This window comes from Amblyomma maculatum, chromosome 1 (assembly GCF_055883805.1).
Source record: "Amblyomma maculatum isolate TAMU_Amacu chromosome 1, ASM5588380v1, whole genome shotgun sequence".
NCBI classification, from domain to species: Eukaryota; Metazoa; Arthropoda; class Arachnida; order Ixodida; family Ixodidae; genus Amblyomma; species Amblyomma maculatum.
The window spans coordinates 48,699,606-48,843,784 of record NC_139344.1 but is presented as its reverse complement, the minus strand read 5'-3'; the positions used below and the strand labels follow the sequence as shown (position 1 = coordinate 48,843,784).

General features: G+C 47.2%; 2 protein-coding genes and 1 pseudogene across 2 annotated transcripts; 1 reads left to right on the top strand and 2 right to left on the bottom strand.

Moving 5' to 3' along the window:
* Positions 1 to 38,484: 38,484 nt before the first annotated feature.
* LOC146202317 (uncharacterized) lies at positions 38,485 to 119,061 on the top strand. Its single transcript, XM_084588082.1, has 5 exons — positions 38,485 to 38,872; positions 41,106 to 41,171; positions 88,553 to 88,695; positions 106,895 to 106,976; positions 118,924 to 119,061. Exons 2-5 carry the CDS (start codon positions 41,159 to 41,161, stop codon positions 119,010 to 119,012), a joined length of 327 nt encoding a protein of 108 aa, XP_084444208.1. The 5' UTR covers positions 38,485 to 38,872; positions 41,106 to 41,158; the 3' UTR covers positions 119,013 to 119,061.
* On the bottom strand, positions 112,871 to 114,312 carry LOC146202318 (uncharacterized; annotated as a pseudogene).
* Positions 119,062 to 126,642: 7,581 nt separating the features above from the next.
* Positions 126,643 to 129,370, bottom strand: LOC146202316 (uncharacterized). Its single transcript, XM_084600890.1, has 2 exons — positions 129,286 to 129,370; positions 126,643 to 127,904 (listed from the first exon to the last, which is right to left on the bottom strand). The coding sequence occupies exons 1-2, from the start codon at positions 129,368 to 129,370 to the stop codon at positions 126,643 to 126,645; spliced, it is 1,347 nt and encodes a 448-aa protein (XP_084457016.1).
* Between the last annotated feature and the right edge of the window lie 14,809 nt (positions 129,371 to 144,179).

Sequence of the window (144,179 nt, the reverse complement as noted above, 5' to 3'; positions counted from 1 at the left end):
ATGGTCAGATACGTGGCGGGGCTAATACGCACGCGGGGTCGTCATAGCGACAAGTCGCCAGCTTTCTGTTCAAACACTGCCGTGTGCTGAGTACAATGTACACGCCTGCGCAGTTCGGGGCATCACGTGAGTTTTGAATACACACTACTTCTGGAGCCACCGCCTCAAACTAACCAGCAAGAAGAAGACCTTTCCGCGCTGCCGTGAAATACAAAAAGGACAAGGTCTTCGCATGCCAGCTCCACAGAGGGCAAGCTTTGGCGCCAGCTGTAGTAGGTAGGTGCATCGGGAAGATGTCCTGGTTGTAGGTGGAGGAGTATATCTCGTCGAGATCTCAGCATGCTTCGCGCTCTTCGAAAGCGCTAACGACCCCGGCACTTTCGTTCCCGGGCTGAGGACCCCGCGGCGCGGCTTGCGAGTCGGAATGTCTCTGCCGAAGACTCACAATGTGCGGCTCGAGCTGCACCTGAAGTATAGAAGCGGGGAATGCGCTTTCCTCGATAGTCTCCATATCGCGGAGTCGCTGCCTTTCTCCTTCCCACCCCCCTTCCCTGACTCCGCGCCACCGACCCCCGTCTTTGGATATATATAGTTTCCTTGTGTCTGCAAATAGCTTGTTTTTTGTCAACGGTGGACATAACAGAGATGAAATTATTGGTAGACGTTCATTATATTTTGTCTCTCGAGACTATAGTTGAAGAAAAGATATTTTGAAATTCGATGCGTCGAAAGGTCGGCCGACTCGCACCTGTAACATGTGGTAGCCTACCTTCTTGCCTCATTTTTTATTCCTTGGCCTTTCATTGTTCCGCCAAAAGGAGTTGATGAATGTTTATCGGCAAACTTATGCATGCACTTTGGGCATCGCCTTCTCTGCCCTGCTGGATAAGGAAAGGGGCCGACGACTTTGCTACAGGGAGAGAAGGTAGGCAGATGACGATGGACAGCCTTCATAAGTAGCAAACTTATGTACTTATTTAATTACTTCTTTTACATACTTAAAAAGGATTAGAGAATATGTGCGAGCACACCAAAGAAACTAAAAGTAGAAATACGAAGCGCGCTCTAAACCGCCAGTTGATAGTCCCCGAGTGCATATATAGCTGCGTAAATAAGCCAACTGCTTGACCAGCCTCCAACTCCCCACCCCGCTCCCTCGCCCCTCTTTCTCCAGGTGACTACAGATACATTGGGGCATACATAAGAAGGAATATTGGCGCCTTGCAATCGGGAGCTGTTTTATTTTTTGTTGTAACTGCGCCGTACGTCCAGGCTGAAATGGTTCTCTACTTCCATGTGGAGAATACTGTCGTGGAAAAGAAGGGGTCTGACGTGTCCCTATGTAATTTTTCATATCGGAAAGAATTGTTTTTTTCTATCGTCGCTTCGTTCAGCCGATCAAGGGCAAGCGGCTGGTGTCTTCAAAGTGACGTTGTTTGGCGCAGATTTCGAATCTTTTTTTTTCTTTTCTCGTAGACACGAAAGACAAGGCCAACGACGACAAAGACTGAGCGATGCTCGACCAAGTCGACAAAAAATTGACCCCGTAACTGTTGTGGCAATTTAGTTTGATAGAAAATTTTACAGCCAATTTAAGGCAACTTTTAGTGTTGAACAGGGTCTATTTTTTGCCGATCTGTCCAAGCAATGTAGCTTTACACCGCTCGTTACATCCACATTCCTTCTTCAGGCATGCACTGACCTCTTGAGTGACAAATGTCCCGTAGTGCTCGCGCACCACAAAAAAAAAAAAAAAAAAAAAAAAACACAAAATCAGAATGGAGTATTGGAGAAGCAACAGGTGTTTAATGTCAGCTCTCGGACGTGATCATACAACAACATGGTGCAGTAAATGCCACAGAAGGCCTTAAAGCAAGATGGAATATACAGCTCCAATAATAAGAGAAAGTAGAATGCCGCATCAGCAGTACGGCCAAGATAAATTGTGCACAGCTATGTGCCCACAGAATTAAGGGATACAAGTGAAGGAGAGCAAGAATGGAAGCGAACGCGCGGGAGTCTCCACAACAATTAATGACAGCACTCTGCACAAATACGCTATTACGTGAAAGCGTATTGTATTTGGTGGAATGATGTGTTAACAAATTGCAGTCAGCTTACACACATCATGCCAAGACTCTAAGATTTTCATCAAAACTTGTAGTACGCAAATTAAATATATGCAAGCCGCCAAAACAACCCTTCACTAACAACCGCAATAAAACGCCGGACATCTGAACAGACTCAAGTAATTAGCTTTTCTGCCTGTGTGCTGCCTTCGCATGATCATGCCACGTAACAAAATTTGGTGATTCTTTGCCTCGCAAACTAATGACGCCTAACTCATGTGAAAAAGGAAAACATTTAATCATATATACAGGACTGCTGCTCACTGCCAAGAATGTTCTACGTTTTCATCAAGGACAGAACAAAGAAAGAGCCTGACTGATATTGTCTCGAAACACAAGTCTTTAAAATAAAGCTGTAAAAAGGCATTCACACACACCAAAAATAAGCAAGAAGTTGTTCCCATAATGCTCCAATGCCTCTGGCCATGAACTCCAGTGCCTTATCACAAAGATATTCCACCCCTGCATGCTGCAGTATTCCGCAAGGCCTTCAAACTTATCGAAAATGTGTTACAGGGCCTTTTCTAAATGTGCAGTATTTGTCAAAAGTGTAGAGCCCAGAGGGTCTGCTTCTTAGCCGTGTAGTGGCCCGATTTACCAGAAGTAAATTGTCCTATCCTCATTGCAGAGGATAGAACAAAAGCTTTCCCTACCATCTAGATATTGTAAACACCTCAAATGCATTACAAGCTGCACAAAGTAGCTGAGAAGCAGACTCCCTGGGGTTTACACTTTTGACAACGATGAATGCTCAGGGGCGGAAAATGAAGCTTCTTGCTTCTTACTAGCTCAAATATTCAAAGAAAAATATATTTTCAAGGGAACACACCTTCAACCAGAGCTGCAGTGTCCTGACTTATGCTCACATGAAAAACTGTCTAAATTATCTATAGCCCTTTTGGGATGAAATGCTTTGTTGCAAACGCAAATGCAACAATGTTTTTGCAAATGTTTTGTTGCAGCTGCTGCAAAGGCAATCACAGCGTTTAATGCTGCTGAGCTTCAACCAGTGCAGCAACTGATGACGATACATACGTGCTTATATGCTTTACTATTTCGGCCAAGGTCCTCTGGCGACGTCGTTGTGCGGAGTGCTGAAATTTCAGGATGCACTCTTGAAGCAGCTGGTACTTCTTTCGAGGATGGAGATGTTCCTGGTGGCAGAACGGCGGCTAGTACAGGAAGTTGAAGATGCATTAGAAACAATTGAAAGAATGCGTGCCACATTTCATGACATCTGTGGTGAAAACCGAGTAGACACATTAACCAAACCTTGCCGCTACCAGTATATCTAATGTATAGTGCGCATTTATCAAGCCGGTAATAATCACCTCTGTAAGCTCATGAATAAGCGCAATAAAAGAAAAGTGGACATTGCAAGAAACACTAAAGAACACTTCTATTATTGTTTGATGTTGACAATTCACTTAGAAATGGTGTGCTTTATTTAAAGTTCTATTCGAACACTATACTAAAAAAAGCTATAAAGTGCCAGAGGAGCAAGTGTATTCTATAAATGCATTATAAAACGTAACAAAAACAAGAAGTGAAGAACACCAAAGAGGAATTCATGCTGCAGGGCTCGCAGAGGCGCGAGACGTCACCGCTGTTACGTTTCGTCACCGACAAGTGTGACAGCTGACGCGGCCACCGAGTAGCAAAAGGCAAATCAGCGAGCGTTTCGGCCATTTCGGCCGTCCGGTCCAGTCCGGTCGACCGCCCAACGCTTCCTCCCGCGAACGTGTCTCGTCGTGCCTGTGCCACGCGCCGATTGTGTGTGCGTGCGTGTGTGTGCAAACGCTGGCCAATCCCGGCGCTCGAGAGAGAGAGCGTCGCTTCGCCCGTCTGCAGGAGGTGGAGGAGATTCTGTCGCGCTACCGACGATTGAGTCATGGAGTCATGTCGTCTTGTTCGGACTTGCGGGCTCTCCCTTACCTCTGAACTGACAGGCCTTCAGACTCCGCTGCGACAGAGACTACTTGAGACGCCGTAAAGTCGATGCCAGACACCAGCTGTGTGAGAGTGTCAGTATTCTCTCCGGGTTAGCTTCTCTGCTTGCTCCATCACGATGTTGTATTCAACGTGGTTTTGTTAGAAGACTCGTCTTTGCTGGGACTGTTGATGCTGTCCGCCGAACCACGGAGTCGCCAGGCCAACGCTACCGATGGGGCCGCGAGCCGAATCTAAAAACCGGCGTCAGCGGTGGGATGAGCCACGCGAGCCCCAAATGTAATAACTGGTAGGCAGCGGTGGGACGATCAGGCCGTAACTGTAGTCGGTGGAACGAGTCAGACGAGCCAGGTGAGACCGTCCTCCAACAATTGGTGATCAGCGGTGGAACGACGACAACCAAGCCGTGACAGGGGTTGGTGAGATGAAACAGGCCTGAACGAGGTGCAACATCTGGTGGGAAGAGCTGAGATGTCCCAGGCGTGACCCGTGCAACAAGCAGCTCAGCGGAAAGCCGGGAGCAGTGCAACGAGCCCTGTGTGCTGACTGGTTGCCTGCAGCGGAACGACTGCGCTGGATTCTTGGCTGCGAGGTTTGGTGAGTGCGGGACCTTCTTCTACTGCGTTTTGCCAGGCTTTTGTTAAGTAGAAAACAGAGCTGGTAATTGTGTAGTCGTTGTTGCTGGGTTAATTTGCAGCAAGGCAATAGTGGGCAGTAGAGAGGCCAGCACTCGGAACAGCCATGGATTTGAAGTCAATCAATCAATCAATCAGTTTATTTCCAGTTTTCTTTACAAAAAAACTGAGGGCGGCAAGATAAAAGCAGTCGTTACGACCGCTTGACAAGCCTCGCCACCCCTACAAAGAGGCAGTTTTGTAGCGACTGAAAGGGCGAGATTGATATACACTTGTTGTTACACACGGAATAGAAGGTAAAAGACGCATACACTCAAAATTATCTGGGTACATCGGACGTTCTAGAATAAAAAGAAAGAAAAAGAAAGGAAAAAGAAACATAGTGTCTACATAACATTACAATTCAATACATGTTGGCAGAAGCACAGTACAATCAATTTATTCAAGGAATGTGTTCCGAATAGCTGCGGAAGACATACTCTGCAACTGGTCATAAAACGGTGTGTTTAAATACTTGGGGAGTATATATTTTAGTCTAGAAAGACCGTAATTTGTTCGGCATCGCGGTAAAGAGTAGGTAGGGCTTTTTCGTGTCGTATACGGCGTTTGGTGTCGGGTAAGTACCACCATGTTAGAAAAGAATTTGTTGTTATTGGCCGTTGTTTTTTTATAGAAGGATGCAAACCTGTAGTCAAACATTTTGTTGATCGGTATTATTTTGTATTGCAGGTAGATCGGACTTGTATGTGCGGCATATGGCACGTTGGCAATTACACGAAGTACTCTTTTCTGCAGAATTAAGATCTTCTGGATGTTAGAAGCTGTAGTTTTTCCCCAAACAAGGAAGCAATATGATACATATGAATAAAAGAACGCGTAGTAAAGGTGCAGCTTTGTCTTGACAGGAAGAATATACTTATTCCGTGCAATAATCCCGACATATTTAGAGAGAGCTGCGCAGACTTTGCTCACATGGGCATCCCAGGACATAGTGGCTGAAAACACGACACCAAGTGAGGTATATGTTTGTACATACTCAATGGGAGCGTTAGCTAAATAGAGGATTGGCACATTGATTATGTGTTGCCCCTTTGGATGGAATAATAAAGCCTTAGTTTTTTCCTTATTTATCTTTAATGAGTTTAGCGATGACCAGTCTGATAATGACGTCAAAGTTGTATTTGCGTTGTAGGTTAGTTCTTTAATGTCCCGCGAAGAGAAGAACAAGCTCTTGTCGTCTGCATATATGATGTATTTAACTAAACTGCTTATGTTGGATATGTCATTGATATATATGTTGAATAAAAGAGGTCCCAGAAGGCTTCCCTGGGGTACTCCATTTCTAATTGGAACCATATCAGAAGGGAACTGATTTATAAGCACATACTGATAGCGAGCGCTGAAATATGATTTAATGAGACAGAGGGCGTGCCCGCGTATGCCATAATGGTCGAGTTTCTTAAACATAGTTTCGTGGTTAAGCGTGTCAAATGCTTTGCTAAAGTCAACGAAGATACCAAACCGAAATTGCTGGAGCTTGCGAAGGAGTTGGGTCTGAATTTGTCAAAAAACTCAGAAAACCAGAAGTGCTAAAGGCTATTCTTGCGTTGGAAGATGAAGATGAGGAGCTTTCGGAATGCTTTGAGATCATTGACGATCGTCAAGAGAAAGAGGAACGTGAACGTAGGGAACGTCACAAGGAAGATGAACGTGAACGTAGGGAACGTCACGAGAAAGAGGATCGTGAACATAGGAAACGTCACGAGAAAGAGGACGACCGCGTAAAGAAACTGATGCAGCTGGAGATTTCAGCTCATGGAATGAGCGTGGAAAAGCTTAAAGCTTCCAATGCCATTCTGTGTAACGGTTCGATACCACGAGACGGTCCACCACCGTTCCTCATCGCCGAGGATATGGCAGAGTATTTGGCAGACTGAGAATGTCCGCAGAAGTAAACTTTTCGAGTGAGATAGTTGGGCGCAGAAGTTGGTAGCTATTCTCTCCGCTGAAGCGTCGGAAGAAATCAATCGCTTGGTTGGCGACCGCGGAAAAGTTACGATGAACTAAAAGAGTCATTGCTGATACGGTATCAGATAACGCCTCATGATCTTCGGAAGAGGTGTGAGAGCGAGAAACATTGTGACAAGTCGTACTTTGATTTGGCGTATCAGTTGAAAGCCGCTGTAAGCGAATGGCTAGACAGTGCGGAAGTTCCGGAGCAAATCGAACTTGCACCGGAGTGTGAGAAACTGCTTGGGGAAGCGGCCGAGCAACGCGACCTCAGTAGCGAGCCGACCGAGCCTCGAACAGAAGAGTATACCTTGGTCGAGCCACTGGCAGCTGAGACGGTTAGCGTAGGCTTAATCGGCGAGAAATCCGCAGAGACGCTGTCCAGCGAGGTGAACTGCACGCCGACCCAAGTAGCTGTAGGAGATACAGCTCCATCAAATGAGTGTGGGCAACTATCAGTAACTGAACCGCCTCTCTAGTCGAAAGCAGAAGCTTGTGTAGAGCGCGACGGAAATAGAAACCAGCTAGGAAATGACAGAATTGCGGTTTCCGAAATTGACTGTGTGGTAGAGCAGGGCACGCAGAAAAGCGAATTGCCAATCAGGGAAACTGCGCAGCTCAGGAGTTGGGATCAGCCAGGGCAAACAAACGATTAGTGTCCGCTGTAGAGAGCGAGACTTGCGACGTTGACAGCTAACGACTAGAGCGGAGTCAGCATCATTCGTGTTGTTACGTTTCGAACTTCCCGAGTAAAGAGACGGTGCACGTGTCGAAATGGAAGAAGACTGCACGCGACCACCTCGGAGTTCGCGGACCAGAACCACCCAGGACGCAGCAACGCGGTGTCGCATGTCGGCAGCGATGGCAGCAGTTGCCCCAGTTTGTGTCCGGAGGACTGTGCACAGAGGCGCTAACGAATTCGCCGAAGAGCGGGCGCGCCTGTGTTTGGAAACAGAGAACCGCGGCGCCTGCGTGTTAGCACCGAGGAGAAAGAGCGGGTCATCTTCCCCCCGTGGAGAAGAGCGGTCACCGCATTCTTTTCCCGCGGAGTGCTCCCGCGCGAGGGGTCCGCGTGGGTGGCGCGCGGTTCCGACTTTGGACAACCAGCAAGACTCCTTGGGACCCCCATGCCTGACTTCCCCCGGCGGAGTCTCTATCGTGCCGCTAAAGTGGAAAGAGTGCGCCGGGAGGACGTTTCTAGTGGGCGGTTCCCGAATGTCAGCATATCAGGAACTCAAATGTGATTGGACTTGGACCAAATATAAAATTCCCCAACTAGGTACTTGGGGAAGAAAAAGTTGTTAAAAACGAGAGCACGAGTGCTCTCTGGTGTGTACCTTCTCAGATTCACCATGTAAATAAACTTCGTTAAGTTCTCTCTAGGTCTCGGCCAGTCTCCGCTTGGGTGATCACCGCCCAATGTTCAAGTGCCTGCAACCCGACGTCTGACTCGGCTTTTCGCTATCCGTTGGTCCGCTACTGGAGCAGACTCAACGCAATAGCTGGTTGGCAGCGTCGGGATGGACTCCGCTGGAATCATGGTTGCAAGGTTCGGTGAGTGCTTGGCTTTACTTCACTGAGGTTTTACCAGGCTTTGTAGTAAGTAAGTTTACAAAGGTGGTGGGAATTGTTTATCGTTAGCACGGGACTTGAAAGTACGTGACGATAAGAGATTTCTGAAAGGAAGAAATTGCAGCACTCGGGATAACCATGAATTTGAAAGTGTTGAAAAAGCCACTTTTACTGGACTTGGCCAAATGTCTGGGTTTGGATCTCCAGGACCAAACGAGAAAGCCAGATATCATTGAGGCTATTGAAGCACTTGAGGCAGACGACGATGAGCTCTCGGAATGCCTGGAGCTGATTGCTGAGAGAGAGAAATCAAGGAGGGAAGCAGAAGAAAAAAATGAGAAACGCATGGCAGCTGAAGAGAGTAAGCGCTTAGAGCAGGAACTTGAGCTGAAGCGTCTCGAACTGCAGGTGCTAAAAGCTCGAAATGAAAGTGATGAGAGCGTAGCATCGGGCACAGTAGAACGCAAGTCGTTCCGTATGAAAGACCTTATGCAACCTTATAGGAAAGGCGAGGACATAGGTCTGTTCTTGGTAAACTTTGAGCGCACGTGCGAGAAGGCAGGGTTTAGCAAAGCAACTTGGCCACAGTGCTTGCTGACACTGTTGCCTTGTGAGGCGGCAGATGTGATAGCCCGCTTGACTAAAGATGATGCAGACGATTACGATAAGGTTAAATCTAGTCTGCTCAAAAAGTATAGAATGTCAGCGGAAGCTTTCCGGCAAAAATTTCGCAAAGCTCAAAAGGAGAATGATGAGTCGTACCCGGAGTTCGCGTATAAGCTCATGGCTAACTTGGGGGAATGGCTCAAAGAAGCTAAAGCTTATGACGAAAGCCAAAGAATGTTGCAGTGCTTCGGAATCGAGCAGTTCTACTCTTGCTTGCCTGATGATGTAAGGCATTGGGTGCAAGACAGGCCGGAAGTTGCGACTGTTTCGAAGGCAGCAGAACTGGCAGAAGAGTTCGTCTCGCGCCGTGCGCTGGACAGGACGGAAAGCCCTAAATACCAGAAAAGGAAAGCAGCTGGATGGAGAGGGCAGCCTGTAGAGGAGAAACAGCAAGCACGAGGCGTAGACGTCTCAGAAAGAAGTGTGATCGTAAGAGAGGAAGCATCTTGAAGCAGAAAACTGTCAGAAGAAAGCTTTTGAAAAGAGACGGCCATTGGTTTGTTACAACTGCCAAAAGCCGGGACATTTAGCGGCTGCTTGCAAAAGCCCAAAGATTGTTTGCTTGTCAGTTGGCAGCAACAATGAAAGTATGCGGCTTCTAAAGCCATACTTACTAGATCTCGTCGTGAACGGAAAACCGTGTCGCGTGCTTCGAGATTCGGCGGCTACAATGGATGTAGTTCATCCCTCGTATGTAGAGCCAGAAAATTTCACTGGAGAGTGCACATGGTATAAACAAGCGGTGGAAGCAAATAGCGTGTGTGTTCCAATCGCTAATGTCAGCATTGAAGGTCCATTTGGCGTACTTCGCACAGAGGCTGCCGTGTCAGCCAGTCTGTCGAGGGAGTATCCCTATCTTTTCTCGAACAGATCTGATCAACTGTTGCAGCAGAAGGGACTAGTGTTCCGAGAGAGGGCTGTTCACGCGTTGACTGGCTCGAAAGCACGAAAGCTGGCTGCTAAACCCATCACACTGGAAGCGTCAGGTGACGTTGACGCGACAGAGAGTGAGCTGTTAGACACGAAAAAGGCGGTCCACGCGCCGATAAGCGAGGAAGTGAACATCCGAGACACGCGAGAAAGTAGCGAGGATTGCATTGAGCTTAAAGAGGCCTGCGATGAGCTTCAGCTGTTAGACACGAAAAAGGCGGTCCACGTGCCGATAAGCGAGGAAGTGAACATCCGAGACACGCGAGAAAGTAGCGAGGATTGCATTGAGCTTAAAGAGGCCTGCGATGAGCTTCTCATAACGCCGCCATCTGACAGCTTGCAAAGATTGCTGGGGGTCGACCGATCGTCCCTGATAGCCGAGCAAGGGCCGATTCCACATTGCAGAATCTTAAGCGCATAAAGAGTGAAGGTATCGCGAAGAAAAACGTGATATTCTTAGAAAGGTCCGGGATACTTTATCGAAAGTACCTTAATCGCAGAAGAGTGCAGGTCGACCAATTAGTCGTAGCAAAACGCTACCGCGGTGATCTTTTGCACTTGGTTCACAAGAGCTCGCAGTCAGGTCATTTGGGGCTCAAGAAAACAAAGAATCGGTTGTTGCAGGAATATTACTGGCCGGGATGTTTTCGGGAGGTGGAAAATTTTGTAAGGACCTGCGACACATGTCAACGGGTAGGCCGGGAGATAAGCCGAGAGCCCCAATGAAGCTTGTGCCTGTGGTCACGGAGTTATTTCGACGACTCGTGATTGACACTGCTGGTCCCCTTCCAAAGACTAAGACTGGTTACAGCCACATTTTAACACTATTCTGTCCTGCCACAAAGCTTGCTGAGGCAGTGGCCCTGAAAGAGTTAAGCTCAGGGGCAATTGTGAACGCACTCATGTCCATTTTCGCACGGGTTGGGTGTCCCGCTGAAATACAGTCAGATCAAGGGACTGTTTTCACCAGCGCACTGACTACACATTTCCTGGAGAAATGTGGGATTAAATTAATCCATAGTTCAGTGTACCACCAGCAGTCCAACCCGGTAGAAAAGATGCACTCGGTAATGAAACGCATACTGAGAGCCCTGTGTTTTGATCGCAAAACCGACTGGGATGCCTGTTTGCATGCAACAATGTTTGCGCTGAGAACCGTGCCTCATGAGGCCACGGGGTTCTTGCCAGCCGAAATGGTCAACGGCTGCTCTCTGCGATCGCTACTCCGCTTTCTTCGGGAATCGTGTGAGGGCAGGGAAGAGAACCTTACGGTGGTCGAATACGTGCTCGCGCTGCTTGAAAGGTTGCACAAGGGGCAGGAGCTCGCGGGATGCGAAATGAGTAAAGTGCAGGTGAGGGCCAAACTACAGTGAACTAGAATCAAACAGTGCAATGACCGAACAGCGAGATCACGCTGTCTTGAAGCTAGAAACGCGGTAATGGTGCTAAAACCGTCCCAGAAAAATAAATTGGAAGTACAATGGGAGAGCCCAGCGGAAGTCATTCAGAGACTGTCCGACACGCGCTGTCTAACTAGCCTGCCCGGAAAGCGAAAGATAGAGCCACGTTAAATCTAACGGCAATGCCGATGGCTTAAGTCGATGCTTTTGGTGTTATTGATAGCATTGGTGAGTCTGGCTTGGGTATGTTTTTTTTTTTCCTGGCATACGTTTGCATTATTACCATTTTATTTCAATCTTGAACATTGTGTTTCTGTGAATGAATAATGTTCTGGTTGTTTCAAGTGTTGAAGTAGTAGTAAAAGGGTTAAAATAATATTGGTATGGAAGCCCGGTGGATCTCGTGGAGAGAGTCCTGGCGCTTGCCGTCTTTGCGGCTGTGATTTTCGTGTTGTTCAAACTGATGCTGTCTTTCCTGTGAATGAGCTGGTCTGCAGGGAGCAAGAAGCCCTCCATAGTCTTGACAAGAAGCAACGAGGAGCTGCAGAGACCGCCGGAGGCAGCAGAGCATCAGCAACAGTGAACACCAGAACGACATCGTGTATCCCTCTGGACAATGGTTGCTGACCTTTGTGCATCGCGATCTTCAACCGCCGCCGGAGAAGCTGTTACGTTTCGAACTTCCCGAGTAACGAGACGGTGCACGTGTCGCAATGGGCGTCCGTTTTTCTAAGAAGACTGCACGCGACCACCTCGGAGTTCGCTGACCAGAACCACCCAGGACGCAGCAACGCGGTGTCGCATGTCGGCAGCGACGGCAGCAGTTGCCCCAGTTTGTGTCCGGAGGACTGTGCACAGAAGCGCTAACGAATTCGCCGAAGAGCGGGCGCGCCTGTGTTTGGAAACAGAGGGCCGCGGCGCCTGCGTGTTAGCACCGAGGAGAGAGAGCGGGTCATCTCCCCCCCCCCCCCCGTGGAGAAGAGCGGTCACCGCATTCCTTTCCCGCGGAGTGCTTCCGCGCGAGGGGTCCGCGTGGGTGGCGCGCGGTTCCGACTTTGGACAACCAGCAAGCCTTCTTGGGACCCCCATGCCTGACTTCCCCCGGCGGAGTCTCCATCGTGCCGCTAAAGTGGAAAGAGTGCGCCGGGAGGACGTTTCTAGTGGGCGGTTCCCGAATGTCAGCATATCAGGAACTCAAATGTGATTGGACTTGGACCAAATAGAAAATTCCCCAGCTAAGTACTTGGGGACAAAAAAGTTGTTAAAAACGAGAGCACGAGTGCTCTCTGGTGTGTACCTTCTCAGATTCACCATGTAAATAAACCTTCGTTAAGTTCTCTCTAACTCTTGGCCAGTCTCCGCTTGGGTGATCACCGCCCAATGTTCAAGTGCCCGCAGCCCGACGTCTAACTCGGCTTTTCGCTACCCGTTGGTCCGCTACTGGAGCAGACTCAACGCAACAGTGTCCTGACACGCCGGGTTGTATTCACGAAAGCAACAACCACAGTGCGAACGCGAACGCGGCACACATTGCCCTCACGCAATCTGAAGCGCCCCAGCTGTCGAAGGAGTTTGATCGTGCGCCCGTTAGCGCTGAGCGATGCGGCTCATCCGAGGACCCGGGTAACGTGAGTGGCGAGCCACCAGAGGAAATACCTAGTTTAGGGGCTGGCATGAGCGGTTGTTGTTCGGACCTGACTGAAAGTGAGTCATACGCTGCTGGCCGCGATGCAGACGCGGCACCGCACTCTGACCACTCAGACGACGCCGGTGCCCTACCAGCTCCGGTTACCGCTGGCTTGTCAGAGATGGCGTCAAAAGAAAGAAAAAAAGAGAGTATTCAAGTGCTGCCACCAGAAAAAGCGGAAAGGCAGGTGCAAGAAAGATTGCTGCCATCATAAGGAGAGCAAACTCAAACGATTGCGAACAGAAAACAGAAAGCCTGTGTTCCAATGCTGCCGTAAAAAAAAAAAAAAGAAAAAAAAAACGGTAAGGCAGGCGCGAGACAGAATGGAGCAAGTTGAAGCTATCGCGAAAAAGAAAGAGACTATCCCAAAGGCACAAATGCGCCCCTGCCGAGAAAATGCGTGACTAGTGCTCAAAGAATAAGGAGAGGGATAGGCTGTTTAGAAAAGTGAGTGACTCGTGCTCGTATGTTTCTTTGCATAGAAACAGGTGGGTAAGGTTGTTCCGGGAAACGGACAGCCGGAGCTTCAGTGAAAAGGGTGATCTCAACAGTAACGCCGATAGCTAAATCGGAGCCCCTAACGTGAGAAGCCTGAGTTTTCACTTGTTGGTGTTTTTCTTCCTGACATAGGGTTTTGACCATTTGTATTCATTATCTTTGTTTGAAAGTGATGTTGTTGTTTTTTTGAAAATGCAATTTTCAAATTTGTGGAGGCGTTCCTAGTGCTGCTGAGCTACCCCTTAAGGTAAATAGCCTAGCATGACGTAGTGAAGATTGTGCCGTGCTTGCTGGCTGACCGGTTGAGTCTTTAGCGTGGTTGTGACGTTGTGGGTTGTCATAAAACTCTCCCGAAGACAAGTTGCTGAGTACCTTGGGAACCAGGACTTGCCAAGGAAGTCTTCTTGCTGTTTGGGCTCAAGAGAAGCCGAGTCGGACGACCCCGGCTAGCAGCAACATCCCAATCCCTCCGGACAGCGGATGCAGTCCCCCGCACTTTGGGATCTTCCTTCCCCGGAGGGGCAGTCTGTTACGTTTCGCCACCGACAAGTGTGACAGCTGACGCGGCCACCGCGTAGCAACAGGCAAAGCAGCGAGCGTTTCGGCCATATCGGCGCGGTCCGGTCGACCGTCCAACGCTTCTTCCCGCGAACGTGTCTCGTCGTGTCTGTGCCACGCGCCGAATGTGTGTGCGTGCGTGTGTGTGCAAACGCTTGCCAAGCCCGGCGCTCGAGAGAGAGAGAGCGTCGCCCTCGCCTGTCTGCAAGAGGTGGAGGAGATTCTGTCGCGCTACCGTGATTTAGTCATCTCTTCTTGTTCGGACTTGCGGGCTCTCCCTTTCCCCCTGAACTGACAGGCCTATAAAAAGCAGCGGCAGACTCCGCTGCGACAGGCTACTTGAGAAGCCATAAAGACGACGCCAGACACCAGCTGTGGGAGAGTGTCAGTATTCTATCCGGGTCAGCTTCTCTGCCCGTTCCTTCATGATCTTGTATTAAACGCTGTTTTGTTAGAAGACTCGTCTTTGCTGGGACCGTTGATGCCGTCCGCCGAGCCACTGAGCCGCCAGGCCAACGCTACCGATGGGGCCGCGAGCCGAATCTAACAACCGGCGTCAGCGGTGGGATGAGCCACGCGAGCACCCACTTTATAATACCACCGTCTCGGCAGCGTAATTTATGAACAACACTTCCTTTGATACGTTCTTTTGAAGTAGCCACGTAAATCACGTAAAACTATGCATGATCCACGCGCCCATCCGTCAGTAACAACTCATGGAGCGAATTCATGCTGTTAATGCTGGTTAATGCGGCGCAGTAACCGAAATGAGCAGCAAAATTAACAGGAGCAAGGCTGTGCAGAATGTCACGCGCGCCCAGAAAGGAAGTTAAATGTTCGCTTGCTCACCTTCGGAGTTAAAATTTCAAAGCGACGCATTCAGACGCCGTTTGAGCAGTGCATGTCTCCACTTGACGCGACGAAAGGCAGGGTCTCTCCGGAGAAGCGCTGACACAGCACCGTCCGAGAATAAGCTTTGCACTATACATGGTTGCACAACTTTTATTTCCACCGGTAATGGGCGTCCTCTTCCCCGCCCCCAGCACGCGTGCCGGGGAAGTCGGAGAGTCGTGCGCCCGCGGATTAGAGGCTGGCAGGTAGCCCCCATGCAGGTAGCCCTTGGCTTGTTGCGGCCTCTTCCGCCAGATGGACTGTGCGGTGCTGGATAGCAGGGTCCGCGCTTCGCAGCAGGGTATCCCAGGCTACTCTACTCGTAATATTTTGTCCTAAACCTGCAGATTGTGGGCACTCCCAAATTATGTGGTCGAGGGTCCCTCTCGCCCCACAGTGATTGCAAAGATCATTGTCCCTAAGGTCTGGTAGCGCGTGAAACGCCCAGCCCGGGTTGTAGCCGTCTCCACGCGTTATTTAGGCTAACACTGGCAGGGGTACCAGTCTACATCCCAATTTATAATGGTCGATGATTTCCCCGTAATTTTGCAGACGCTCGTCGTATGCCCAGTGTTCGGGGGGCTCGACGGCTACCCGGAAGTAGAGAGCTCGGGCTAGCTCGTGAGCCGCCTCGTTACCAGGAACGGCAGCATGAGCGGGTGTACAAATTAACTGAATTTTCCTATTCAGGGTTCTTTGGGTGAGGATTTTGGCTTCCTCCGGTGGTATCCTCCCCTTTCCAAAATTTTTAATGGCAGTTTTGCTGTCGCTTATGAACTTGGCTTTCGTTCCTACGCAAGCTATCGCTATCACAACTTGCTCCGCAGTCTCTATGTTGCGGCCTCTGATAGCTGCACTATATATGGCTTTCACGTGACGTCACGCTCGGCGGCGCGAACTTATAACTACATAAGAGACGTCAGAACAGCCTGCATTTAATTCCAAGACATTGAGTCTCCCACACTGCCGCTAGGAAGCAGGGATGGGTTCTCTCCCCATTCCTCTTCAACGTGGTGATGAGGGGTCTCCCATAAGCGCTGAGCAACATCGCGGGGCTCAAGTTTAGCAGGTACGCGGACGACATCATTCTCTGGATAAGCCAGGGGAGTGATGCGAGCATAGAGAGACGACTGCAGGCAGCGGCAGACACAGTAGTTGACTACGCGGCTAGTAGGGGGCTTTCGTGCTCACCGCAGAAATCAGAACTACTAGTCTACAACCCAAAATCGTTGAAGTGCAAGCAAACCATAGAATTCGATACCTAAGTGGAAGGAATGTCCGTACCAAAGTGTAAGGGACCGACGGGCACCAGATAAGCGCAGGCCCCGATGGAACGCTGTGGCAAACGCACTCGTGACGACAGGCTGGTCGTGACAAGAACGCTCTGTTCTTTTCTTTTCTTTTTTTTTTTTTGGGGGGGGGGGGGTTGAACGCGCTGTCTCGACCGCGCTGGGGCAGGTGAGACGCTCATTCATGAAGCGCCCAATGGAAGGGCGTGACCCGAGGAGTTTTGCCTTTCCTTTTTTGTTTATGAGATAGAGGGTTTAGTCATCTTAAAGTTGAGGGGGGCGCTGGACGTCGGAACGACCCAATGAGGTTGATGTTTTGTGGTGATTGGTTGTGACGGAATTTAGGGCTGGACCTAAGGGGGTTAAAACCAAGCCCGAGGGCACGGTCCGGCATTCCGGGAGAGGTTTTGATGCCCTGCACCGTCGGCTATGCCGAGGTGGGAATATTTCCCTTTTTGCCGGTTCCACCTTACATCTCTGTCGTAAATGTTGTAAATATTTGCTGTGTCTATAAAATTTAGTTTTCTTCTCGTGAAATCGTGCCCTCAAGTCTTCGCTCATACCGTCTCTGGCGCAAGGAACCTCCGCTGCAACACGTATATACCGTCTCTGACGGCACATCCCTGGTGCATAAGGTAAAAAGAACCACCATCGGAACTTCACTCAAAGGTTGACCAAATACGAATCCTAGGGCTATACATTCAAGAGAACGGGTATACAACGACGGGGTACTAAAGAAACTGGAAGGCTACGCCCCACAAGTTTTAGAGAATAACATTGAAGGGCCGAGGCTTAAAAGAAAGGAGCTTGATCAGACTTATGCAGGCATATGTTGAAAGCCGCATAAGCTACTCTAATCCATATTTAAACCTTAGAGCAGAGGAAAAAAGAAAATTAGAAGCACTCATTAGACGATGCATAAAAAGGGCCTGGGCCTACCAATGAGTACATCCACAGAGAGTCTGCTCGCTATAGTGGTACACAATACGTCATAAGAAATAGCAGAGGCAGTCAGATTGTCGCAACTCGAAAGACTAAGCCAAACAACTACAGGAAGAGCCATTTTAAATATGGTAGGCCTGTAGACAGACAGAGGGATGCAATAAAAGTCGAGCATCCCACAGATATACCGAGATAAGCTAACCATCACCCCTTTTCCTCGAAACATGCACCCCATATACAACGCAGAAAGGAGACAAAAGAGAGCAGAAGTACTCAAAAAGCGCTTCAAGCCACTAAACAGCACGGCAGTCGGCAGTTGCACACGCTGATGGGGCGAGTGGGAAGTCGGGTGTGGCGGTAGCCTCGGTGGTCGACGGCCGAGGCGCCCCAGTATCGGCATCCACTATCAGAAGCCGCAACTCCGAAACAGCTGAAGAAGTTGCGATAGCGCTCGCTTGCGTGGGAACGGAACCGAAATTCATAATTAGTGACAACAAAACATTTATCTACAATTACGCAAAGGGCAGGATCGCTCCGGAAGCGGTGCGAATCCTGACCGGAAAACAGCTAAATAGAAAAGTCAGCTTAATATGGACTCCAGCGCACGCGTCTGTTCCTGGTAAAGAGGCTGCACACAAGTTAGCCCGAGCTGTCTACTTTAGGGTAACCATGGAGCTGCCCGATTGCCAGAACATGGATGAACGTATATTGAATTACACAGAAATAGGCGAAAATTATACACAAAGCAGAAAGCTGGTGCCACGTGCCGCCACCGGATAAGCGTCTAGAGCAACAAAGAGGCGACCGCATGGCGGCGTCTATAGGGAGGGAATTGCATCCACCCGGTATGGGCTTATCGCGTCCAGAAAGATGAGAGACAGGACAATAAATGTAAACAATGTGGGGAGATCGGAACCTTCAACCACGTAATTTGGGATTGCGCTAGCTCCCCAGGGGTTAAGAGGAGGAGGAGAGACGTTGCAGCGTCCGGTCGCGGCGCGGCCGCGCCGGCTTCAAAACAATGACGTCAAGGCTTCTCCTAAGTTCTTTCCTTCCTCCATGCCCGTCACACTGCCCCCTTCTAGCCACCATATTCTAGACACATGGAGGAAGGTAAGAACTTAGGAGAGGCCCTGACGTCATTTTTTCGACCGGACGCTCCAACGTCTCTCCTCCTCCTTTACACTCCGCATTCTCTTCCTCCGCGATGCTCACGTACCTAGGGCAGCCTAGGGCCCTTAGCAACGCTGTTGCTAGTGGTCCGAGTTTTCATAGCGCGTCGCCGTTGCTAATGGCTCGACTTGGCTAACCCTAAATTTTGACGTCACTTCTGCCACACTTTTTTCCAATGCATTGGGAATGGCAAGGGCCTCTCCTAAGTTGTTTCCTTCCTCCATTCCTAGACACTATATTGACTATATTTTAGCACTAAAAAGCAGTCCACCAACCACCAAGCCCGGCCGGGGAGCGGCTAAAACTCGCCATGAATAATGCCAGTGTTGCCTGATTTTTGCTGGACAGCCGCCCTGAATCCCTAGCAATCCCTAGGTCGGATTGTCCCTAGTTGGGGGCACGGCGTGCCGGCCATCCATGGTGCCGGCGCTTGGGGGTGCCGGTGCCACGGCGGCGGTTTGGTGCCGTGGCTTTTGTTGTAGTAAACGAGACTGTGCCTGTTGCACGGACGGGTGCGATCGAACTGACTGGTGTGCGCGCCATGAACAACCCTGGCACATCTGCTGCGGCTTCGGTGCAGAAAGGTTAGTGCCCGGTCTGTGAAAAGATTTTAGTTGTGGACAAAGCATGCCAATGAAGGTGCCGCCATGTTCAAATTTTAGCTGCCCCTTTTGCGTGCAATGTTCGTGGTTATATGCTGTCCGCTTACCGTTCTTATTTGTCACATACTGCAGGGATTTGTGCCAAGGTATGCACTTACAGCACGCGCCAATTTAGCACGGTTGAAGGCGAGCACTGCACTGTCTTATGATGCTGCTGACTGGCGCTTGATGCTTTGTCTTCTATCAACCAGATACTCACGGCACTCGTCAGTGATTAGCTGCTTAGGGCGACGAAGCTCATTTTATGCTTTTTTCGTTCTTGGCCCCGATTCTCCGTACGCTGTTCGTTTTGATCACATCCGGTTGAAGTACTTGCCTATGATATCGCTCGAGCATCACTAGCTTGAATCTAGTGATACATATTGAGCACCAAAAGCTCGAAACTAGCACTGAACCTTTTACAGCCAAAAGCGGCAGCTATATGGATGATATTCTGCGTACCCTTGATGAAATTTTACCTAGTTTGCGTCGGGTACGACAAAAGGATAAGCTCTGTTGAGACAACAGAAATGATAACGTAAATACCGTTTAGACAACTCCATTGTAGCTCGGAGACCACGTAGCGGTGCTTCGAAGTAATGAACTCGCTACTGAACTCCCCTTATGTGTGTGTGTGATTTTTTTTTCTCCTGTACCTTTAGTTTCTTACACTCTTTACTAGAGCCCTGCACGGGTTGGATTTTCCAGCCCCTTCCCTGGCCCACGTTTGAAGACCATCCCGGGCCGATGGTTCCAAGCCCATCGGCAATGATTACATGGCCCGGACCTGGCCTGCGCTTCCACGACAGGGCCCGTGCCAAACCTTAGTCTGAGCAGACGCCTTAAAAATATATTGCTTAACTAGCACATAACAATAAATCAAGATGAGAGACAAACCTTGCAAAATATTCTTGGTAGAGAAGGGCACAGTTAAAGCACCGACAGAAGCAAAGGCATGGTGAAGAATATTTTGACAACACATTTTATGTAAAGCTATCTAGCACAATGTACACTTAAAAGGTATGGATTACGGGCATTTTAACTATGACTCCTTATAAGCAATTGGCTCTTGGTGCAAGTTCTTTGCTTAATCACCTACAAAAAGACTGCCCCTGGCAACTTTGCCCCAGGAACATTAGTGGGCAAGGGCAGAAAAAACCAAAATTTACATATTCATTGAAGAAATCACAGCCACATTGTCACATCTCTGTGGAGACGAAAAGCGGTAGTGTCTGTTCATTTTGCATGTATATGTTATTGGATATGTAAAGATTCCTAAAGCAATAAGCTCTTATCCTACAGCATTTATTGTAGCGTAGAGACATTCTTTGGGGGGGGGGGGGGGGGGGGGGCAAAGCAGACAGAATTTTTATGAACAGATGGCTGCCTGCCGAGCAGTCAATTGAAGGTCCTTGTCCAGGGGCTGTTATGAGGCTTCAAATGTCCAGCCGTTAGCAGTAACACAAAGGTTAGAAGCTACCCTCTTGCTCACTGATTGCTGAGAAATCCTAAGCTGATGGTGTTGAGTACTTCAGTAGGCACGTGCTTATGCAAACGGGCTGTGTCATGCATGACAGGTTACAGCACTTCATAACACCTCCATTGTTCGCTATCGAGTTTTGAGCCTTTCCTTTTTAACTTTTTTCACTTGTGTCATTGAATGCAGCCCGGCATGTTCGTACTAAATTACTTGGACAAAACACCGAGTGGCACTGATTAAACTCTGTTTACAAATGAGCTTTCTCTCATTCTCTGTCAACATATGTACTAGTAGTGGTTTATTCATAAACCACTGGAATGATTTTAGTGCTGGAATTCCATCTCCAAAAGAAGCCGTACACAGCTTTACCCAGCCTGGCCTGGTTCCGCCACTGCAAGCTGCAAACCCAGGTCTGCATGTCAAGCCCGAGCCAGGTCCAGACCCATAAAAACGGCAATTTTCCAGCCCGGCCCAAGTTTTCGGGCTGCCCGAATTCATGCTCTGCTCCACACACTTGAAATTATTTGCCGAGAATAAGTTCTCAGCAGGCAGTACTTTGGTAATCTTTGTTAGGAAGAAATTACATGCCATAATTTTTTTGCCCCGGAAACTTGGGTGATATCTGGCTTACACGACTACCTCAAAAATATCACCCAGACGTGTCCCTTGCCTGCAGTCGCTTGCTGTACAAACAGCATTGCAATTTATTTGCTGACAATATGCCGCATGTAGTGCGAAACAAAAGGAGGTCATTATTTGCTAAAAGATGATTGTGAAAGTATGAAAAATTTCAGTCACTGCTATTTTCATGGGAAAATGTCGCATGGCCTTGTATAGCCAATTAGGGCCAATTGATGAGAAATTTTTGCTCAAGATTTCTGCCAGCAGAGTAGGCACTGCTGTCATTTCTAATAGCTATTTCGTTGTTCATTCATTTGCAGCGGCACCAACATGTTCTGTTGTCTGTGTTTTGTGCACCCATATTCTGTTCGTTGCTTTAAAACATTTCTGGGTAAGTGCAGTCGAGACCGCGAGCATAGTGTTGGGCGAATTTACCAGGCGGCATGACAAAAGGAGGCAGTGTAGTGTAGAGGAATCCACTTGTGCCAAAGACAGAGACTGCAACCATGCCAGACAGGTTGCCAAGACATCGAACGAGAAGCCAGACTAGCCTATTGCCAAGAAGCTTACCAAATGCGGAATCAAGCCAAGACTGAAGCGGCAGCTACAAATGCAGCACCGGCCGATGGCTAATGCTCTTGACTTGGTTCAAAGAGAGCTGAACTTCTACAATTTTTAATATTTCATAACAAAGGCTTCAAGGATTTGCCTCAAGTGATTCCAGGTAGCCCTGCATGCACAAACCTTTGTCACGGATACACCTGCAAGAAACAAATAGTGGCGCGTAATTGCTCCAAGCGATGTTCTCTTTGTTTTCCTTTTTAACTTGATACCATAAAAAGCACCCTGTGTGGCAGCACCTGCTGACTTGGTCATGTCATGTGGCCTTGTGATGTCATGCAACCTGACGGACAGTCATTGCAGTGCTGCGTCACCTTCCTGCCACTTCCCAGATACATGCCCGTAATTTTTCATGGATGCCAGATTTTCTGCAGTATGGGACCCATCACAATATTTTTTGTTGCCAGAATCCAATAGTGCAGTGTTTTGTGACTTTTTTGTCGCTTGTCCGGCAGCAAGACACATTTATTGCCGAGATATTTCGATTTGAAGTTGAAGAGGTCTGTTTTCCTTTCAAGGGATTTAGACTTGGGAAAATGACGCAAACGATGGTGTAAACATAGACTCCGTGATTCTTGATGCATAGCGAGCAGTGCAATCTAGCAGCAGCTGAAATCTACAGTTCGCCAAAGCAGTCTATTTGTTTGCACCAGGCATAGATCCTGAGCTTGACTGCAAAGTTCTCGCAGTGAATCTTGACCTTGGCACCCACAGAGCATGCGGTGCTTTTTAAAGTTGAGGTCACTTGACTAACAGGATAGAATGTACGAGCGCTGACGTGGCGGCAAAGTTTGTAGCTAGCGAAGCTATGGCCACTGACATTGCCGAGCTACCATCACGAGTGACGAGTAAAGACTGCTACAGATGGTCTTTTTTGAATAGCAGTAAGGGGTGAACAATGCATTGTGGCAGAAAGTTAAGGGGAGATGCTACTCGAAAACATTTTTTTCTTAATATTGATGCTAGGTGAATGAAAATTGCACCACTTATAGAGATTGATCTCCTCTTTCTAAATATGCTTTTAGTTTTAAAATAGCTTAATGTTTTCATATTCTAAATGCCATGCATAAGTGAAAAACAATGCATGTTTGTGCAGCTGCTGTACACAGCAGCAAGCATGGTAGGGCAGAGCCAACTAGTTCTTGTCCCCAACACTACACTGAGTGCAAATAAGCAACATAGCAACATTCCCTTGGCATGCAATGTTTTGAGACAATTTTATATCTGGTGCCTTGTTTTTAGTGGCTAGCACCAGATAATTTTTTAAATTTGCATGCCCAAAAATACTGCTGATTGCATTTAAACCTAGATACTTGCATTCTACACATCCTAAAGATTATGCATGCCAAATTTGGTGTTGATTGAACTAAAATAACGACATAAAATATTGTGCACAAAACTCATATTCGGCCCAAAATACGAATTCGAGAAAAATGCGATTTAAAGATACAAAAGCTGTTTATTGCTGTTGTAGCAGCACTATCTGCATGAAAATTGCACACAATGCAGGCCAGGGTATTATGATACAGTGCACAGTTTTAGAATTCACCAGCATCATATGTTGCTCCCACAGTGACATTGTGAGCAGCATTCTCAAGGCGTGCTTTCTTGGCTATTTAGTGATGCTGAGACCTTGCTTCTGTCAGCCACTGCTTTTTAACCACAAGGTGCACATTTTTTGTTATGGCATTAAACTCCTTATGGTGCACTTGTTTCGGCAAACCAAGAACCACACAAAATCGGGAAAGTTGATTGTATCCAGCACCAATAACGAGCGCCGCAACCCCTGCATTGACGTTCACGGCAAAACTCTCCCTCGGGCTGGCTGAAGGGCGTCGTCCACCGGAGCTGCACACCGCGCACGACTACGACACAACGGACGTGGCACACGCTACACTGCTGCAACGCAGCTCTAGAAACGACGAGAGTCCTTTTCACTTCTTGGCCAACTCGCGAACGGAAAGTTAGCAGCGTCCGCGCTCCCGACATGCTGCTCGCTCGCCAGTGCGTTCGCGGCACCGATCTCGCCGATAAAGGCACTCGCCGTACTAGGTCTCCTCAACGCTCGAAGATCCTTATCTTCTTATCCAATGCACTGACGAAATCGTCTAAGCTGTCACTGAAACTTCAGTGCCCAGCCGGCTTCGAGCTGTCAAAAGTGTCGCCTCCGCCGAGGTTAGGCCTAGCTTCCGCGGACGTCTCCACTGCACGCCGTTTCACTTTGCCGGTGACTTCCCTTGAACGCGTGGTTTGATCGGTACTTTCGACACCGAAAGTCACGTTTCTTCTCGGATTCTATCGCAGCGACGAGCACGAAGATGCATGAAATTTTGAAAACACGCCGAAAGAAAACTAGCGGGCAAGCGTGACAGCGAGCTACGCGTCGCATGAAGAGCAGACGAGCTATGGCCGCTTCCCACACTGACAGCCAATGGCGTGGTCGAAATCGCACCACGTGATTTAAATGGCCAGTGAAAATGCTAGGTTTGGGCGGCGAAACTTTTTTTTTTTATTACTTGCTGGAGGTTTGTGAAGCGGCAAAGCCAGCTTTAGGGAGAAAAAGCGTAGGCCTGCCGCCTTGCAAAATTTCAGTGGCGTGCGACGCCGCGATTTGACGCGTCACGCGCTTGAACATGGGTCGTATCTGCCCCTTCTTTAGCCACCTTGCGTGCTTTAACAGACTTTTTAAATGATTTCGCGACTGTTTTCGGCTCTGATTTTTTTATATATTAAAGAGGAAGGATCAGTGTTGCTGAAACAGTCAAAATCACAAAAGTGACTTTTTTACTGAAAATCGCCGTTTTTCGACCCGCGTCTCCCCTTAAAAGAAAAAAGGGGTACACAGGGCCTGTTTTGCTCAATTTATTTCGTTTCCTTCACTATTGTATTTCTTAATATGAACCAACTGAGCTCCCTTTCGTTCAATGCTTCCTTGGGTGTCTACACCTTATGTGGTGTACTCTAGCGTCGCTGCCCTGCAGATGGCAAACTGATGTGCCAGTAAGGTCTGTGCATGCACGCTGGGACAGCAGAAAATAGAGGAATATAAATATTACGAGATAGTTTGGCAAACTCCTATGCTTATCATAGATATGAGACATCGGTGACACTATTAACAGCCAGCAAAAGCATTCAGCACACTTGGGATGCAATCGTTTAGTGGTGAGTGAAAAATATGTGTAAAAAATGCAATTGCACTAAACAAGTAATGTAATGCGAGAGGTCTCAGCTGTTCGTGTGGCGCAATGGCTAAGACATTCAGTTAAAACTCCGAAGGACTTTGGATTCAATCCCGTTCGAGGCTGTTTTTTTTTTTTTTTTTTTCCTTAAACACTCATGCCATTTTAAATCTTACTTTTTCCAGCCTTTCTTTTCTTTCCCAGCTCCACTCTGGTCTGTGCAGGTTTATTCTGCCCAGTAAGTTATAACTTAATCCTGTGTGCATTTCATACCAGATTTCTCAATAGAGAAGCGCTTACTGAGGCATGAACTTCATCAGAGGAAAACTCTGCTGCTCCGCACTTGTAAACCAAAGCATGTATATCAAAAATGAAACCATGTGGTGACGCCAAATGCATAGCTGTGACATCAAAGAACCAAAACATGCCAAAACGAAACTGACTGCCTGTGGCACTGCCAAGCGCAAATTTTTTTTTTGGCTTCCAATATTTAGCCTGTCTTTTTGCCATTTTTGAAACAAAAGTTAACAATTCAAACATGCAACCATAATACATGTCAGGCAGCCTCCAGGATCCCTTGCATGTCATTGTGCATGCATTTGCGATTTCTGTATTTCTGCAATGCCTGCATTTCTGTTCTCTTTTTTCTACCTTATAAGAGTTTTGTTTTCAGCGAAAGTGGTGTTTTTGTGATTAGGAGCCAGTATACCATCGCTGCAAGCCTACTTTTTATTTCAGTGTTCCTTTAGCACTACTTGCAGGTCTACTGCAGGTCTTTCGTATTGCACTCTGAACAGTTTTTTACCCATGCTTTTCATTAAGATTTTCGAAGCATGATGGGTTGTAGCGAATGGATTTGATTGCACCTGAAAACTTCAAACACAAATTGAGAGCCTGTAATTTCTCTTTTTTTTTTTTTTTGCTCACTGCGTTTTCTTTGCGAATGATGAATTTGACCACTTGCTTCACGAGGGAAGGCTCGAGGACGTTGAAGCTACTTCGATTGCCCGTCACTAGGCACAGTTACAGCAGTCTCGTAGCTCACTGGGTGCATGAGGTATTTGAGGTTACTACTCCTTATCGCCATAGACACCAGCAGGCTCAGCATATGTATCTAGGCATGCGGCTTCTTGTTGGTTGACCCCTTATCATTTATACTGCGCAGTTTGTTGAATAATGGAAGCGTACAAGTTGACGCAGGAAATGAAACGCCATGCAGTCCTCATCGCACTGGCCGCGCGCCACAGCGACTTGGAAATTGCCAACTTTCTGAATGTAGCGAAGTCTTTCGTTAACAAGGTGCGAACAGAACTGATGTGCTGTGATGTGGCATCTGTGGCGAAAAGGAAAAAGCACAGTCAGCGGTCAGACGCCGTCAGAACACCTGATTTTCTTCAGAGGCTGCAAGTCATCGTGAGTGACAACCCAGAGAAGTCAATGCGGGCTATTCCAAAGGAGCTCGATGTCGCAGAGTCAGCTGTCAGGCTTGCTGTGCACGAGGACGTGAGGTACCATTTCTGTGTTATGAGGAGGGCACAATTCTTTTCTGGTAAAGCTCGGGAGAATCGTCTGCTCTGGTCCAAGCGCTTGCTAGGCAAGCTGAAGAGCCTGGAATGCTCTTTTTTTTTTTCTTTCAGATGAAAAGAACTTAGATCAAGACCAGAAAGCTAATTGCCATAATGAAAGATGGCTTTACGGAAGCGCTAATGAGGTGCCGACAGCATTGCACACAAAATTTCTGTCTGTGATGGTGTACGCAGCCGTCAGCAACAAGGGTGATGTCATGCTGCCACACTGTTTTGCAGAAGGACTCCGCGTTAATGCTGCCGAGTATGCAGAGGTGCTTGCCACCGTTGTGAAGCCCTGGACTGATACTGTTTCGAAAGGAAAACCTTGTGTCTTTCAGCAACATTCGGCTCTCGCCCACACTGCCTGCGTCACCCATGAGTGGCTGGCCAACAACTTTCAATAACCACATCACTCCCAACTTGTGGCCTCCTAGTTGTCCTGATTTGAATTTACTCGGCGTCGTTGAGAGAGAAGCCGACAAAAGGCCACATAATACAAAAAACTCTGAAGGTCGCCACTTAAAGATCCTCAGGCGGTCCAAATTACTCCGTAGCCCTTCACTACGGCTCCTCTTTCTTTCTATCCACTTTCTCTCCCACCTTCCTCCCTTCCCTTACGGTGCGGTTCAGGTGTCCACAGCTACAAGTGTGACAGATACTGCGCCTTTCCTTTCCTGTGAACCAATCAATCAATCAACTCAATGGGCAGTACCTCTAAGAACCACCTGATCCGTGCATGCAGCCATTTCCAAAGCCGAATTGAATTGGTTATTGCTGCAAGTGGCGCATTCATTGAGTAATGTGAAAATAAACAGTAAGAGAAATATCTCCTAAAGTTTGGTGAAAATATATATATATTTGCTGGAGATATTCTCTGCCTGAAGCCAACATCGCATCCTCAAATGCCTCGCACACCCGGTATATTGCAAGATATGTGGCTCGAAAGTTCAGGCACAAATCAAAATGCAGTACTTATTCTGTATCTAATTTTGAGCAAATTATGTGTGCAAAAAAAAAAAAAAAAGAAAACGAATTCATCTCAAATTTTGACCACCGAGGTCTTCTTTATACGTCTGCAGAGCTTGCAAAGCTCGTAAACACGCTGGAAAATTCGATTTTTTAAAATTATTTCATTTCAATAATTGAGATTAAGACAAGCAGCATTCATAATTTTGCGATGTTTTTGAAAAGCCCACAGGTTCCAGGGCCTGGATATTCTGCCCATGACAGAAAAATTACTCTTCGCATAGAGAAGTTCTACGTCCAGATGAGGTTCTGTTTTTATGTGAGGTCACTAAACTAAGAGCAGAGCTCTAAACCAGAGCAGATAATGCACCTGAAGGTGAGGAGATGGAAAAAATTATGTTCTAGGGCTCAATTTAATGACTCTGCCCGCGTCTTGTGTATTTTCAAATTTAGCAGCTTAATTCATTCACATGCTCGTAATTCAGTGACATTTTCATATAATTCTGTAGTGTTTCTTATGTTGGTACCATATGCTTGAACTATTTATATTCACTTAAAGGGGTCATGACAGCTAAAATTTGAGCATAAACTGATTATTGCATTTCACTCCATTCACGTTAATTATAAATCCTCGAAATTTGAGATTTCAGTGCAGTAGATAGTTTAAAATGAATTTTTATTATTAATAGCGAAAGCAGCTTTGTGGTTTGGCAACCTTGGGCGCTGACGGCTCTGTAGAGTTGAAAATGCAATCAATGTATTTACCAAATCTATTCCTTTTTCATTGGCAGTGCAAGCAATGTAAGAGCAGGTTGGACAAGTGCCACTTGTCACTGGCAATACTGGCACAATTGCCAATGACAAATGAAGCTCTGAGATAAAGGACTAAGCCAGCATATGGTTTTGTGGATGCAGAAAGTTATGTGTAGTTAAGTTTGTACACAGTCGTCTGAAAGATTCTCAACATTTTTACAATGATTATTGCAGACCTGCAATGAGACACTAGAATAATCACTTTTACATAGGAAAGTGATGCTGCTTCAATAGAGGCAATATGCGAAAATGCCCGTATGATATGCAGCAGTATTAGTAGTGCACAATAAAGGGTCCCAAGAGGCTAAAATTGTGGCCCTCCTACAGCCTGGAAATAAAACCCCATATACTTTGCTGATATGCACAGAAATACTGCCTTTTGATAACTAGACATACGCTGCACCTACCTCCACCATCTGTGCTTGCCTTGGATTGCAATGCCTTATGTAACGTGCACGAAGGGATTGTACTTTATTTTGCAATTAATTTCGTATGTATGCTTTGGTGAACTGTCTGCAGCCGCAGGGCCTGCTTTTGAGCTGCATAGATTGTTTTCTCCTCGTGGAAGTTTACAGTTGACAAGTGTTCTGTTCGGTTTATGGGGTTTAATGTCTATTGGCTATGAGGGATGCTGTAGTGGACAGCTCCAGAAAATTCTGACCACCTGGGTTTTTTATGTGCACTGACATCGCAAAGTACAAAGCCGCCTTGCATTTCGTCTCCATCAGCTGCCACCGCAGCTGAGAGTAAACCTGCATCTTTGGGATCAGCAATCAAGCTCTCTTATCACTGAGCCACCGCAGCAGGGTACAAGAGAACATGGCTGGAAACAGATCCACGGCATGAAAAGTTTTCCCTGGTGTACCTGTAGGCATAAGTTCAGGTGCAGAAACATTTTCTACAAGATTTTGCCTTGCAAACAAGCAACATTTGTGCACAACCTGCGCTGTGTGCAAGGAGGCTGCAGTGACAAAGCCGGCACCTATTTCCAAAGCTAAGGTAAAGCTTGGCCACAAAGCTGCACATGCAAAAAATGAAATGATGCATTTTGAAAAGCCCAATGCTCAGCTTGATTCAAAGATGTGTACAAAGCCAAAATTCCTTTTGCCAAACATGAAATCCATGTTTTCTGCACAGCTGTTGTGCATAAGATGCCCATCTGAAAACCGATAATCAAAAGTTTCGCACCTTGCTTAACTGTGAGGAATCCATTTTTATTGTATGATTCAAGCTTACTCAAGCTGTTGGGCTGTTCCTAATTCGTTAGCATTGTGCAAATTATTGCAGTGCAAGTTTGCCAGCTGGCTAATGTGCATCATTTAAAATGATGCACTCTAGCCCACAACCAAGCTTAACAAAACTAGCCAGGGTTCTTCAATAAATTTGCATTTCGGAAACACCCTGGAGCCTGAAAGTTGCAAGGAATGGCGACTGCTAAATGGCTTTTTTCAGCTGCACAGTGCCTTCAATAAGCTCAAGCTTATGACACTATTTGGCAGTAAAGTCTTCTACTGGCCTGATTGGTGCACAATCCACAAAAAAGCATTGGCACTCGTGCTGAGCAGGTCTAGAATAGGAGATGTTAAATGATTCACAGGGCAGAGCACAAGCTGCTTTATTCTAGGTGTACGAAATTACCAACATTACAAAATAGAGAGAGGGTACGTACACAGGACCGGAAAGGAAATGGCTGACTAAATATTCTCAGCCTGTGGAGTCATCTGTCTGACTGTTGGGTCAAACGCTATGCAACCACTAGATAATTCCATTCTTAAACGCTTGGGCTCGCCTCATGACAATGGCATTAATATTTTTCTGTTGTGTTGCATTAAATAGCCGTATTGCTGACACAAGCTACAAGTCAGCGAAGTGTTCACTAGACAAACTGCTTTCAAGCAATGTAAACCGTGAACGCCACTACTTCTACCGTTCCACTAGCACAAGCACCAAGCATCGGTGCCGGAGAGCTTCTAGCAAAGAACACTCAGAAGCATAAAAGTCGCACAAAAAAGTGCCTCGGTAGTAGTTAAACCGCTTGCGTTTTTCGTTCCATAAGGTAAATGAAAATGCGGTGCCGTTTCGAATGTCATCAACAGAGCGAGGGGTGCAGACAAGAGTAGTAGCCAAAGGAGAAATCTTCCCTACCGTGGTGGCATTCTATGCCATCAAGAGCAGTTCCCTCGAATACCGCGCGATGGGCCCTACGTAGCCGCAGTGCTCATCGATGTGCTGCGCGAGGAAAAAAGGTTAATAGATTATATTAAAAGCGATGGAGTTCGGGCAAAAACAGCGGTAAGCAGATCAGAATAGAGTTTGGACAGCCAGAGAAAAGCCTACATTTTTTGTCCTGATTCAACCTCCTTAGTCCCGGCGTCACCCATTCCTTGGCACTTAGGTGCACACTTCTGAACCTAAGCACAAAGATATAACTTTCATAAAGCACAAAACAACCGGCGCAACAAAACGCAACATCTCGTATGGGCCTGGTGCGCTGCAGCTTTGGCCGAACATGTGGCGCCGTCTGGGAGGCGCCGCTGTAAAAGGCGGCTGTCTGGATCCGCAACCGGGGGTAGCGCCGACGCTGTGTTCCGATTTCTTTTTGGTTCCCCGTAAGAATAAAAAATAAACAGCGACTAATACAAGGGCCTGTACTTACTTAGTCATTTCGAATCTCATATCGCACCCATTGCTTTTCGTTTCGGCTACGCATTTCCCACTTTTTTTTTTTTTTTTTTTGTACAGTACTTGACGCTAGGTTTCTTTCAAGCATGCACGAGCGATCGCTTCTTTGTATCGAGCGCGCAACACGCGAAAAATACACAAAAAAAAAAACGGGTCTTTTTTTTTTTTTTTTTACTTCTGGACCCAACTCGAGCTCTAAAAGTTGTAACAACTACTAAAAGCTGTTGTAACCAGCGCTGGCAGGTCTTCGGACACAGCCTGTGTTGTAGAGAGCGCGGAGCCTTCCTGCCCAACGGGAGCTTTTCTTTTTTTTTTTTTCTAACGACTTCCTAATGATAGTTTCCAGCTGTTCTCGGTGCTCGCTTTTGGGAAGCCTAGCCTGACGTAAAAGACGTAGAAGCACGACATGGAGAGCGAAGTACATTGCAGGAGTGCGCGCTTGCTGACTTCACACACGTTCATGGCTCCCCGCAAAGAGAAAACGTCCTTTTAAACTAACAGCTCGATCTGCTGTTGTGTTTATGGGTGTCATAATAGGTACAAAAAAAAAAAAAAACCGTCGAGAGGCAATCGAAAATCAAGTTGTTTCTTTTTTTTGCGGTTTCCTTGGAAATCATACGAGAGCGATGTGTCGCATCGTTAACAGTGGCACCCGGCCTTGCAGATGCAACTGGCACCCGTCATATTGCGTGGGTTTGCCAACAACTACATAAAAAAAAAATGATTACATATGTGGTGAAAAGACGCCGAAAGGGCCGAATAAAACTTACCTCCAAGCTGACTTCGTAGAAGGCGGTTTTCATTTCGTTAGCGCATTTTCTGAAGGCCCTTCTGCACTGTGAAGTTCCCCGCGCACTCCACGCACGTGCTGGCTTCGTAAAGTTTCTGACCGCGCACCAAGCAGTTATTCTTAAATCAAGTCTCAACATTCCCGATCACGCAAAATCCCCCGAACAGCACGCGCTGTGGAGCTTGCTCAGCTATGGCTGTTTTTCCGCGCACTGAACCGTCACCACTTATTTCGACGCATCGAGTAGAAAATAAAAACTACGGTAGAACTGCCGAGCGCCGAAAAAGCACGTGCACGCAAGGCCCGACGCCTTAGGGTACATCTCCATATACAGCCTGCTCGTCCCGTTGATTTTTTTTTTTTTTTTTTTTTTTTTAAAGAGCCTTTCTATTGACCAACGGAGCCCAGCTCTCGGCTGTCGCTTCTGGGGGGTCTAGCATGCCGCTTCCACATACACTGCCACCGAGGGGAAAAGCCAGTGCTGCGCATTGCACACTGGCTTAGTTTTTGTTTTATTTATGTCTTTACTTTCAAAGTGCCATATTGTTCGGGTTCCGAATTCCTACTTCAAAGGAAAAAAAAAAAAACAACCGTAGAGCCGCCAGCAGAAGCGCTCGCGCGCCGACGATGCGCTGCGCCCAAAGCGCCGGCTGCCGTTTCCCAGACGGCATGAATGGGTAGCGGCTTTCTTCGCTTTGTTTTTGGTTTATTTTTCAACACGCACACATGGTACATGTGTCTGTTATGTACGCGTGTGACAAGAGGCAGGAAATGACCGACAAAAGTTTTCTTCTCACAAGGTTTCTGCCGAGAAGAGTAGACTTCGCGTTCACTCCGCCGCCTCTCTTCGACGAGCAGACATACCACATATGGGTGCGCCGCCGGGAGGTGGCGCTACTTGTTCCGGAGCAGTGGCGCCTCCATACCAGCGCACTAGGCCCATAGCGGGAACAATCGCGCCGTCGCGAGGACGTGCGGCGGCCCTTTGACGTCTTATGTCCTTACCTGCAAGAAAAAGCAGCACCTTGGATGCGGGACGTGTTATTTATTAGCGAGGACCGTGAAACTTTGTTATGGGTAAACATTCAGGACGAGAAATCTTCAAAAAAGACGTTCACTTATGCGTCTTAGCGCAAAACATGGAGGCAGCCATCTTGAATGTTTTTTTTTCTCTCTTTTTGGTGTACATATACAACAGATGGCGCGAGACGCTACAAAAACGATAATGATGATAATGGCCGCGAATTTTGAAAATTTAATTTGCGCACAAGGGTGGCGTTTTTCGCTTAAATTAGGCGCAAATTCGACGAATTTATAGGCAGACGCTAGGCATGAAAGGGACATTCAGTTTGGCTATGAAAAAAAATTTACGCCATACATAGCATAAAAACAAATCCCACTAATAATCATTCTCGACTTCAATTACACTCGGAGACAACTTATGGCAGTGTGACCAAGGCTAGGCAGAAAAGGTAAGATAGGCCACTGTTCCCTAGCCTTGGAAAAGAAGCCAACTCACCCCTAGTGACCTTACACTTTCTCTTCAATTTATCCCTTTCACCCGTCCCATCGCCTTCCACAAGGCAAGAGGACCATGGCCTGTCCTCTTTCCTTTCCTGTCTGGCCTTGGCCACAGTGAGAAAAAAAAAGGGATCCCTTAGTATATACATAAAATATACTGACAATGAAACATGAACTGGTCGGGCAGCGCCTAGCTTGTCCGTGCGACCCTCCATAGCAGTTGCAGATCCTGTATGGCCCGAGAACTTGTGTTCCGTCCAAAAAGCAAGGAAAGGCACAAGCTTTCTAAACTGGTTAATTTTATTTCATACATACTGCTAGCCTCCTTTTGTAGGCTGTTGCAGGTTTGGGGCATAATATAGAAACAGCAAATGACAGGAATACTGACAATCCACACTTGTCTAATTTTTATATAATTCTATATGGCAGTGTGGAACAAGAAATGGAAAAGAAGGTTATGATACAATACAATCACGCTGAAGACACATGTTTCACTATATTTGTACAGAGGTCAGGCTACACATATATAGGGTACTCAAGAAAGAATTGCCAGCCGTGAACTGAACCCATCTAGTGATGAGCAATTAACCACTTCATCGGCTAAACCATTCCATTCGCAGACCGCCAGGGGAAAGGAGAACATGAACGTATCACAGTGTGCTTGATACTCGACTAAATGCTTGGAATGACACATTCTTTCGTTTCTATGTGGTGACAGTTAATTTGGAAGCTGTATGCAATCAAGAACATCCACACCGTGCGTGCTGCATAGCAAACAGCCTTCGGATACTTGCCATTGAATCAAACTATAATTGGAGTCTCTATAAAAGTCTTGACCATGAGCTGCAGTACTTTATGTTGCTTTTCACCTCATCTTGGTTTGCAACTTCAGGTTTAGGTTCATTGCACAGGCAAAGTTCTGAGTGTAACTATAGGCAGGGGTGTTGGAAGAGGAGGAAAGGCAGGGAGGTTAACCGAAGAAGAAACCGGTTTGCTACTCTGCACTGGGTGAAGGGGGTAAGTGGATATAAAAGTGATGTGTAAAAGAAAGTTACAGAAATATGAAGTCAGTACTGTCGCATCACAGCCATATCACGTCGCATCGCAGCAAAATCACAGTCTACCGATCAGGCCCGTGGTTTTCATGAAGCAGAGCAGTGCCTGGAAGGTCTTCACCGCAGACGATCGCCGCAGCCAATGGCATATAATCTTGATTTCTGTCAGCGGGTGTCCATATAGACACTCTAGTGCAGGGCAGAGAAACTGTCTTTCCGCATTGTATGTGGTCCACTCGCAAAGAATCTGGCCTATAGTCTCGTCAGACCCACAGGTTGCACATGCAGGGCTATTAACCATACCTATCACAAAGGAATGAGAATTTGTGAATGCTACACCAACCCATAGGCAGCACAGCAAAGTTGCTTCACGTCGGGGTAGGCCGTGTAGAATCCGGAGCTTCAGGTAGGAGCAGGGGTGCCGAGAGGCCTGTTCTGCTTATGATATAATGACAGCACCACATTTATGCTGCAGTGAATATGTTTTGTTAAGAATATTGCAATAAGCGGGTACCGCACGGTTGCTGATTTATCTATACATAGGAGAGTGTCCCCCTTATATGATACAGGGAAAGAAATAACCACATAGCGATCAAAAGGATGGAGGAAGGAGAGACTGATGACAGCATGCTTTCTTGCCACTGAAAAACTGTGGAATAAAAGAAATCAGGCTAGTGTCAAGAAACGGTTGGTTGGTAACTGGTTTATGGGGTTTAATGCCCCAAGCATCTCGAGTCGTATAACATCAAGAGAAGTGGTTATGGAAAAACCAAGCACATATAACAGTGCTCTGCACATATAACAGTAGGACAAAAAAAAAAGACATAACAGAACTTGCCCAGATATAACAGATAAACAAATAAACAGACAAGTGTAGCAGTATAACACCAAAGCATTGTGCCTTACAACATATTTACAAATTTGCTTCCATGTGCATGCAGGAACTTTTTATAGCCTTTTCAAGATCATGTAATCAAGCATGTTGCATGCAAGGGCAAAAGTGGCTGTAAGCGTGGGAAGAAGGTGACACAAGCCGCTGACAAGGAGAAAGCTTTGAAACAGTTCACAGGAATAGGGAACGTAAGGCACAATGAGCAGGTACAGGTCTGGACAGTATCAAGGAAGTGACAGTGGCTGCGCACGATTGCGTCGCATGAATGTGAAATGTGTAGCCTCTCAAATGACGTCAATGTATCCATACGCATTTGCATTTTAGCGTGCAGTTGCTGTTTGTTTGCTTTTCTTTTTTTAGCGAAGTGGGGGCTTGACTATGGCAGGCCTGAACTGTTTGAGATCAAGTTAAATATTTATCTAAAGCTTTCCCGAGGCCTAAAACTCCATTTGTGTTGTATTTGTGGAAATAAGATTTCCCATCATCATTCTGTTGTTCTGTATACTGATGTCCATTTAAAGCAAGAATAACATCAGGAGAATGTGGCTGCTAATATTTAATTTCGCAACAGATGCTTAAGCTAGGGCAGCGCAAAATGCTGAAGCCAGTCTAGTGCTCAATAATACTGGGTGAGGTTAGAGCATTGAAGGATACTGGTTTATATGTATGGCACTCACACGCCATGCACGACTATCCTACGAGGGTGTGAAGGAGCAAGCAGTCGGAGGTTGCAAGCCCAAGCCATGGATGACAACAAGGACAAGTGAGCTGATGTCTATACCATGAGGTAATGCTAATTTAAGCATCTAGATCATCATCATCATCCTCAGCCTGACTATACCCACTGCAGGGCGAAGGCCTCTCCCATATTCCTCCAATTAACCCGGTCCTGTGCGAGCTGTATCCACTTCACCCCTGCAAACTTCTTAATCTCATCCACCCACCTAATTTTCTGCCGCCCCCTGCTACGCTTTCCTCCCCTTGGAATCCAGTTTGTTGCCCTAAGCGACCATCACTCAGCCTTTCCTCGCGCTACATGTCCTGCCCATGCCCATTTCTTCTTCTTGATTTCCATCAGAATGTCAGTGACTTGAGTTATTTCTCTGACCCACTCTGCACGGTTCCTATCTCTTAACGTTATCCCTACCATTTTTCTTTCCATAGCCCTCTGCGTTGTCCTCAACTTTAGTAAAACCATCTTTGTTAGCTTCCACGTTTCAGTCCCATAGGTAAGTACAGGTAAGATGCAACTGTTGTATGCTTTCTTCTTGAGCAATACCGATAAACTGCTAATCATAATCTGGGAGTACTTGCCAAATGTGCTCCATCCCAGTCTTATTCTCCTTGTTATTTCCCTTTCATGGTCCGGATCGGCTGTTACTATCTGTCCTAAATAGATATATTTGCCTACTACTTCCAGTGCTTCGCTACCTAACGAAAAAATTTTTTTCCTTCCCTAGGCTATTAAACATTACCTTAGTCTTCTGCATATTGGTTTTCAAGCCTACTTTTTTACTTTTTCTGTCTAGGTCATCATTCTTAGCAATTCATCCCCTGAGTTACTTAGCAAGGCAATGTCATCAGCAAATCGCAGATTACTGAGGTATTCTCCATCTACTCTTATCCCTAACTGCTCCCATTCTAAATGTCTTCTTTCTTAGATTCTAGCATCTAGATGTCACTGCATAAATTGTTCATGGTTTTTTATGCACCTATTTCTGCTTACAGCTTTTTCTTTTCTTGTATTGTAAACACTCATATGTTTTAATTGTTGCTATAAATGTTTTTCAGTCACTTAACAAATTGCTATCCATAGCAGAAACAATACTCATGCACTGAAAAATAAAATGAAAATACTGAATATAATGCACATATATATACCTTGGCACATGTACTGTACATGTAGGGAGCCAAGGATGCGAAAGTTGTCTAGAATAAACGAGCGGCTGCGTCTCCAAGCCTGCTAACAGTAAAAACAAAAGATGGCATAGACACAGGTACAATGAAATGAAGTGAGTGCTTTACCAAGCAGCATTGCATATGAGATATCAGCCCAAGTTTATAGTCTACTAACACGTATACAGTAACAAAGCAGCTGAAAGTGACCTGAAGGAAGTTAAGCAAGCTACCTTCCTGGCCGCATTTTGGCAGCTCACTGCATTCGTTGCTCTGGGCCTCAAGCGAACTACTGTATATTGTGTCATAGTGTATATATATAGTTTTTATTTTTACCTTCCCTGTCCTTTCTCCCTCTCGTTCACCTCTTTGATTTCCTCTACCCCTTCCTCGCTATCCCTTTAATTCCACCGCCCCTGTTCAGGTGCTTCAGATATCAGATACCGGGGCTGGCAAACATCTTTTCTTTCCTTTTGTATATGTAATAAAATAACCACTAAAACAACAAATGCTGCTAATGCTAATCATCTTAAATTAGAATCAGATAAGCAGCAAGCTGACACAGTACAGTGCCTAAGTTGTCGTGCTGCGCTGTCGCAAGTTCCTGATAGAAAAATAATATTTACGCAAAGCTTTGTTGGAAACAATTTCATTCCTTCCAAAGTCATTTTTGCTATATTGCTTAATCGATACATGTTCTGATAAAACACGCGAGTTTTGCACCGTCTTCAGATTGCTTTCCAAAGCTAGAAGGTGGCATCCATGCCACAGAGATATAAGTAATTGACAAATTGCTGGCTAATTTTGATCTGTCATATCTGCAAGCTAAAAAACAATTAAGTACCAGGTTGCTGTTTAGCTTAATTAACTGCTGAATGACACCTCTCGCATTGATTTCGCGGACAAAAATGGACACGACACCCACCTACCGCTGCACTCAGCGCACTATGTCAAAAAACAACAGCAATGACAATGGCTTACGTGAGAAGCGACGGCCGATGTCAGATCGTTGACGCAGACATCGCAAATTTGCTCGGTACCCATGAATCGAACGTCCGACTTTTGCAGTTGAATGGTTTAATGTTAAGGGTGCGTTGCACTACCTCCGCTGCAGCAAAACCACGCCAACAAACTGAGAGACTTTACAAACACTGCCCGAATGCGCCGACGACGGCGTCGTCCAGCTCGTCAATCCAAAAGCTCTGGACGCCGTCGGCGACGAGGAATGAAAGAGCCGAAAAGCCCGCCAGCCCGCCACGAATCTGGGGACAAATTCAGACTCAACTAGGCACATAATAGTCAGCATTTAGGTACTTTGTAAAAACATGGCGTTCAATGCGTTTGGGGAAATCTAGGGACAAAATTTTAGCCGAAAAAACTCTATTCATGGCGGGTTTTAGTCTCGCCCTCCCCAAGCAGGGTGGGTGGCGGTGGCCCGCCGGCACGCCGTGCCCTCAACTAGGGACAATCCGACCTAGGGATTGCTAGGGATTCAGGGCGGCTGTCCAGCAAAAATCCAGGCAACACTGGCATTATTCATGGCGAGTTTTAGCCGCTCCCGTTTTGGCGTCATTTGTTGCTAGAGTTGGCGGGTTTGGTCGTTCCGTGGTGCTTCTTTGGAATTTCGTTTTTCGAACTCATTTTGTGTTGTTTGTTTATTGTGCGGTTATTCGGCTGTGCTGTTAAAGCAATGTGCCACTTATACGCTAGTCGAGACCTTCTTTTGGCCCTGAAGCTTTTGTAAAGAGCCATGACTTCGTCGAGACAATGTGTGCTTTGTTGCTTTGGATGAAAGGAGCGGCTAGTCACTCCCGAATGTAAGTAACAGTGCATGAAGAATACTTTTCGGATGTTATTGCTTTATGGATGAAGTGCTGTAACACAGTTGCAACCTACTGCGCATTTTGTTCGCTCTGGCATGAAGTTACAAGCCTGAGGCGATACCTGCCACAAGACATGCATGTAGTACTTATACCCCAGTCACACGGGCAAGTTTAGTGACACTTTCACGAAGTGCACTTACATAGGAAGAGTGACACTTTCGGTTGTCACACGGCAAAATGAAGCGTCATTTTGAAATGACGGCAGTGTGATGCGGATGCTGCAGCCGTATGTGGATATTAATTAGTTTTCATGAAAATACCTTAAAATTCAATCTTATTGCAAGCACAATGACCCCAAGCTATTTGTGCATTTGAGTACATGGACTTGACTAAAAAAAACATCGCGATTTCGCACGGGCATGTTAGCTTGACCGCGCTTTTCGCTAACGTGCATGGTTACTGCTGTTCTCATGCAAAACTGCTAACCGCGGTTATCGCGAACGTATATAGCTTTGCGACTGATTTGCATCGTTATCCGAGAAAATGCCAGTAGCGAGTATATGCATGTGGAGCGGAGTCACCGGTGTTCAAGCGCGAAAAGTTATCGAGCTAGTATGATTCAGAGCAGCGTGCATTTTTCACACGAAATCATGTCCGACGGCGCTCCTATGCAGCCTAAAATGTCCAGCGGTGCAGCACCCACGTACGGCAGCATCGTCACGTCTTCTTGCCGTTGTACACAACGTCGAAAAAGGTCCGGCTTCCGTAGTATCACGAAAGTAGGCGACAAGTTCGCAGCGTTCACAGCACCGGATTCTACTAGCTTTCCGCTGTAGTACCGCCCATCGAACGCCCGTGAACGGCAGAGCGCGCGGTGCAAGTAGCGCTTGGCCGTGCGCTCCTCCGTGGTCGTCGCTAGGCCTATATATAGTTTCGCATCGAAGTATCAGTGGGCGGCGCTTTCGTATGACCAGCTTAATAGAATATATGGCTCACTCGTGGCACTGCCTTATTGTCAACCTTGCTGTTTGTTCATAATAAGTGACAGGTGCAATTCAAATCGACGACTTAGATAGCGTATACGTGTACTGCAAGGGTGAGCTGTGCCGCGCCGCCGGCAACGATGGCTATGAAGCTGTGAGCAGAAATTTGCTTGTGTCGCAGCAATTACACCTACTAGCGACTCGGTATAGGTCAACGATCCCCAAGAAGGATTAATTACTGACATTGCTTTACTTCAGGGATAATTATTTACGGGAAAAACAAATTCTCGCACACTTTTCTGACGCCGGTGACAACGAGGTGCTGGCTTGGCGCTGGCGGTTTGCGGGAGGAAAAGCGGTGGTGTCTCCGGCCGGCGCTTGAGCGAAATGCTGCCTGTCAAATGACGACTTTCTAGAGATTGGGTTACAAATAACTCCGACTTCGTTGATGCAGCTTGAGAAAGCTGGTCGTGAGCTTGAGATACCGCATACCATCAAAGTGCAGCGCAGCAGACGAACTCCTTCGCGTTAGCGCAAGCACTGAGAGCGAGGGTAGCTATTCATGTGTACGCATCGTTTTCAGTTTGTGACAGCTTAAATCTCATGCCTATTAATAGAAACGCTCATGAAATTACGATAAACATTTCAAAACATTGTAATTTTCAAAAATGTATGAGTGATATATGTCACTGCCCTGCTGTCGAGACTACACACTCGCCTGCCGGACAAAGTGTAGTGAGTTCGCCAAACTCACTTCCCGCTGAGTGTGTTCGGCTGCGAGTGTCATTAAAGTTCATCGTGTGACACGATGCGAATGACACTAAACGCGAGTGCACTCGTTGAAAGTGACACTAAACTTGCTCGTGACACTAAACCACAAAGCTCCGGAAACGAGTGCCCCGCGCCTCTCTCTCTATTTGTGTTTCTTATTATGAGCGTTTGGTAGCGTTTTAGAGGGAACCCTCAAGGCAATGTGGAGTTTAGGAATGAGGGAGCAATTATTACGTCCACCCGTGCACAGCCGCACGGCGACAAAGGAAAGGTCATGGAAATTTCGTAGTTGAAGAAAAATTAGTCCTTAGGTGTGAATCGTGCATGATATGTATTTTTGTAGTTGTGATTAAGCGGAAGGCGCCTAAAATACAATTCAAAACGTCCAGTGCTTTGCAGTAGTGCGCGACTTTGCTATCTTTTAACTTTCCCTTTTTTTTTTTTTTTTTTTTTTTTTTTTTTTTTTTTTGCAGACGTGTCCTGCCTGCGTAGCGGATTGGTGCCGAAATAATGGTATAGCTACGTCATGCAGAGAATAGGTAGGCTGAAAATGCAATGAAAATATTACTTTCGCGTGATATTGGCTTGCAGAGTGACTAAACATGTACTGCCCAGTATATTGCAGGATTGTACCAGAAAGTTCAAATGTTCTGTTAGATTTGCTGTCTTCACTCGTATTCTCCACTTAAATTCTTATTTTTGTACGTAGAACATATTGGAGATGATGCCATGCATTGGTGCAGCCTTAACAATCGTTACAGCCCACAGGTCTCAATGCTCTGCCAGATAGGAGGGCTTTACGACACCATTGTAATTACAGGTCCCTGGATTGTGAGCAGACCATTCTTCCTTACTCCTTTGGAGCTCTGGCTTTTCAGATATGCTGTCTGTGCCCTGCTGCATGATTTGTCAATGAACACAGGAACAATGACTCAACAACTGTAGTACAAAGAGAGTGAACTCAGAAGCACATACTATCAGCCATTATTATGAAAATGAGCGAAACTTTTTCCTTCACACCTAAGCAGACGACACATTGCTATCTCACAAAACTTTTCTATCACCCACTCATAAGAGTGATAAACAATGAATTTTATTCCTTTTCAAGAATTAAACATATACCAAATAAGCCAAAAGCAGTGTCCACCCAGTACTCATCAAGTGGCACATTAAATTTTAGCGGCTTTTTAGATAAAAAAAGAAAGGCAGCAGATGTGTCAGTGACCACTAACTGTGCACAGAAATAAAATATCTTGGAGAATTTTATTTATTTATTTTATTTATTTATTTGAACATACTGCTGGCCTCACCTTTGAGGCCGTCGCAGGAGTGGGACATCACATACACTAGAATAACACAGGTCAAGTAAGCGCCAACACAAAGGCGATTGTAGTCCAACAAGGCAATATGCATTATACAAAAGGTAAAACAAAAAGTAGCATATTGAGCAACATGGTTAAAAAAATATAATAAGCGAGAGTCAGATAAGAAAGTCGGGATGTCATCGTCAGCAAGGAAAAAAGAGTGCAAGAGTTAGCGTACCAGCATCGTAGTCGTTATTGCAAAATAAAGCGTGATATGTTGGCGATGAAATCTTTGAGTGATGCGCAGTTGACAGCATCGCAAGGCAGACTATTCCACTCACGGATTGCTTGTGGGAAGAAAGAGTACCTGAATATATCGTGAAATCTGTACTCGGTTAAGTGCTGTTGGTGTTTTGTTCTGGTAGTGCGCGTGTTTGACTTTATTAAGTACTTACTCGTATCGATTTTCATGTCGCCATTAAGCAGAAGGAAAAGAAACTTGAGGCGCAGTAGTCTGGCTCGGTTATGTATAGTGGGAAGGTCGGCTTGTCTGTTTTGCGTGCCGTGTGGCAAATCTGTTTTGTTTCGTTTTTAGGTGTGTGTGACTCGTGATTGCTTCTGGTCTCAATGTGTGACTGCTTTTTCTGTGTATCTTTGGCTTTGTTTCTTTGGGTGGACACTGCTTTGGCTAAGATATTTGATATCTTTGCTTTCAAAAAGGTAAAAATTTTATTGTTGATTGGCTGTACGCACGGGTGATAGAAAGATTTTACTACATTGCGGTGTGACGTGATTGGGTGGGAAGGAACATGTTGGCTCCTTGTTTTCATAACAATTGGTAGTATGCACTTGTGTTATTTCTCTCTTTGTGCTGTCGCCGTTGCGCTGCTAATCGCTTTCAGCAGAGCGTAGCAGGACGAGTACAGAGCACTGAGGAATATACAGGACAGGCATGCTCTGAACCGGACTATTAAAAGAAAAAAAGATATATAAAGTGAGGGCATGTAAAGGGCAAAGAAAACCAAGGATAAAATCGGGTAAAACCACTGACGAAAGGAACCTCCTTGCGTGAAAGGAAAACGGAGGCTGTGCTCACGCATTCATCCTCGAGGTTTGCGATCATGGCAACTTCCATTATTTCATGTGTGAGCTTGTTTTCGCACTTTCTCAGGAGGGCCGTTTGTTCAAAAACAGGTGAAAATTTTGCATGGCTGTCACATTTGCAACTGTTCACTGCATATTTCTGGACAGTGAACATTTAATATTGCTGCGCTTCATTAGTCTTTTATTGATAGATATGACAAAGAGAAACACTCATACTATATAATACAAGAATCCCATCATAGCATGTACAGAAATCGTCGTATACTCCATTCCACTATCTTCTGGCAAGGCATACATTGGCGAAACTGGCAGATATATAAATAAAACTATTTTATAGAGTGTAGCAATGGATATTAGAGTGTCATCATTTTTTAAAGTTTCGCAAATGTGACAGCAATGGAAAATTTCCCAGTTTTTGAACATATACCATTCTGAACAAATGCCATAATAAGCTTACAGGCAAAATTGGGGAAGCAGCCATGATCATGAAGCTCGAGGATGAATGGGCCAGCACAGATTGAATTCATCTGTAGTTATACCTGATTCTATCCTTGATTTCATCGGCACCCTTTACACGACCTCATTTTATATACCTTTGTTTTCAAGTCTGATTCAGTGTTTTTTGTTGTGTGCGTTTCTCCATGCTCTGTCCTTGTCCTGTTATGTGCTGCTGAAACTTATGGAAAACCAACTAGCCTGACAGTTTGTCCTCTGTGTATTGTGCACCAACAAGCCAAAAAATCTATTATTCATCATTGAACCTTCTATACTGAGTAATTCTGATAAAGGCCATGTTTTGCGGCATAATGAAGTCTGCTAGTATGCTGCATGTGTGTGTTACATAAGGTGCTTTCTCTCACTTTTTTTCCTTTAGCATGTGCTGTGGATGTGACTGACCTGTGCTAGCAAGCAGCAGAGTGCAGTTAAGCTTGAACTGTAATTCAGGTGTCTTTCCCTCATAATCAGCACTTCGTTTTTACTTTCTGCAGTATGCAGTCGGGAATGTCCAGCTCAAGGCAGGGGTATAGTGTTCTAGAATTGAGAAGTGTGCCGTCTTGGGCACGCTGCAATGGGAGCGAGGTGGTGGTGAAAACATTTATTATTATAATACATATAGGTTTGTACACTAGGTGGGATGCCTAGACAGGCACTCCATTGGCGTTTGCCGCAGCCCGGGCGCGCTGCGTTAAGACCTTTTGGGCCTCTAGGGTGCAGCAGCCGGACAGGGTCGCCTCCCAGTTCTCTCGGGTGGGGTTGGGGATAGGGGGCAAAGATGGGGTTTTCTGGCAGGCCCACACCATGTGGTAGATGTCAGACACCTCCCCACAGTGCGAGCACAGCCCGTCGAATTGCGGATCAAAATGTTTTAGAATAGCCGGGCACAACATCGTATTGGTGAGCAGGCGCAGGAGCACCCGCTCGTTAGCCTTCCCCAGTCCTTTGCACGGGGTGGGAAGAGTTTGGTGCGTAGATCTGTAATATTCACATATTTCTTTAAATTTGTACGCTGGGCTGAAATCAAAATCCCGGTCCGCGTCGGGTCCCATGGGAAATGCCCGGAGAGAAAGCGCGCGGGCGGCGGCGTCGGCTGCCTCATTCCCTTGGAGACCTTGGTGACCTGGAGCCCAAACGAGAGATCGGTACGCGGGATCCGAATCTCGACTGCAATTTTTGTATATGCGATAAGCTAGAGGAGCAGTCCACCCTTGCTGGACGTTCCGACAAGCCCCTCGCGAGTCGGTTATGATGTATTTGGAGGAGGAGTCAGAGGCTGCGAGGGCGATGGCAACCTCTTCTGCGTGTGTTGGTGACTGGGCCTTGAACGTAAGGCCATCTACTGTTTTGCCCTTGTGGATGACCGCGGCTGTGTACCAACCCCTAGAGTTTGGGCCGGAGACATCCACATAGAAAACTCCTGGTTTGCTTCCATAATGGCGGTCCAAGGCTTCCGCCCGCGCCAGGCGCCGACCATTATGGTCCTCTTTGGACATGTTGGCGGGGAGAGGCCGCACATGGAGGGCGCGTCTCCATTTTTCGGGAATGCGACATCTCTCCTCTGTGAGTTGGGTGTGTTGGATGTGAAGTCGGGCAAGAAGACGGCGACCCGACTCTGTCTTTGTTAGACGCGTGTACTGATTGGTGAGGTGGGCCTCCCGAAGCTCCTTGAAAGTATTCACCACACCCAGCGCCATGAGACGGCTGGTAGAGGTGGAGACCGGGAGGTCCAGTGCTCGTTTCATGATTTTACGGAGGATAACTTCGAGAGTATCCTCCTCCTGTTTCCGCAGGTGGAGGTAGGGAGTCGAATACAAGATTCGACTAGTCACGAATGCGTTCGCCAGCCGCAAGGCGTCCTTGCATCGTAACCCACCGCGCTTGTTGGAAACCCGGCGGACCATGCGGCCCACCTGGTCCGCCACCTGCCGGAGCTTGGCGAGTATTGTGTCGCATCGTCTCTGGTTGTGTATAAAGAGCCCAAGAACTCTGATTTCCTTAGGTTCTTGAATGGTACCGCTTTGCAAGGTGAGATTGATTTGGTTCGAGCATGAGCGCGAGGGGCGCAGATGCACGAATTCAGATTTCTGCGGTGAGCATTGGAGACCACAGCCGCGGGCATAGCGGTCCACTATGCTAGCAGCCGTTTGCAGGCTTGTCTCCATGTCCCCCAGACGCCCTTGCGTGGTCCAGAGGGTGATGTCGTCGGCGTACAGCGCGTGCTGCACACCTTCGACCGCACCCAACAGAGCAGGCAAACGCATCATTGCAACGTTGAATAGCAGAGGGGACAGCACTGCGCCTTGCGGAGTGCCCCTCGTGCCGAGCAAAAAAGGTCCGTGTTCTTGATCCTGTATTCGAATATAAGACAGTCTGTCTGTGAGAAATTGTTTGATGTAGTTGAAAGTGTTCGTGCCGCAGTGCGTTTGACTCAAGTGCGTGAGTATGACCTCGTGTGTTACATTGTCGAATGCCCCTTTGAGATCCAGGGCGAGGACGATTTTGTCGTTTCTTGTGCATGTGATGGGGTTCAGTATTTCGCGGTCGAGTTGAAGCAGGACATCCTGTGCGGATCTGTGTGGGCGAAATCCGAACATGGTGTCCGCGAAAGTGTTGTGTTGTTCAAGGTACTCAGACAGCCGATCCCGCACCATCGTCTCCATCAATTTGCCCACACACGAGGTGAGAGAGATGGGTCGGAGGTTGTCCGTGTCGATTGGTTTCCCAGCTTTGGGAATAAAGGTGACGAGAGCCGTCTTCCATTCAATGGGAAGGGGGGTTTCCCCTGTCCAGATTGCATTGATATAGTCAAGAAGGCACTGGTGCGCCGTGTCAGGGAGGTTCGCCAGAAGTTTAACGGTGACCTTGTCCCTGCCTGGCGCAGTGCCCTTTTTCATTTTGGCCAGACTGGCCCGCAGATCGTGGAGCCGGAATGGGTTATCCAACTCTGAGTTTTCCCTGCCTGCATAGGAATAGGCCGATCCGCGGGGGTCCTGAATTGTGCACAGGTAGCGATCGCGTAGCGCCACTGCCAGTTGCATTGTGTTTCCTTGGAATGAGTGCATGGCTTTGTGTAGGTGTTTTTGCGTTTCCGTGCGTGTCTGTGTTGGATTGATGAGGGCTCGGAAGAGCCGCCACGTGTTGCGGCTCGACATTTGCCTCGCCGCCGTGTTGCAACGGTCCACCCAGTTAGAGTCAGCGAGTTGGGCCGCGTACTCTGCTGCCTGCCTGGTGAGATCCGCAATGCGAGCTTTCAGCTTCTTGTTGTGTTTCTGACGCTTCCAGCGGCGCGTGAGGCCACGGCGTGCTTCCCAGAGATGCAGGAGGTGGTTGTCCACGTCCGTAACTACCTCTGTGAGCTGTATTTGTTTTTCATGGGAGTGAAGGTGCGCCATGACTGACTGGGACCAGGTCGTGTAGCCCTGCTCTGTGATGTTCGTGTTAGTTTCTGTTGGAAAATTTTGGCGAAAGGTAGTCCAATCGGGGATGCGGGCTTTCGTTGTGGGGCGCTTCAGGGGGCGTGTGTAAACTGTTGTGTTGAGGATACAGTGGTCGCTACCGAGGGTCTCCTCGGTGTTGATCCAGTCTGCGTGTCTTATGTTGCGAGTGAAGGTGAGGTCCGGGCATGTGTCTCGGGTCACCGAGTTGCCTACGCGGGTGGGAAATGCTGGGTCGGTGTGGAGGGTGAGGCCCAATGTGGAAGCCAGTTCTGCCAGCATGCGTCCACGCACTTCCTCCTTACGATAGCCCCATAGCTGGCTAGGGGCGTTGAAGTCACCCACAATAAGCAGGGGATCACGACCCGCCTCTTTAAGCGCACGGCTAAAGAGGCCCGCGAAGGTCACTCGCTTTATTTTCGGGGAGCAGTATACGTTAAGCACGTGCAGGGCAGGATCCGATCGCCTAAGGGGGAGGATCCTCACCATCATGTATGAATAGGGTATGTTGAGATCGAGGTCAATTTCGGTGGCTGTGTATGATTTGTGCACGAGGAGACACGACAAAGGGTCATGCTGGAACGTCGCGTAATTAGTCAACTTGGCTGCCGCTCCTGGCTCTTGGAGGGCGACCACGGCGGGCAAAGCCTCGAATGTTTCGAGGTAGAGACGCAGGTTCGCGCGTTTCTGCCGAGCCTTAAAGCCTCTACAGTTCCACTGCGTTACGGTTATGGAATTGTGAGCTTTGGGAGGAGAGGAACGTGTGTTAAGCCGTCCTGCCATGATTAGGAACGGAAATGATAGATGGGGGGTTATGAGACTCCGACCCAGAGCCAGCACCGGGTGGGGGTGCGGGTTTGGAGTCCTCTGATTTCGCATCTGTGGGACTGACGACAATTTTCTTGTGCCTGTTGAAGGCTTGGATCCCTTCGAGCCGATGACTCGTTCGGGTGGTTGACTTCATGCAGCGGGTGATGGCTGCAGGGACCGATGCCTTACATTTGGTCTCCAAGCAGCCCATGGCCGCTTCTACCATTTTCTGGAAATGGGAGGTGAGGCGCGCCTCCATCGCGGCCATTGCCGACGCGAACGCGGGCGGCAATTCGGGCTCACTCTCCATGGCGTCGGGACTCGAGACACCCGTCACAGCGGACAGTTTTTCCTCTAAATTTTGAATTTTGGCGAGCAGTTGCCCGATCTGCGCTTTAAGCTGCTCATTTTGCCTGCGGCTTTCGACATCAACGCCGTGTATCGAGGAAGGGGAAGCGAGTGAGGATGAGGGAACGCAGGAGGCGGCCCGCGCCCAGCTGCTCACCTGAATGTTTTGTTGCTGCGCCGGGGCCCGGGATCCGGCAGCGCCATCTGGATTGAGGGCGGGGAAGTGCTTAGCATCGTCTCCGTTGGGGGGCGGTGGCGGCGTCTGCTTCTTTTTCTTGTTTTTCTTCTTCCTCTTCCCCTTCTTCCCAGTTGACGACTGTAAGGGAGAGGAGGAGTCTGTGTTCACGTCACTTTGGTGTGAGCCGGTTGTAGGATCGCACCGTGGCGCTCCGCCATTGGCTCTGCCGGTGGAGTGACCTTGCTTGCTTTCAGACGCTGGCGTCTCAGGTCCTTCAGGTTGTGAAGGTCTGGCTCCGGCAAGATGGAGTCGGCGAAATTTGGCTGTGCAATCTCTCGATCCCGTGGGGTGGGCTAATCCACAGATTGCACAGGTCGGGTTGCATTCGTGTGGCGCAGGACCGTCCTGCGTCACAGTCACAGTTTGGCCGCAAAGGCCGCACCTTGGCGAGTTCGGCGTGGGGCAAATGTCCGAGCGGTGTCCTACAGCACCACACTTTACACATGCCGGCACAGTTCGCTTATATTCTCGGACGGGTGTAAGTTCCCCGTTGTAGTGGACGTATCGCGGGACCACCTTTCCCACAAATGTGATGAGCGCGATGGTTGATTTTCCGAGCCGGCGGATGCTGGCGATCTGGCCTCCTCGCCAGACAATTTGGGCAGTGAGCGTCGCGCTTGTTTCATCGTCGGCGATGCCCCCGATGATACCGCGGCACACGTCTCCGGTAAGCTTTAAATTCCCGTGCACTGGTAGGGGGCCTTTACCAGTTGGCAAATTAAATTCGCCGATGAGGCGATCGGCGAGGTCTGGATTTCGTGTCCCTACAACAAGCAGATTCTGCTCCCATGCGGGTACAATGTCGAGAACATTGTCGGCAGCAGAAATGCCTAGGTGCGAGTTCAGTGCCTTGCCTAGCTCACCGCGTCGGAAGGTGTTCCTCAGGTCCGCGGTGACCCTGGGCTTGATGATGACAACATAGTCTTGAGGGTGCATCCGTGGCATAGGACGGGGCTTCCACAGACACGGCTTAGCTTGATTTCGAAGCGATGAGGCAGATTCGTGCGCTGGCGCTTGCTGCTTGGTTTGGGACGCCGCCGGTGTGGCAGCCGCTTTGTTGGAGCCGGCTCTGGAACGCCGGCTGACAAGTTGAAAGAGCTTCTCGTGCTTGAAACGGGCAGGTTCCGTCACAGCTTCAGGTTGGACAGTCGAAACAGTCTTCCATACCATTTCGGAAGGGTCGTATCCCCTCAGAGAAGCTTGAGAAGCCATCTTGATAGGTGACGAGGGTGAGTCACTGCCTCCGGGAGCGACGCAGCCGTTAGGCCTAGCGCCAACTCCTCGTGGCGGAGTGAAAATCTCCCCTCGCTAAATGAAAATTGGGCCACCTGGCTATATTTGGCGTTCACAGTATCCTGATGATGTTAGGAATACAGTAGCACAAATTTCAAGAGGGCCCGAGTTGATACGCCGCAATAATTAGCGAAACTTGACGGAGCCGATGTGGCATGCGTCCGCTCGCAGTCACAGCAGCAGAGCGGCTCCCTGGGAGCGAGGTGGTCGCTGGAGCGATGAAAAGCGTAAGGGGCGCTGTCAGTCGCAGGAGCGCATCAGAAGTGCGTGCGCCGCAGAGGAAAGGCTCGGGTAGTCTGCTTCTGCGGCTCGTGCTCTGCGTTAATTTTGTTGCATCGCATTGCTTCTGTGTCGTACTATGATATGTTGTTGGTGGTTGGTCAAGCAGGAAAATGTGTCTGCAGATAGCGCAGGCACAGTTCCAGTTCGTCTCCTTTGGCTCCTGTGCCCTCCCCTACTGAATGCTCTCTTTTTATTTTTTTGCTCACTGCGCGCCCTTTCCAATTAATGAGCTTGACCGCTTGGTTCATGAGGGACGGTTCGAGAACGTCAAAGCTACATTGAACGACCTTCCTCCAGATGTTCATGAGTACGTCACTATAGGTACAGTTCTAGGTCACAGCTTATAATGCAGTATATGTGGCAGTATACAAGCCTGACTGGGAGCCAAGGCCCAGTCAGGCTTGTCGCCTTTTGCCTTGGCTTCCCCTTTCTTGTTAAAGAAAGAAAACTCCAACTCCAAGCACAAATCAAAATGCAGTACTTGTTCTGCATATTTCATATTTCATTTCGAATAAATCATGCGCGTGCAAGAAAATGAATTCTTCTCAAACTTTGACCACAGAGGTCTTCTTTATCCATCTGCGGAGCTTTCAAAGCTCATAAACATGCTGGAAGAGTCACATTTTTTGTTTAGTTCAAGACTTATGATTAACGTAAGCAGCATCCGTTATTTTGCTATGTTTTTTCAAAGCACAGAGGTTCCTTAGCCTTGATGTCCTACCCATGATAGAGAAATGACACTTCGCATAGTGAAGTTCTACGTCCAAATGCGACTCCATTTTTATGTGGTCGCATAAACCAAGAGCAGAGCTCTAAAGCAGAGCAGATAAAGCACCTGAAGGTGAGGTGGTGCAAGTAATCGTGTTTGAGGGCTCTATTTAATGACTCTGTCCGCATCTTGTGAGCTTTCAAATTTAGCAACTTAATTCATTCACATACTCGTAGTTCAGTGACATTTTCATATAATTCAGTAGCATTTCATATGTTGGTACCATATTCTTGAGCGATTTATTTATATTCACTTAAGTCGCGAATTGTTTACCCTGCTGGTTGTTAAAGTCGTCCGCTGTGTGGTTTCGTGCATTCCTATGAGCTCTTACTAATCTGTTTCATATTTATACAACTACCTGTTCATATGTATCCGCCCACATTCAAATAAGTATTCAACTCCCTAACATGATTTGTGTCTCCAAGCAATCTTCACATATCTGTATTTACATGTGGCGCAAACAATTAAAGTACGCTAGCTTAGCCTAAAACACCCTCCATTGGTTTTTTAAAAAGTTCACGCGAGCATTGATGAGGGACCGCAGTCTAGCCCGAATAAGCCGGTGCATCCGATAATAAAAATCTATGTGGTCATAAATATACGTTAGACATTCATCATTGGGCCTGCTGATAATGTTTGAGAAATAAACTACCGAATACGTTCAGGAAATTTATTACTGTTGATAATTATTTCATCAACAATCTGTATCTGACTCGACACCAGAAAAGTAGTCTTAAACACAATCCCGCATAGTCATGGTATGTTCTTTGATTCCCAGCAGATTAAAATTATGACAGCACAGTTTTTTCCAACACCTGATTCTCCCCGAGCCATTTCTGTGGGAGAAGAGGGGCCTCGCATGTATGTGTCTCGCCGCTTATACTTAAGTACATTGACGACGGCCACTTTTATAGGGAACTAGTTAATTTATTCATGCACAGAATCGGTTTAATACATTTAGACAAGCGTGTGGGAGCTAAAGCGACACAATTTATTGGTGCGCGCCTTCGGGGTCCGAAGAACTAGCGGTGACGGAGGCAGTTCACCAAGCTGTCTGCTCAGCGCTCATGCGCTCCTCCTGCACATAGCGCCCTCTCTCTTGTCATCACTGAAACGACCAGCTCGCCGGCGGCAGACAGCACACTTCTCAATTCTAGAACACTATTGGCCTCGAGATCGAGCAGAGTCGCCACCTTGCGGCTCAGCGGCGAAACCTGCTCAGTGTGGATGCGTTTTTGCGTCGCGTGCCAGCCCGCAGTGATTTATGTGCGCGCATGCGGCGTGTACAGGAGTGTTTTGTTTGTTTCGTGGTTCCTGTGTGCTTTTGCTTACCTATATGCCTCTTGCAAAAGAAATTTGAACAGGCTATTACCCCACACTCTATTAAAAAAGAATACTTGTCCGTATCGAGTATGTCATGCTGGATAAGGACATCATCCATCGCGGTCTTCAACGCTTGAGATCCTTTGACACGCGGTGTCTCAAACGAAGTGGTACTGTCGTTAGCACCGTAGCAAAGCAAAACAGGTCACTGCAGTCAATAAAAGTTAATGCAAACGCTCAGAAATCGCACTTTCCCGTTTGTTTGGAATACCACAGATACTGAAAGATATGCCACCGCAGACTGCTTCATAGCAGAATGTAGTTTGAGCAGGCCACTCTATGCCTGCTATGTCTTCTGTATGCATGATAGAGTTGTGTGAGTATTTTTTTTTTTGCTTTTAGACCTCTGTCGCGGTATCTCAGTGGTAAGGGCGCTCGACGGCTGATTTCGAGAACGGGGAATTCAATCACGACCGTTTTGAAAAGCGCTCCTCTGCTGTGGGATTCGACTGCACATTAAACAATCTCACGTGGTGGATGTGGTGGTAATAATGAAAAAAAGAACGATACCAAAATTAGCCTCTGCAATCATTCGTCATAGCCGATGCGCTTTCATGCGTTAAACCCCGGGCCAATATGCTTTTGTTTTTTGTTTTGCTGTTGAAGGCTTTTGCGCATCCGTAACAGGGGTAGTGAGTACATTTTGCTTTAGAGAAAATGGTCAAATGTTTGGGAAACATCTCCCCTGCACCTAATTGTTACACTAAATATTAGAAAATATACCTAGATCAATGTACTTTACTTGTAGCCTATTATGACCATTATAATCCCTTTTTGTCTAAGTGCTGTCTTCCGAGCAAACTCGTCATTTCTGACAAGGGGAGTAAAACAGCTTCATGCGGGCTTAATTATCAGTGTTTAGTTAGGGAATAAATACATCCTTATAGTCTCGTGATAATAAGATGATCTCCATTTCTTTCGGAATAGTTTTATATCCGGCACCTGTTTTGGAATTAACCCTGATATTTTACTTCGCATAAGACTTAGTCACTGCTCAATAATTAGTGATAAGAAATCTTCAGCATTTAAAATTGCTTGCCAGAACATGACAGTGCCCATGCACAGTTTATGACGATGTCTTCGAAGCGAGTGATTCGTAGCTTGCACTTTAACGTTAGTGAAAATTGATCGCTGATTATCGTAAATTTTTTAAAGTGTGTAAAAGTTTTCTCACACGGTGAAATTTATTGGCATTGCAAAACAAAATAAGTAGGTACACTACTAATTTACCATTATATATCAACATCACACACATCAGAAGTCCCTTATATTTTCCTCAGTTTCAGGAAATCATTTACAGTTAGTGGCGCGTGCAGTAATACACTATCGCATTCTATGACAGTGGCTGCAAAAAGCATTCGCATCTTTGTGAGCTCGGCAAATTCAATCCACTCAGTGCTGTACATGTGAACAATCAGCTTTCCTGTGCAGCGAGGTTTCCTGTACAGTGTCGGCGTGATCTCATTTTTGGGGAATTCTTGTGCGTGGTTGTCTAGCCAGAGTTGATGTGCACTCAGTCTAAAGAAACTCACCATGCAGTACGCTGTCAGTGCTACATTTAACCTGCTTAATCCTCGACTCAAGCATGATATAATGAACCAGGCTTTCTTAATTTATTCTAAAGTACTGCAGGTCAGAGCACGAACCTTGTATCTGCGTGGGCTTGGCACTAAATTCGGCTGTCTCACTCGCATGAGACGCGCACACTGTTTAAAAGTCGATAAGAAAAACAAAGCTGTCATTAGGCAGGCCCAAGTATTAGGCGCGTGAGCGTGGTACAGCGGAAGAAACGTGCAAAGTAAATCTAGAAGACTGGTGGTTCCATGCCTTGTTTTTCTAAAATCCGCGCTTCTTCTGCTGCATTAGTGAAATCCTTGGATATTTTTCTGCAACATTGCAGAAATACTGCAGAAGACACGTTTTCATCGCCAACAAACCCGCCGTAAACTCAGAAGCAGACCTACGCCGCTTGCGTTTCTGCGAGCGCCGCTGCCTGCCGATCCACACTACCGGAGAGGCGGTGGTGCCACCTCTAGGTCGATCTCGCAGCTAATAGCGGGGGTACCACGTCAGCCATCTTGGTATTAGTTCAAATTCTGCCACCAGGCTACGGCACTGATTCACGACTGAGAAAGTGCCTGCCGGTCTTGCCCCCAGTGGCTGAGCAACCCAACCTTGGCTTTGTAGAGAAGCTTTCTTTTGTTGGAGGGTGGGTTTTCAAAGCCCCATTCGTCTCCTTGCCGTGCGCAGGGGGAAGCGTTCACCTGTTCCTAGCTTGACTACAGCGAATGGCAGGATTGCGGGGTGCTAGCTTGCCTTACCACGGCTAAACTTGAGCAGCAGCAGCGACGCACACCGCCGCCGCTCGATTTGGTCATGACCGAATGTGCGTAACGTAAATGAAAAGTAGGCCGATCGTAGCATCGTTTTGTTGTTCACTGTTCTTGATAGAGTGGAAGCTTGAGCAAGTTGATGATACATCGTCGACATAAATTCACGATAGCTCAAGTGGATACCAAAAATGGAAAGGTGCGATATCATGGGAAATATTTATGTGGCCCATATATACTATTTGCACCACTGCGAAAGGCAGGGGCTCCCTGACCCATTCAAATGCGCACTGTAATAGATAACTGTGCTCCGACACGCACCTCGAATCGGCAAGGGCAACAGTGGGAGCACAATTGCCTATTATAGGTGGTGGGGGTAGTGGTTATTCAAACAAAAAGGAAGGAAAAGAGTGCTGCTGGCTGCGTCAACTGATATCTGAAATCTGAAGCACTGGAGCTGCTGACGGGAAAGCAAAATGATGGGGAGACGATAGCGAGGGGAAGTGCACAGGGGAGCGATAGCAAGAAAGTACATGGGGAGTTTTGTACATTATTTACAAAATGCAAACAAAAAGGAAAACGAATTTGCCTTGCTCGCGCGCAAGTGTCCGAGTGCGCTTGGTTCATGGCGCGCTGGCCTTTCGTAATACTGCAAACATTTTGTGAGACGAAGTATACATCTTTCGTGGTGTCGTGAACTCTGGCTGAAATCAACACCTGTATTGTCTTTCCTTTGATACTGTTGTGACGCTGGGACTAAGTCGACCCGGCCTTCACTTGGTAGCTTGCAGAGACTCCGGGTTGAGGAAGGATTGAATCTTCAAAGTTGGTAAAATATATACAAGCAGGTTTAATGGCACTTTGAGAAACTTATTTACATGACAAAAAAAGGGTATATCAGCAAAATGGCTAGCGTTAAGAGTGCATAGCGAGAAGCGTCTGGATGAGCCGTTTACCCAGGGCTCAGAGCCTCATTTCATGCTCTGCAACGTCCTTAAATCCCCTATGTCCAGCCCCTCTCTGAAGATGCTGACCAATCAGTTCCAGGGCACACCCCTCAGATATCGGCAACCACTCGAACACATCACTACACTGATGGTCTGATGCACTGACTGGTCCAGTATTGTTTCGTTGGGCGTGGTCACTTGTTGGGTAGAGCTTGGGAACGGCGAGGAGGTAAATTTCGATTCTTCTGCAAAGATCCGCTATGTTGGTTCTGGCAAGTGGATTTCCTTCTCAGAAACCCAAGTGTACGTGCGCGCCACGAATACTGCTCCCAGCATTGTCCCTTTCCGGCAATTGCAACTCTTTCCTGCATTCACGGGAAATCCTCTAATGGCCGTAATCCTCATGCTCCTTTCTTCATGTCAGCGGACGTGTCACTCCGATCGTTTCCTTTGGACAATAAGCATTCCTCACTTGACAATAGCGCCTCTCAACAGGAAGGGTGAACAGTTGAACAAAAGCACTTCCGGCTATTTCTCACAGGGCGACATTTCTTTGTATTTTTCTTGACGTTCCCTTGACAGGGCCAACTTGGCAGTTGTAGGGTCACGACAAAGCAAAGCATGCTCACACAAAAAGATTCATGTGAACACGCTCACTTAGAGCCCTTGCACAAACAGCACATATCAATACCATGCCCACAGGCGCACAATAGTGCGCAAGCGCGGACCATGCACTGTCACAACAGCCTTCTCCCCTGCCAGAAGAGTCACGGATGAAGAGACGACTTAATGGCCTGCACATGAATGCTTGAAGCTCGCTCTCGCTTGTCGCATTGTCTTGATTGTCGTAGGCCAAATTGCTTGAGCTGTCTCTGAAACTCAACCACACGTCTAACAAGCACTCGGCTCCCGTCTGAAGAGACCAGGTCAAAAGAAAACTGCCATCGTTGTCAGAGAAAAGCCCACACTCAAGACGCTCAGGGCCCACGTATGCCTAGAGAAACCAAACATGCTGCTTTACATAGTCACATATATACAAGCGCACGAAAAAAAAAGAACCTGAGTATCAATTTGGATACATGGTGAGGAGCACCTCGGACCGCTTAGAAACAGCGGCTAAGCGCATCCGCATTCCCATTTAACTTCCCCTTTTTGTATCTTATTTCAAAATTGTACTGCTGTAAAATCAAGCTCCACCTCAGAAGGCGACTGTTCTTCGATGTCGCAGTTTGCAGCCAAGCCAGGGGACAATGGTCCGTCTCTACTGTGAATTTGGCCCCTCCAAGATAGCACTGCAATTTTTGAATGGCCCATACAATGCAAGCGCACTCTTTCTCTGACGCCCAATAAGCCCTCTCTTTAGAGCTTAGAGCTCAGTTTTCTGCTCAGGTAGAGCACGGGGTGCTCATTACCATCGTCATCCCTCTGGCAGAAAACAGCATCTAAACCTCGATCGCTTGCATCACACTGGACCGTGAATTCTCGGTCGTAGTCTGGAGCTCGCAATACCGGACGGCTAATTAGCACAGCCTTCAGGTTTAAGAAGGAGGCTTCCTTTTGTTTGTCCCAGACTACATTTGTCGGTTCTGTCCTGCGGAGAGCATCGGTCAGGGGGCTAGCCAAAGCTGAATAGTTAGGGATGTAGTGATTGTAGTATCCCGTCAGCCCCAAGAATGCCCGAATTTCCGTCTTCGTGCTCGGCCGCGGGTAGTCTGCTACCGCAGAAATCTTAATCTCGCTGGGTTTCCTGAAACCTTGACCTACAATGTGACCCGAGTAGTCCACGGTCGCCCTTGCCAGGCAACATTTCTCGGTCTTTACGGTTAGTCCAGCTTGATGCAAAAGGCTCAGTACAGCTCTTAGATGTACTATAGGGTCCGCCCATGAGTGAAAAAACCGCAGTGTCATCTAAATGGGCACCGCAAATGTTTCACACCCCTTTAAAACCCTATCCATGAGTCGGGAAAAACAAAATGGAGCATTTTTGAGCCCGAAACTCAGCATTGTTGGCTGGTAGCTGCCCGTCGGAGTGACGAAAGCCGTGTATCTGCTGGCGCGTTCAGTGAGCGGTACTTGCCAGTATCCTCGAGTAAGGTCCAGCGTAGTCACATAGGCCGCTCTACTGACCTGTTCTACTCTCTCCTCAATATTCGGAATAGGATACACTTGATCCCTGGTGAGAGAATTTAGCTTTCGGTAGTCTACCACAGGCATAGGGTCTTTACCTGGAGCTTCTACCAAGATCATAGGCGAAGCATAATCGCTTTCCGAGGGTTTTATTACTCCCAATTCCAGCATGCGAGTTACTTCCCTATCCAGAATTTCTCTTTGCCTTGGAGAAAATCGGTAGCACCTTGATCGCACTGGCACGTCTGAAGTCAGCTCAATATCATGCTCAGTCAAATCAGTCCTGCCTGGCCTGTCCATGAAGCAGGCCTCAAACTGTTATTAGCTCGCCCAGATCGGACAGCTGAGATTTCTTTAGTTCTCTCTGCTCCGTTTTTTTGAGAAGCTCCTGAGCGTTGCTTTCTTCTCCGTTGAGGCAAATCAAGTTGTCACCCATCTCCTCGGGAATGTTCGGGAATGGTCCACGGGTTCCCTCTGCACATAAGGCTTCATAAGATTGCAATGATAAATGCGCACTTCTTTACGCCTACCGGGGATTTTCACTGCATAGTTAGTGTTAGAAAGCTTTGCAACGACTTCAGCAGGTCCTTCCCACTGTACTTCGAGCTTATTCTGCCTTGAACCTCTCAGCAACATCACCTGGTCCCCGATACGAAACGTCCTTTGATGGGCTGACTTATCATAGTACACTTTGGAACGAGCCTGGGCTGACTTCATGCTGGCCTCAACGAGTTCCTTAGTGTTATGTAAGCGATTCAGGAGGTTCACAATGAATTTTACTACAGTTGGGTCTTCTCCGCGCCCCTCCCAGGCTTTGCGCACCATTCGTAAAGTTGAGCGCAGTGACCTTCCGTACACCAACTCGGCTGGGCTAAATCCAGTGGATCGTAGGCTTTGTAGGCTTACAAAAAGTGGTTGTGAACTTTAGGCACACTGTCTCTCTGCAATGTTGTTTCTTGGGCTAGTTGGAGGAGTTAGCTCATTTTGATGAAGTGCAGAAAAGAGGCAGGAACGGGCGAGAGACATGGGACAAAGCGCTTTGCCTGCTCCTCGTGCCTATATCTTTTTAGCCTTCCCGAAAATGACTAATCTGTGTCTTTCTCCCTCTCTCATGAGATCAATCATGGCGGAAATTTGTTGACCTCACCCCCCATGTTTTGTTGTTGCAGTATGCCATGCAGCGTTTCAGCAGGATTAAAGTTGAACAACGGCAGAGCTAATTCACTGCCACTAGCTGAGCATAACCCATATCCTTATGCTTTTTTGTCCACACGACTTCCTTAGAATGACTTTCCAATCAGTCTGCTGAAGCATGCTCGTGAGCGTTCAAGATGCAAGTAATAGACCCTCGAAGCAATTTCTCTAAACCAAGAAAATGGCAGACGCTCTGGATATTTATGCAGTTTCTCCTGTGGCGATGTTGTTTCAAATCATTTTGTTTTTTGAACATTATGGTTCAGTTCTCTCCCATTTATTTCAGATTTTGTCATTGCAAAGGGCTGGAACTTTGCCTTCCTGTCACTAAAAAAAGTAGTCTGCAAGGTGTGGTCACCTCGTTTGTTTTCTGTGCACTGCAAAAATGGGTGATGTTCGCTACACGTGGGAACGAAGCTATAGCGATAACCCGACGTGGTCAACGGCGGGTTTCACCGCAAGGTCTCGACATATAGCAGTCTACAGCGAATTGACTTGGTATTGTTATCAAAAGTCCTTTCGAAGCGGATGGAACAGGTTCTGCCCAGTTCATGAATGTGCCTTCGTGGAAAACTCACGTGCCTGTCTCCTGAGGGAAGCAACAACTGCAGCCTTGCTAGAGCTTGCCGCGTGTCTTCTGCGTGTTTGCTTGGAATTGCTTTCACACTGCTAGCTGTGCTACTGTGCTTATATGTCTGCATCTTTTTGAAAGGCCACATGGTTCCTCGATAGTAGGATGCTAAGCAGTAAGGATTACAACTAGCGTTATTCTTTAGTTTTATTTTTTTTACTGCTTTGCATGTTTGTTATCGGAAGTGCTTTCAGCATGTGTAAAAAAAGAAAAATGCCGTGGGTGACCTCGACGTCAAAACTGCGCGCCGAGTCAGACTGCCATGCGATGTCCGCTCCACACATCGCCGCATATTTCATTTCGGTGGTGTCAATTGACATTCAGTCATTCGGAGGCACAAATTCTGAACCTCCTCTACTTACTTTACTAAAACCAACTATATGTTCGAAGACATGAAGAAGATGATGCGATACCATTTTCGGAAACGAAGAAAACCAAACGCGACATTTATTATTTTTTATTTAGGTACAAAACCAAAACGAGACGCAAGAAATGCCCAAAAAGCTTGGAATTTCACCGTGATGACTAATCAGGGATGACCACGTGCGCTCGTAAAGGGAGGCTGTTATTTTGCTAATAAATACGTTCGATTTTTTTCATTGCGGCAGTGTAAAAACAGCGGCGATGTGCATGTGCCGCGATGGATACCAGTACTCTGTTCTACATCATCGCCCAATACAGAGACTCGCTTCATTCCGTCAGCCACCACATGCACTAAATGTCCGCGATAGCGTTTACAGCGCATTGTAAAATAATAACAAAAAACATCTCTGGCCTTGAAACATGAATCCACGGCTTCAACACTTACTATTTTGAGCATAGCATAGATATACACAGAAGTAGAGAGGGGTGGCTGCACACGCGCATTAGTTCTACCTAGCCCTACTAATTCCACTGCGTGTGCGCCGAAGGAATCCGGTAATTCGGTTTACATGTAGGCAAGCACTTCTCTGCTCCGCTAAATATTTCTCTTGTCACAGTGAAATGCTCCCAGCTGCTCTCTCGCATCATTTTGTTTATGTTACGCAGTCTGCAGTCGAAACTTCTTTCCACGCAACATAGTGTGGTCAATTGTCCCACCTTTGCGAAGATGTCCATACAAGCTTCGTAAGTGACCAAAATACAATTTAGATGTACAACGGCTGTTACGTTTCATAACGGTAATGACACTTGGTTTTTGATTATCTATGAGCACATATTTTATAATGTTCATAAGCATGAAAAAGCACTGAACCAAAAAGTGATTAATGAAGGGATGTTATGCTGCACCGAGTAGAAGGCTACAATCAACTGTTCTACTGATTACTTCGTATGCAGGCAGGGAAAAAATGTACAAAATGCTGTCCCCTCTGGGTGCGCACTACAAAACACTCACGTTTGTTTCGCTTCTTTACGTCAATATTTCCTTCTACCACGTGCCTGGCAGGCGTCCGAGCACTCGCTAACGTTGACCGGGTGTATAGTATAATTTCATTTTTCTCCTTTTCACAGTACTGAAACCCTTCTTTTTTTATTCTTTATGTGAATGTGCACTGAGTATTTTTATCACTTTTGCTGTCCCATGCTCCCTCCACGCAAAACTGTGGAAGCATAATTCTGTGGGAATTCATTTCTCTTGCCCGCATGATGTGGTGAACACCCTCTTTTTTTCACGGGGATTCTTCTTCTTTCTCCTCCTGGCCTCCTTCCCTCAGAGCTGGGGCAAAAAGGACGGGGGTGAGAGAACTGCATAGCACGCCGGGCAGTCCTCGTTCCCCCTCCCCTCTCATTTCGGCGAACAGCATCTGTATCCGCACTCCCAATAAACAGCTTGGCCCGCTGGCTATGTATGCGGCATGCCTCGGTGTGTCGTTCTTCACAGCCACGGCTGTGGTCAGAGCTAGCGGCAGGGCGTTCAGTTCTGAGAGCAGAACCCGAGTCCTGTGAGAACCCCCACAATTCTTACCTTGAATAATCACGTGAGAACGATGCTACGAAATCATGCATGATGATCATCGCTTATAGAGTTGAACGCTGCTTTTTGCAGCCGATGTTCTGTAAGATAAGTTTACCGGTTATTTCAATTTACTCCGAGCAAGTGTGGAGATTCTCCAGCCCCTTGCTTCTCGAAAGCGACAGGTTTTGGCCCATTCGTCGCATTCCCTCCCTCGAAATCTGATTTAATGCACCATATGGGGTTCTTTTCACTTTAACAAAGACTGCATTCTCTAACAAGAGACGAGTGTCGTCTGCTAACGAGACTTTTCGTTGGAAAACAGGCCGTGCAAAGTAGCTGAATTAAACAAGTGGTCCCTTAGAACAAGGGGCCATAGGGACCGGGCGTTCGTTGTATGGCGCCACCGTCGCCTCGGCGGAACAGCGCCGCCCGCGATGGAGTGCCGAGGCAGCTGAGCGGCGCAGTCATTTCTGTTCTGCGAGGCGCTTTTGAGCATTTTCCTACCCGTCGTTTTGCAGTGCGGCTTTGAGAGCTTTGAGCTGCTTTGAGTAATCGCAAGAAGTATTTTTTGACCGGGAAATCTTGAAAAAGGAAAGGGCCGTCCTCGGCAGGGCGTGCATGTTTTTTTTTTTAGCTTTTTTTTGAAACCGTCCGGCGTATGGCATTTCTGTTATATACTTGAAAATGCTGCTTGCGCGACTTCGCCATGTGCTAGGAACACCTTCGTTAGGTGCTTGTAAAGACGACTTCGAAGACTGGAATCACGCCTGCACTGCGCGTTCATCTTATATTAGTTCTAGTCGAAACCCGCCTAAAGATCAAATACCGCCGAGCCGTGGCGCCGTAGTAGTGGTAGTTGTAATGGTCAGCGTTCATGTAAAATGAAAAAGATGCTGCACCTGTCTTTTTTGGTTATAGAGTAATTGCAAATGACATTCCGGTTTCAACCTTGCAACGAGAGCTGGAAAAGGAGAAAAATAAACAAGCAAGGTAAAAGTAGGATCCTATTTATGATTGGAAAAGCTAACACACATACTTCCAGGACTTCCTGCACAATTATGCTACAATAGCTCACTGAACCCGGCGTTGAGTAATACCACCTCAGCATCATTTTTACACATACGGCAATGCTCTTGACGAACCCATCGGAGCTGCTACATATAATTGACGTAGAAAATATTGTACTATAAATATGTTTCTCTCGTCATGCTGTGGAGGTTGTGAAAAGAAAAATAATTTTCCTGCTATCAGCGGCCCTCTATTTTCGGACACCTGCTATGGTAGAGAGATCTTGGTAGTATTTGGCTTTTGCTTATTTAGGCGTTCTCTCAGCGCAGGAAGTTCAATGCCTTGAACATTTGAAGACAATAGTCCAATACTGTCAAACTGTTAAATACAATCGAAAACACACACACACACACACACACACACACACACACACACACACACACACACACACACACACACACACACACACACACACAGTATGATGTGTTGTAAGATAAGCCACCAACAACTAAGTGTTTTATTGTTAAATGAATCCCTCTAATGGCTCGTTCGCTAAGGTGTTCTACTTTCTTAGCGTACCACGAATTTGCGGGGCCGATACCTGACCTCGATACCTGATGAGTGTGAGGGGATACGACCATGTAGGTAGTTTTCTATTTGCACGTAAAGGAATCCGGTTAACTGAAAGCCATTCCTTTTACAACTTTGTCACTTGAAGATTGCCGGACTGCTGCTAAATCTGTTTACAGCATTGGCCATAGAAGCAATTTCTGAGAGGTAAAACGGTCTTGTCTTACTATGCCACAATCGGGAAATCTCACGTTCACTAAAACGCCAATGAGAAATATGTATTTAGGCTGGCCAGGAAATGGATGGTGTTGAGAAAATACGCAAAACCTGTGTCAGGTGCAACGTAAATGCAAAAAAAAAAAAATTGCTACTCGGCTTTTGAAATTAAAAAAAAAAAATGCTACGTTCATGCTTGTTTCCACAAACTAAATTGTATTTTTTTCTTGTTCGGCTTTTATATGAAGCCGATAGATTTTGTGACCATGCGGTATTGATTGAGCTGTGAAATGAGTGATTTTATTAGGCGAAACGGACATGCCACAAACAAATGTTAACAAATTATAAGAGTATCAACGCAGAGCTCTCAGCACATTTTCATTGGTTGACAAACGAAAAAGGAAAAAGGACAAGATCATGGTAATAGGAATTGTTTATGTCTCCTATCTGCTCTTTCTGTTAAGATAAAAAAAGTGAATTATTTATAATTATGTCAGCGAAAGTAGCTGCATAAACATTGTCTCTGCCCATCACTAAAGATCGTAACGCAGCCCGAACGACGATGGTGGAGCTGCCTTTTCTTTTTCTGTGCTGAGGTTTTCTTGTACACAGGCGGGGAAATGCTAGCGTTGTAACCTTACGCTGTTGGGTTCTTTCAATTTCCAATTGTCAATAAAGTGACTGCAGATGGAGTGCGGCCTATGGCTCCGAGACTCGTGCCATCACTCCTGGGGAACAGAAGGCACAAAGCATCCGGTTGCAACTGGAATTTGAAAAATTTGCACTTTCCATGACCACACAGTAACCAAATACATAGATTCATGCCTTTGCCTTTCAAAGAACCATGCTTAGGTCACCCGCCACTCACGCTTGTGTGGAAACCTGTAGAAATGAATCGACTTAAAAGCGTTCGACGAATTTGCGTAGCTGCCAGTGCAGCTAACAACACACCATGTTTCGCCAGCCTTGCTTGGCCAGACTTCGTTTCACTAGACATATTCACCCAACTAGCCCAACTCTGCTCTTTTGAGGATATATTCACGCACAACATCATCTAAACCTTAGGATTTCCAATTTAACAACACACCATGTTTCGCCAGCCTTGCTTGGCCAGACTTCGTTTCACTGGACATATTCACACAACTAGCCCAACTCTGCTCTCTTGAGGATATATTCACGCACAACATCTTCTAAACCTTAGGATTTCCAATTTCCACACAAACCAACGACAAACAGCAAGCTCCAATGCGCTGGCTGGGGCTGGCGCATGCCAGCAATTGAGCGATGCACCGAGAGGCGGCGCCACCCGTTCAGCTGTCCGGTTCCTATAATAGTAATAGTATAATAGTATAATGCATACTTCTACAGGATTTTTGTTATTGACTTCAATTAGTACTCTAATCATTTTAGGGATAATTATATTTGAATATAAAGTAGGATAAGCAATGCTCTAGTGGTGGGAACCAAACCCACGACCTCCAGACGCGATGTTCGGAGGTCGTAGTTCGATGAGCACAGGACAGGAATGCATCATTTAGAGTGTAGCAAGGCAATCATCCCCCCAGGATAACAGCTCTGCTAGCTTAGGGATTGCTGCGTAAGACGTAACTGTTTTCAAAAATTTATTATGATGCACAAGTTTCACCACTGCATCATTTCTCCCGCACTACAATGCACTGCATCTGTGCGCCATTCTGCGCCGATCCTCCTGGAAAAGCTGACACGACATTGCTACATGTGCTGCCAGTTGCTTGAAACATCTCGAATCAACTCTCTCAACAACACCTTCTATATTCCCTTACATACTTCTCATAGAAGCAATATTACACACGCCTCTTGCTGCGGAGGAAAAGTCTGTGGATCTGTGCCACCACTACGTTATCTACGCAGGAAAGAAGCCCACCATTAATACCCAGAAATGTGGCGCAACAAACACAAACATGCGAAGAGACACAACACACACGCACACTACCAACTGTAATATGGATCTGAACACACACTTCCTCTTCACCACTCTTCTTCCATCAGCCAAGTAGATAGTATCACTTTCTTCCCCGCAGAACATAAACATCGTCCAAGCATGAGTCACCAATTCTACACTCACGTACATCCACACACCTCTGCTTTGCCCAGCAGCAAATACCACAATCGTCCCAGTGTACCGCAACCATCATCCAAGCTGGACAGTCACAAAGCCCACCACATAGTCAAATAGTCACTAACAACCAACCACCACACATGTGCAGTAAGACATGTCCATCCCCTTGTGGGCGTGGAAAGCGGACGTGCCTTCTATGGGCTCCGCCTTTTTCGGTTACTTTGGGCAATTCATCGGCTCGGCGTCTGACTTTTGTGTTGAATCGACGGAATGCATCAAGAGGACCGCAGGAATACCAGTTTTTCCAAGGTGGGACTCCTGTTTCCGATTTTTTCGGACATTGTTCGTTGGAATATGTGGTGAAGCTAGGCCTAACGTGGCCTAGCGTCTCGCGGCAGCCTGGGATCGCGGCGGCCTCGTCGGGGACCCACCCCTAGCCTCGTGAAGCCGACTAAAGCTAAAAAAAATGGAAATTGTCGAAGGAACGCCGGTAGATCTGGAGGAATTTCAAGTGCCTGGCCAATGGTATACAAGCAAGAAGAAGAGACATGTGCCGCTTGAGAAGACCGTGCAACAAGTTGAGAAGCAGCGAGCTGCTGAGAAGCATGCCGGAAAAAAAATGGCTTCGAAATCGGAAAAGCGGCATGCTCGCCTACATGATGGCCTACCCGAAGATCATTCTGAGGCCACGTGGCAGCCTCGTGTGTCTGCTCAAGTTTGGCAACGCAATCTTGCCTGACATAATAATCGTGGCAGCTAGTATCCACCCGGGCGAGGCCAGGGAGGACGTCATCTCGACAAATATTAAGCAGCACTCGATCCTCGTGACAACTACAAACACCGAAAGGAAGAGACGCTACGCGAGCCTAACCCACCTCGTGTTTGAGGGGGAGAAGGTCGAATTGACTGCCTACGTGGCGCCGCCGGAAGATTGCGGCAAGGGCGTGGTACATGACGTGCCGCTTACTTATACCGACGAGAGCATCATGGAGAGGCTGAGAATCCACTGCAACCCGCCAGTTTTGGGTGTGCGGAGACTAGGCAAAAATTCCAGAACTGTACTAATTCTCTTTGAAGAGAGAGAAGTACCACGATGGGTTCGCCTGACTCCGATGGTGCAGCGGTGTCAACTTTACCGCAAAAAATATGAAGTATGCAATGCCTGCGGAAGACTTTGTCACAGGGAGGACGTCTGTCCGGACCCGAGCAACCTCAAGTGCAGGAGCTGCGGAATGGAGAGGCCACCGCAAGGTCACCAGTGTGAGGCAAAATGCCAGCTATGCGGCAAGGGCCACCTGCTTGGTGACCGAAAATGTAAGGAAATATACAGGACTCCGTATGAGGTGAAGAAGCAATGGGAGCGAAAAGTCAAGAAGCCAGCGCACGACGACAACAGAGGGGGACCGAAAGTCAAGCAAGAAGGAGGACAGGACTTCCGCGTTAGAGAAGACTCCTTCCCAAGGCTGTAATCTACCGCCAATGAGACGCCACCGCAGCAGCGAGGGTGTTCCAGTTCTCGCACCACGGGACGCTCCAGGTCTGGGTCCAGGAGACGTTCAAGTTCGAGGGACGCGGCCAACCTATAGACCAAGCGGAACGCCAGCGGAGACCGGAAAAATGTAAGCTTCAACAGCGGGGCCTCCCAGGCTAAACCTAGGAAAGATAAGAAAGACAAGGAAGTCGAAATTCTTAAAAAAGAAATTGAGGAGCTTAAGGGGGTGATTAAAAAGCTAACGCAAAATCAGAATTTGAAACAGCTGACGGAAAAGCAAGGGCCTCCCACTCCCGCGAAGCAGCTGCCACCAGCTCAGCCAGTCGCCCTGCCACAAGCGGCGCCACCGGCGAAAGGGGACGAGCAAATGGTGACTGAGGCATCTGGCCTGCCCCCGGTGAAGCGCAAAATTAATGAAACAGACCTGTTCCAAGCACTCAAAAATAGGCTTGACGAAAAATCGAATTCATTCATGAGCCAAATGACCGAATTCATGAACCAAATTCAGAGCCAGGTACAGGCACTTGCAGGGGAAGTGCAAAGAGTTCGAACCAGGATCATAGCCGTCAACATGCGGCAGCAGAATGTCGAGCAAGTCCTAGCCCAGCTGCAAAATGGCCAGGCGCGTAAAGGAAAACCAAATTTGGCAATGCAACTGTCATGGCTTCCAGCGCAAGAGAGCGCTGCTGCAGCAATACCTTCCACTCATAACTGAGACCCCCCTCGCAATCGCCCTTCAGGAAACTGGGAAGGGAGCCAAACTAATGGGATACCAGGTGTTCAACAGCGATAGAGGTGCGAAATTGATGGTGGCGACCTTTGTCAAGCGCAACATAGCGGTGATAGAACACGATTTGAATTCGAGAGATATCGAGAATGTATTTCTCGAGATATTAATGGAACGAAAGAAGGATCCCAGTCTATTCCTTCTTAACATTTATAGCTCACCCAAGCAAAAGGAAGTTAGATTTAGGACCCTTATGCTCAAAGCCATTAAGGCGACTGGGAATAATCCCTTGCTGATCGTTGGTGACTTTAACGTCAGGCATCAAGAATGGGGCTATGCTATACAGGACACCAAAGGTAGGCAGCTATGGGGGGACATGCACGAGCTAGGTCTCACCCTCCATACTGATCCCGACCATCCAATGAGGACGGGTAACAGCGTATGTGCGGACACATCCCCAGACCTGATATTTTCAAAAAGCTTACAGGGTTTAGATTGGCAAAATCCGGAGCAAAATTTTGGCAGTGACCATCTCATTGTCGTTTCGATCCTCAAAGAGGGCGTCAAGACGCACAGGGCATGCCAACCGGCCGTTGCGGAATGGGATCAATTTAGAGAAATCAGGGCAACCGCGCAATTAGAACGGATTGAGAACATCGAGGAATGGATGGAGGCACTCAAATGCCACGTTGGTGAGGCGACAAAGACGCTGGTAGGAGACGACTCTCCTGGTATAGCAGATAGCCGACTGCTCCACATGTGGGACGCTAAACAAAGCATGGAACGCAGTCTGAAAAAGCAAAAGTGGACGAATCGCAAGGCATAGCAAGGAAATTGAAAGCTACGTGATCAAACTGCGAACAAAATTGCCTCAGCAGATGCGACGAAATGGAGGGAGGCATGAATCTAAAACATGGGGCCGAACAAAACTGGCTCAGCAGATGCGACGAAATGGGAGGCTTGAATCTCTAAAACGTGGGACATGCTCCGGCATCTGCTGGACCCAACAAATTCAAAAAATCAGGAATAAGATTGGCAAAACTCAGACACGCCTTTGAAGGAGACGATGCGGCGTTTATGAATAAGTTAGTAAAAACGTACGTTGCAGACAACCAGCGTTCCCCCCTCCCGAGCTATGGTGGCACGTCTAACGAGGCGCTTGACGCCCCCATCACGGAGGTCGAGGTAAGGGCAGAAATTGTAAGGCTAAAAACTAAATCGGCCCTGGGCCCCGATGGGATCACCAATAAAATGCTAAGGAATCTTTTTAACGGGATTCATTGGAAAAGTTTGGGAAACGAGCCAGTTGCCTGATCAATGGAAAACGGCAAACAATACAAATACCCAAACCGGGAAAACCCCTGCAATTGGAAAATTTAAGACCAATTTCTCTAACCTCATGCGTAGGGAAGTTGCTGGAGCACGTAATACAGACGAGATTAACGTGCTTCATGGAGCAAAACAACCTATGGCCGCACGAAATGGTCAGTTTCCGACCACACTTGTGCACGCAGGACGTAATGCTCCGACTAAAGCATGATATCATAGACTCGCGATCGAGAGACGCCAAAGTGATCCTGGGCATAGACCATACCAAGGCCTTCGACAATGTCAGGCACGAGGCTATCCTTGAAGGGCTTAAAGTGCTCGGAGTAGGGGAGAGAACGTACAACTACATAAGACTTTTTATCGGGCAGAAAAACCTGCATAATTCAAAATTTAGAATCTCCTACGATAGAGTTAGGAAGCAAAGGCATGCCACAGGGCTCAGTGCTATCGCCTTTCCTATTCAACGTGGCGATAAGAGGCCTCCTGGGTAAACTTAACCAAATCAAGGGGCTAAATTTTAGCATGTATGCGAATGATATTGTCATGTCTTGGTAGAACGCCAAGGAGGGCCTAGCGATAGATCGTTTGAATGGTCGACCAGAACGAGTCTTGCATTCAAGCTTTTCTTTTCCAGGCTCGCGCTTGTCGTCTCAGATGTCATCTTTTGCGTCGTCTTCTATGCGTCATTTGCCCCCCTCCTCAGGAAGCATAGTCTCGAGATCAGAGTTGTACGGCTTCATACGCACAATGTGGACGACGTCTGCTTGTTGCTGGCGTCGCTGTGATGTCGACACCTCGTCTGGCACCACCTCATAAGTAACGTCAGTTAAACGTCGCTGAACAACATAGGGCCCGAAGTATCGCCGCAATAGTTTTCCGGAGAGTTCACGGCGGTGAATAGGCGTCCAGACCCACACTTTGTCGCCAGGTTCGTACATGACATGTCGGTGTCTATGATTGTAGCGTCGTGCATCATGGTCTTGCTGATTTTTGATCTGCACATGCGCTAGTTGTCGAGCTTCCTGTGCATGCTCAGCGAATTTCTCGGCGTCCTGATAGAAATCATCGGTGTCGGCATTCGGGAGCAACATTGCATCCAGCATAGTTGTTACTGGTCGCCCGTGAAGGAGGCTGAATGGTGTCATACGAGTGGTGTCTTGGCATGCCGTATTGTAGGCGAATGTGACGTAGGGAAGAATTTCGTCCCACTTCTTGTGGTTCACGTCAACGTACATGCAAAGCATGTCTGCGATGGTCTTATTAAGCCGTTCCGTCAACCCATTGGTTTGGGGGCGATACGCTGTAGTTTTACGATGACTGGTGCCACTGAGGCGGAGAACGGTCTCCAAAAGTTCGGCCGTAAATGCAGTTCCTCGGTCAGTTATAATGAGTGCCAGAGCACCATGCCTCAGGACAATGTTCTCAACAAAGAACCGAGCTGCTTCGGCGGCGGTACCCCTTGGCAGAGCCTTGGTCTCCGCATAGCGGGTTAGATAATCGGTGGCGACAATTATCCATTTATTCCCGGCTGTGGACATCGGAAATGGTCCCAGGAGATCCATGCTGATTTGTTTAAAAGGTGTCGTTGGCACTTGAAGGGGGTGGAGTAGGCCAGCTGGTTTTACAGGGGGTGATTTACGGTGCTGGCAGTCAATCCACGTACGTACATAGTGTTTCATTGTCGCCGGCAGTTTTGGCCAGTAGTATCCATGCTGTACTCTAGGCAAAGTTCGGGTGTAGCCTAGGAGACCGGTGGTTGGCTCGTCGTAACATGCTTGCAAAACTTCACTGCGGAGAGCTGATGGACGACGAGTAAATGACTGTTTCCCCCAGGGCGGAAGTTCTTGTTAAGTACGTTGTTGCGAATAAAGAACGAAGGCATTACTTGCGCGAAAATCTTAGGCACAACTCTAGTTAGCTTTTCCAAAAAATCAATAAGAGGGAGCAATTGCTGGTCCTCCCGCTGCTGTTGGGAAAGCGTTGCGTCATCTATGACACCTAAAAACGCAGTGCCTTCATCGGTCATAGTGGAAGGTTCGACCGGCGCTCGGGAAAGGCAATCATCATCCGTGTGCTTCCAGATTTGTAAATAATGGCCATGTCAAATTCTTGTAATTGAAGGCTCCGACCTGCGAGTTGAAGGGTCCTTTAGGTTCGTCAGCCAACAGAGAGAGTGATGGTCGCTAACGACTTCAAAGAGGCGAGCGTACAAATAAGGGCGGAACTTCATAACCGCCCATACCACTGCAAGGCATTCTTTTTCGGTTGTCGAGTAGTTCACTTCTGCTTTAGATAGGGTCCTGCTGGCGTAAGCAATTACTTTTTCCACACCATCCTGGCGCTGCACCAGCACAGCACCTAAGCCCACGTTGCTGGCATCCGTATGAAGCAGTGTAGAGGCATCGTCGCCAAAGTGTGCCAGGACAGGTGGTGTCTGTTAACGCCTCCGCAGCTCATTAAAAGCTTGTTGCTGTTCTTCATCCCAGCTAAAGACAGCGTTGTCACGCGTCAATGAAGTTAATGGCCAGGCAATTCTTGAAAAGCCAGCAATAAACCGACGGTAATAGGTGCAAAGACCCAGGAAGCGCCGCAATGTCTTTTTGTCCGTAGGTGTTGGGAACTTGGCGACTGCAGAGAGCTTTTCAGGATCAGGCCGGACACCTTGGCTAACGATGTGGCCTAAGAACTGCCGCTCCTCGTAACCGAAGTGGCACTTCTCGGGTGTTAGGGTGAGGCTCGCAGATCGTGTGGCCTGAAACGCAGCTAGCAAACAGCGTAGATGCTCTTCAAATGTGGCCGAAAACAATCACGTTGTCGAGATACACCAGGCATGTTTGCCACTTAAGTCCCGAGAGCAGTGTCCATCAGCCTCTGAAATGTTGCTGGTGCCAAGCATAAACCGAACCGAAGCACCTTAAACTCATACAATCCTTCCGGAGTGACGAATGCTGTCTTCTCCTGATCCCTCTCATCTACTTCTATCTGCCAATATCCACTTTTCAAGTCCATTGATGAGAAGTAACGTGCATTTCGTAGGCGATCAAAGGAATCGTCGATGCGAGGAAGAGGGTACACGTCTTTTTTAGTCACTTGGTTGAGCTTGCGGTAGTCTATGCAAAATCGTAAGCTGCCGTCCTTTTTAACAAGTACCACGGGGGAAGCCCAGGGGCTCTGTGACGGCTGGGTAACGTCGTCACTAAGCATTTCGGCCACCTGGTACTGATTGGCTTCACATTCTTTGGAGCCACACGGTAAGGATTTTGTCGAATCGGGCGAATCGAGTCATCCGTAATTATTCGATGTTTTGTCAAGGGCGTTTGGCCAACCCGTGATTCGGAAGCAAAGCAGTCTCGAAATAGATCTATGAGATCCAAACGGCGGTCCCATTCTGAAGAAGACAAATTTGGACTCGCATCGACGATGGTTATGGGTGTCTTGCACATTGGCCCTTCCTGTTGCAGTGAGAAGCAGTGCTGCGCATTTGGGAGGCTGTCGAAAAAGGCCACAGTTGTGCCTTTCGGAATTTGCTGACGCTTGTCGCTGAAGTTTGTCAGCAGTACTTCGGTCTGACCATCGGTCAAGTTGACTAGCCCCCGAGCTATAGAAACACCTCGGCTTAGTACCAGGGTGACTGCCCTTTCGGCGATTCCATCGCCGGTATGCACCACGTCGCACTTCACTTGAACAAGAGAGCATGATCGCAGAGGTAATGTCACCGTTTCCTTGGCGACGCGTAAGGGCATCAGTGGTACTTTCGCATAAGCAAGATCTCCATGATTCTTGGTGAAGGCAACGATGCTGTCCCGAATGCTGATTACAGCCCCATGAAAGCGCAGAAAGTCCATGCCCAAGATGAGGTCTTTGCAACAGTCGGAGAATAATGAAACTGCCAATAAACACCGCGTTTCTTATTCCTATCCGGGCAGTGCACTTCACTGTCGGTGCCAGTAGCTGACCCCCAGCACTTCTAATTACTGGCCCAGTTCATTCGGTTCTTACTTAGCGTATCGTATACGCTTACTTAGCAGCGTATCAGCCAGGTTCTGGCTAATAATTGAAAAATTCGCTCCGGTATCCACTAGAGCATGTACCTCCAGCCCATCAATGCAAACGGCAAGGTCAGCACTAAAGGGCCTGTCACACTAGCACGACATGACGCCGATTTGGTCTGCCAACAGCGCGTCTTCCTGATGTCTGCGTCTATGTCACACTGCGCCGACGGAAACAGTCGGCCGACAGTCGGTGTCGGCGCCGCGTCGCTCGCAAGACGCCTGTCGGCCGACGGTCGCCCAACTCCTATGTCACACTAGCCAGACAACGTGGGAAACCTCCCCACCGACCAGGCCCTCTCATTCTCACTCTCTTCTCGTGTCATTATACGTTCATTTTCTTAATCCTTTTATTTTTTTTTCTACCATGCAAAATTCTCCTTTCTGTAGCTACTCCCTATCTTATTTTTCATGGTTTATTCTCGTAACAACTTAAGGAACGCTTAATTTTAATTCTATTTCATGTATTCGACCATACCAAAACATGCGTCTCAACAGTCGTGATTATGGGCCGAGACTGAATAGTGCCCAGTATTTTACGGCTCTGGTTGCCGGATCAGAACGACGTTAGTGTTCGAAAAACAAACGCTGTCCACGGCGAATAAGAGACAGTGTATATTAAAAGGTGAAAAAAAAGAAAGAAAAAAAAAACTCTACCCTTGGGATCGAACTCACGACCTCCTGTTTGATAGCCAGCTGCGCTAACCACTGCACCACGAAAGTTAGGCTTAACTGGCCCTTTCAGAGGTTGAGATATGGTTCCAGCTAATACGCTGTCTTGCAGTGCGAAAGTCGCGAAGGTAGTAGGAGCGTTTACCGCTTAACTGACTGTCCAGCTTGCTGAGAGTAAACTGCAGATAGTTTGAATCATGCCATGTTGTGCAGTAACAGGTAAAACTTTCGGCAGATTTTCTAAAACCTTAGGCGGATTTCACAGCGCCGGCCGCGGGACCACGACTGCTGTTAGTTCTGTTGTAAAGTTTAAACGCAAGTTCTGCGCTTTTTGCGCACACAATTCTTGAAACACATTGAATTATGCAACAAAAAATTATTGCGTGATGCGTAACATAGCGTTGAAATTGGGTTGCGAAGTAGCGACGCAGCGGCTAGACGTTAAACATTAAATGATCGAAGTGCGCAGGAGGATCGGCATCTCTGCTGGCTTCAGGAAAATAATCGCTTCTTTTCATCATTTCTTTGTCACGTACTATGTTCATTTTGCATTATTCTGTGCAGTTCGGAAAAGCGGAAAGATTGCTCACGGTCCCAACGAGCGCCACAAATCTATGCGCCCCGAATTCACTCGCCCCGAAAAGAAAACGCTGCCGTTGATATTCCACACGCATTCGGCGGCCTCGAGTATTTTGGCGGCTCACGCTCGCGTTTCGGTGACGGATTATGCATTGATTCTACTTTTTTTACGTATATTAGTGCTGAAAGGTATTCGCTGTCGACGAGGTGTACTGAGTCGGTTTTGCGTTTCGAGAAAGTTTTTGCTCGGCGGCCGATCTCTCGAAGACTCGGCCACCGACAGTCGGCAGACTGGTTTTGTCGGTGTCCCCGGCCTCAAAGCCTGTCACACTGGGAAGACATTTGGTTTTCGGTCGTGTTGGTGTCGTTGTCGGCCTAGTGTGACAGCTTGGTCGGCCGCAGACATGGTCGGCCGACGAGTTGGCCGACTGTCGGTGTCGTTGTCGGGTCTGCGTCGGTGTCGTGTCGCGCTAGTGTGACAGGCCCTTAACAACTTCATCCGGGTTGCTCGTCTCTTTTGGCATTTGCGGCGGAAGTGTGGCAAGATCGGCACTGTCAGCTTCGTCATCGGGGCTGCTCATCTGGGGCGGCATTTTCGGCGGTAGTGCGGCAATGCCAATGTTAATGTTAACAGCGGCGTCACAAGCACATGTTGTCGGCGGTTGCGGCGGTGGTGAGGGGTTTGGCACTTTTCGACTGGTTGCAACCTCCCCTCACGAGTTTGCGGCTGTTTCCCCGGTGAGGGCTCGGGGACCGCTGTCCGCTAACGTCAGCAATGCTATGACGCATCGGCGAAGGATAATGCTGTGGTGATGGTGAGGAGCGGCGGCGGCGGAAGCCCGGGGATTTGGTTTGCCTGCTGACCGGAGGGTCGTCCTCGATTTGGGCAGAGTTGGCGTTGAAGTGTTGGCAAGCAGAAGCAGGCGGAAAGGCTTGCCCCTCTTCGCGGTAGTACCGATACACGTGGCAGTACCGATACACGTGGCCAGGTTGTCCACAGTAAACACAGAGTGGTCGGCTATCATAACTGTGCCACCTGTCAGTTCGGCGTGGTTGAAAGCGCCTGGAAGGCGCCCACTGAGGTCCATGGAAGAATCACGTCTCCTGACGGCTTGATGAGCTCGGTGGGGCGTAGTCTGGAGGCGGGCGACGAAGGACTGCGGCATAGCTCTCATGTTGCGGCTCGTGATAAGGTGCAGGAACGTCGGCCGTTGAAGCTGTCCGGTTGTGGAACGTGGTACGGCTCCGAAATATCTGCCGTGTTGTCAACGGGGTGAGACTGGTTACATGGTGCAGACGGTGATAAGGCATACCGAATTTCATTCCTGACGGCTTCCACGAGGGCCTGTGATGACTGAGCCTTCGTAGCCGTAATTCGCTGGAGCTCCTCAAGGACAATTTCTCTAATGAGGTCTCGAAGAGTGGTCTGATCTGTTGCAGTCGGCGCCGCCGCAGTCGTCGGGGCACAGCTGGCTGGTCGGTTGTACTGGCGGCACCGATCTTGGAGGGCTCGCTCTATAGCTGTAGTGTCCTTAACGAACTCTCACAGTTTTAGGTGGGTTGCGTACCAAGCCGGCAAACACCTGTTCTTTGACACCATGCATGAGATGCCGTAGCTTCCTTGGCTCACTCATATCAGGGTCGGCATGGCGAAAAAAGTGAGCCATGTCGTCCGCAAACATAGCCACGCTGTCATTCGGCTTCTGGATGCGCACTTCAAGCAGGCGCAGCGCATTATCTCGTCAGTCAGTTCTCGCGAAAGTGTCGACCAACTGGCAGCGGAAGTCATTCCATGTGGATAAGCTGGCCTCGTGGTTTTCAAACTACGTTCTAGCATTATCCTGAAGGGCAAAATAAACATTACAAAGCTTTTGGTCTACGCTTCACTGGTTGATTTTGGCCACTCGCTCAAACTGGTTGAGCCAGTCCTCCACATCTTCAAACGCTTCCCCGCGAAAGCACTCTGGTACCTTGGTGTTCTGTAGAGTCACCGGCATAGGGTTGGGATTTGCCATGGCTTGGGAGGTCTGAGGAACTTGGGCGTCTGAGCAGTCGTTCGGCAGATGGCTGTACTCTGGCGCTACGCCTAGAAGGCGGCGGCTAGCACGATGGACAGGCGTGTCGATGTTTGAGATCCTCTGTGGACTGCCGGAAGGAGTCTTATGCATACCCCAGCGCGCTCCACCAGTGTCACGTCTCGGTGGAACGCCAAGGAGGGCCTAGCGATAGATCGTTTGAATGGTCGACCAGAACGAGTCTTGCGTTCAAGCTTCTTTCTTTTCCTGGCTCGCGCTTGTCCCAGATGTCATCTTTTGCGTCGTAGTGATGTTTAGCTCGTTCATTGCCAATCTCTCCAAACGTGGTCATTCGGCAGTGAAGAAGCAGAAGACGATGATCTGGTGATGGTCAGGAGAAGATATATATTTACAGAAGCAAAATAGTATACATAGGCAAAGTTACAGCAACAAGTCACACAGACAACTGTAACTTAAAAGAAAATGAAGACTCTCACACAGAGAAGTCACTTTACAGGACCTTACTTTCCTACCGAGCGTTTCGGTCAAAGCCTAGGGGGTGTAAATATGTGCTAAGCACGGAGCCTCAATCTTGACTATTGAACATGGTCCGAGGACCGCTTGTTTGATGACAAACATCAACAAAGACCCGAGGGCGGTCACCTTAGGTGATCCGCCCCGAAAATAAAGCAGCCAATCAAATTATTGAAAAACATGCCACAACCCCCGTGGGTTGGGAATAATCTTGGACCCAGGTCCTTAATTACGCCAAATAAAAATACAACATTCAAAACACACACTCTCTCCACTCGCTGGTCCCCAAACCCTCTCACACGGCGCCTGTCTTTGCCTCCTCTCCTCAGCGTGTTTATGACGCGACCTTGCAGCTGGCGCCTTTGTGAAAGAAACGCCGCCGGGATCTGGAGACTAGGCCATCCAGCCGTCCCGTTCGAAGAAAAAGGGGGGGGGGGGGGGGGCGGCACTGTCCCAGAGCAGTGTACAGTCGCCGTTGCTCGGACCCAATGTCTCGCGACACAGCGGGAGGCTGCTGGGCTGATTGCCTACTTGGGAGGGCCAAGGGGCGCGCCTATTGTCGCCTTCTGCAGGACATTTAGTGAGCGCATGGGGCAGTGCAAAAAGCTTCATTAACGGCATCTTCTTGCACCCATGCTTGGCGCCACGGTGGGACATCGCTGGACGATCTGGCCGTAAAGTGGTTTGCAGAAGCGTGCCGCTGTTGTTCCCGGCTGATAAGGATGCGTCTGCCGTTTGCTTCTTGGCGACGGCCCGGGGCGAAGGGGCGAACCAAACCAAGCCTCCCGAGCGCCCGCGCCCAAGAAAAGGGGAGAAAAGGAGAAAAAAACAACAACAGCGCTCGCTCCTTGGCCTCGGCGCGTGGGGGGTTCGACCGCCAGCTCGACTCCACGTGCGAGTTGTTTTTCACTGCGGCCTTACACGTCCCTCCTAAGAGGGTAAATGAGCTTGGAATCCGGTCATTTCAGCCTAATACAACAAAGGCCGCAACAACCCGCGAAGAAAACAAAACATGTAAGACACTTCGCACGTGAATGGAACACCAAATGAATCTCGCAAAACAAATCACACATTCGCTTCGGCGGACCGGACAGTGTTCTTGAAAGTCCCGCGCGCGAGCAATTGGATGTCCTCATGCCAAGTTCACGCGCACTCCACCGTTCACACATTGCACCGGGTACGCGGGAACATTCACGCGTCGCCGGAAGGCCGTGGCTCAAGCGTGTGCTTGCTCTACGCCCCAAGTCACATTGGGGACACGGGTTAACGCGTCGGCGTTACCATTGCTTGACCCTTTCCTGTGGGTCACCGTCACATTGTAGCGCTGTAGGGCCAGCGCCCATCGCGCGAGTTTTGCCCCATGAGGTGTACTAGTGGTGAGATAGGAGAGGGGGTTGTGGTCAGACACCACGTTAATTTCTGCCCCGTACATCCAATGATCAAATTTCTTTAGTGCCCAGATAATGGTGAATGCTTCCCGCTCGATCGTAGACCAGCGGGTCTGCGTTGGCGTGAATCGGTGGCTGGCAAACGCTATCGGCCTTTCCCGTCCCACGTCTCCCATCTGCGCCAAACAAGCCCCCGCTGCAATGTTGGACGCGTCGGTGAACAGCCAATATGGCGTTTTAATGTCGGGGGTGTTCAGTGATGCAGCTTCGCACAGAGCTGACTTGAGCCTGTCGAGCGCCTGTTGCGCTTCCTGGCTCCACGGAATCGTGTTAGGTACACCTCGCCTCGTCAAGGACGTGAGTGGTGCGGCCACCTCGGCGTATCCTTCAACGTAATAGCGGTAGTAACCACACAAGCCTAGCAGACTCCATAGCTGTCTCTTTGTTGCGGGGGGCACGAGCCCACGAATGGCTATCTTTTCTGGGTCGGGCCCATGGGTTCCGCCTCCCACTATGTGTCCTAGGTACTTAATGTGGGCCTGTGCGACCTGACACTTTTCCCGGTTCGCTTTAAGCTTGGCGTCGTGCAACAAATCAAAAATTATTTCTAAGTGCCGCAAGTGTTCAGTCCACGAGGAAGAGAAAATGGCGATGTCATCGAGGTATGCGGCCGCATAAGCCTGATGTTTCGAGAGGAGGGTGTTCATTATCCGCTGAAAGGTGGCCGCGGCGTTCTTTAGCCCGAACGGCATGACGCGCCAAGCATATTGTCCCTCGTGAGTTACGAAGGCGGTCAGATGTTGGCTCTCCGGAGCTACCGGCACGTGCCAGTATCCGCGTCGCAAGTCGATAAGAGTGATATACCTAGCGCGGCCCACCCTCATGATGAGCTCTTTAGGGGGTGACATTGGAAAGGCATCCGTGCGCGTCGCTGCGTTTAAAGCGCGATAGTCAACACACATGCGCACCGATCCATCCTTCTTACCCACGCATACAACGGGATGGGCGCACTCGCTTTCCACCGGATACACCAGCCCGAGGTCTAGCAACTCGTTTACCTGGCGGCTCACCTCACTCCTTAATAACTCGAGCACGCGATATGGGAAAGTGCGTTTGAGCTGGTGGCCTTCGTGCAGCTCTATCTTATGTGCCCCAACTCGTGCGACTCCCGGCGTTTCGCTGAACAAATCAGCGTAAGCGGCAAACCTTCGAGATCTCGAGGCGGTCCTGAGTAAGTAGGTGTGCGAGTTTCTCCGCATCTATCAGACAACCACCACATCTCTCAGGCACAGACCGAGGGGTGTACTCGATTTCACCAAACTCGTCTTCCTCGAAAACTACTCTGACATGGCTGACACGTGCGTAGTAGGGTCGCAGCCTGTTCGCATGCACTATCGCTGCAGCCTTTTTTCCCTTGTCGATTCTGTACGAGTTCTGCCTCTCTTGCGCGGTTACGACGAATGGACCGAGCCATTTGGGGGCCATTTTACTGTCAGGGTCTGTGTCAAAGAGCAATACCTGGTCTCCGACGACAAACGTCTTGCTCCGTGCGCGCCTGTTATACGCCTGCGCGTAACTTCCCTGACGTGCGCTCGCCATCAAACCCGCTACTTCTGCTGCTACTTCTAGCTGCTCGCGTAGCTGTCGCAAATACTTCGCGGGTTCTTCCCTGAGTGTGTTCGGGAGGGGTTGCTGGCCCGCCCATGTTCGCTGCAGAATTGCTAGCGGTCCGATAGGGTTTCTACCGAATAAGAGCCGGAACAGCGCCACGCCTGTAGTGTCATGGGGGACTTCCCTGTACGCCCAGAGAACGAACGGGACCAGTCTATCCTAGTTCTTGGGATCTTTCTCAATAACATGGAACATGTTCTTCAAAACGCGGTTCCACCTTTCCACTGTCCCGTTGCTCTCCGGATGCTCAGGAGTCGAAAAACGCGGTGCGCATCCCAGTCTTGCTAGCATCTCACATGTCAGCTGCGCCGTAAAGTTCGTTCCCTGATCTGAACAGACTACCTCAGGTATGCCTGTGCGGCTGAAAATCGTAAGCAAGGCATCGCATGTTGCCCTAGCGGTTAGGGATCGTAAACAGACTACCTCCGGCCACCGCGTGCACAAGTCAACGAGGCAGAGAGCGTACCTATGACCCCTGCTCGACGGAACATCGAGCGGCCCGATTATATCGACATTTACGACCTGAAACGGATGGTCGGGTCTGGTGAGAGGTGTGATGGGAACCCTATCTTTAATTCGCCTGTCTGAGCGGACTTGACAGCCGTGACATGTCCTGCAGTGTCGCGTTACGTCCCCTTCTAAGCCTGGCCAGAAAAAGCTGTACTTAATTCTGGTCTTTGTCTTCCGTGGCCCCAAATGGCCTCCCCAAAGGGACTCATGCGCAAGGCAGAGTACCTCTTCACGCCTGCTAAGGGGGAGCACAAGCTGCTTCACTTTGCTACCGGAGATCGAGTCCCAGTGATACAACAAGCCGTCTGAAACAAACATGCCTGCCTTCCCTGCCTTTGCGTCAGCCCACGCTTTCTTTAAGGTTTCGTCTGATACTTGGTCGGATCTGAATACCTGGCGCTGTTTTAGGGCTGCGTCCGCGTCATCCTGGATCGAGATTACATCTTCCTTCTCGCTTTCTTCCAGATCTACTTCACAGGGCTGTTCGGTCGCCACACCCTGCTCACCACTCATTAGTTTGTCTGCCTCAGGCCCCGCCGCTTGCTCCTCGTGTGATGTAGAGCTCAGCTTTGCACTCTGCTCCGCCATGGGGACAGACGCGTTAACTGCTTCAGACAGAGGGCAGGCCTTATTCATAACAAGTACCTTGTAACGACTGTCTATCTCCGAAAGCAGTTCCCAATCCTCCCTGGAGAGCAAACAATCCACTCCCTCCGCCAGCTTATCAGAAAGTGCGCATACAATGTCTACTGCCTCGGGCCCTGCTATGTGTGCAGTGGGCCGCCTGATGCTTACCGCAAGAGTGACCAGTTTTGCGTTAACCGTCTCCCCAAAAGCCGAAACTAGCTTTATCGAGCCGGATGGCTCCCGACATATACTTGGCACGAGGCCTTCCCTAACCACGGTTATCTCTACCGGTATCAATTATAGCTGTCGCCGGTATCCCTGCGCACTCAATCATCACCTGCTGTAGCTTCGATTTGCGTACCTCGTCGAATGACTGGGGCGTTTTCATCTCTGCGACTAGGGTTGTCTGGGAGGTTACTGACGCCGGTGTTTCGCATGCCTCTACGTTGGCTACAGCTACTTTTTGAGCTCAAGCGCGTTTCTCCTTCTTCTGCACGTTTTGTGAAGCGCGAGGGCATTCCTTGGCTCGGTGGCCAGATGCGCGGCGCTCATAACACTGAATTGGCCGTTTGCTATCATTGTTCGCCGCTTGCGGGGGTCCCTTCGGTTTTTCCGCATACCCAACAATTTGTTTCGCTGCGCGCCCCTTGCCCTTAGCCTGTTCGAACGTTTGGAGAACGTCAGATATTTCATCCGGTTTTAGCCCGCCTCTCCTCCTCATGAAGACGCACATACTCTAAGCCCTCAGGACTCAAGCTACCCTTTATGCGATCTGCGATGATCAATGATACCAGGTCGTCTTTGGTTTCTACGTTCCGTGACCGAAGGTAGTCCTGAAAGTACGTCTTAGTGCGCGAGGTGAACTGCGCCCAAGTTTCATCGCGGCGTTTCGTCGCGCGCTCAAAGCGTTCGAGGTATCCTGAGGGGTTAAGCTTCAGCTCCTTTAAAACGGCTGTTTTTACCGACTCGTAGCTGCCACACTCATCGTCCCCGAGGTTACGGAGAAGGTACCTGACACGCTCAGCTAGTGCTGGCATGATTAAGTGAACGCGGCTTTCGTTTGGCACCTTGTACGTCGTGAAAATTCTCTCGACTTCCTTGAACCATAACGGCACGTCCGCGTCACATGGCAGCTTCAGTCCCTTAAGGACTTTAGCGCATTGGGAGACTGGATCGGGCCCCATTCGACGCTGATCGTCAATGTCTGACCTTACAGACGTCTGCCCGCTTCCCGCTATCGTCATTGCAACCGCTGGATCTAGCCCGAGTTTCTGTAACTCTAGGCGTTCCTGTGAAAGAATTTTCAATTTTTCCAGCTCAAACTCTAGTTCCATGCGGCGAATTGCAACCGCATCGGATACCGACATCTCCGCTACTTCACGTAGCGCTCCTGCTACAGGCTGAGTTGTCGCTTGCTGCGACTGCTCACTGTCATCTGTTATATCTCCCCCTGTCTCTCTCTCGCCTACGCTCGCCATCATGCTCCGTGTTAAAACCATACGCCACTTTACACTTGAGCCATAGACACTTCAACAAAGCGCAAGAAATCCTGCTTACCCGTGCTGGTGTCGCCAGTTGGGACCTCCGTCCCTTGGTGCCGCAGCCTCGTCGGAGTCCTTCCCCAGAACGCTGCCTCTGGTTTGGGGCCTGGATCACCTTGCTGCTTCTGGCTGGACGTGCGGACGCTTGTTGCCTAGTGGGTTCCCAGGGCCTGGGTGCTCTGGGTGATGCTCGTGGTCGCTGGTTGCCGAACCCTGTCGTGCTGCGCCAGTGATGTTTAGCTGTCTTCGACAGGTAAGAAGCAGAAGATGATCTGATGATAGTCAGGAGGAGATATATATTTACAGAAGCAAAATAGTATACATAGGCAAAGTTACAGCAACAAGTCACAGACAACTGTAACTTAAAAGAAAATGAAGACTCTCACACAGAGAAGTCACTTTACAGGCCCTTACTTTCCTACCGAGCGTTTCGGTTAAAGCCTAGGGGGTGTAAATACGTGCTAAGCACGGAGCCTCAATCTTGACTGTTGAACATGGTCCGAGGACCGCTTTTTGATACCAGACATCAACAAAGACCCAAGGGCGGTCACCTCAGGTGATCCGCCCCGAAAATGAAGCAGCCAATCAAATTATTTAAAAACATGCCACAACCCCCGTGGGTTGGGAATAATCTTGGACCCAGGTTCTTAATTACGCCAAATAAAAATACAACATTCAAAACACACTCTCTCCACTCGCTGGTCCCCAAACCCTCTCACACGGCGCCTGTCTTTGCCTCCCCTCCTCAGCGTGTTTGCGACGCGACCTTGCAGCTGGCGCCTTTGTGAAAGAAACGCCGCGGGGGATCTGGTGACTAGGCCACCCAGCCGTCCCGTTCGAGGAAAAGGGGGGGGGGGGGGCACTGTCCCAGAGCAGTGTACCGTCGCCATTGCTCGGACCCAATGTCTCGCGACACAGCGGGAGGCCGCTGGGCTGATTGCCTACTTGGGAGGGCCAAGGGTCGCGCCTATTGTCGCCTTCTGCAGGACATTTAGTGAGCGCTTGTGGCAGTGCAAAAAGCTTCATTAACGGCGTCTCCCTGCACCCATGCTTGGTGCCACGGCGGGACATCGCTGGACGATCTGGCTGTAAAGTGGTTTGCAGAAGCGTGCCGCTGTTGTTCCCGGCTGATAAGGATGCGTCTGCCGTTTGCTTCTTGGCGACGCCTTGGGGCGAAGGGGTGAAACAAACCAAGCCTGCCGCGCGCCGCGCCCAAGAAAAGGGGAGAAAAGGAGAAAAAAACAGCGCTCGCTCCTTGGCCTCGGCGCGTGGGGGGTTCGACCGCCAGCTCGACTCCACGTGCGAGTCGCTTTTCACTGCGGCCTTACACCCTCTTCCCTAGAAATATGCATCCAGAATTTGATGTCGAAGGTCCAAATGAGCCAAAGCTCTAGAGCGACGTTCAAAAACATGGGTGCGAAGGAAGTAGTCTATGTTGATGCGGTAAGTGGCAGAACAGATGCAGCGGTAGCTGCGGTAGTCAATGGCCAAGGGGCGCCGGTATCCGCGGCACCCATTAGAGGCCGCAACATAGTGACTGCTGAGGAAGTTGCGATAGCGCTAGCTTGCGTAGGAACAGAAGCCAAGTTCATAATTGGCGACAGCAAAACTGCCATTCAAAATTTTGGGAAGGGGAGGATATTGCCTGAGGTGGCCAAAATTCTCACCCAAAGAACGCTGAATAAAAAATTCGATTAATTGGGACACCCGCTCACGCTGCCGTCCCTGGTAACGAGGCGGCTTACGAGCTAGCCTGAGCTCTCTACTTCCGGGTAGCCGTCGAGCCCCCCGAACACTGGGCATACAACGAGCGTCTGCAAAATTACGGGGAAATCATTGACCGTTATAAATTGGGACTTAGACTGGTATCCCCGCCAGATGTTAGACTAAATAATAGAGAAGCTGTCGTGTGGAGGTGGCTACAAACTAATACGTTCATGAACCCCAGTCTGGGCGTTTCACGCGCTACCAGACCTTAGGGACAATGATCTGTGCAAACACTGGGGCGAGAGGGACCCTCGACCACATAATTTGGGAGTGTCCACAATCTCCAGGGATAGGACAAAGTATTACAAGTAGAGTAGCCTGGGATACCCTGCTGCGAAGCGCGGACCCTGCGATCCAGCACCGCACCGTCCATCTGGCGGAAGAGGCCGCAACAAGCCAAGGGCTACCTGCCAGCCTCTAATCCGCGGGCGCACGACTCCCCTTCTTCCCCGGCACGCGTGCCGGGGGCGAGAAGAGGACGCCCATTTTCGATGGAATTAAAAGTTGTACAACCTACCAACCAAAACATATCACTTATGAAGTCCCTATGGAATGAAAAAACTGTAACCTGCCCAACATGTCTCGAAGCAACGAAGTACATGAGAATTCTCATGAGATGTGTTTTGTATGGACATGTCTTACTGCACATGTGTGGTGGTTGGTTGTTAGTGTGTGACTATGTGGTGGACTTTGTGACTATCCAGCTTGGATGATGGTTGTGGTACACTTTGACGATTGTGGTATTAGCTGCTGGGCAAAGCAGAGGTGTGTGGAGACGTATGTGAGTGTAGAATTGGTGACTGTCATGCTTGGACGATGTTTATGTTCTGCGGGGAAGAAAGTGCTACTATCTCCTTGGCTGATGGAAGAAGGGGATGATGAGAAGATGCACTTGGGTGTAGAAGAGGAGTGGTGAAGAGGAAGTGTGGGTTCAGATCCATATTACAGTTGGTAGTGTGCGCGTGTGTTGCGTCTCTTCTCATGTGTTTGTTGCGCCACATTTCTGGGTATTATGCAGCACCAGCTAGCCCCTCAAGCTGGTATTTTGAGATACCCACCATTAACTTTTGTTCAATGAAACAATGTCACAAGCTTACCTTCATTTCGTTCCGCGATCTACACGTTCACTTTATTTAATATGCGCCAATGAACGCTGTTTCTGGCTGCGTGGGCGACCGGCGGCAGTGTAAGTAGTACAACTACCACACAGCGCCCACGCAGCCAATCCACAGTCACTGTCAGGGTGGCAACAAGTCTGCCAGCATCGCCCATGGTCCGTGCCTGCAAGTAAATAAACAGATATGAAAACGCATGCACAAATGTTACTCATCCACAAAAGCGTACCCTGGTAAGGTCATTAGTCCCGACCAGGACGTCGATCATGGGCTTCACTGTGGCCACCCTGCGCAGCTGATTGAGGATTTCCTCTGCCCTGGCACCCAGGACAAGAGTAGCTCTTTCTGTGCGGTGAAAGTGTTCAGCGCGAATGCGCTAGTCACGTGATTGTTTTTGTAATTTGTGGGCTTTCTTTGGAGCTCGAAAAAAGATATGGGAGCTCGAAAAAACACCCGAACTTTGCCTAGAGTACAGCATGGATACTACTGGCCAAAACTGCCGGCGACAGTGAAACACTATGTACGTACGTGGATTGACTGCCAGCACCGTAAATCACCCCCTGTAAAACCAGCTGGCCTACTCCACCTCCTTCAAGTGCCAACGACACCTTTTAAACAAATCGGCATGGATCTGGGACCATTTCCGACGTCCGCAGCCGGGAATAAATGGATAATTGTCGCCACCGATTATCTAACCCGCTATGCGGAGACGAAGGCTCTGCCAAGGGGTACCGCCGCCGAAGCAGCTCAGTTCTTTGTTGAGAACATTGTCCTGAGGCATGGCGCTCCGGCACTCATTATAACTGACCGAGGAACTGCATTTGGGGCCAAGCTTTTGGACACCATTCTCTGCCTCGGTGGTACCAGTCACCGTAAAACTACAGCCTATCACCCCCAAACCAATGGGTTGACGGAATGCCTGAATAAGACCATCGCAGACATGCTTTGCATGTACGTTGACGTGAACCACAAGAAGTGGGACAAAATTCTTCCCTACGTCATGTTTGCCTACAATACGGCACGCCAAGACACCATTCAGCCTCCTTCACGGGCGACCAGTAACAACTATGCTGGATGCAATGTTGCTCCCGAATGCCAACACCGATGATCTCTATCAGGACGCCGAGGAAATCGCTCAGCGTGTAGAGGAAGCTCGCCAACTAGCGCGTGTGCGGATCAAGAATCAGCAAGAGCACGATGCACGACACTACAATCATAAACGCCGACATGTCATGTACGAACCTGGCGACAAAGTGTGGGTCTGGACGCCTATTCGCCGTTGTGGACTCTCCGAAAAACTATTGCGGCGATATTTCGGGCCATATGTTGTTCAGCGACGTTTAACCGACGTCACTTATGAGGTGGTGCCAGACAAGGTGTCGACCTTAAAGCGACGCCAGCGACAAGCCGACGTCATCCACATTGTACGCATGAAGCCGTACAACTCGGACTGACCTTGACCTCCTACTCCCTTTTATGCTGATCGGGACTATGCTTCCTGAGGAGGGGGACAAATGCCGCATAGAAGACGATGCCAAAGATGATTGACCCCACAAGCGCGAGCCTGGAAGAGAAGGAAGTTGGAGCGCGAGACTCATCCAGGTTGATTATTAAACCCGTCCTATCTTTGGGTCCTCCATGGCGTTCTATCGAGACGTGACAATATATTAGAAAACTTGCCTAATTAACTGATGAATTATTTTGAAACAAATAATTGCCTGTTGTGCGCAGGCCAGCTGACAGCTGTATACAATGGATTTCCCTGGGCTATCTTCAATATTTAATTTTTGAACCACTGGTACAAGTTAGCTGGGACACCAGGTGTGTGTTATATATATTTTTGCGTGCATTGTGCTAACTGGCAAACCTCGTAATTGTTACTAAATGAGGGACACACAGCGGAAATCAAAATAGGGGGAACGTGCTCTGTGGTTTTCTTTTCGGGACAGAGTACAAATGCTATTTTGAATGCGCAAGCCCACCTGTTGAAACGTTGGCTCCGCTTGGGAACTAGTCTCCCCCCCCCCCCCTTTCCCCCACCCTTGTTCAGTGCTCTTTCAAATGACTGAAATGATTTTCTGCCAGAACCCTGTGCCTGCATTAGCCGATGGACTTAGAGCCTTTGACTGTCTCCTGGACAAAGTTGAAAAAGAGTACATCAGCGAGTTGTGTGCATATAGCGCTCTAAAACAGGCAAGAAACCACATACAAGCATGGAGAACCCCATATGCATGATCTGGTCGTCCAGTTTGCCAGGCTGCCTTTGCCGGAAATAGGTCATGATGTAGGCTATCAGCGACCATTGTGCTGTTTGTGCTTGTAAGGTTGTATATGAAGATTCTGCCCTCGAACTGCAAAAAAAAAGTGCGTATACATCAGTTTTATCTCAACCTGCCACAAGTGGTACTTTTTGGAGGGAGAAGTCGCGTACACAGACAGATCAGCTCGTAATTATCAGAAATTTGTCCATTCACGAAAACAAGGACATTTCTCAAAGTGCGAATTAACATATTTTGTAGGCACGAATGCGACTAGACATGTCTGCTTGATGAATTATGTATAGAGGGGGTTCTAGCTCGAAAGAAACAAGGACATGAAAAGAACACAGGGCAAGCACTGTGTTTCTATTACGTCCTGTTTTCATTTGTATTACAACTGGCTCAAACTGCCACTTTTTCCTGGGAGCCAAAAACTGGCTATGAACCCTCGTTTTGATGCAGCTGGCAAATGATTATATCTGAAGGCTATCGGAGAGAATTTTACTCTGTAATGTATATAGTCAGGGTGATGATGACTAATTTTATTGATCTGCTTATCCTGCCTCAAGAAGCATGATTCGGTGCATCACTTTGTTCTTGGGGTGCATAGACTAGTAAATAAAGCACACTACAAATTACGCAACGCTGATTATCGAAGCCTTCTACATGTCTTGTGCAAAAATTCGTTTACGAAGGGGCGGTGGGCAGTTCTGCTGGGCTAGCTTCCTCTATATTCCAGAACAGCATTCTGTGGCTCTACACCTAAGGCCAGGAAGGAGGGCGAAGGTCACTGGCCTTGGTCTTTGTCCTGTGCAGAATGGGCTATCCAACCTCCCCTGTCACCCCACCCCTACTCCGAACAATACAACCCGTGGCAGTCTGACAAAAGCATGTCTCCCTTCGTCTGCTTATAACTTCAGCTGCAGAGGCATGAAAACCTGCCAGCCAGTATTTCGAGTGCGCAAAGGCGTGTGAGACATCTGGGGACCCACCTTGGCACTTTCGCGCTGAAAGCCATCTTCCAATGGCTTCCAGGACACAACAGCATAGCGGGTAACCTTCGGGCGGACGAGGTCGCACGAACAGCCCACCAAGATGGCGATTGTGTGTTGATTCCCTTTTCCAGGGCAGACGCAGCAGGCAGGCTTCTCCTTGTGGAATTCTGGCCAGTTTGCGAACTGCCGCTTAAAATCCCTGGACCCTGACCTGAAGCTCCGGCTTCCACCTGGCCTACCCCGATGCGAAGAAACTTTGCTGTGCTGCCTCTGGGTTGGTATAGCATTCACAAACTCTTATTCTTTTATGAGGTATGGCAAACAGCCTTGTATGTATAAATTGTGGGTGCGATGAGTCTATAGGCCACATTCTTTGTGAGTGCCCCATATACAGTGAAGAAAGACAGGGTCTATGCTGTATGTTGGAGCATCTAGATGGATGCCCATTCACTGAAATTAAGATTTTAGGTCCCTGACCACGGCGATAGTCTGCGGTGAAGGCCTCCCAAGCACTGCTCCGCTTTATGAAAAGCAGAGGCCTAATCGAAAGACTGAGTTTGCTGTTATGTTATATGACTGACGTGATGTGATGTGACTGTACTAACTTTACCCATCCCTCTCTCACAACTTTTATATCCACTCACCCCTTTCCCCCAGTGCAGTTTAGCAAACCGGTTTCTTTTATGGGTTAACTTCCCTGCCTTTCCTCATCTTCCTCCTCCTCCTTGCGCTGGGACAAAAGGACGCTGGCGAACCTGACCACTTCTTCTGGCTTGAGATATACAGGTGGAAAAACCACTTGTGCATTTCCAAAGGCCTGGAATGTGCTTTTACTGCACCTAATTATTCTCTAGCAATATGTCACCGCGATTTACAAGGAAACGACATTCGTAAAAAGCTCTAAAAGCGAACTCCATTTTCGCCTGGAATGGTCAGCAAGAATGGGAGATGAAAAGTCCCTGCGCATGCGCATAACATAGCTAGGAAATTGTGAATATCACAGCAGCTTTTTCACTAAAAGAATCCCAAATATCTTGAAACTCCAGTCCAAGAAGCTATTTCACTAAGTTCTTTGATATGCAATTTTTGTGTTCACTACAGCTATATTGCTAGATCGTTACATCAGCCCCTCTCCCCACCTGCATGTACGCACACACATACACACACAAAAAAAACTTGTTTCACGACCTCAGTGCGGTACAAAAGAAGAGAGCACGCAGTAATAACTCCACTGGGAAAAGTGCGTTCCTTCTTTTGATGAGGCGGAGTGCAGAAATAATGACAGGGTGTCTACCAACCGGGAAAACCGGGAATTCTCAGGGAATCTGGATAATTGGAAAAACTCAGGGAATTAGGAAAAATTAACGGCAGTTCTGCCTAAAGGCTACTGAAGTCGCGGTAATGCTGGCTCGTGTAAACAAAGCGGGCTGGTGTTGCAAGACTCTATACTATGATAAAGCGTTGCGGCGCTTAGAGTTTCGAAGCACGAAAGTGGACCCCGGCGTTGTGGCCGACCGCAGAGCAAGTGCTTCCTAAGTTTTGCACGTGCGCCATTCAATGGGCCACTGGCCTTCCCTTGTTTTGTTTTTGACAGACTGCTCCTTTCTCCCTGCTCACCGCCTTAATGGAAGCGTCCATTTTTACACCAGGGGGTGCACGCACGCGGTGGCACCAGTAGCACCCGTGATGCAGTGATGCAAGCAGCACAGCGGCACAGCTTCGTGCTCCGGCAGCCGCGGCGGCCTTCTTTTTTTGTTTTTCCTTGTTAGTGCGAGAGCAACGGTGGACTTTGGCCGAACTGTGACTTCATGACATAAAACGTGGAAAATTTAGGTTCGATATTTATACTGGCCTAAAAGGCGAAGAAAGGTAAAGAAGATAGGCGCAATGGAGACGCGACAATGCGCCATCATGTTATCAGCAATCAGTGATGAAGCGCCGACGCTCCGCGATGGGCCGATAACGGTTGGATAACGGCGTTGCCAGTGGTGCTTGGCATGGCAGACAGGAGAGCGAACGATTTCCTCGAGGCAATTGGTTTTGCGTGCGAGCATCATAATCATGGCGATGCAGATGAAAGTGATACCTAAGCAGTTCTCATGGATGCGACAGGTCGAACGCTCAGAAAATTTAGCGGCACGGCGACAGCGGCGGTTGCGAAACTGCATTACACAGGGCATGCGGAATCGCAGACCTTTCAGAAATAAATTTCCGCGTTGCAGGGGCAATTATTGCGACGGGAAATGGTGCATTCACAGCAAAAACCAGTCTTAACTCATTTTATCGACTTGCTGTTAGCCTTGGTAAATAAAAAATATGCATAACATTTTTCGCTGATTTTTCAAATTTTGGACACAGTCATCATTTTGGAGGAGTGATATCTCGGCTTCTATTGCAGCTGTGACTTCATGACATAAAACGTGGAAAATTTAGGTTCGATATTTATACTGGCCTAAAAGGCGAAGAAAGGTAAAGAAGATAGGCGCAATGGAGACGCGACAATGCGCCATCATGTTATCAGCAATCAGTGATGAAGCGCCGACGCTCCGCGATGGGCCGATAACGGTTGGATAACGGCGTTGCCAGTGGTGCTTGGCATGGCAGACAGGAGAGCGAACGATTTCCTCGAGGCGATTGGTTTTGCGTGCGAGCATCATAATCATGGCGATGCAGATGAAAGTGATACCTAAGCAGTTCTCATGGATGCGACAGGTCGAACGCTCAGAAAATTTAGCGGCACGGCGACAGCGGCGGTTGCGAAACTGCATTACACAGGGCATGCGGAATCGCAGACCTTTCAGAAATAAATTTCCGCGTTGCAGGGGCAATTATTGCGACGGGAAATGGTGCATTCACAGCAAAAACCAGTCTTAACTCATTTTATCGACTTGCTGTTAGCCTTGGTAAATAAAAAATATGCATAACATTTTTCGCTGATTTTTCAAATTTTGGACACAGTCATCATTTTGGAGGAGTGATATCTCGGCTTCTATTGCAGCTATTGCTATAACATTTTTTGCCAGAAATATACTCATGTAAGTTCTGCAGCAACACTGCTTTTTAACCACGGCTTTTGTTTTTTTCAAAAGTTATCAAAATAAGTATTTTGACCCAGTCACCAAATGAGCTTGTTCTTTGCCACGTTTGACAAGCCAGAACTTCCTTCCAAATCAGTCTAGAATGTTCATTTATGCTTTATTGCAGTCATTTGTTATTCAAGATCGTAAATTAAAACCAAATTTAAAAAATAGTTTTAAAAGAGAGTAATCTCGTTTTCTCAAAACACACATTCTTGACTATATGCTCATTTGCAGAAGCGATATCTCTGCCTTTAATGGAGGTAGAACCATAATTTTTGTTGTGGCATGTAGCACAATGTTAGGAACAGATTTTGCAATTTACATTTCAAAGGATTTTCAGTTTTGCTATAGATCAGGCATAGGGCACCCACATTTGGAAGAGGACATTGAACTGCTATAAAATCGCTAATATTCGTTATATCAAAAAAGTGCTCCTAACATTCTATTCCTTATGTTTTCATGTGTTCATGTGAATTTTTTGTAGTGGTTATTTTTTCATTGTTTTTGCAAATTATGAACAATTATTTTATTTATTTTTTGAACTAATTGGCCAATTGGAAAAATGGTGACATTTGAAATCGGCGCAAGAAACTGAATCAGAATACCAAGTTTCTTCAAGTTTGATGAAAATTAAAAAAAAATAGCTTTAAAGGTTCACTTAAACGGTCACCAAGAAGGGTAAACAACGCCATAACACTGATAGATATTGAACCACCCATCATTCTCTCGCAAAAATTTTTGATCTAGCTTCTGCAACACCAGAGATATCAGCAATTAAAAATTACCCAATGTTCCCTCTCAACTCGTACGCCGAAGGGAGTCATAAAAAAATAAAGAATCCAAGCAAGTTCAAAGCTCCGTCTAGAAGTATGTCACTTCGATGAACTTCCGGTTGCAGCGAGCTCTCGCGCTCACTGGCATACTTAGGTCAACCAGTCCTCGCTCGCATATGCCTGAGGAGTTTGCCAGTTTGCGCAGCGTAACTACAGTTACGTGAAACCGTGGTTAGCCCATGGTTATACCACTAACCGCAGTTATTGCAAAACGACCTTGGCGACCTCGGTTTGCGTCGTTAGCCGAGGTTATGGCGGCGTCTGTTGACAGAGGCTACTCGTCGGTGCCCGAGTGCACGAAACGTATGAGCGGGTCTGCTTCACGAAGTTATTCATTTGCCCACGGTATCACGTTTAAAGATCGATGTATAGAATATATGGTGTCTACTGTGCCGCCCGACAGCTTCGATTACGGCTGACAGCGCAGCTACTGCGTACTGAAACCTTGTCCTACCTGCAGTATCGTTTGAACGGCTTGTTGCGGAGCAGAACGTCAAAAAATGCGAGGCCTTAGCTGTAATGAAAGTACACGAGTGTAACGCTTGCATCACGGGATGCCGCGAGCAGGCTGAGGTACGTTACACTTTACCACGGGGGTGGGGCGCGCGAGCGTGACGGACGGTGCCGTGCGTGACTGTCCCTAGTTGTCGCTAGGCCTAAATTGTTTCGCTTCGAAGCCGCGGCGGTTGGTGCTTTGGAACTGATCAACGCTGTCGTAAATAGTTTACTTACGAAACTGCCTTATTGTGAATCCTATCCTGCCATAGTAAAAGAATCATAGGAATAACTCTGGCGACACATTAATCGCAGAACTAGTACGAGCAGATCGGATGAGCCAAAATCACGGCTATCGCTCTTACCAGCAGTCATCACGAGGGCTTCATACTTCATATTCGGCTCAGTATTCCAGACGGCAACAAATTTTAGCACACTTTATTTCGAACATCAGCGCTAATGATCCGCCGTGTCGTTTGCGTATGGTATGCGGGAGGAGGGGCCACAGCGGCGGTGTTTATGGCGGCCGAGGAGGTGCTGCCATCGTGCGGTGCTTGACCGCCTGAGGAGCTCGTGCAGCGACGAGCAGACAACTTTTGCAGCTACCGGAAGTGATTCCGTGACGTTATGGCTGCAGTGGGCCGTAGCGAATGGCAGCTTCTAGCAACCCTTGCCAGTCAACTCACTCGTGATGTCACGGTTTAAGGAAATAGTTCCCTGCGACACCGCCAAGCGACAACTTCTCTGCCCGCGAATTTTAAAAAACGCTGTTTTAAAAAATTAATAATAAATCACTGGCTTTGTTCCAAGGCATTATACTTTAGGTTAATGCTCAAAAGGATTCATTCTACGCACTGAACACGTTTATCAGTGGCTTCTTGGTTATCGTTTCTGTGGACCTTTAAGAGCCAGTCCCCTCTAATGGATTGGCGTGCAATTTAAAGTATCAAAGGCTAAAATGAATAAACAAGAAGTGAATTAATGTGGCATAGAAGATGTGATGTCATGCAACCGGAAGTAGAGCTGAAAAAAGGCATAGGAAGGGATTGGCATGCAATTTGAAAGTACCGAAGACTGAAATGAATAAACAAGAAGTGAACAAAGAAGTGACGTTGAGGATGTGATGTCACACAACCGAAACAAGCTTACTGGAGAGGGATAGCATCAGGCAGCATTGTGTCAGCCCATTTTAGCATAAAACAAAGTAAAGTGTCACTCAGGGAATTTTACAAATGCACTCCGGGAAAACCTGGAGAACTCGGGCTATTTGGAAACATCAGTTTGGTAGATACCGTCAATGAGAAAACAGCATGCTTGTAAGCATGTTGACTGTGCTTTTCTTTGCTGAGGAGCCTATATATTGGAACGTGGGGTTAGAAGAAGCGCAGGAAACTATTTTCGGTTTAGCAAATTTACGACACGCGAGTATGAACTGTACCTACTGCAAAGGAGCTTTTTCAAGTAACACCGCTAGGTACGCATTGCTAAGCCTCCTCGGCCGCCATTTTTCGCCGTGCTGCCGGGGTTAAATAGGGGGGGGGTTTGCTGCACGTGTTTTTCCACAAAACGACGTCTCTTGTTTCATTGACGCCTTGAACTGCTGCAAAATAATTTTGAGTAGTGCTAGCATCTTCTACGCCCCTCGGAAATGCACACAATAGTATTGTCCCCACCTTTTCTACACTTTGTCCCACAATATGTTTGTAGCGCTGTGAAATACGCGGGAGCCCTAGCCCATTCAGTATTATGGGAACTTCTAAGTGCCTCTTGCCTATGCACAGTATAATTGTGCTCCTAATGTCTCCCCTCACCTATGTAGTGGGGGAGGGCAAGAGGCGCCTATGAACGCCTCCTGTAGTGGGCATGTGCCTGATTGGACCAAGTTGCCCCTGCCTTTCGCAGCTGCATTTTCTGAAAATAATAACGTGAAAGGGCCAGGTTGGGGAAAGGGGAGGAGCTGTGTGTGTCTGTGGCTCTGTACAGACTAGGCGAGACCAGCCCTGCACTCAACTACTGCTTGAAATGCGGTGGAACCTCAGTAGCAAGTCCTGGCAATAGTACTTTGCTTGGCAGCCGCATCACCTGGAAAAAATGAATTGCATCTGTAGTTAGAGACACCACTGGAAAAAATGAATTGCGTCTGTAGTTAGAGACACCCTGTATTTTTCTGTAAAACCATTTTTCTTTCCCCTGTGTCAAGTGCTATGGCTATTTGCCAACACGGCCTGCTTTCTGCTGCGGGTGCTTCTCTGCCGGAGTCAAGCGTGGCGTGTCATCGCCGCTGTCGAGTCCGGCCATGTTCTAGCATGTAACGAGTTATGTACGGTGATAGGTCTTCCTGAATGAGGTGCATTGAAAACGATGAAAAATGTCATGCCCTTACTTGGAGAATGCAGGTTAGCGTCGCATCCCCCCTCCCCTTCCCCTACTTAGGACCTCTGCGGCTGCCCTGCTGATGTGAAGCTGTCTTTGTACCGCAAGAAATACTGTCACGTAGTGGTGACAAGGCCGTAGGCACCAAAAAAAGACACAGGCTTGATAGTACTGAAATTAACTCTTTATTGGGTTGAATTGCGCCTGCAAAAGTACTAAGCAACTCGGCGGCGGCGATAGCAACAAACGTGCTCGTCGATCGTTGAACAAAGTATGCCCGTCACACTCGTCAATGCTCAATTTAAAGGCCGCTCAGATAAATCTAGATAACGCCGCAAACTGCTTTTAGCACAACCTGGAACATTGTAGAAACATATGCAAGTGATCGGAATCTTCGAGACAAATCTCGGCGCATCGTTCGCGACAACGGAAATGATAAACGACAACGAGCACGAACAAACACAGGATGCAGAATTGATATGCGTGCCAGAATCACAGTGATAAGGCCACATGCCGGCGGCTGTTGGAAAACAACAAATACAGTTTTGAAGGTTTCGCGCCATTACTCCACCCTTAAAAAACATCGCCTCGATGTTCCAAAATAAACAAAGCAACCTAAATAGAAACATTTCAAAGTTTAAACACCACGGATTCTTTAACGCGTTATAAGGCTTCAGAGGAACAACATGTATGATTTCTGGGCGCACGTGTTGCCGTTGTGATGCTGTCGTACCATTGGGAATGACTTCATAGTCCAGTTGTCCGATGCAGCGAAGGATTTTGTATGGCCCAAAGTATCGACGCATCAGGTTTTCACTTAGTCCATGGTGGCGAATCGGAGTCTAAACCCACACTTGGTCTCCTGGATTGTACTCTGCGTGGCGTCGTAAGTTGTATCGTCGGGTGTCACTGCGCTGTTAGTCTTTAATACACAGCCGTGCGAGTCGGGCTTCCTCTGCACGCTGCAGGTAAGCAGCGACGTCGAAGTTGTCCTCGTTGGTTATGCGCGGCAGCATTGCGTCGACCATTGTTTTGGGCTCCCTGCCATACACAAGCTTGAACGGGGTCGCTCTGGTCGTCTCCTGGACTGCCGTGTTATATGCGAAGGTCACATACGGCAAGATGACGTCTCAAGTCTTGTGTTCAGCGTCGACGTACATGTCGATCATGTCCGCGATTGTTTTGTTCAAGTGTTTCGTAAGGCCATTGGTCTGGGGATGGTACGCAGTTGTTCATCAATGGCTTGTATGACTGTATTCCAGAATGGCTTTTGTCAACCCTTCCGTAAACAGCGTTCCCCTGTCTGTGATGAGCACTTCTGGCGCGCCGTGTCACAATAAAATTTGTTCAACAAAAAATTTAGCCTCTGTTGCGCTATCGTTGGGCAGGGCTTTGGCGTAGCAAGTCATGTAATCGGTTGCCATGATGATCCATTTGTTTCCCGCTGATGAAGTTGGGAAGGGGCCAAGGAGGTCCATCCAATTTGTTGAAAAGGCAGCGTTGGGGGCGCAATCGGGTTCAGTAGTTCCGCTGGTCTTATTGGCGGTGTCTTGCGTCATTGGAACTCGTGACACGTTATCACGTAGTGGGCTACTTCGGCAAGTAGTCGTGGCCAGTAGTACTTCTGGATTCGACGCAATGTGCGCGCAAACTCGACATGGCCTGCTGTGGGCTCATCGTGCAATGCCTCCAGAATTTCCTGCCGGAGGCTTTTAGCCACAACAAGAAGCTGCGTGGTTTTGTTGGGTGCGAAGTTCTTCATGAGGAGGTCATTGCTCAACGCGAACGATGATAAATTACGCCTGAACACAGCAGGAGGGGAAGTGGCCTTTCCTTGTGTTATATCGGCGCAACGCTTATCAAGCTTGCTGCTGTCTTGCTACTGTGTGCCGCTTGGTTACTGTGTGCCGCTATCTGATGTACGCAGTCATGGTTCGCGTGTGCGACCGTAGCGCTAGCCAATAGCATGCCTCGGGTGCACCCAGGCTTCCTGTATAAACCGAAGCCACTGAATCCTTGTTGCTTGTATGTTCGTGTTGCTGTCCGAATAAAGTCTTGCCTTCTCGGCGTCTCGGAATAACATGGCGACGAGGATGGGATCGTTCAGGAAGAGGCAGTGACCAAGCCTCCTGAAGAAACGACGACGACGCCACGGCAAGCGGGAACATCAGTGATGAACACCACTCTGGGATCGTTGGGTGAGTTTTGCCCGGACTCTGGCAATTTCGACATCTACGTGGAAAGGTTTGACCTGTACGCAACAGCCAACGGAATAGACACAAGTAAGAAGCTGCAAGTCTTCTTAACTGTCCTTGGTGAAAAAGCTTATGTGACTCTGCGTAGCCTTCTGCTGCCGAAGAAGCCCACGGAAGTCAAGTACGAAGAAGCTACAGATGTTCTCCGACAGCACTATGCACCAAAGCGGTCAGTGGTTACCGAACGGTATCACTTCTACCAGCGAAAGCAAGAGTCGCACGAAAGCCTGGCACAGTTCATTGTCGAGCTGAAGAGACTGGCTGCCACGTGCTCGTTTGGAAGTTTTTTGGAAGAAGCGCTCCGGGATCGACTGATTTCTGGAATGCGAGCGGATTCTATCCGATGCCGTCTTCTTGCCCTGTCTGATGATGAAGTCATCTGGGAGCGAGTTTGCAAAATTGCTACCGCCTTGGAGACTGCTCAGAAAGACACCAGAGAAATGCTACCCGAGGGGTCAACCACCAGTCCGGCGGACATCTGCTGGCATCGGGATTCCACCCCGCAAGGCCAGCGACACGCGACAAAGGAGGAGGCCCCTAGCAACGAGCAGCGTGCCCCGCAAAACGGCCCAAGGAAGCAACGTGGGAAAGACACTGTTCGCGTCTGTCATAGATGCGGCGGATTGCATACGCCTGTGAGTTGTCCTTTCCTCAAAAGTATGTGTTTCAAATGCTCGAAGCCGGGTCATGTTGCAAAAATGTGCAAAACAAAGGTGGTGCACAAAGTTGAGGAGCCCTTGGCGGAAACTGACTTGCTTACAGTGTGTACGACGAACAAAGCTCACGGCTCACCGCCTATTGTGCTTAAAGTAAAAGTAAATGGCAAGAAGATACCGATGGAATTAGACACGGGAGCCGCTGTGACAATAATGTCTGAAAGAGACTTTGATGAAAATTTTCCAAACTGTCCATGTTCGAAAGACGACATACGTCTAGGCGTGTATAACGGTACTTCACTCAAAGTGAAAGGCGTAGCAAACGTCAAGGTGTCTTATCAGAACCGAAGCTACGATCTGCCTCTGATAATAGCAAAGCAAGAAAATGGAGCTCGCATGCCGACGCTTTTAGGTCGCGATTGGATAACGGCACTAAAAGTTGACTTGCACAATGCTGTTCAGCAGTTGCAACGTGACGTTGATAACGTGCAGGATGGCAGGCAGATGGTAGCAGCGGAAGCCGAGAACAAGTTAAAACTGCTGTACAGTGATGTGTTTGAGCCAGGTTATGGTTCTATTCAGGGATTCACTGGTAGCATCAAAATGAAAAACGATGCGCAGCCAGTTTTTTGTAAGGCGAGACCAGTACCATATGCATTGCGCGAACGGGTGGAGAATGAATTGCTTGAACTTGAGAAGGCTGGTGTGGTGTACAGAGTGAGGCACAGTGCGTGGGCTACACCGCTAGTGATCGTCCCAAAGAAAGCAGAAAAGCAGATTAGGATATGTGGGGATTACAGAGTGACTGTAAATCGGGGTATTGAACTCGACCACTATCCACTGCCTCTGCCAGAGGACATATTCGCGTCATTGGTTGGAGGGACCGTGTTCACTTTACTGGATTTGTCTAAGGCTTACCTGCAGCTTGAGCTGGATGAGCAGGCACAAGAATTGCTGACGGTGAACACGCACATGGGACTGTTCAGATTCCGGCGACTGCCATACGGAGTGGCAAGCGCCCCTGCAATGTTTCAGGCCGTGATGGACCAGGTGTTACGAAACATACCTGGAACTGCCTGTTACCTAGACGATGTGTTGATAGCAGGTAAAGACCTGACGGAGTGCTATCACCGTTCCGAGCAAGTGCTACAAACGCTCAGTAAACACGGCATCCGGGTAAACCCAGGGAAATGCAAATTTTTCCAAGAAAATGTTTGTTACTTGGGACATGAGCTAGACAAGCATGGCGTACACCCAACACCAGAAAAAGTAAAGGCGATTCGAGAAGCACCTCAACCAACTAACGTGACTCAACTAAAGGCATTTTTGGGTCTAGTAAACTACTACGCCAAATTTTTGCCTGACCTAGCAAACTTGCTAGAACCTCTTCATCAACTGTTGCGCAAAGGCAGCACATGGAAGTGGTCGAGCCAGTGTGACGCATGTTTCAGACGGTGTAAAAATTTGATCAGTGAAGACATGGTTTTGGAACTGTATGATGTAAAGAAAGAAATACAGCTGACATGTGACGCTTCTGCTTACGGCTTAGGCGCGGTGCTGTCGCACGTGATTGAGGGCGTAGAGCGACCGATTGCGTTCGCATCTCGATCAATGACTCCTGCCGAGCGTAATTACGCGCAGGTGGAAAAAGAAGCTCTTGCTGTTGTTTTTGCAGTAAAGAAATTTCATAAATATCTGTATGGGCGTAAGTTCAACGTGATCACCGATCACCAGTCGCTCACCGCTATTTTTGAGGCAAAGCACCACACAAATGCAGTCGCTGCAGCTCGCGTGCATCGCTGGGGAATTTTCCTTGCAAACTACAACTTTCGCATTTTGCACAGAGCAGGAACAAAGATAGCCAATGCAGATGGCTTATCACGCCTTCCACTGCCTGAAGCCGGTGACGAGGCAGAAGAAATATTTTATTTTTCGCCCGTTAGTAAACTCCCCTTAACTGCGAAAGATATCGAGCGGGAAACTGTGAAAGATCCAGTTCTTAGTACTGTTCGTGAAATGGTATGGCACGGATGGCCGCGTGCTGTGGACACACTTTATCAGCCTTTCTTCGTTAGGCGGTTTGAGCTTTCAGTCGATTGCGGCTGTTTGGTGTGGAACAACAGAGTCGTTGTACCACAGTCGCTTCAAAGTGAAGTTATGTGCTTGTTACATGAACAACACATCGGTATCACAAAGATGAAAGCACTTGCGAGGTCAATGGTTTGGTGGCCACAGATAGACAACTGCCTCGAACGAGCAGTGAAGCAGTGTGAAATTTGTCAAAGCACCAAATCCGTGGGGCCACCAGCGCCGCTTTCATCTTGGAAGTGGTGCACAAGCAGTTGGGAGAGGGTACATCTAGACTTTGCTGAAAAGGAAAAAAAGATGTTTCTTCTAGCTGTAGATTCCTATTCCAAATGGTTGGAAATAAAAATCATGACGTCAACGACGGCGCAAAGCACGATCGAAACGGTGCGCTCGTTGTTCGCAAGTCATGGCCTGCCGATAGAGGTAGTCACAGATAACGGGCCGCAGTTTCGTGCAAAAGAATTCGAGGAGTTTCTTTTGACAAACGGGGTCAAGCACACGCTTACTCCGCCATATCATCCTCAGTCGAACGGCTCGGCAGAACGTGCTGTCCAAACAGTAAAACAGTCGCTGTTGAAGCAATTGCTGGAAGACCAGAAGAACAAAAGTTCCAGATCACTGCAGCACAGGATAGATAACTTTCTGTTCGCTTACAGAACAACGCCGCACACATTCACCGGCCAATCGCCAGATGAACTGTTCTTGAGGAGGAAGTTGCGCACAAGGTTATCTTTGTTGAAACCGAATCTGCAAGATGCAATAAATGCCAGATCTGAGAGGAATGTTCGCAGTGCAAACAAGCGAAGGAGTTCACCTCGATCATTTGTTGTTGGTGATAGTGTGTTTGTGCGTTCAGTGCGTGGGGAACAGGTGAAGTGGCGTCCAGGCAGGGTCGTGGATGTGAAATCGGCAATGACATACCTTGTGGTTGTAGACGGACAGACGCGATTTGTGCATGCTGATCATTTGCGACGTTCTTTTGTGAAGCCAGCTGTTGTGAACGAAAGTGATACAGATTTGCCCCTTGCAAGTGACTTGCTCGAAAGTGAACGGTCTCCTACAGCTGCCTCGAGCCAGCCAGTGTTGGATCAGAGTGATTGTGTTCCACTCGCAAGTCACGCCCAAAGTGCCTCAACGTCGGAACAAACTGATGCTGGGTTACGTGTGCTACCAAGGCGCAGCGCTCGTGACAAGCGGAAGCCGGATCGTCTGACGTATGATAGATTCTGATTTTGTTGGAGGGGAAGTGTTATATCGGCGCAACGCTTATCAAGCTTGCTGCTGTCTTGCTACTGTGTGCCGCTTGGTTACTGTGTGCCGCTATCTGATGTACGCAGTCATGGTTCGCGTGTGCGACCGTAGCGCTAGCCAATAGCATGCCTCGGGTGCACCCAGGCTTCCTGTATAAACCGAAGCCACTGAATCCTTGTTGCTTGTATGTTCGTGTTGCTGTCCGAATAAAGTCTTGCCTTCTCGGCGTCTCGGAATAACACCTTGTAAGTAATCGACTAGTGCTTTCAGCTCAGGGTCTGATTGCTGTTTTGCAAAACTGCTGGCGCTTACTGGTCCCAAAAAGGCGTCATTTTCTTTTGCTGGCGCATCAATGGGGGCTCGTGACAAGCAGTCTGCATTGGAGTGCTTGCGTCCTGACTTGCAGACGACTGTGATGTCGAATTCCTGAAGATGCAGGCTCCATCGGTCAAGGCGGCCAAAGGGGTCTTTCAAATTTGCCAGCCAGCAGAGCGCGTGGTGATCGCTTACCACCTTGAATGGTCGGCCGTATAAATACGGGCGGAACTTTGAAGTGGCCCAGATGATTGCGAGGCACTCCTCGGTTGACGAGTACTTGACTTGACGAGGCTTGACGAGTACTTGACGAGGCTTTCGAGAGGGACCTGCTAGCGTAAGCGATTACTTTCTCTTGTCCGGCATTCTTCTGAATGAGAACGGCACCTAGCCCCAGACTGCTCTCGTTAATATGTATCTCGGTCTCGGCATTCTCATCAAAGTGGCCTAGCACAGGAAGGGACTGTAGGCGGCGCTTAAGTTCCTCGAAGGCTTCCGCTTGCGGTGCTTCCCATTGAAATGGCACGTCTGCCTTTGTGAGCTGCGTCAAAAGTTCGGCGAGGCGCGAAAAGTTCTTGACAAAGCGTCGATAATATGCGCACAGTTAGAGGGATCGGCGCTCAGCTTTTTCGTCACTGGGCTGTGGAAACTGCGATCGCAGCAATTTTTTGTGGGTCGGGGCGAACTTCTTCCTTGCTGATGATATGACCCAGAAACATCTTTTCGTAGGCGAAGTGACACCTCTGCTTTCAATGTTAAACCCGAGGACCTGATTGCGTCAAGTACTGTTCAAAGCCTTTTCAGATGATTTTCAAAGTTTGACGAGTACACGACGTCGTCCAAGTATACCAAAGGAATCTGCCACTTTAAGCCAGCCAGGACAGTGTTCATTACCCGTTGAAACGTGGCTGGTGCGGAGCATAAGCCAAATGGCATTACCTTGAATTCAAAGAGGCCGTCCGGTGTGATGAACGCCGTCTTCTTGCGGTCTCTTTCGTCGACCTCAATTTGCCAGTACCTGCTCTTCAGGTCCATCAACGAGAAATACTTCGCGTTACAGAGCCGGTCCAGTGTGTCGTAGATGCGGGGAAGCGGGTAGACATCCTTTGTTATGCTATTCCTGTGGCAGTAATCAACGCAGAAGCGAAGTGTGCTGTCTTTCTTCACCAAAATAACTGGTGCTGCCCAGGGGCTCTTCATCGCTGGATCACGTCATCACGCAGCATTTCCTCAACTTGATCGCACGTGGCCTGGTGTTGTCGTGGCGATACACTGTAGGGGCTTTGACGTAGCGGTCGAGCGTGTTCGTCCGTGATGATGCAATGCTTTGCCAACGGGGTTTGCCGTACCTTCGACAGTGAAGAAAAGCACTCGCTGTAGCTTTCAAGAAGAGTGCAAATCCGGTCTTTTCTGTCTCGGGGGAGTGCTGGGTTGATGTCGAAATTGGGCTGCTCGGCTCGGTTGGGTGCATAGTCTTCAAGTTGGCTTGGGGGGGCAACACTTCTCGGGTGTCCGCTAGCTCGTCAAGGAATGCAATCGTCATGCCCTTGTTCAGGCGCCAGTATTTTTCAGTGAAGTTTGTGACGAGCACTTACCCTTGCTCATGACGGAAACGGGCGACACCTCTTGCGACTCCAAGTCCTCCAGTAACAGCCAAGTGTTTTCTTCAACAACCCCTTCCGCGAGTTCGACTTCTTTTGTACCCGCAGGGACGATGACGCTTGATCGGGACGGTACGGTCAATTCTCCGTCGAGGGCGTTGAGAGCGACGTGATGTGTCGAAGTTCTTGTAGCAGGTATGGCTTTCTCCGTCGAGAGCTTGAGCTTGGATCGGAGGTCGATGATCGCCCGATGTTCATTCAGAAATTCTATGCCCAAAATTACGTTACAGGAGCACTGTTGCAAGACCACGAAGCTCGTAGGGTAAATGCATCCATTCACTGTCACTTGCGGTGCATTGCCCGGGCAGCGTAATAAGGTTGCCACCAGTGGTGCGGATTAGCAGACCATCCCAAGTGGTCATTACTTTCTTGAGCTGGGCGACGAAAGCTCCACTGATGACAGAGTAGTCGGTTGGTATCCACTAGGGCGGTAACTGTGCGTCGTCCGTCGACAGCAACGGCGAGGTCACTTGTTCATGCCCTCGTATTGCATGTTGGCTTTGGTGTTCGATCTCTACTCCGTCATTGCTCAAGTCGCAGCCAGGGCACACTGTTCTCACTTCACTGGGCGTCCGTGTTAGTTTAATGTGTGGTCGCGGGTCGTTGATGTCCCCGTCGTGCATAGCGGTGGGGTATTGGTTGATGCATCGTCACTCATCGGCGGTGTAGGATCTTCTTTAGTTCCCCGTTGAGCAACCTTTAGTTTCCCCTACGTGGGCTTGGGGACCTTCCTCGCACACTGTCATCGTAGCTGCGGCCTGACGACAAAAAGCGCCCTGTACGGCGATGGGGACCTGAATCAATGGCTTGGTGACACAAACTCACCGCTATGTAGGTAGTTCTCTATTTCTTGTGGTAGTTCACTGGGGCCGGGTCGTGGGGCTTCAACTGCAAATCCGCGAAGGCCGATTCGTTGGTGCGGGCAGTGGTGTAAAATGTGGCCAGCCTCACCGCAGTGGAAGCATAATGGCCAGTTTTTTGCAGTCCTCCGGGCGTCGCACTTCCTGGGGCTTGGGGGTCGTTGGTAGGCTTGGCGGACGGGAGCCAAGGGGCGGCTCTCAGGAACAGGACGGTAGTGGCGAGGGCTTGGAAAATCATGTCTGGGCGCAGGACGACGTAATGCAGCAGCATAGTTCATCGCTGCTGCTTCTTGCACTGGAGCCGTCGGAGCCATCGCTTAAGGGACGCCCAGTGCCTGTTGAACTTGACGAATGGCATCCGCGAGCGTTGTCACCTGGGGTTGCGATGATAGCAGCAATCGGCGGAGCTTATCTTGCACAATCTCTTGGATGAGGTTCTGAAGGTTCTACGCTTGCAGATATGCACTGGAGTAGTGGCTTGAGTAGTCCGGTTGACGTGGTCGCTCGTAGTGGCGCATCCATGTGTCCAACATCTCGATGATAGTCGCTTCGATTTCAAATTCCGCCACGGTTTTTGCGGATTTTGGTCAAGACCCGCACAAAGCGGCTCTTTAACACCTCTCATTAAAAATTTGATTCTCATCTTCGGTCATGTTAGGGTTGGCCCAGCGAAAGAGGTGCTTCATCTCCTCAACGTATACCAGGACAGGCTCGTTAGGGAGTTGAAGTAATTAAAGGAGAGCCTGGGCTCTTTCCTTTTGAACAACTCTTGAAAAGGCAGTCAAAAACTTTCTTGACAATCTCCCAATTTTTCAGATCTGCCTCGTGATTTTCGAACCAAATATGGGCAGATCCTTCAAGAGCAAAATAGACTTGCCCTACCTTCGCTTCGTCATTCCAGACGTAGAACGTTGCCACGCGTTCGAACAGGTCGAGCCGGTCTTCTGCATCCTCATCCGGTCGTCCTTGCAGGGGGACTCACGAGGTTGGATGAAAACCAACTGTGCTTTCTGCTCGACGGATGCCATCTTCGGGGTCCATCATGGTGTCTGGATTCAGCACCACTACCACATATCAGGTAGCGGTGACAACGCCGTAGACTCCAAAAGAAGACACAGGCTTGATAGTACTGAAATTAACTCTATTGGGCTGACTTGCGCCCGCAAGAGAACTAAGCAACTCGGCGGCGGCGATAGCAGCAAACATGATCGTCGAACAAAGAATACCTGTCGCACACATCAACGCTCAATTTAAAGGCAGCTCAGAACCATCTAGATAACGTTGCAAACTGTCACTAGCACAACCTGGAACATTGTAGAAACTACACGAGTGGCTGGAATCTTCGAGACAGATCTTGGCGCATCTTGCGCGACAAAGAAACTGATGAAGTTCCATCTTGTGACATCGAGCATTAACAAACAAGGAATACAGAATTGATATGCATGCCAGAATTGCAGTGATAAGGCCGCATGCCGGCGGCTGCTAACAAATACAGTTCTGAAGAGTTCGCGGCAATACGATCTGTTTGAGTAACCTATCTTCAGTAAATATATATTCGTTGAGGAACCTGTGGGTAACATGTGGCGCACAGGCTTACTACAGTCTTCAATATAGCGTTCAATCTATCGTTATTGCCCGCGGTCATGAGCTCCAGCTCTTATTCATTTGTTCAGTGCAGGGAGCTAAATGATCTGTAAACTACAGACCTGCCAAAGCTAAAAGTTCGTTACAGCACTGTAAGCAGTCACAAAACACTGCGTGCGCGAATCATTTTGCCACTTACTCGATGTTGCTCAGCAAACTTCTCCCTGGTGCAGTAACGTGAAAGGGGCAATGCAGAATGAGCGAAGCTATACTTTCATTTTTGTCCCAGTTTTTTAAGTTACAAGCGCTCTCCACTGCCTTCCCTCGTGTTGTGTTCACTTCTGGCAATGTTTGCTCCCATAACCAAAACACATTGCCCATAAATTGGGCACCCATTTATTGTAACAACTTGTGAATTCATGAACACGACCAGCACCAGTGACTTGCAGAGATGCTGCTGCCCATTTTATGATGGCCACCTGCATGGAAACAAGTAAATACAGATGATGCACGAGATATTTTTGAGTTTGAAAATGATGAAAAACTTGCATGTAACAGTTATCTTGTTAGTACTGCCCAATCATTCACATTGCATTCTGTTGGCTAAGTGTTCCAACAACAGAGACAGAATAAAACATGCAAGCTTCCATGCCGTCATGTTGAATTGTGGGAGGGCACAAAACGCAACTCAAGAGCCATCCATATACTCAGTCATATCAACCACTGTAATACTGATATCATAGACCAGTAGGACGCGGGCTGTTCCTGGCCCTACGGGGCTGGGACTTGAGGTCAATGGCGCTTGCGGCGGGGGCTAGCCAGCCATTGAATTTTTATCTGTTGTAGGCCGTCATTGCACCCGCCACCACTCCAGTGGTGGACGACGACTGTTGTTGCGGCATGCGGCTTTTTCTCCCTCTTCTTTTTCTTTATTTTTTCTTCTGTCCTCACGAGGCAGCGGAGGTGGCTCAGCTACAGAGCCAGTAGCAGGCCTGTGCATTTTCTTTTCCTTCTTCCTACAGCCACAACAACAATATACGCTGCCATATTGCAAGCAAACCAAGCATGCCAGGATGCAAAAAACATGCACTGGCCACAACCAAGGTAAGGTTCACAGTGAATGGTTATGCACAAAAAGATGGGGGTGAAAACAAAAATAGCCAGGTGAAAGAGAGGCCTCATTGCAACTGCTGAATGCTGTCGGAATAAAATAAAAACAGATGCTGAGAAGTATAATTGCGACCTAGAGTCCATGAAAAACTAATATTCCTTCTGCATATAGGTAGCCCCTAAGTGGTTTGTTTAGTACGTCAGTTTAGGACGAACTAGAATGAAATTACAGCATTTCTGCAGCTTTCACCGCTTTTTATAACAAATAATATAACGAACTAATAAACCTTGCATTAGCCCATACTCATGATACAACATGGAAGGGAACAGAAGTTGTAAATATATCCTAGTAAAAGGAAGAAAATGATGTGGCAAGGCTTTACTGTCCGTGCAGGCCCTGGAAATTGTAAGAGTAACAGCACATCCCGAAGGAAATCCAAGCATTTCCAAGGCAGCAACCGGGGAGGTGGAATAAAATGCCAGGAAATTGCAGAGATTAGGCTTGCAGCAAATGAAATTTGGATTGAGATCCCGATTGGCCACTGTCCTTCAGTTGGTGCAACCTGGCTGATGGAAATTAAAGATATCAACATCATACCTTCAAGTACATAGCTGTTCAATTCTGCACCCCTCACCTAAATAACCAATGATGAGCATTTCAGGTCATTGTAGTGGTTACACAGTTCTCACTGGTTAAACCAACTACTCATTGTCACGCAGAGCATGCCATGAGGAGGAGCATTTTGGCAGTCGTGGTTACACAGTTCTCGCTGGTTGAGCCAACTACTCAACGTTACACAGAGCATGTCATGAGAAGCATTTTGACAGTCATTGTAGTGCTTACACAGTTCTTGCTGGTTGAACCAACTAAATGTTACGCATGGGTACGCCTCGAGGAGGAGCATTTTGACAGTCTTAGTGGTTACACAGTTCTCTCTGGTTGAACCAACTATTGAATGTTACGCATGGGTATGCCTCGAGGAGGAGCATTTTGACAGTCGTAGTAACAGTTCTCACTGGTTGAACGAACTACTCATTGTCATGCTGGGTATGTCATGAGGAGGAGCATTTTACAGTCATTGTAGTGGTTACACAGTACTCTGGTTGAACCAACTACTCATTCTCACGCAGGGCATGCCATGAGGAGCATTTTCGCAGTCATTGTGGTTATATAGTTCTCGCTGGTTGACCCAACTACTCAATGCTACGCATGGGTACGCTTCGAGGAAGAGACCATCCCTTCTATACACGTGCTTGCGTACGCCGATGATATAACCTTATGGTGCTGTCACCCGGCCCTCCAGCATGCGCTGGATGTCTTGACATTTCGCCTTCCTCCTTTGGGTCTAACTCTTTCACATACAAAATCCTGTTTCATTCGCATTGGAAATAAAGCTGGCTTACGGATAGCTTCCACTATAAATTTTATGATAATACCCCGATTCTTCAGGCACAAACCGTTCGCATTCTTGGTCTTCTTCATTCCTCTGGGACTGGCACCCCGTGGCTGATAGACATCCTTAAGTCTGCTCACACTACTCTAGGTCTGATTCATCGCATAGCTATGCGCTCTGGTGGCGCGCGTGCTCACACGGCCCGCCAGCTTGTTCACCCTCCTCCAGCCGCGTATAATCTGCCAGGTACAGTTTCAACGTCTCACCCGTAGACAATCGGACTCCCTTGAGGCCATCAGTCGAGAGGCTATGCGTACCATAACATGTCTCCTCCGTCTAACACCCATACCAGTACTTCCGGAGTTCGCCCAGCTAAATATGCTCAGTGAACTCATTGATCAGTGGATGGCAAACAGAGCTCGCTAACAGTCTTTACAACTCCATTGTTTAAGGACACTACCTCCATGGTCATACTTCTAGCTCACGGACAATCGCCCCACTGCTTCCCCGTCGGTATCATCCGCACATTTGCCTGAAGGATGCATATTATATACCGATGCATCACATACTGCAGAGCGAGGAGTGACTTCTGTGTATAGCCCCTCTCATCTGCATCTGAACACTCGTGACATATACCGCGGATATGTGCACCCCTCTGGCACTGGAACTTCAAGCTATTTATAATACCATTTATTCCCTTTCGCCCGTTTCTACATTCACTGCAGTTCATCTTTACACCAACTCTCTCACTGCCCTTAAACAGCTTAAGGCCGTTCGATGCACATTCCAAATAACAGTCCATTCATTTGCTCTATTCAAAGTACCCATGTCCTGTATGTACACACTGCATTTGCAGCCATGCTCGCGATCCACATAATATTAAACGGATGCTATGACGCACATAAACACATTAGGCGATCCACCACCCTCCCCTCTTCCGCCAGACCCGTTCCTGTCATACGTTTCTGATTCTCAAGTTCTGCGCCAGCGAACACGCGCCCTCCTCCGTGTTCGCACCCTCTCCCCCGTAATTGTACTCGGCAGGAGGAGGTATCAGTGCGCCGGATTCGGGCAGGGACAGCTCTGACCCCATCTGTACGGCATCATCGGCGTGATAAAGATCTGCCAGTGACTGACAGGTACCCTCAGTGTGACACTGCACCTGAGAACTGTGATGTGCGTCACTTGTGGATGTGTCCAGCAACGGCTCCAGTTAGACAACGGCTACTAATGAAGGTGGGCCTGCGGTGGAACCGTGATTGTGATTACGAGAAGTGGACTATGGACAATCACTACACTGCCAACCTCTGCGAATACCTAAGTGCAACTGGACTTCACTCTTTCTTTTAACTTTCCATCCTGCATCCCATTCCCCTTTTCTCAAGTTATGCCTTGTGGCAAACTTTTCGAAAGAAAAAGAGCATTTTGACAGTTATTGTAGTGGTTACACAGTTCTCACTGGAATCAACTACTCATTGTCACGCTGGGCATGTCATGAGGAGGAGCATTTTGACAGTCGTAGGGATTACACGGTTCTCACTGGTTGAACCAACTACTCTATGCCATGCAGGGTGTGCCACGAGATAGGTGCATTACCTGTATGACAGTCACTGTAATGGTTACACAGTTCTGACTGGTTGAACCATCTACTTGTCATGCAGCATCATGAGAAGGTGCATTTTGACAGTCATTGTAGTGGTTACACAGCTCTTGCTGGTTGAACCAACTACTGATTGTCGTGAAGGGCATGCAATAAGATTCTGGTAGTCGTCATATTGGTTACATAGTTCTCATTGGTTGAAACAACTCAATGCCATGCAGGGCGTGCAATCAGACATAGGTTCATTTTGGCAGTCATTGCAGAGGTTACACTGTTCTTGCTGGCTGAACCAACTACTCAGTGCCATGCAGTGTGTATCATAAGAGGTGCATTATGACAGTCATCACAGTGGTTACACAATTCTGGCTGGTTAAACCAAGTCTCTTGTAAAACAAAGTGCCTTGATTGTTTCATACATTGGTACCTTTTCTGCTCCGAATATGCAAGCCTCACTCCTGTGCAGACATTGCCTTCTTCCTCTAAGTGGCTTTTTTGAGCTGCATTTGTTCAATGGCAAGTCTATTCCATTCTGGCCGATGGATTTTCTTTGAGCAAGTTGCTCGCGGGTCAATGATTTCTGAAAGAATGTAGTCTCTGTAGAAGAACCAAATCAGAAGTTGCTCTATTTTGTTCCTCCAGAAATCATTATCTTGCAGTAACCACTGCACATGGATTCCTCTTGTGGTGTACACAACAAAATCACAGAACAACCGCCTTGTAATGTGAAGCTGGCCCTGAATTTCATAAAAATATTGGTGAGACTGCAAAAAACAAGGAGCAGTAGTGGTGTCTGTTTTCCCATTGATATTTCGAGCAGCTTCAAGTGGGTCCTGATCTTTTGTTGGGTACTGACATTTTACCTCTACAATGCTATCATTGCCAACCAGACCATCTGGTGACGCAGCCAGAAAACCATGATCAAGGTCTACGAAAAGACCATATGGCTGCACTTCAGTTTGCGTGTCTGTCTTGTACAAGCTTAATGCTTTCTCATTATGTCTGCCATAATCCAGAGCGGTAGAAGTAGGCGGTAGGAGAGGATACCGGTAAGCTGTCTAAGGAGACGAAAGATTTGATTAAGAAACGCCAGAGTATGAAAGCTTCCAATCCAACAGACCAGATCGAATTGGCCGAGATATCAAAGCTAATCAATAAGCGCAAGGTGGCCGATATAAGGAAGTATAACATGGAGAAAATTGAGCATGCTGTAAACAACGGGGGAAGCCTGAAAGCGGTAAAGAAGAAAGTGGGCATAGGCAAAAACCAGATGTATGCGATAAGGGACAAAGCGGGCAACGTCATCACTAATATGGAAAAGATAGTCAAAGTAGCCGAGGAGTTCTATACAGATCTCTACAGTAGCCAAAGTAGTCAGGACCGTAGTGAGATTGGCGGTAGGGAAAAACAGTCAGACGTTCCACCAGTGACGAAGGACGAGGTCAAGAAAGCACTAGAAACTATGAAAAGGGGGAAATCAGCTGGAGAGGATCAGATAACTACAGATTTGCTGAAGGACGGGGGTGATATCGTGCTAGAAAAACTGGCCACCCTGTATACGCAGTGCCTGGTGTCATCGACGGTACCGGAACCATGGAAGACTGCAAACATTATCCTCATTCACAAGAAAGGGGACTCTAAGGACCTTAAAAATTACAGACCAATCAGCCTACTGTCTGTTACGTATAAGGTATTTACTAAGGTAATCGCTAATAGAATCGGGACAACCTTAGACTGCAATCAAGCAAAGGATCATGCAGGGTTTCGGAAACGGTACTCTACTATCGATCATATCTATACCATCAATCAGGTGATAGAAAAATGCTCGGAATATAACCAGCCCTTATACATAGCATTCATTGATTACGAAAAAGCATTTGACTCAGTTGAAACCTCGGCGGTGATGCAGGCATTGCGAAATCAGGGGGTAGACGAGCCGTATGTGAAAGTGCTGGAAGATATATATAGTGGCTGCACAGCAACCATAGTTCTGCATAAGGAAAGTAACAAAATTCCTATAAAGAAAGGTGTTAGGCAAGGAGACACAATCTCTCCAGTACTATTCATGGCTTGTTTAGAGGAAGTATTCAGAGACTTGGAATGGGAGCAGTTAGGGATAAGGGTAGATGGAGAATACCTCAATAATCTGCGATTTGCTGATGACATTGCCTTGCTAAGCAACTCGGGGGATGAACTGCAAATAATGATTGATGACCTAGACAGGAAAAGTAGAAAGGTAGGCTTGAAAATCAATATGCAGAAGACTAAGGTAATGTTCAACAGCCTCGGGAAGGAACAGCAGTTTGCATTAGGTAGCGAAATACTAGAAGTAGTGGACGAATATGTCTACTTAGGACAGGTAGTAACCGCAGATCCGGACCATGAAAAGGAAATAACAAGAAGAATAAGATTGGGATGGAGCGCATTTGGCAAGCACTCGCAGATTATGACTAGCAGCTTACCGGTATCGCTCAAGAGGAAAGTATACAACAGTTGCATCTTGCCTGTACTCACCTATGGGGCTGAAACGTGGAGGCTAACCAAGAGAGTTCTACTTAAGTTGAGAACAACCCAGAGGGCTATGGAACGAAAAATGGTAGGGGTAACATTAAGAGATAGAAAGCGTGCAGAGTGGGTCAGAGAAATAACTCAAGTTACCGACATTCTAGTAGAAATTAAGAAGAAGAAATGGACATGTAGTGCGAAGAGAGGATAACCGATGGTCGCTGAGGGTAACAAACTGGATTCCAAGGGAAGGAAAGCGTAGCAGGGGGCGGCAGAAAGTTAGGTGGGCGGATGAGATTAAGAAGTTCGCGGGGGTCAAGTGGATGCAGCTTGCACAGAACCGGGTTAAGTGGAGAAATATGGGAGAGGCCTTCGCCCTGCAGTGGGTATAATCAGGCTGATGATGATGAATCCAGAGCTGCAGTTGTGAAGCTCTTTTTGTGCACGAGGCCCTTGACAAGTACATCACATGGCGTAGAGTCCTTCCTCTTACAAACAGCATGGAAGTATGATGCTGTAAGGCGATGCTGCCTCTCAGCATGCCAGGCTGGATTGTCAGCCTGACCCCGTGTTGCCTCTTCTATTTGCTCACACTGTTTGTGATCAACCTGTAAGCTCTGAAGCAGATCTGTAGTCTTCAGAGAACTGCTCAGACAGCATATCTGGCTGCTCACAGTTAGGCCCATAGTGAATCAAAGAATCACAGGCAGCGAGGTCTTTGCATCTAGGCTTTTGATGATTGCAGTCCTCAAAAAGCCGCTTCCGATGCAACCTTTTCTGGACTATTTCTGCACTTTTTTTATGACTGCTACCAGGCTCTCGTTAGTTGCAGCTTTAGTACCTATGGCATGCCACTAAAGCCCGAGCTGCAAAGTTAGTCCAGCACCCTGACACTGATGCTCATAAGAACCCTTCTGGCAGTGGTTTATCTGTTTGCTCCCTGAAAACTTGGCAACAAGAGACATGTTTTCAGCAAGGTTGCTTGTGTCTCCTGTCACAAGGTTGGCAGTCTTATCAGCAATCATGTTTGCTGCAGTCATTATCTTCACTTTGAGCATCTGAGGAATGCACTCCCAGGCATTTTCACCCTTTGTTCCATCACAAAAGTAGCTTTTGCATTTGTTATGGCAGCCAAACACGACTTGGCCCATTTAAGAGATCAGCTGTCAGATCCTGTGTGCTCTGCTTTATCAGCTCTTGCCTGTTCTCTTGAGAACCCTGAAACTTCCTCAAGGAGTGGGCATAGTGGCTGATTGCCTTGCAGGCACCATTCTTGATGCGCTTTATCCTAGGCTTACTTAGAATGCTGGCACTTCCTTTGCACTCTTTCACAACACTGTAGAGCTGAATTGTATAACATTTCACTGAATGATTGGCACACTCATTCTTCTTTATGAAATGACCGTAGTCTACCTAGGTACTGATTTGGTTGCAGACAGATGAATTGCCATCCCCTATGAAGGTGTGGTATTCCAGGCCATGCATCTCTGCTCATTTTGAGCCCTTCCACAATGGTATCGGTCTCCATAGCACCTGAGCTTGCAGTCCAATTTTTGTAGCAAGCATGCTCTTCGACCTCCTTCTGTTCCCCTGTGCAGCTTTCACAGGTACTACACAGCTTGTTTCTCACACCCAAGTAAAGCAGCCTCTGCGTGCATTCTCCGATGACTACTGCAGCCCCAGAATTTGCTTAATATCTGTGGCCATGGCTTCTGTGTGACCAGCCGCCATCAACTACCACGGTGATGCATGGGGTGGTCTGATCCTCACGGAACTCGGCTGCTTCAGCAGTCAGCATTCGCTCCTCCTGGCCAGCTTTGAGCATGTGCTCCATGAGCACATTCTTCCAATGCTGGAAACAGAACAGGTGGATCACATGAGTAAAGAAACGACCACACACAAGGCTTAGTGCACAAAAATTGGTACAAGTGCACGTTAGTAGGTCGTTCATGCTTTCAAAGTGCAAATGACAAGTACAAAATGACAGGCAATGAAGACTTTGTCAAGTGGTCTGTTTAAGTACAAAGCCTGACATTTCACTGCAAAGGAGAGGAGAAATTGGAAGTTGACGACCTAAGCTTCAGTCTTCTATTTGGTGGGAGGAAGGGTCCAGGTTTTGTTTATAGGCTGCACAGCTAAGTCAGTTGCAAGTCAGGAGTGCAGCAGCAAATGACCCAGAGAGAACTGGTATCAATCCTACTCAATGTCTATTGCCTGCTTCTGTGATGCCACTATCTAGGGTGAGGAAATTTATAAAAATGGTAGTGCGTATTTGGACCTCCATGTCTTGTAGCATCTTACACGGTTTGATTTATCTAGCTCATTGTTGCTACAGAGCTGCATCATGTGTCATGAAGCTGAGTGCAAAATGCCCCCGAACAGTATCAATGATTTTGTTAGTGGTGGCTTGAGTGCCTCGGTAGGCATGTAGTCTGTCAAAAAATTATGGCCCAAGCAGGTTTGAATCTAACTCCTGTAACAGGACTCCTGGTAGCATTCCTGGTATGCCTGAGCTAGAGAAGGGGGAGGACGAGATAAATTTCTTGTCACCTGTGAGATTTCGAATGCTGGAGATGCGCTACGAACCCCGTTACAGAGCCTAGGAGCAGAACCCTTGGGCTTTATACTTTTGACAAGGCCTGCACATGACAGCAAGAGCTGATTTTTATATTTGCATGTCATCTGAGTTGCACAATACATATACAATATGCTGAAAGCAGCGTTTTGTTCTTTGCTGTAACTGGCACTCCAATGTTGAGAAATCTGGTATCTCAGTTTTCAATCAAGTCAGGTGACACGGGCAAGGGCTACATGTGAGTTCAGGAACTCAACATGTAACTCCAGTATTGTCATGCTATCTTTGCTGGTTCTGCAAGCGAACGCTGGGCAAACTCGCAGTATTTGTAGCATCAACAAAACGGTACGATCAGCTGCATTCGTGTCGCCGATGTTCAGCATCATTCACTTCTAAGGTGTTTGCTGCATCACAGCGAGATACGATGATGTGGTCGATGGCGATAACCAGTCGTGGCAACACCACAGTTACAGCAAAGGACGGTTACAGTGTGTTTAATGCGACATTAGATATGGTTTATTTGATAGAGGTTGGGCATTTATGCTCTCGATTTCAAGCTCGAAAAACTGCTTGAGGGGCTCTAGGTCCTGCTTCCTCCATAGCATTTAACCTCTCAGAACCCCGAGCACTCGCCGGCTTTTTAGGCACGCACGGCGCACAGCAGTACGCTGAGCAAGCCATCCCTGCTGTCAAGGGTGCAGTCAAGCTCGCTGAGCGTGCCACACCCGCAGGTGCTCTCGTCCAAATAGGGAGTGATGTTATCAGTGAGCTGCCATGGTCTACACTGCAGATGGAGCGAAACTGCAGTAATAAAATCTAGTGCGTAAATCTCAAAACAAAATTAGTTCATTATGCAAGTAAACTATGCGAGTGCATAAAGATAACACCGTAAATGGGATGAAAAATGTAAAAGAAGGCTTACTTCCTACGGCTTAAGTGCGCAGCTGACGAAGCTTTATTTGCATTTCTGGGGTGCGCCCATTGCTTCCTCAATGTTCTGAAAGCTGGTCGTCGACTCCTACCCATGGCGCTGCAATAACACTGCCGTCATAGTGATTCAAGCCAGACGACGATACCGCACCTCGCACTGACACCTCACAAACAAGCAAAACACTTTGCCTACCTTAGCTTCACAGCACAAAAGTAGTTATACCTTGGAGAGATGGCTAGCTTCAATAATTTGAAGGAGCGTAGTCATGCGCGCCCCTACTGGCAATTGAATGAACTCAGTTTTGCTGCTTTTGCCTAGATGGCACTAGAAGTAAAAAACCTTTAATGTGCGATTACAGGTGCAAATACTAATTATCACCATGGTTTGTGCTTCTTATTTCAACCTTATTTTACAGTAATACAGCATTAAAAGCAAGTAGACTCAAACAAGGCTTACGTTGAGTATGGCGACCTTCTCAATTGAGTGTCAAGTAAAATAGATTATATTTGAAGGATCAGTGTAATCGTGCTAATTGTATAAAGTGCAATTTACATGCACATGGCACAACTACTATTCTAGTTTTGCCATGCATAATTCCTAGGCTGTAGAGCGGTTTTTCTGGTCAAGCTATGCGATGTGAGGCAGGATTACGGAAATCTTCAAATTGGAAAGGCGATAAAAAACGAACTAGCAAAATAAATTTCGATGAAACTTCAGTCACTGCACTAGTATAATGGGCGCTCAAAGTGGCAGAAATGTCGCTGCTGTGCACCTTAATAAAGAACAGATATTCGTGCCCAAAATAGCCAAATTTTGCCATGTTTAAAGGGCTGCGATCAAATACTAATCAAATTAAAACAGTTATGCCCCATTAAACAATTCAAATACCCACTCTATATGTAGACCAAAGGAAACTGACCTAAGTGCAGTAGTTTCTTGAAAAAAGCGATCCAAAGTAGGGTATACCAATGACGTTACCAAATTTGTCATTGCAATACCACCTCTTATGCAGTTAATAATGGTAGCGCATTAAAGCAGTGTGCATCACTTGACAGAGCTCATATTAAGCTTTCGAATGATGCCTACATTGTAATGTTCGAAAAACAACGAGCAGAATCCTCACACAAACATCACCTAAAATGGCACATTCACGCTGCGGGAGTGGACCCCCCCTTAATGCACTGTACTCGTACCTACTGCCAAGGCACTGAGTCGCCGTTTTTATTAGGCTTTTAGAGTGCTCATATCTATCACGTCTGTATTGCATAATGCGAGGACTTTTTATGCTAAGGTATGTGGTTGCATATGTTTGGAATACAAATGTATTGTATTTCAGTCTTTCCGCAGAGGTTAGGGCGCTCGACTGCTGTACCTAAGTATGTGAGATAAATTTCGACTACGGTGGTTGCTTTTCTATGGAGACAAAAAGCACGGCGCCTGTGTGTTGCGCAATACCGGTGCATGCTAAAGAACCCCAGGTGGTCGAAATTTTGGGATACTGCCACTATGGCGTCTCTTATAGTCCGAGTTGCCTTGGGATGTTAAACCCCATAAACTAAAGCTATATTGCACTTCATGAAATAATCTTCTGTTGCTTATGGGGTTTTAAATTGCGGAAAAATATATGCTTGCTCTTCCAGCTACATATGCTAAACATGGTTGTGAGCTCAGATCCTACTGGCAATGCATGTACTTTCTTGCTTAGAATCAATCAAGTTTTAGTCATAAAATAATATTTCCCCATTGATCAACACTGCAAATTAGAAAGTATGAATACTCTTATTCTTTCCTTGGTTTTAGTGATGGTTGGCTTTTTTTCCTGTCTATGACTGCTCTAATCTGGCAGCCAGTGATGAAATGTGTGATCCATGGGATGTAGCAGTCCTTGCACACTTGCCTGTCACATCTGGATACATGAACAGTGCCAATGTGAAATGTTCCTTTATGTTCCACTTATTCCTATACTCCGTCTCGAAGCCATTTGCAGCATAGCCAAGAGCAGGGCGACCTGGCCCAGTCCTGGCACCTCAGTGCACTATAACATATATGTGTGCTCCTTCTGTTGACCCTACCAATTTGGGGGAGGGTAGGCATGTAGGAGCGCAATGTCTATTATAGTACATAGGATCTAAATGGCTCGGGTCACCCTTGCCTTTCACAGGGCTGTAGACAGCCTCTGAAAGGAAGCATCAGTTTCTGAATGCAACATTTTGCTTTATACCTGCTACAGTAAAACTGACATTTTGAAAGCGTTCAGCCTTACCTCTGACTGCAAATCATATGCATATTTTTGTACCTTTAGAAGAGTTTCCCTTATTTCATATAATCTGGCAGCCACTGCCTTATTAGAGAGAGGAGGTCCACACACAGCACAATCTATGCTCTTGCCTTATAGGCCCTGTGATGACAGGCTATAGTTTAAGGCAAGCCCAAACTTCTACCCTTCTTTTTTTTAAGATTCAGCTTTTCAGAATCTGATTCAGAATTTTATTTCTGATGTTAATTTTTCAGGGAAACATCCCATCTGGGGCTAAAAGTTCGTTATTTCAGCATTGCATACACAATGCTGCGGGTGTAGGCATAATGACTTCTGGAGGCTTGACGAAGCTCACATTCATTGCCTTTAAGCATGCATGCTTAAAGGCTATGCCTGCCTATTATTACAATCGTAATAGTAAGTTAAATCAATTAGAAAAAATTGCCTATGAATATTTCTCTTCCTTTTTTCAAACCTCTGCAAGCAGTACTTAGCACTGCACCATAGTTTTACTGCTTGCTTGATTTTATTTTGTGTACTGTATGGGTAAACACTTATGTAATGCAATGAGGTTTCATTGGTATGTGGCATGAAAATTACAGAAATAGTGGTCTCCATCTTTCAATATTTTCATCACTGTCTTAAAAATTACTTAACCTTTCATTGATGTTTTTTTTTTCAGAGGAATATCCCATCTTGGACGAAAAGTTCAACACAGAATACTGCCTGCACACAGTAACCATCCGACTGCATGGAGCTTGTGTTCTATAAGACTGAAAGGAAGCCCTAATATACCAGGAATAAAATTATTTGAAGTGGCTTTGCAGTCACTAGTTTCATCACGGTATGCATCTGGCATGGCTGGGTGTGTGAATTTTAGCATCCCATGGGCTTTTATACAGGCCTGTGGCCCTAGCCCAGTTTAATAGGTTGCAATCATCATGCCTCAATTCTTTTACATATACATAGTGATATCTATGCTAAATTATTTGAATTTATGAGCTTATAGTGAGCTCAGACCAGATCGAATTGGCCGAGATATCAAAGCTAATCAATAAGCGTAAGGTGGCCGATATAAGGAAGTATAACATGGAGAAAATTGAGCATGCTGTAAAGAACGGGGGAAGCCTTAAAGCGGTAAATAAGAAATTGGGCATAGGCAAAAACCAGATGTATGCGATAAGGGACAAAGCAGGCAACGTCATCACTAATATGGACAAGATAGTCAAAATAACCGAGGAGTTCTATACAGATCTCTACAGTAGCCAAAGTAGTCAGGACCGTAATGAGATTGGCGGTAGGGAAAAACAGTCAGACGTTCCACCAGTGACGAAGGACGAGGTCAAGAAAGCAATAGAAACTATGAAAAGGGGGAAATCAGCTGGAGAGGACCAGATAACTACAGATTTGCTGAAGGACGGGGGGGATATCGTGCTAGAAAAACTGGCCACCCTATATACGCAGTGCCTGGTGTCATCAACGGAACCGGAACCATGGAAGAATGCAAACATTATCCTCATTCACAAGAAAGGGGACTCTAAGGACCTTAAAAATTACAGACCAATCAGCTTACTGTCTGTTACGTATAAGGTATTTACTAAGGTAATCGCTAATAGAATCGGGACAACCTTAGACTGCAATCAAGCAAAGGATCATGCAGGGTTTCGGAAACTGTACTCTACTATCGATCATATCTATACCATCAATCAGGTGATAGAAAAATGCTCGGAATATAACCAGCCCTTATACATAGCATTCATTGATTACGAAAAAGCATTTGACTCAGTTGAAACCTCGGCGGTGATGCAGGCATTGCAAAATCAGGGGGTAGACGAGCCGTACGTGAAAGTGCTGGAAGATATATATAGTGGCTGCACAGCAACCATAGTTCTGCATAAGGAAAGTAACAAAATTCCTATAAAGAAAGGTGTTAGGCAAGGAGACACAATCTCCCCAGTACTATTCACAGCTTGTTTAGAGGAAGTATTCAGAGACTTGGAATGGGAGCAGTTAGGGATAAGGGTAGATGGAGAATACCTCAGTAATCTGCGATTTGCTGATGACATTGCCTTGCTAAGCAACTCGGGGGATGAACTGCAAATGATGATTGATGACCTAGACAGAAAAAGTAGAAAGGTAGGCTTGAAAATCAATATGCAGAAGACTAAGGTAATGTTCAACAGCCTTGGGAAGGAACAGCAGTTTACATTAGGTAGCGAAATACTGGAAGTAGTAGGCGAATATGTCTACTTAGGACAGGTAGTAACCGCAGATCCGGACCATGAAAAGGAAATAACAAGAAGAATAAGATTGGGATGGAGCGCATTTGGCAAGCACTCGCAGATTATGACTAGCTATCACTCAAGAGAAAAGTATACAACAGTTGCATCTTGCCTGTGCTCACCTATGGGGCCGAAATGTGGAGGCTAACCAAGAGAGTTTTACTTAAGTTGAGGACAACCCAGAGGGCTATGGAACGAAAAATGGTAGGGGTAACATTAAGAGATAGGAAGTGTGCAGATTGGGTGAGAGAAATAACTCGTTACCGACATTCTAGTGGAAATTAAGAAGAAGAAATGGACATGGGCAGGACATGTAGTGCGAAGAGAGGATAACCGATGGTCGCTGAGGGTAACAAACTGGATTCCAAGGGAAGGAAAGCGTAGCAGGGGGCGGCAGAAAGTTAGGTGGGCGGATGAGATTAAGAAGATTGCAGGGGTCAAGTGGATGCAGCTAGCACAGAACCGGGTTAGGTGGAGAAATATGGGAGAGGCCTTCGCCCTGCAGTGGGTATAATCTGGCTGATGATGATGAGTGAGCTCATAGTACATTACTAGATATCATTGGCTGTGATCATTAAGGCCTGCTTTATGAATGGACAGAAAGCTTCATAATCATATATCCTCTGTAGGTCCACTGAGGATATCCGATACAGATGTCCATGGGAGATTAAACAATTTCATTTGGACATCTGATGGACATCTGTGGAAGATCCACTGAAGGTCGGCAGATCTCCCACGGACATCCGTATATCTGAAAACAGACATACTTCGAATCTCTACTGGGCATACAGTGCTTTATATAGGCATCTTTTATTCTCGTGGTCACGAAATGACCTGAGCATAAGTCTGGAAACGAGACGCCAAAAGGTTATAAAATGATAAATTTTGCGACCCAGAAAGTACATATCAGGGTAAAAAAAAACAACAAACGGGATAACGGTAACGCCAACGATAAAACACCTAGCTATAATATCTTAGGTTAGAAATTCAAATATGGACTGTTACTGTTTAAAGGTAATGCATCTGAAAAGTGAAAATAACTGTGGTACAGCTTTGCACCCTACAAGTAACCTCTCACCCTGTTTGCGATTCCATTGTCTTGCTCATGCTTGATTTGTCGCCGAGAGGGGTCAATATGAGGCTAAACATTTACTACATCAGCAGAGAACCTATCTATGAGAAAGATCCCGCTGACAACGAATCTCCCTGTCATACCAGTTAAAGCACATCCACCGAACGTTGGTGCGATAATGCGACGCAGTAAGCAGAACACGCAAGCAAAGGGAGCAAACCGAAGGCTTGTGCAATGCAACATGCGTCTTGAGGACAAAAAAATCTCGCCTTCACGGTTCAACCAAAACAGATACAGCGAGATTCTATTCATGCAGACGCGTGTCCTTACAACAAGCCGCCACTTTTGCAGCGTGCCTTGGAGGCCGAGCTGGCGGAGCCACTGAAAAGTGTCGCAGCATTGTCGCACCGTCCAAAAATACGCACACGCAGCGGCAATTAGTTTCTGAATGAGCACGCACAGTCTTCGTATTGCTGTAAAGTTCTACAACGACCAACAGAACGAAATACTGACTGACACAACCGTGCAGTGCTACACATGCGGTAGAGAAGGACGAGGCGAAAGCGTGAGAAATGGGACTGTGACTAGCCTGACTCGGACTGCTCCTTGTTTCCAAGCATTCTCCGTCTATTCTGTAAATAAACCCACCCCATAACAACTTTGGGGAGGTGCTGGGCATTCTAAGCCTATGGAAGGAATGGTAAATGAAAATTAATTGGTAATTAGATAATTCTTATCACCTCTGTAAAAGCAATGGACACTTCAGCATTTTTCATTCCTTTAAGAGAGCGGCAGAACAAATGCACCACAGTACAATAATCTTGGCCACAGATCTGATTGGGCTTATATGAAGGCCCTCGCATTTGAAAGAGTGATCCACTTAGGATTGATTAAAACTGAAAACACTTTAGAATGTCTTGGACAAAGGCAATAGATTCAGTTGCAGTGTTAGACATGCTGCTAAGGGCTGCACCACAACTGCCTGTTGGCGTGAAACCAGTGAAAAATTGACTTAAATCATCAGTGAAAGAACCATGCATGGGCTGGTAATACATCATAATCACCCCTAAATATGTGCTCTACATTTATTAAGAAACCCATTGTCTATAACCCCTGAACCTGCCAGGGATCATCTTTATTGTTTTCAAGTAAGCGCTTTTGGCATCCCCGTTTCACCTTTCTTAATTCATTACTGCAATATGCTTTAAGAGCAGCTAGGTCAGCAGCTTCATGGGTTCATGAAGAATTTTTAAAAAGGCTATGCGAAAGGCTGATATTGACATAAAATAACCGAAATTTTTTTCAAACAAAAATATTCGTCATAGATAGGCAGTAACATGCTTAAGAAAAGTCGTGGTACTCTCAAGTGCAGTCTCAGAGCAAAAAAAAAAAACTCGGCCCCCAGTTAATCCCACCTACTAAAATTAGAAGAGGATAAACTTTCATCTAATACAGTGGTACGAAAACACTATGAGCAGCTGAAGAATGAGGCATAGAAGCAACTATGTCACAGCAAACACTAAGAACAGGATATGTGAGAAATATGCCCAATATAAAGTGGCCAAGAATACTAGAATTACTATACACAAGTTTAATGGGTACTATGATTAGGTATAAAACCTACTTTCAGGTATTGTTTGTTGCAAATCATTGTTAGAGCATTGAGGCTCCATGACTTATTTTTGCCAATTTCAACATTAATGGACACTTTTCAACACTGGAAAAGTCAAGGTAACTCAGATTATTGAAAAATTATATTTCCACATGATGGCTTACACACCACAGAAACTGACTTGGCACTTTATACTCAGCAGTCATGACAGAAAAGGCAGGTGCCAAATTATGATTACTTTTCATTAAATAACAATACCACCTTAGGCCATTTAAGAAAAATTGCATAACCAGATAGGGTTGCATTTCTCATTCAGCCAAGGTCTTGGCCTGTGTTAGAGATTTTCAAAAAAAGTGGAATCATCAAACTTACTTTGAATAGATGCAATATTGAGAAGTAATTATTACATGCTGTGTATTGCCAAAAAGCTATAGCATGTGAGTTACTGGAGCCCAGGAGGCCCAGCACAGAATATTTTATTATGTGGAATAAAAAAAACTGGTGAGGAAAAAAAAACCCAGCGGTGTTAATGCAGTTAAAAAAATTTAAAACTGAATCCTTTCTGTTACCAATGATGAAATTCACAAGGCGTAGAAGCTGGGTGCTCTAGGTCATACTAAGAAAAACAGTTTTCACCACTAGGGTTACTGCACCATGGCAGCTGCCTGCAAGTGGCAGAATGCAGAGCCTGCAAAACCTCAAGATCAGGAAGTGGAGAATGAGGCAGACTTTCATGACAACTGGAGACAACAGCCTGCTAGCCTGAATGCACTGACTCGAGGCATGTGCTCTACATGCCTCAAGTTCAGGAGTGCGAAACAGCAAGCACATCAAGTGACGAAGGAATCGGCTCTGAACTGCAGCTTCATCTCAGCAAATGGCTTGCATTATGTGATTTTCCGAATGGTAAAAGGAGACATTTCAATATTTGGCGCTGACATCCTAGCGAAAGTGGCCAATTCATCATGCCAAGCAAAAATGAAGCTGCTCAAACCACAAAACCAGAAAAGCCGAATAAAGTACAAATGTGTTTCTAAAGTTGCTACGCACAGTTTTGTGCACAAATCAGCAGATGGCATCTTGACAGCAATTGTGCATGTAGCACAATACATGAGAACAGTGGACGGCCAGAAAAGATTGCGAATAACTGCAAGCTATTACTGGAATTTATCTCGACATGCCTCTGATATTCACATTCTTTACTTATGAAGGCCCTGGTCTTGATAAAAATGACGTACTTGCTATCTATAAAACTAATCAATCAATCATGTTTGTGTGTTCTTATACTATAAGACTTACACCATACAATGCAATCCTTCATTGCATTATGACCACAGCCTTGCCACATAACTACAGCTCTATTTTCAATGCTGTCAACACATAATACACTGCATAAAAACACATGTTCTCTACATGACCACCTTTTGGCTGATAAAACAAAAGCAATCCAGCTGAATGAGTAAAAAAAAGCAGCATATCCGTAATGAACGAGTGAAAAATCAGTAAAACACACTTGAAGTGTCTGTGAGGGGACAGAAACATGGCAAATCAAGAATAGAGAATTGAGTTTCACATGTACTCAACAAAAAAAAAAACGGCATAGCATCAAACCTTTGAAAGCCGCACAAGTAAAAATAAAGCTCAGCCAATAAGTTATACTCTTCAGCTCAAGACACTGCTGTTTGGGAGAACAAAACAAAGACAGCAAAATGTAAAAAACACAACACTAAAAAATTCCATTCAGGCTGCAAGGTGAGAACCCAGGGGAAATAAATCTGTTTCAGTTCTTCAATGTACCATGCACATTATGGGTCTCGGTGTTTAGAGCAGCCACTTATTTCACCTGTGCTGATCAGAAAATACTTATCCCTGTTTTGCAAACACAAGAATATGTGGCACACAACACTGGTGATTAATTTTCATCAGTTACTTCAAATGCCTAAAGGGGCAATTGAAGTGAGGCAATGCACACAATGTTATGCATCATGCCAACACACATGCTGGATCCAATAATAACAAAATTGGGTTTCAGCATGCTAACACAGCCTCAGACAAAATGAAATCAGCACTTGGGGTGCTGTCAATATCCTAAAAGGGCACTTAAGATATTGTCCCTACAAGATGGAAATAAACCTATGTCAACTGTGCAGATCTCCAACATGAATAGGACTCTGCTATCTTTGAAACAGAGAAGCCCTGAAAAGCAATAGAAGCATGAATGGATTCCATTGTCATCCACTCAGCCAAACTGTGCCCTCAAACATGGTAATTTCACCTCTCTTACTCTGCACAGCCACAAAAAGTTTTCCGAGAGTATACAAGAGGCGTCATTTAAACTTCAAGCAAGATTTTTATTAATGGCTCGTTACAATAAAATGGTGGAACACTTAAAGGGTAACTGAGGACACAACATTGTCTACAACACCACCTTAGCAAAACAACACCTTAAACGTGATACAGCAAAGGCCCTTAAGTGCTGAAAAGAAACAATGCAAAGCAAGCCTTATCAAGAATGTGCAGAAGACGAACCTGAGAGGTTGGTGATATTCAAGTCAAGCATTTCACTGCATAGCTCTAAAAAACCTTATGCTACGCCACTCGCTGCACAAAAAAAGTCCCTCTGCTATTATACCACGTGTTTCAAGTAAGCCCACCTTTAATTGTTAGACGAAGCTTTTTGAGATATAAAGACAGCTGCTCCACTGTTGACAAACATTTCAAAGCATGAAAATAATGTTAACTAGTAATCTAGTGATGTGGCACTGTGGTCACTGATTGATGGCAGTGCGGACGGTGCTTACAGTGTGGGTTTTTTAAAGCACGTGTCTTCTGGCATGAGAAAGCCAAAACTTATTAAGCCAGAGAATGCAGGGTGATCATGAGGTTAATTAAACAATAAGTCAAGCTAACTAAGAAAATTGTATATACCAATTACCAGTTAACATTTCCATTTTCTGATGTCTTAAGAAGTTGTCTTCATATCTCAAAAAGCCCGTATTAAAAAAAAATAGCAAGCTTTCTTGAAAATCTGGTATAGACAAAATATTAACACATCACTTTAAGAAATGGCATATAAAGACTGCCTTTTTCTATCCGTTTATGTCAGTGACCTCCTTTTCTTGACAGGAAGACTTTGTGAAGGACCAGGTGGTGTATGTGGCAAGCAGATGGGCACACCTGAACCAGTTTCCCAATACAGAGCTGCACATGGTCGCTGAGAGCCCTGAAAATACTGTTCTCTGGTTATATGGAGATCTGAGCAGAAGTTTCAATTGTGCTGGACCAAGCTGGTGATAGTCTGTTTTGCGAAAGAGTAGCTTTTTAGAGTGGCTATCATGCTTCATCAGCATGGTGCCAAAACCAAGGGCTGCAACTCGCGCAAGCAAAAGTGCAGCAGTTTGAGTAGGGTAGCATGGCTTTCCAGTTACATTCTGATCAGTCAATGACATATACTTCATCTGTGCCACTAATTTGCACTTGCACTGCAGGAGCTGCAGGAACAGCTTCAGAAACACTGGTGTTGGTTACAGTTCCACTGGCACGATGTTGAAAGCTGCCACTCAGAAGACTTGTCCCCTGATTTTCTACTGTACTGAATAACTCGTCCTGAAGCGGACAACCTAGAAACTGAGCTTTAATCCGCAATGAGTGCATAACAATGTCATGTGCTTCCCAAATGTGTGCAACAGGAATCTCATACTCTCTATTTTCAGGCTGAATTGCTGCCCTGAGACAACCATCCAAAACATAAAGCGCTGCAGCAAGCCGAAAAATCTGACTGATGGCTGCCTTGAACAATGGCACCTCACAATTCCAACTCAAAGACAACTGCTTAAACTTGGACATGAGCTGTAGAATTACGCTTGTTGCCTCCTCTGAAAACTTGTACTGTACAGGTAAGCGATGTGCTTCCGCAATAGATGAAAATAGTGTTTTCAGCATGTCCACTTCTGCATTTGGAATCTGCTCATGGTGACTGACAAGCTCCAGAGACCTTTCATATGCACAAGCAAAAAGGACATTTGGCCACATACATTCCTGAAAATCATAGCTGTCAAGAAACCTTGAAGACAGCACAGAATGAAAATTGGATGGCTCTGTGACGCAGCAAATATTAAGATGTACTTCACTCATGAAAGGGCCCTCTGAATTAACAGGACACCACAACACTGGCACACCCAAGGCAAGTTTTTCAAACTTTTCTTTTCCTACAGCAGTGAAAACAGATTTCACTTGCTCAAAGGTGGTGTGTGCACCTAGAACAGCTCCAGCCTGAGTCAGCAACCTGCTCAGGCTACTTGATGATGCTTCATCTACTACTACAGGCTTTTCTGTGATGTCCTTAGACAGCTGCTGAGAGTGCAAGTCACAAAGAAGTTTTTGCAAAGTCCAGATAAAGTTGTGGCAACTGTGTGCCCTTGGGACCAAGGCACAGGACCACAGCACTGGGCTTTCTTGCATCGTGGAAGAAAGGCAAATTTTTGTTGATGAGAGGCTCATGAGGTGCGATGTGGTGGTGACAAGGCAGAGGAGCAATATGTCCTCTGACACACCATGCTGATGAGCACAGCCAGCAAGAAACTCATGAAGGTGCCGTGAGACCGTTTTGTCTCCAGGGAATGGAATAGATTGAAGTCTCTTGAAGCAGGCCACAAACTGCTGCAAGCTGAGCTGGTACTGCGGGCACCTGACCGCGCCTAATGGGAGAGAAATAGAAGAAAGCGATAGAGGTAATCAGGGTAGGAAGAGAGCCACTATCCAGAATGTTGAGCCGAAACTTGCAGAGCAACAAAGCACATGCTTACACAAAACACAAGTGCAGTCTTAGATACAAAGCATTAACTCTAGGGGTTCCAAGGAAATCCAATTATATATATCCCTCATGTTTTCAAGCTCTCCTCGCACGAAACCTGTCGTTTTCCAGTGCGAGATGTGAATAAGTCGCGCTGTTTGAGTGACCCGTTTCCAGGTTACAAAAAGTGTGTGCTAGCTGCAACTCGGACCCGCAAAATAACTGCAGTGACAGTGTGTTAAGCAAAAGACTGCAAGCTGAGATACATGCGGAGGTTAATAAAATAAAAAAATTACCGACGATTACGTTACTTCCTAATGCGAAATTTGAGCGCAGCAAATAAGCTGTTTCACCTTTTCGATAGATTGAGGCAAAGAAATCGAGCAACACATGTATGCGCTATCACAGAATTTTTTCGTCTCGCTCATGGCTCAGAAAGAACTGGCAGATAATTTCGCAGTGGCGAACGGCAGCGGCAATTTCGGCTCGGGCGGTGCACATATACAGATCCGCCGCCACCGATCTGGATCTCTGATTGCCACCGCACAGGGGTTGCATTGGGGGAGGAGCGAAGAAAGGAATTAGTTCGAGCCGGTGCTTTGACAACCGGAGACTCGCAGGAAGAGGGGGGAGGGGGGCGGCGTGTACACCCAGCGGCAAACGATGGGGGCAGAAGCGCGCGCAGCAAGCGGACAACGCGATAAAGGGAGGAGGGAAGAGATAGCAGCGACTGACTGATGCTGCTGACGCCGATAGTGAGTCAACCCCAGCTGCGGAGTTGGTTTCAGGGACAACGCCGACGATGCCGACGCAAACAATATGATACCCTCGCTTCCGCAGCGCCAAGAACCAGGTCTAGTCGTGGGAAGGTGGTCACGTATTCGTCGACGTGCCGGGGCCTACGTGAAATAACCGGCGCGTCGGCAACTGAAGAGCACCCTATCTGCCACACAGGAACAGGGGGGAGGGGGGGGACCCTCCTCTTTCTGCATGGCGGCGACGGTGTTCTATGCAGACACGTTATCTTAACTCTCTAGCGGCGTCAGCGGCATCCAGCGGTATCAGTCGGTCGCTGCTAGCGCTGGGGGGATGAAAGGGGGGCGGAACTGGTTACGAGGCCGACGACGACGCCGACGCGAAACCTAGGAACGGACGGCAGAGAGCTGCGCTCTAAAAATACCGCGAATCAAAGCTCCGCAGCCAAGGAAATTTGCGCAAGTTTCATTGCCAATATCTCTACTGCTGAAAGTTGCGAGAAAACAAAAGTCAAGAGCAATTTCACTCACCCTGCAACACTTTCTCTTTCCGCGCTTTCTTGTGCGCTTGCAAAGGCTCATCGTGTGAGAGTCGTACTTGACCACTATCCGCCATCTTCCCGTGCGGTGAAGCCAGGCGCACTCCAACAAGTTGATGATGCGAACCACTTGACCAAGGCGAGGGCGGTTGCTGTGTCACGATCGCAGATACCTGGCAATGCCCGCAGCCCTTCCTTTTGCGTTATTCTGCTCCCAAGGCTTCTGGGTCACACTGCATTCGGCTATACGGCAACTTCAACGGCGAATGAACGCTGCTTCGCTCCCTTCCCACGCGTCATACCCTGGCGCATCCGCGCAAAGCATAATGGGAGAATGCAATGATCGCCTCCCGCGTCGGCTGCTCGCAAACGTGTTGGAGTGCTGTTCCGGTGCTTTCTGCGTCTTCTCGTGCGCTTTGTTGCCTTCTTGAAAAATGCAGCAAGCACCGGATGGTTTTGATAGTTAGCTGCTAGTATTTGTGTAACTTTTTTGTGATGATGATGATAATGGATGGATGGCTGGATGGATGGATGGATGGATGAAATATAGGAGCGCCCCCTTTGAAAACGGGTGGTAGCAGTAGCCATCATGCTCATTTTCTCCCTGTATCTTAATTATTGCTTTAGATTGGTTAACTATACCATCATTCTATATAGTGAATTTTTGTTTTTACATTACTAACATTATGTCACTTTTCTTTTTAAGCCACCAATCTTCCAGTCGTTTTTTGCTAGCATCCACCGCCGGTTTATCCACTGGTATCTCTAAACCCCAGAGCTTCCGGAAGACTGCGCCTGCATCAACTTCCCGATGGATATCATTACATTCGGGTATAATACGCTCAGTTGCTTCACTGGAGTTACCACAATGAGTCATCTTCATTCTTAAATTTCTTTTTGTAGCTGTGTGTTCTAAGGCACCCTGATTTAGCTTCAAAAAGTAGGGCACTGCCTCTTGAGTTATCAAAAAAAGTTTCCTTCCAGATCTGCCTTCTCCACTTTTGCTATAATTCTACATTCTGTTTCTTATCCATCGAATTTATCCAATTTTTACCTTCTTTGTTTTTCACCTATTGCTTAACGCTCTTTATTTCTTCGTCCTTGTGACCAGCGTACTTACTGGTTAGTTTCCTAGTTCTTTTCCTCCATTGTGAATCACTTTTGAGGTATAGGTATTTAAATACTTTAGCTGCCCATCTGTTAATGTCCAATTTCGTCAGGCATTCCTCAGAAATATTTGATTCTGAGTTTCCCGTACCTCAAAAGATGTCCATCCATATCTCCCTGTACCGCCTCATTTGTGGTCTTGCCGTGGGCATCTAGGGCTAATCATCCGACGGCTCTCTGATTTATTTCTAATATCGACTGTACCTCCGATTTTAAGCACAGAACCGCATTTTCGAAAGTAAGCCCGGGCACCATAATTCCTTTCCATGATAATTGAAGCGAATATCGCTACCTAGCGGCGAACCCTGCTCAGTGTGAATGGCTGTGTAGTTCCGGAGTGATTTTTGTTTCTTTCGCCGCTCCTCTGCGCTTTTGCTTATGTATCTGCCTCTTGCAAAAAAAATATCAACAGGCTCTTACCCCACGCTCCATTTAAAATATATATATATATATATATATATATATATATATATATATATATATATATATATATATATATATATATATATATATATACTTCTCCATATCGAGTATGTCATGCTGGAAAGGACATCATCAGTTGCGGTCTTCGGCGCTTGAGATTTTTGTACAAGCGTCTCAAACGAAGCGGTGCTATCGTTAGGCGCCGTGTCAAAGCAAAACAGGTCGCTTCTATCAATAGAACTAATGCAAGCGCTCAAAAATGCAAGCGCCCGTTTCCGTTTGGATACCGTAGCTACTGAAACATCCGACCGCAGACTGCTGCATAGCAAAATCCAGTTTGAACAAGCCACTCTGTCTTCTGTATCCACGATAGAGTTATCCGCGTATCTTTATTATTTTTTTCCGGTTAAACCTCTCTCGCGGTGTCCTGGTGGTAACGAGCTTGACTGCTGTTTTCGAGAATGTGAGAATCAATCCCGGCCGTTTTGAGAGTTGTTCCTTAGCTGTGAGATTTGACTGCACGTTAAACAAACCCATGTGGTCAATGACACCAAATCCCGCCACTACATCGTCCGTCATATAGCCGGGGTCGCATGGTGCCATGGCATGTTAAACCCATATATGCATTTCTTTTCAACTTATTTTGATGCTGAATGCTTCTGCGCATCCGTAACAGTGGTAGTGAGCACATTTCGGTCTAGAGAAATGCTCGCACGTTCGAGAAACAAATCCTACATAGTACACCCCAGTAAAAAACATCAATGGCTCCAAGGGAATTTTCCAACTGAAATGAAGTGGTCAAAAACCAATTGTTTTCGCTACCCATTGGGCCTGACCATTTGAAATGAATTGGTGCTTCCAACTGGAAATAATTGGTCACCCATGAAAACCAAATGGCTATGGATTGAGCCCAAATGGTTTGAACTCACATAGCTGCAAAAAGGTTGGAGATGCAATTCCAATGTTTTCTGTCGAGGAGTTGAGGAGCTAACTTTTATACAAGTGCACTGAAATTAGAATATTTTACAGAAATTATGAGAGAAAAGCATGCATCACATGCACGGAACTAACACAGATTCAATGTATATGTCCACAGGATACTTTGCAGAGACTTGTATACTCCATTCGTTGAACAGTACTTCTGGGACCAGTGACGCATCTCTGTTATTCAGAGTTAACATATTTAATTATACCTGCACTTACAGTGGACATGATAAATCAAATAATGAGAATAAGTGGCATATATGTTTTATAAGCACTTAAATTTTTCACTGCTGTCTCTTTATAGAGGTATGTATATATGTGCATATGTCAGTCAAGGATATCACTGAAATGCCTTTCCCAATTGATAATGTTCCTTTGGATCAATTAGAACCAATGGAAAGCCCTGTAGAAAGCCCGATTTGTTTTCACTACCAATTGGGAAGCCCAATTGGTTTATTGGCTCCCAGGTGGGATTGAAGAAATCCATTGGCTTTCCCAATTGTGAGTGAAGAAATCAGTTGGGTTGGACAGGACCCATCGGCAAACCATTTGGGATTGGCAGAACCAATTCAATCTGACTGGTCCTCCCAATTCAACCCATTCATTTATTACATAATATAATAGATATTATGACATAATAAACATAGATCAATGTACAGTCATGAGCAATATGAGATGGAGCAAGGTTTGAGCATTCATTTATTGATTATTCCTAATGTGGTGGGCTTGGTTAGCCTCTGACCAGTTGAAAGACCAGTTGGGCTTGGCGAGTCTGGCCCAGGACATTCTCTACACCTAATGTGTTGCATAAAGTTATTTCCTCCTGTACTACCTGTGACGAGCCAAATGTTTTTCGTTTTTTAACAAATTTTCCTTTAGATGCATAATATCCATAGGCCGTGCTGACAATTAGTGACTGTACACTGGTAGCCCATTAGAATAATTAGAATCCCTTTTCGTCTGTGCTGTCTTTCGAGCAAACACATTGTTTCTGACAAGGGGAGTAAAATAGCTTCATATGGGCTTAAACATTGGTGTTTAGCTGGGGAATAAATGCATATTTATAGTCACACGATAAGATGAACCCCATTTCTTTCAGGATAGTTTTATATCTGGCACCTGTTTTGGAAGTCACCCTAATATTTTGCTTCGCATAAGATTGAGTCACTGCTCAACAATAATACAATGATAAATAAATCTCTAGCCCTCAAAATTCCTTGCTAGAACATGACAGCAACAAAGCACAGTTTTTACGTTGTCTTTGCAGCTACTGATTTGTAGCTTGCACTTTAACATTACTGAAAATTAATCGCTGACAGTCCTAAATTTTGTCAACTGTGTAAAAGTTCTGCCACATGGTGAAATTCATTGTCATTAAAACAATAATTACGCTACTAATTTATCATTTCTCAACATTACACACTTCAGAAATCCCTTATACTTCCCTCGGTTTCAGGAAATCGTTCAGTCATTTCACAATGCAACACTAGTAGATTTTTTCCACAAGAAGCATCTGCCTTGTGAGCTCCTCGAGTCAAGTACAATATAATGAATCAGGAAGCCTCGATTGATTCTAAAGTACTGGAGGTGAGAGCATGAACCTTGTTTCTTTGTTGTCTTGAGACTAAATTTGCCAGTCTCATTCGTAAAGACGCACGCCATTGTTAAAAGGGTGATAAGATATGTATGTTCAGGCCCAAGTATCATGCCTGTGAGTGCTGTACAATATAAAAAGCATGCAAAGCGATGCCAGTGAATCTACCAGACGGGTGGTTGCGTGCCTTGTTCTCCTAAAATCCGCGGATTTTTTTGCCGCATTGGCGAAATCCACGGATTTTTTTCCTGCAATAGTCAAACACTGTAAACAGTAAATTTCTAATACATTGCATAAGGGCCGCTTTCGCCGCCAACAAACCCGCCGTAAACTCGGAAGCAGACATACGCCGCGTTCGTTTCTGCGAGCGTCGCCGCCCATTACGTCTGCCACCTCACCGGGTTACAAAGTGAGCAAGTGCTGTGGCCACGTTTCCCGAGAAATCCCTTGCTTCTCGCACGTTCGCTCGAAGTTAAACGCAAACCAATCTCCTCTACAAGTTTAAAGGGCCGCATCAGGTCACTCATTTTGAACGATTCCCGTTCTCCTGCACCGTGAGCCCGACTTGCAACACGAGCGCGTTCCGTGTCTAATTCGAGACGTTCCACTTCCAAAGCGTATTTATGCTCTCGCTCCTCTCTCTCTCGTCGTTCCTTACGCTCAAGTTCCTCTTGGCGTCCCCTACCTTCTGTTTCGTCTTTCTCTTGACGCTCTCGTTCCTCAATGATCTTAACCCAGACAACAGCAAATATCCTGAGGACGTCCTCGAAAGGTACAAACGTCCTCACGAGTTCTGGTGCGGTTTCCAGGACGTCCTGAGGATGTTGGTCAGTCGGTGGTCCTAGAAAGGTCAGTTCGAAGACTTAATGAGAATGCCTTTTTTTCAGAAATTCTGTCCCCAAGTAGCACACATTACGTGGCCCACCTGGGGCCCGTATGGGCAAGTTGGGCTTGGGTAACCACAATAACACCCATGAGGGCCCCCTTTAGAGATCAAGCGGGCAAGCCCAAATTGGGCTTGCCCCTGCTTTTTCCATCTGGGCATCATATAGGCGCGGAAAGGGCTAGCTGATTACATATTCCCACATCTGGCCCTCAAGGGTCCCCCTTGGGAAATTTTAGGGGCGATGCAAATAAAATTTGGGCTCTGTGTAGGAAAAGCCTGGGCTAATCTAATTGGGGCTGACCACTCAAAAGCCGAATAGGTCCCGCATGGGCTGTGGCGGGGCTAAATACGGGTATGCCCGCACATTGCCTACATGGGACCCTTGAGGGGTACTTGAGGGAAGGTCAGACGAAAATGTGGAATTCATGCAGAAAATTCCTGGGCTGCCCCAAATAGGGCTGCCCACCCAAAACCTAGATAATTTCCGCATGGCCGTTAGCGGGGCCGGCAAGTACTCCTTCCCGCTTCTGCCCGCATCGGTCTCTTGCGGGGCAATTCAGGGCAGATGCGATGCAAATGTGGGCCTAAAGCAAATAGATGACGGGCTAGTCAGATTGGGGCTGCCCACGCAAAAACCGAATAGGTCCCACATGGTTTGCGGCCGGGCTGAAAAGCGAGCACACCACCACGCTGCCCACACGGCTATTTCTTGGGGTAATTGCGGGAAAATGCAACACATTTTCGTAGTCCATACGGTAAAAATAAGGTCAGCCCAATTGGGGCGGCCCATGAAAGACCGCAGTGGGCCCCAAATTGGCCGTAGGCGGGCATACCGCTCTGAAACGTCTCCACCCTATCTTTAAGGCACCATTTTATTTATGTAGATCATGTTATACCGGCCACTAATTGCCTCTTCTAGAGGTTTCACATAACTGTCCTAAGCATATCTATGGAATGAATAAAGACTATCTATGTTTACTCTACAAACTACGTTAATTATGCAGTATCGACAGAAAATATGCAACAGTAACTGTTCCGCTTTACGAGTATGTACTGAATGACCCCCAAATGTTTCCTACGGCATTACTATTCTGCAAGCAGCCCCGAAATAAATATTCGGACCAATTGGGTGATGGGGTATTGGGGTATTAGGGTGATGTGGGCCAGCCCACATTACTGTAGTGTTGGGAATAAATTTCTCTCATGTTACTGAGTGTAGCATACAAGCAAAAAAAATAGTGCTTAATGTTTCACACTTGATTATTGGAACTTGAGCAGCGCTGAAAATGCCCGATTCAGCCCATGAGGGCAGCACGTGGGTCAGCCCGAAACGGACTGGCTTTCGCAAATCCCGCGCCTGTACAATTCAGGTATTGGAGGGATTAATCGACTTAAAAATTAAAACCTTGATCAATGGGATGTCATTGCCTGCACAAACGTGGGACCCATTAATGGTTCTGGTGTGCTGCCCACATTCGTCTACCTAGGCTGAATACGGGCAGCCCTATTTGGGCTGAATGTGGGCAGCCCCATTTGGGCTGTCCCCACGGATACAGTTTGGGACCGATCGCGGCGAAATTGGGCAGCCCAAGCGGGGCCCCTCTGGGTACGTGTCGCAAATCCCGCATGGCGCCCGTATGGGCTGCCCTCACGGGCCCAACGCGCCCCCCCCCCCCCCCGTCATAGCCCACTTTGTGCTACTTGGGTCCTTTCTGATATGTTAAGACAGCATTACACAAATTATATGCAGAATATAATAATAAAGACTTGTACAGAGTGGTAGGTTTTCTGAGTTCGTCACTATGTTTCTCACCTACCGCGTGGATACCTCATTGAGGCACGAATGCCAATTGATTGGTTACGCGAAAAAGCAACAATTGGGCCCTGTTGTCAATTTCCGTTTCTGTGCCGCGAGACCGCGACGCGCCGAGCTCCTTTTCCGAGGGGGGAACGCTGCGATCTGCCGATGCGGACGGACGCACGTCGTATGGGCTCCGCGATTTTTTTAAGGTTTCGTGCCGAAGTCATCGGGCCACCAAAATGTTTTGGCAGACCTGACGAAGATAAGCAGCAGGACCACGAGGAGACCACTATCAAGCCGGTAGGCACATTTTTGGACTTCTTATCGGACTTTGAGTGTCCTACGTGGAGGGAGAGCTAGGCCTAGCGGTAGGCCTAGCTACACCCGGACGGGTGGCCATCATCCGGAGCGACACAGCAACGGCCAAAATGGAACTCCGGGGTGCCGACGACCCAGTAGCAAGTAATATAATGACCGGTCCAGCCCAGGAATCGGCAGAAACTCAAGATATGCAGCAGGACGTTTAAAAGGCTGCCGATCAAATACTGATCAAATTAAAACAGTTATGCCCCATTAAACACAATATAAATACCCATTCTATAAGTAGGCCAAAGGAAACTGTCCTAAGTGCAGTAGTTTCTTCAGAAAAGCTATCCGAAGTAGGGTATACCAACGATGCTACCGAGTTTGTCATCTGCAATACCACTTCTTATGAAGTTGATAACGCTGGCACATTAAAGCAGCATGCGTCACTTGACAGAGCACATATTAAGCTTTCGAGTGATGCCTACCATTGTAATGTTCGAAAAAGAACAACGCGCAGAATCCTCAGGCAAATATCGCCTAAAATGGCACATTCGCACTGCGGGAGTGGGACCCCCGCCTTAAAGGGATGCTGAAAGGTTTTCCAGAAAAATTGAGTGAAGAGGTGCACTTTACTATTTTCCACCCTCGGAGTACGAATTTCTCATCGAAATCAGGCAAAGGAAAGCACAAACCTATTTTATTTTGGCGAAAAGTCCAGCAGCAGCGGCGGGCCACCTCGCGCGCCGCGCTGCCTCCTGTGATTGGTTGGGCCTCTTGTGACGTCAACAAAGGTGTTTGCTCGGTGGGCCCCGGTGCGGTCGCGCCGCTGCATATTAAGCGCGGCTCACGGTGGTTTGATGCTGCTGGTTTGCTTCTTATATGACGATGGAACACATGGACGATGACCCGGAGGATCTTGGTGTCATGGCCTATATGTTCGAACCAATAGACTGATCCCACCGGCCAGTTTCACGATGCTGCCGCTGTCGCGGTGCATGCTGGTACATGTAGTCAACCGGCTGCTCCAGTCGCCCGGACAGCCTGCGCGCCGTGTTTCCGAACAATTTTTAGTTCGTGTGTATGCCTTAGTGCATTGGAAAAATTCATCTGTCTCGTTCCTGGGCGCTGTAACAGCACATAGCACATATATAACTCTAGTGTTATGTATTTATGCAACAGCTTATACAGCTCGTTCGGCGAATAGCCGTCGGCGCTGTTGTAGTAGTAGAAGTAATAGTTGTTGGCACCGCATGTCGGAAATAAGGAGCACTGCGTAAAATCCTTACGCTGGTAATTTGTCCTTCTAGTGATTGATAATTGATCGGTATTTGATAGGTGACGATGAGCTAATGGAATCAATGTGATTAATTGATTAAATAAGAAAAAAAGAAATTGGGAAATGGATGGTTCTATAGTCTCAAAACGCTCAGATGAAAAGACAATTTGATGATGCTTAGAAAATGTAGTGTAATTTACCACTTAATTAGTTGAAATAATTGAAAAATGAAAACTTGTGTGTTTATTATCCGAATGAAAGACCTGTGCTAGATGGTTCTGTTTATGAAAATTTAGAATGTGTAAATAAATGAAAAAAAAATTAAAAATAAAACAGGGCCTCAATGATGTCAAAATTATTTGTTCTTAAAGCCAATGCTTGATCATGCCATTAGGAAAATTTAGTGTGTAATTGAACTATTAAGTAATTGAAATATTTGAAAAATTAAGAATTAGAAAAAGTGGGTTGACATGTGTCAAATACTCAAAATAAAAAGCCAACGCATGATGATACTAAAAAAGAAAATTTAAAGTGCGTAATTGGTTAATTAACTGAAATACTTGAAAGAAGTCAAAATTAAAATATTAGGGGGGTTCAAAGGTGTCAGAATGCCCAGGATAAAAAGTCAATGCTAGGGGGCACTAAATGACAAAATTTAGAGTGCGTAATTGATCAAAAATAACTGAAGTGATTGAAAATCCTGTGTTATTAAAAAAGGTAGTTCAAAGGTGTCAAAATTAGTTTGACATCGTTAAGTGCACTTTTTCATTTCATACAATCATTGAGATATTTATTTGGTCACTTTTATGCTTTAATTTTTTCATTATCGTCATCAAGCATTTACTTTTATTTTGTGTATTTGACCCATCTTCATAATCTCAGTTTTTCCTCTATTTTGAATAAATGATTGGTCAGTTCCCCCTCTAAATTTTCTTGATTAGTCTATCAATCATTGACTTTTCGTTTTACGAAATTTAGCACATTTGAACCCCATTTATTGTTTTTTTTGTTTTTGTTACTTCAGATATTTGAGCAAATAAACACTTTCAATTTTCTTTATTAGATCATCAAACACTGGCCTTTGATTACGACCATTTTGTCACCATTGAAACCCCTTTTTCTAATTTCTCATTTTTCAATTAGGTCACTAAATAATTGATTAATTACATAATCTAAAATTTCTGTTAGCATCATCATGCATCAGCTTTTAATCCTGAGCATTTTGACACCGTTGAATCCCTCTTTATCCAATTTATTCATTTTTTCTTTAATTCATCAATTAATTACAATAATTTCTTTATTTAGCCATCGCCTATTATACACCAGTCAACCATCAATTACCAGAACCATAAATTACCGTGATACGATTTTTTGTACGCAGCCCCCATTTATTTCCGACAAGCTCCTCACAACTGAATCGGAGGCTACTGGTTGAACAAAAATTAAGGCCCCTAGAGCGCTTGCTTTGCATCAACAGTCACTGTAACATCAACAGTCACTGTAATAATGACAACGAATTTTTCTCGGCAGTGAGGTATGGGAAGTATGCGTTGCGTTCATGTGAAGCGGAGAATGCGGAGAGTGTAGTCGTATGCGCTCGCGCTGACCAGCCGACTACAACAAGCGGAAACCCGGCGCATGCGCAAATCGGTCGGTGGGATCGGTCTATGCAGAGCAAACCTCCCCAAGAAAGAAACGATGCTGGCTCAAGCGGTGATTTTGACTCGAACGAAAGCGAAGTGTCAGCACCTCCACGTATTGGAAACGTCCTTTGGTAATGAGTGAATTTTGAGGTGAGCAAATGTAGTATAGCACTGATCCACGTAGCATAAGCACTGTTGTCTTTGACGGCTTGAAATCCTTTCGCTTAACTGCAGTGACCCACTTCGCGGAAAACTTCTTATTTTGCGGGAAATAGTGAAAGATCACATCGTCGCGGGCGCCGATGTTAGTGCAGTCGAAGGCTGCGCAGAACGCCGGCATGATGGGTCCACCGCGTCCCTCGAACTGTACACGTTTCTGTACCTTACAACAAAAACGCACAAATACAGAAACACAGTGCAGCTCCAAGCAGCTTATGCAGGCACACACGCAGAAAGAAGTACGGTCGCGGAGGCTGCGAAGCAACGATCACCAGTTTTGACATCATCATTTCGCGGTTTCCGGTTTCGGCTCGCATCGTCAGGGTCATCAGCAGCGCTCGGCGGACGGCGGGGGGCGGAGCTACCGCGCAAATTTAAACGGCGATTACGTCGCTCCTAAGCAATGAATCTGCAAAAAAAATTCACCCGCATGATTTATAAGGACCCCACATCCACAAGTGAGCATCTTAATGAATTCGAAAAACTCTTCAGCTTCCCTTTAATGCACTAGTCGTACCTATTGCCAAGGCACTGAGTCACACTTTTATTAGGCTCTTGGAGTGCTCATATCTATAGTGTCTGTATTGCATCATGCGAAGACTTTTTACGCTACGATATGTGTTTGCATGTTTGGAATACGAATGTATTGTATTGCACTCTTGCTGCAGTGGTGCAGAGGTTATGGCGCTCGACTGCTGTACCTAAGTATGTGAGATCAAATTTCGACTACGGTAGTTCCTTTTCTATGGAGACAAAAAGCAAGGTGCTTTTGTGTTGCACGATGTCGGTGCATGTTAAAGAACCCCAGGAGGTCACAATTTTCGGATACTCCCACAATGTCGTTTCTCATAGTCCGCGTCGCCTTGGGATGTTAAACCCCATAAACTAAAGCTATATTGCACTTCAAGAAATAATCTTCTGTTGATTATGGGTTTTGAATTGCGGAAAATATATATGCTTGCTCTTCCAGCTACATATGTAAACTTTATGAGGTTGTGGGCTCAGATCCTGTTGGCAGTACAAATATTTTTGTTTGCTTAGAATCAATCAATATTCAGTCATAAAGTAATTAATATTATTTCCCCATTGAATCAACACTGCAAATTAGAAAGTATGAATACTCTTATTCTTTCCTTGGTTTTAGTGATAGTTGGCTTTTTTTCTGTCTATGACTGCTCTAATCTGGCAGCCAGTGATGAAATGTGTGATCCATGGGATGTAGCAGGCCTTGCACACTTGCCTGTCACATCTGGATACATGAACAGTGCCAATGTGAAATGTTCCTTTATGTTCCACTTATTCCTATACTCCGTCTCGAAGCCATTTGCAGCATAGCCAAGAGCAGGGCGACCTGCTTATCCCGCACCTCAGTACACTATAACAGATATGTGGGCTCCTTCTGTTGACCCTACCAATTGGGGGGAGGGTAGGCATGTAGGAGCGCAATGTTCTATTATAGTGCATAGGATCTAAATGGCTCGGTTCACCCTTGTCTTTCACAGGGCTGCAGACAGCATCTGAATGGGAGCATCGGTTTCTGAATGCAATATTTTGCTTGATACCTGCTACAGAGTAAAACTGCCATTTTGAAAGTATTCAGCCTTACAACCTATGACCGCAAATCATATGCATATTTTTTGTACCTTTGGAAGAGTTTCCCTTATTTCATATATTCTGGCAGGCACTGCATTATTAGAGAGAGGAGGTTCACGCACAGCACAATCTATGCTTTTGCCTTATAAGCCCAGTGATGACAGGCTATAGTTTAAGGCAAGCCCAAACTTCTACCCTTTTTTAGGATTCAGCCTTTCAGAATCTGATTCAGAATTTTATTTATGATGTTATTTTTTCAGGGAAACATCCAATCTGGGACTAAAAGTTCAACAGCTATTTCAGTATCGCATACTCAATGCTGCGGGTGTAGGCATAATGCCTTCTGGAGGCTTGACGAGGCTCACATTCATTGCCTTAAAGCATGCATGCTTAAAGGCTATGCATGCCTATTACTACAATCGTAATAGTAAGTTATAGAGGAGTGAGCTGTTATATTTTCTCCACAATCAATTAGAAAAAATTGTCTCTAAATATTTCTCTTCCTTTTTCAAACCTCTGCAAGCAGTACTTGGCACTGCACCCTAGTAGTTTTACTGCTTGCTTGACTTTATTTTGTGTACTGTATGCATTGTAAACGCGTATGTAATGGCACGAGCTTTCATTGGTATGTGGCATGAAAATTACAGAAATAGTGGTTTCCATCTTTCAATATTTTCATCACTGCCTTAAAAATTTCTTAACCTTTCAATGATGTTTTTTTTCAGAGGAATATCCCATCTTGGACTAAACGTTCAACAGTGAGAATACTGCCTGCACACAGTAACCATCCGACTGCATGGAACTTGTGTTCTTTAAGACTGAAAGGAAGCCTTCATATGCCAGGAATAAAATTATTTCAATCGGCTTTGCAGTCACTAGTTTCATCACGGTATGCATCTGGCATGGCTGGGTGTGTCCAAATTTTAGCATCCTGTTGGCTTTTATACAGGCCTATGGCCCTAGCCCGGTTTATTAGGTTGCAATCATCATGCCTCGATTCTTTTACATATACCTGGACACATCTATACTAAATTATTGCAGTTTATGAGCTTATAGTGAGCTCATAGTACATTACTAGATATGATTGGCTGTGATCGAGGCCTGCTTTATGAAGGGACAGAAAGCTTCATAATCATATATCCGCTGTAGGTACGCTGGGGATATCCGATACAGATGTCCATGGGAGATCTAAACAGTTTCATTTGGACATCTGATGGACGTCTGTGGCAGATTCATCGGAGATCGGCGGATCTCCCACGGACATCCGTATATCCGAAAAGAGACATACGTCGAATGTTTACTGCGCATACAGTGGTTTATATACGCGTCTTGTATCCTCGTGGTAACGAAATGACCTGAGCGTAAGTCTGCAAAGGAGACGCCATAAGATTATAAAATGGTAGGAGATTTTGCGACCCAGCAAAGTTCATATCAGGGTTGTTGTGGGCGCCACTGACGACAGCGCCCCAAGCGGCAAGCTAACCAGGCCAACCGCCGGGAGACCCCGGCATGGGCGACCGCGCTAGGAGAGCGAAAACGGGCGCCATTACCTGATGTTTAAATAAACGGTTTTGCTTGTTATACCGGCTACGTCTACCACATGGTGGCAGCGGTGGGTTAACCAACGCAGCGTGACACCCAGAAGGACAGTGAGCCCAACGTAGGCGGCCGCAGCGTCATGCCAGACACTCGCGGCGCGAACACCTAAGCCGTGAGCAGCGTCACCTCAGCGAGCAAGAGTTCATGGACACGTGGAGCAGGCCACCGATTATTTGCGAGGTTTCTAGGCGTACCATAACAGTATCGATATGAAGCCCTTTAAAGTTACAGTTGTCCTTCAGGACATCCGAGGTCCAAAGAAGGTCCGGTCTCCCTGTGTTTGGCCTGCTATCACAGCGGGGACCTTAAACACAGTTGGCATAGTGTTCGGTGACTGCTGTGTGCGTGTCACCACACGACTGCCCCCTTGCCAGGGTATGGCCGTCATCCCAAAACAAAAACCTCCGCCCCCCGGACATCCGGGAGGGGGGGGACATGCCGGGGATGATGTATGAATGATGACGGGTAGATAGGTTATGTGAGACCTTGAGGTGCGGTGCCTTCTGGTGCCAAACCTCCTCCTCCCATCTGACAACGGCACGAAGAGCGCGCGAGCGGCACTCCGAGAATGATGTTCAACCCGCTCGCCGTGGAACTTTCGACAAAGCTCGATTTCCGCAAGCCCGAAGATTCGACACGATGGCACCGCAGGTGGGAATGCTACCGACTCATCTCCGGTCTGACAGGACAGGACAAGACGACGCAAATTAACACATCACTCTACGCCACGGGCGAAAAAGCGGAAGACGTGCTCGCTGCTTTGAAAATGACAGACGAACAGATGGCATCATACTCCGCCGTGGTGAGTGCTTTTGAAAAGCATTTCCTACTTCGAAAGAATGTCATCTATGAGAGAGCGCGATTTAACTCTCGGAAACAAGAGCAGCATAATAACGTCGATGCATTTGCGACTGAACTGTTTAAGATGGCCGAAAGATGTGATTACGGAACTCTCAAATACGAACTGATTCGGGACAGGCTCGTGGTCGGCTTGTGAGACTTAAAACTCAGCAAGAGCCTGCAGCTTGACGCAGAACTCACTCTCGAAAAAGCAATCACAGCTGCCCGTAATTCAGAGAGCGTGAAACTTCAATACAAGGAAATTCGCTCTATCGAACAGCCAGCTCTCGACGTGGGAGAAGTTCGCGGCCAGAAAAACGTCAAAACTCGCCAGAACAAAGCGAAGGTGCCTTTTAAGTCGCGCCCTCAACGTACACACAAGACGGGAGACGAACACTGCAAGTGGTGTGGTGGTGTGCTTGACCACACGAAGACACAGTGTCCCGCTATAGACAAGACGTGCAACCAGTGTGGGAAAAAGTCCACTACGCCCGCGTCTGCATGTCTAAGCCGAAGGACGAGACCTCGAATATCCGACAACGACCAAAAGATCTC

Excerpts from the sequence above, each read along its gene's own strand:
- LOC146202317 (XM_084588082.1), top strand. Across the intron at positions 88,696-106,894 it reads CTTTGCTGTGCTGCCTCTGG|CCACAACAACAATATACGCT; the intron begins GTTGGTATAGCA and ends TTCTTCCTACAG. Across the intron at positions 106,977-118,923 it reads ATGCACTGGCCACAACCAAG|AGGAATATCCCATCTTGGAC; the intron begins GTAAGGTTCACA and ends TTTTTTTTTCAG.
- LOC146202316 (XM_084600890.1), bottom strand. The coding sequence starts at position 129,370 with ATGGCGGATAGTGGTCAAGTACGACTCTCACACGATGAGCCTTTGCAA. Across the intron at positions 127,905-129,285 it reads GAAAGAGAAAGTGTTGCAGG|GCGCGGTCAGGTGCCCGCAG; the intron begins GTGAGTGAAATT and ends CTCTCCCATTAG.